Source organism: Phaseolus vulgaris, chromosome 9 (genome assembly GCF_051622355.1).
Source record: "Phaseolus vulgaris cultivar YP4 chromosome 9, ASM5162235v1, whole genome shotgun sequence".
NCBI classification, from domain to species: domain Eukaryota; kingdom Viridiplantae; phylum Streptophyta; class Magnoliopsida; order Fabales; family Fabaceae; genus Phaseolus; species Phaseolus vulgaris.
In genome coordinates this window covers 18,197,669-18,311,536 of record NC_143506.1, presented here as the reverse complement: position 1 = coordinate 18,311,536, position 113,868 = coordinate 18,197,669, and the positions used below count along the sequence as shown (strand labels likewise).

General features: G+C 30.9%; 11 protein-coding genes and 2 pseudogenes across 16 annotated transcripts; 6 read left to right on the top strand and 7 right to left on the bottom strand.

Annotated features, from left to right (window-relative positions):
* Nucleotides 1–7,159: 7,159 nt before the first annotated feature.
* LOC137822649 (uncharacterized) lies at nt 7,160–8,847 on the bottom strand. Its single transcript, XM_090294720.1, has 2 exons — nt 7,583–8,847; nt 7,160–7,546 (listed from the first exon to the last, which is right to left on the bottom strand). Exons 1-2 carry the CDS (start codon nt 8,790–8,792, stop codon nt 7,386–7,388), a joined length of 1,371 nt encoding a protein of 456 aa, XP_090150846.1. The 5' UTR covers nt 8,793–8,847; the 3' UTR covers nt 7,160–7,385.
* Nucleotides 8,848–19,409: 10,562 nt separating this feature from the next.
* Nucleotides 19,410–23,038, top strand: AME3 (Protein kinase superfamily protein). 3 transcript variants are annotated; one of them, XM_068625644.1, is made up of 12 exons: nt 19,410–19,647; nt 19,736–19,862; nt 20,040–20,066; nt 20,155–20,308; nt 20,399–20,447; nt 20,853–20,967; nt 21,140–21,231; nt 21,317–21,464; nt 22,089–22,153; nt 22,243–22,340; nt 22,526–22,631; nt 22,745–23,038. In XM_068625644.1, the coding sequence occupies exons 1-12, from the start codon at nt 19,579–19,581 to the stop codon at nt 22,880–22,882; spliced, it is 1,188 nt and encodes a 395-aa protein (XP_068481745.1). In that variant the 5' UTR covers nt 19,410–19,578; the 3' UTR covers nt 22,883–23,038. The 3 variants fall into 3 exon arrangements, with proteins under 3 accessions (XP_068481745.1, XP_068481746.1, XP_090151290.1); XM_068625645.1 differs by lacking the exon at nt 20,853–20,967; XM_090295164.1 differs by lacking the exons at nt 19,410–19,647; nt 19,736–19,862; nt 20,040–20,066; nt 20,853–20,967 and having other exon boundaries at nt 20,130–20,308.
* A 3,269-nt stretch (nt 23,039–26,307) lies between these two features.
* LOC137821533 (Tetratricopeptide repeat (TPR)-like superfamily protein) lies at nt 26,308–28,365 on the bottom strand. Its single transcript, XM_068626172.2, has one exon. It carries the CDS (start codon nt 28,363–28,365, stop codon nt 26,308–26,310), a length of 2,058 nt encoding a protein of 685 aa, XP_068482273.1.
* A 2-nt stretch (nt 28,366–28,367) lies between these two features.
* MEF21 (mitochondrial editing factor 21) lies at nt 28,368–29,951 on the top strand. Its single transcript, XM_068626173.2, has one exon. It carries the CDS (start codon nt 28,368–28,370, stop codon nt 29,949–29,951), a length of 1,584 nt encoding a protein of 527 aa, XP_068482274.2.
* A 272-nt stretch (nt 29,952–30,223) lies between these two features.
* On the bottom strand, nt 30,224–32,433 carry LOC137821535 (tRNA (guanine-N-7) methyltransferase). Its single transcript, XM_068626174.1, has 2 exons — nt 32,289–32,433; nt 30,224–31,275 (listed from the first exon to the last, which is right to left on the bottom strand). The coding sequence occupies exon 2, from the start codon at nt 31,258–31,260 to the stop codon at nt 30,493–30,495; it is 768 nt and encodes a 255-aa protein (XP_068482275.1). The 5' UTR covers nt 31,261–31,275; nt 32,289–32,433; the 3' UTR covers nt 30,224–30,492.
* Nucleotides 32,434–44,503: 12,070 nt separating this feature from the next.
* On the top strand, nt 44,504–47,050 carry LOC137823005 (protein CUP-SHAPED COTYLEDON 1). Of its 3 annotated transcripts, XM_090295099.1 has the most exons (5): nt 44,515–44,626; nt 44,736–44,828; nt 45,057–45,270; nt 45,690–45,961; nt 46,191–47,050. In XM_090295099.1, exons 2-5 carry the CDS (start codon nt 44,823–44,825, stop codon nt 46,773–46,775), a joined length of 1,077 nt encoding a protein of 358 aa, XP_090151225.1. In that variant the 5' UTR covers nt 44,515–44,626; nt 44,736–44,822; the 3' UTR covers nt 46,776–47,050. The 3 variants fall into 3 exon arrangements, with proteins under 3 accessions (XP_068484176.1, XP_068484175.1, XP_090151225.1); XM_068628075.2 differs by having other exon boundaries at nt 44,504–44,828; nt 46,194–47,050; XM_068628074.2 differs by having other exon boundaries at nt 44,507–44,828.
* Nucleotides 47,051–51,524: 4,474 nt separating this feature from the next.
* Nucleotides 51,525–60,667, bottom strand: LOC137822682 (uncharacterized). Its single transcript, XM_068627629.2, has 15 exons — nt 60,322–60,667; nt 59,741–59,868; nt 59,456–59,527; nt 59,264–59,377; nt 58,196–58,264; nt 58,049–58,105; nt 56,449–56,502; nt 56,310–56,372; nt 56,095–56,157; nt 55,643–55,807; nt 55,405–55,560; nt 53,827–53,907; nt 53,676–53,737; nt 53,429–53,560; nt 51,525–51,882 (listed from the first exon to the last, which is right to left on the bottom strand). The coding sequence occupies exons 1-14, from the start codon at nt 60,482–60,484 to the stop codon at nt 53,470–53,472; spliced, it is 1,338 nt and encodes a 445-aa protein (XP_068483730.1). The 5' UTR covers nt 60,485–60,667; the 3' UTR covers nt 51,525–51,882; nt 53,429–53,469.
* Nucleotides 60,668–73,879: 13,212 nt separating this feature from the next.
* Nucleotides 73,880–74,641, top strand: LOC137822863 (calmodulin-like protein 2). The gene has a single exon (XM_068627877.2). It carries the CDS (start codon nt 73,985–73,987, stop codon nt 74,534–74,536), a length of 552 nt encoding a protein of 183 aa, XP_068483978.2. The 5' UTR covers nt 73,880–73,984; the 3' UTR covers nt 74,537–74,641.
* Nucleotides 74,642–78,260: 3,619 nt separating this feature from the next.
* Nucleotides 78,261–83,679, bottom strand: LOC137822264 (uncharacterized; annotated as a pseudogene).
* Nucleotides 83,680–83,699: 20 nt separating this feature from the next.
* LOC137822263 (uncharacterized) lies at nt 83,700–84,622 on the top strand (annotated as a pseudogene).
* A 7,040-nt stretch (nt 84,623–91,662) lies between these two features.
* Nucleotides 91,663–96,586, top strand: LOC137821175 (basic leucine zipper 9). Its single transcript, XM_068625643.1, has 6 exons — nt 91,663–91,963; nt 94,818–94,944; nt 95,226–95,367; nt 95,562–95,637; nt 95,812–95,937; nt 96,034–96,586. Exons 1-6 carry the CDS (start codon nt 91,853–91,855, stop codon nt 96,331–96,333), a joined length of 882 nt encoding a protein of 293 aa, XP_068481744.1. The 5' UTR covers nt 91,663–91,852; the 3' UTR covers nt 96,334–96,586.
* A 6,477-nt stretch (nt 96,587–103,063) lies between these two features.
* ATS9 (non-ATPase subunit 9) lies at nt 103,064–105,956 on the bottom strand. 2 transcript variants are annotated; one of them, XM_068625642.2, is made up of 2 exons: nt 105,777–105,956; nt 103,064–104,556 (listed from the first exon to the last, which is right to left on the bottom strand). In XM_068625642.2, the coding sequence occupies exon 2, from the start codon at nt 104,533–104,535 to the stop codon at nt 103,267–103,269; it is 1,269 nt and encodes a 422-aa protein (XP_068481743.2). In that variant the 5' UTR covers nt 104,536–104,556; nt 105,777–105,956; the 3' UTR covers nt 103,064–103,266. The 2 variants fall into 2 exon arrangements, with proteins under 2 accessions (XP_068481743.2, XP_068481742.2); XM_068625641.2 differs by having other exon boundaries at nt 103,064–104,540.
* A 2,921-nt stretch (nt 105,957–108,877) lies between these two features.
* On the bottom strand, nt 108,878–111,052 carry LOC137822911 (uncharacterized). The gene is made up of 2 exons (XM_068627936.2): nt 110,765–111,052; nt 108,878–109,648 (listed from the first exon to the last, which is right to left on the bottom strand). The coding sequence occupies exons 1-2, from the start codon at nt 110,930–110,932 to the stop codon at nt 109,121–109,123; spliced, it is 696 nt and encodes a 231-aa protein (XP_068484037.1). The 5' UTR covers nt 110,933–111,052; the 3' UTR covers nt 108,878–109,120.
* Nucleotides 111,053–113,868: the final 2,816 nt, after the last annotated feature.

Sequence of the window (113,868 nt, the reverse complement as noted above, 5' to 3'; positions counted from 1 at the left end):
GCTTTACTGGTGAGTTTCAGTTGAATCAGATCGGCGCATGTTCAATCTGGTTTAGCTCTGTTGGAGGATTGAGAAAAGATTAATCTTTAGAGAACCTGTGAAGAATTCAATGGTGGAAGAACTTGGGGATCAACCGCTTTTTATTTTCTATTTTAATCTCTTTTATATTTTATGCACAACTATCTCAAACCCCCTTTTTCTCTTTATTGTTATTGCTAACTTTTTATTGCTTGCAGATAGATTTTAAACCCTGGTCAATTGATTTTACTATTGGATTCGTTGGGAGACGACTTGGGGACATTTGTCCACAATTATACTATCATCTCTCTAGTGTTAGACAAGTCTACGCTAGAATCATATTAATTTGACAGCAAAACGACAACTATCAGATACCATGTAAGGAAAACAGAGAAGAAGAAACAGAGTTTTAAGAAGCAAAAAACAGTAATTCTGTATTATTTGAAAATATACCACTAAGGGTATATTTATAGAATACAACAATACAGTATATTCAGAAAACTAACTATAGCTGATGAATACCCTAAATACCCCTGTATAAGGCTAACATTAGATGGGTTCACATACATACTTAACAATTCCTTAAAATCTCATATATATTAAACAGAAAGACAAGCACAGAAATAATAAAATTGAAGAAAAAAAAAAGGAACAATACTAACCACATGTTAAAATGAATGTCATTCCTAAGGGGTTAATTGCATCATTAATCTGGTATAAAACATTGTGGTATTCCAGTTGAGCATGTGTTTGTAGCTCAGAGTAACTTCCAATAAAAGTACAATGTTCCTCATCACAATTACGTTTTTTCTCGTTGACTCTCTATTTATGGAATTTGCATTCGACGTTTTTGTTCATTTAAAACGTTCAAAGCAATTTGAATGTAACTCACTTGTGTTACATAGAAAAGGATGACATTCATCCGATGAACATCGAAAAAGTACACAATTATGTGAAACTTCCATGCAAATAGGGTAGATTATATCTTTCCAATTATTTTCATATCTCCATGCTGATCAAATTAGACATTCCTATATTAATTAGTTCAGGAGCATAAATTTGTATTCAAAATGCATTATAGGTTGCATAAATTTGTATTCAAAATGCATTATAGGTTATTGAAAAATTTAGAACTTAGATACAAAATTATGAATATTGGTTCTTTGTATTTATTTTAAGTAATTAAATTAAGGTATTATCGAGTAATACATAATTAAACAAAATTAGTAGGAAAAACTCCAAGTTACAAGCTAATTAGGTATAATCCGCTAATTAGGTATAATTCGCTAATCATGAATTCTATCATTATTAAATTAATTGCATATAATTGCGTACAATATTGCATACAATAATTATGTATAATTTGATAATTATTATTTCCTTAATACTCCCCTCAAGTTTAAAGTTGGTAGGTGAAGATCATGAACCCAACTTGTGTCGTAGCGTCAAAATTGTTCATTGCCTAATGACTTCGTAAAAATATCTGTGAGCTGATACTGTGTCAGTACATATGAATGATTGATTATCCCGGCTTGTAATTTTTCTCGCACAATGTGGCAGTCTATCTCAATGTGTTTTGTGCGTTCATGAAATATTGGGTTTGCTGCTATATGTAATGTCGCTTGATTGTCACAGAAAAGTTGAGCTGACAAGTTATATGACACATTTAAATCCTGTAACAGATATCGCAACCAAACTATCTCCAAACAAGTATTGGTCATCGCGCGGTATTCTGCTTTCGGTTTTTTTTTTTTACTTTCATGAGATGATAGAAGAACCAAGAAAAATGCAATACCCAGATACTGATCTCCGAGTTGTCTGACAACCTCCCAGTATGAGTCGCAATAAGCTATCATTGTCAGATTGTTCTCGGATGGCAATAGCAATCCTTGTCCCGATGATCCTTTGATGTACTTTAGGACTAGAATTGCGGCATCCCAATGAGGTTTCCGTGGAACCTGTATATATTGACTTAGGGTCCAAATCGAAAATGCTATGTCAGGCCGAGTAACCGTGAGGTATATCAGTCGTCCCACAAGTTGCATGTATTTGACTGGATCCTTTAATAACTCTCCATCGTCTGGTGTGAGTTTTAGGTATTGCTCCATTGAAAATTTGTCTGGACGAGCACCTGTGAGTCTTGTATTCTGCAAAATATCAAGTGCATATTTTCTTTGTGACATGTAAATACCAGCTTTGGAACGGGAAAATTCAATCACTAGAAAATATTTTAAGTCTCCAAGATCTTTAATGAGAAATTGTTGTAATAGACAGTCTTTAACACACTGGATTTATGTCAAATCATTTCCTGTCAAAAGAATATCGTCCACATAAATCAAAATGGCAGTAAATGATGAGTTATTTTGTCTTGTGAATACAGAGTAGTTTGTCTTAATCACATGAGAAGATGTTGAAAACCATGTTCAGGATGCTTGTTTGAGACCATAAAGGGATTTGTTGAGTCGACATACAATGTTCTCCCTGTCGATGATGCCCGGGTGGCAAATCCATGTAAATAATTTCATGCAATGTGCCATGTTAAAAGACATTTTGCACATCTAGCTGGTGAGTAAACCAAATACTGGTTGCTGCAATGGTGAGGAGACACCTCAAAGTTGTTTAATTTTGTTGTTGGTGAAAAAGTTTCAGAATAGTCGACACCTTCAATTTGAGTGTACTTCTTTGCGACAAAGAGCGTCTTATATCTGTCGGCGCTGATATTTGAGTTGTACTTTATTTTATAGACCCATTTGCATCTGATGGGTTTCTGCCCACCGGGTAACGGTGTCAAGGTCCACGTTTGATTTAGCAATAAGGCAGAAAACTCTTCGTCCATTGCTTTTTGCCAATTTGGATAAAGGATAGCTTGAGCATAGTGTGAGGTTCTTTGGTGGTTGTGATGTTAGCAAGATATGCACTATGTGTAGAAGAAAATCGTGAATTAGAAAGAAAATTATGCATATGATGTCTGGTTCCATTCGGCCGGTCTTGGGCAGTGGTTAAATGATTGGCTTGGGATCCCGTTACGTAGTCTTGAAGCTAGGAAGGTGGGGTTGATGGGCGACTGGATCGTCAAACAGAAATGTCGATTGGAGAAGTTTCGGTAATGGGTGCTAGACTTCTTGGCATGGGAGAATAAGGTAGGTCTGCTGGAGGTTCAGGTGCATTATGACGAGTAGGAGAAGAATGTTGGTTTGATGGAGGTTCAGGTGCATTGTGACGAGTAGGAGAAGAAGGTTGATTGAGTGAATGTTGGACATGAGTGGGTAAGTCAATGTCAATAGTGGGCAAAATACCTTGTAATGGAGGTAAGGATTGCATCTAAGACTGTTGGCAGAATGGGAAAACACTTTCATGGAAGATGACATCCTTACTTGTAAAAAAGTGCATGCATCTATATCAAATAATTTGTTTGTTTTTTTATTGAGAGTATAACCAATGAAGATGCACTGTGGAACGCGTGGATCAAATTTTTTTGCTTAGGTGAAACAACAATGTCTATGTTTGCGTTCTACTACTCAGTGTAGACACAAGTGTGTTAACATTCAATACCCTTTTGAGAAAAAAGTTACACATAGAAAAAAATTTCAATCCGTTGTCAACGCGGATGGTTTTAATAGATGCCTGAAATTGATTTTGTGCAAAAGTAATGAATGATTCTAAGAGATGTTGGGTTTCAGACTTGTTATTCATAAGAAATAACCAAGTACATCTAGTATAGTCATCGACTATAGTGAGAAAAAAACTTTTTCCAAAATGAGTTGGGGTTTTATGAGGACCCCAAATGTCATGGAGAATGAGATTTTATTGTGCTTAAAGGAAAGGGTAGCCTTGTTTGTTTAGCTTTGGGAAAAATACTACGCCGAAGAAGGATGTCCGAGGCGCTTGTGCCATAAATTAGGGTCATTCGAAATTTGAGATGCGTGGGCTTGGTTTGTAAGAGGGGACATGTAGTATAAGCCTCCGTGTTGTTTACCCGGGCCAATCATCCTTCCCGTAGCCAAGTCTTGCAAAACGCAACCATGTGGAGTAAAAACGACATAACAATTTAGTGATCTGGTTATCTTACTAACGAACATGAGATTTAAATTAAAAAATGAACGCAAAGAACATTTTTGAGAGTGATATTGTCATTGAATTTAATTGTGCCCGTAGATGAGATGGGTGCAGTTGAGCTTGTGAGCAGATTAACATTTGGAATAAATGATGATGAAGTGTGTGTGAAAAATTGTGAATCAGATGCAATATGATTGTTTGCTCCGCTATCCAAAATCCATGGTTTTGTAAAAGCATAATTAATAGACGAGTTATGGGCAAGCAAACCTGCAGCGCTACATGACACTTTTACCGTTATTATTGAGCGAGTAAATAGCCTTTGCCAATTGCTGAATTTGCTCGGTAGTGAAGCCTTGTACGAGATTTCTATCGGACTCGTTACTGGTGTCTTCTTTGCCAGACATGATGTCTTATTTAGCGGATAAAAATGGAGAGGCTGTCACACCAAGATCGATGCTCTGATACCATATTAAGAAGTGGACTTTAAGCCTAACTCAACCTCATAAAACAAGCTTATAAGGTGAAGTTTGCACCCACTTATATACAATGAAATGTCCTCATCTCTAGTCGATGTACCATCTTCTTATATGGTATCAGAGTCATTTTCGAGCCCATCTTAGCGAGAATTTGTTGGGTTCATCAGGTCACCCGCTATCTCGGACCACCCATAACATATATCTCCACGCACGAGTTGGTAGCCTCGGTGTGAGGGGGGTGTGTTGAAGATCCCACATCGACTAGAGATGAGGACATTTCATTGTATATAAGTGGGTGCAAACCTCACCTTATAAGCTGATTTTATGAGGTTGAGTTAGGTTTAAAGTTCACTTCTTAACACGATCTTCTAACATTTTTAATTTGATAAACCTTATGTCTTGTATCTTATAGGTTGTATTGTTTCCAAGAAGAACCATCCTAAATTTTTTCAGTTCTAAGATCTCAAAGAACTCATTCGTATGATACTTGTGATAAGTACATCTTGAGTCTGTCCTCTGTGTATCAGAATTAGATGCCACCAACATTCATGCAGACTCATAACTATCAAACGCTATAACAACATCAACATACTCTTTCTTGAACTGAGATTTATTGCCTTTCTCATTCCTCTTATATGGATAACTCGACTTGAAGTGACATTTCTTGTGGTAGCTTGTGTTAGATCATCTAATGAATATTGATTTAACTTCTTTCACTTAAACTCAATTTTTTTGTTTTCCTTTGACTTCAACATATTTAGACTCAACCAATTATTCTCTTTAGATTCTTGAAACTTCTGAGGCTCCTTATAAAGTCCCTATTGAAGTTTGCATTTCCTAAAAAATAATGGTATTCCTTCGCAAACTACAACATGTCTTTAAAATGTATCCATATATAATAATCCGTGAGTAATTTTAAAATTTCTTATAGTAAAAAGTCGTTATCGTACAACTTCTCAATATCAAACTTGATAGTCATATCTTCAACTTCTTGACTTTCTTTTTCTAATTTCCACCGATAGAGTCAATTGTTGGATTCACAACAATAATGAAATAAGAAAATATAAAAATAATATTGAAAGAAAACATTTTTATTAATATTGAAAGATTTTATAGACAAACAACAATATATAAAATATCATTTACATTAACTATCTCTATATACATAAAATCTAAGGATTGGAATAACAAAATCATTTAAGTAAAATTGTTAAGACTGTTAGAACAAATATACATTATAGATTATCATTTTAATATTACTAAACGATTTCTAATAAACAATATTATACTCAATTCCATTATACAGTGAAATTGTCTAATGGAACTCTCCAGTAAATCAAACATAACTTAGAACTAATCATCACAATTAAAATAAAAAAAAGTTATTGTATATTATCATATCAATGATTATAGAATTTTTCATTTAGAAAATGATTGCCTGTCTGTTGGACATTATAGTCTGCATCACCAACTGCCTGTCCTTAATATATCCCATGGTTGAACTCACATAAGCATTGAAATTATGGAAGAAACTATGAATGAAATCAAAGCTTCAAAGAGTAGTTTCTTTTGTGTCTACACATTAACTAGTTTTGATTGACTTATGAATATTATAATTAAATTTTATGTGTATGACTCTTTTATATGTCTTTTTTTTTTAAATTATGGCTTAAGTACCCTATTCATTTTTTAAAACATTATTCTCATATGAATATATTTATTTTAAAAATATAATATTTATATACATCAGAGTACTTACAAACATTAAATTTATCTCAACAAACATATTGCATGTAGTTCATTCTCGTAATTAGCTTGCATTTTGAATATATGTAGTCTGCTTAGAAAAAATAATATATAAAATAATGAATCGATTGATTGACATACTTTTGTTTATTTATTTTTTAAATGGTTTTTTTTAGTATATTGGACGTAAAAATAATTCACAAATATTAAAATAAATTATAATATTTTTAGCTAAAAAATCTAGTAATAAAAAAAATTAAAATGCCATTAAGGACGAATGGGTAAAACATTGTTCCAATCAAAATTGCGATTTATCGCATTGGATGATCATTTTTTTTTTAAAATTAATTCAAACTAAATTGAACCACGTTGTATTTAATTTTTGAATAGAAAATAACTTTTTTTTTCTTGAGACTTATCTAAACTATTTAGCAAACACCCCCCACTGACAGTGACATTATTATCTTAGGTGCTTCTTATCAAGCTTGATGTGGGATCCTCAAGCAAATTTAGTTCAACTTTTTGTCTCTATATAGGTTCGAGGGATTTATTCATCATGGTATTTTGCCTGAATTGGTGATTAGTTTTAGGATATGATTATTGAATCAAACTCTTCTGCTTTTTTCTCTCCCATAGTCTGAGATTTTTCTCTTTTTCTCTCCCCTCATCATCATCTCAACATCTATCCTCAGATAGTGTTGTCACGAGCCATGTTGAATGCTTCAAATGGATCACATACCCAACAGGGTCATCATAAATTATGTTATTATGATTCAACAGATGTGTGATCACATCTCAAATTTCGAAATCTAAACTATGAAAAAGAAGAAAAAACAGAAGAGCATGATAAACACTTGTTGAACTTACACCGCACTAAAAATAATATATTATTGGCAAAAATTAATAGTGAGACTGGTTACAAGCTTTGCTTCCATGCAGAGCATTTGAGATATAGAAGAGAAGAAACAACTGCATGTAATATAACTTAATTCAAATGTTATAAGCATCAACTGTTTTCTTTAACACAAAACATAAACAATTTCAGTCACTCTTGCATGTCAAACTTTTATCAACATTCTTACGTTCTACTTAGTGCCCACCGCCAAATCCAGCACCACCGCCACCACCAAAACCACCACTAACTCCAAAGCCACCGCCGCCACCAAATCCTCCACCTCCACCTCCTCCAACTCCACCTCCACCTCCACCTCCAAACCCTCCTCCTCCACCTACACCACCTCCAATTCCACCTCCAATCCCACCTCCAATCCCACCTCCAGCCCCACCACCACCGCCAAACCCACCTCCTCCGCCAGCACCACCGCCTCCTCCTACACCACCACCTGCTCCTCCTCCAATGCCTCCACCAACACCATGACCAAGTCCACCACCACTACCCGCTCCTCCCCCAATGCCACCACCACCTCCTAAACCACCACCGCCACCTGCTCCTCCTCCAATGCCGCCACCAACACCATGACCAAGTCCACCACCACCACCCGCTCCCCCTCCAATGCCACCACCAACACCATGACCAAGTCCACCACCACCACCTGCTCCTCCTCCAATGCCGCCACCAACACCATGACCTATGCCACCACCACCTCCTAAACCACCACCACCACCTGCTCCTCCTCCAATTCCGCCACCAACACCATGACCAAGCCCACCTCCACCTCCTAAACCACCACCGCCACCTGCTCCTCCTCCAATTCCGCCACCAACGCCGTGACCAAGCCCACCTCCACCTCCTAAACCACCACCACCACCTGCTCCTCCTCCAATGCCGCCACCGACACCATGACCAAGTCCGCCACCTCCACCAAGCCCACCTCCACCTCCTAAACCACCACCACCACCTGCTCCTCCTCCAATGCCGCCACCAACACCATGACCAAGTCCGCCACCTCCACCAAGCCCACCTCCACCTCCTAAACCACCACCACCACCTGCTCCTCCTCCAATGCCGCCACCAACACCATGACCAAGTCCACCACCGGCTCCGCCACCGACACCGTGACCAAGCTCACCTCCACCTCCTAGACCACCACCACCACCAATACCGTGTCCTAACCCACCTCCGCCTCCTACACCACCGCCAATGCCGCCACCGGCACCACCACCAAGCCCTCCTCCACCTCCAACGCCTCCACCCGCACCTCCACCAAACCCACCACCACCGCCAAGTCCGCCACCTGCACCTCCTCCAAGACCTCCACCACCACCAAGGCCACCTCCTCCCCCTATCCCTCCCCCCGCACCACCTCCAAAGCCACCACCCACGCCACCCCCTCCTCCTAAACCACCACCACCACCAAAACCAATTCCACCACGCTTAAACCCTCTCTTGATAATCCCAGGCCCCAACAAATGTGGGGGATGAATCAAATGCTTGTCATCCTTAATTTTCTCCACCTTCCCCACTACCAACGAACCACTAGCAAGTACAATGCAGAAGGCAAGCACAAGAACAACGCCATCTGAAACAGCTCTCATTGTAAGATATAGAGGAAGAAGAGAATGTGCATTGGTGCAACGAAGAAGTGAGGTTATATATAGTGAAAGAGTGTGCATAGGAAGAAGGTTCATTCCACTCAAATTACTCCACTGCCACTGGTGAAGAAGTAAATGAGGCTTACCTGTCTTCAACTCAGATATTTAATTCCTCAACTGTCCTCCTCTCCAACGCGCTCTCAAATGAACTCACTCCTTCAATATTACATAGCATATCAGGGTTTTGACCACTTGCCTTAATTCTGCTTTTTATTTTCCCCATTATTCCATTATCACTGTTGTCTCTCTGTCCCCATGCTAATGCTTCTGACCATGTCTTTCTTTTTCTTTTTCTTTTTCTTTTACACTCTTACTCTTAAACTTGTTCTGCATTATTGGGGTTTATCATATTCATTCAACTCTCTGTGGCTTCTATTAATGTTTCCATCTGATCCAATTAATGCAGCAACCAAACAGTGTCCTCTCTACAGTACACTCTTCTTCACTTAACTCTCTCTCTCTCTCTATTTGCATGCATTATGATAATTAACAATCCAAGTTTCACTCATCATATTGGTACATGGACCCGGCGTTTGTTGGGAAGTCATTTTACTAAAAGGGTAGAATATCTGAAGTTAATTTCACAGTCCAGGTACCTACATTTACTACAATATTGCTTATTACTCTATATAATTCTGTATCATTTTATTTTTTTACCAGAAACTAAAAAAAAATTACGATCTTCTCTTTCTCTTTTTATTGCATAAACACAGTTTTCGTATTTGATTATGCAGAGTTTTTCTTGTTCCTGGCTTGGTTATACAATATCAATAGTTAGCAATTAATGCTTCTGTTTGCAATGAGATGGTGACAAATGAGAACGAAATGGGGGAGAGCTCATTGGTTAGCCTATTAGGAACTTGAGAAACCGAATGGGAGAGAGATAGTAAAATCATCAACTTTCCTTTCTTGCATGCTTGGTAAATGATGAGAAAGGATCAAAAGGTCAGCGTGATTCAAAGCTTTAATGCATGTGGCCCTTCCAAAATGGGAAGACAAGAATAGTCACCACTGAACAAAATTTCTCACTACAATTTAATATATTATTATTTTAATCATATTTTTATATATTTTATTATTATATGGATATAAAGTAGGAATATTTTGTCTTATGCGTGCGTGTCAAACTATCATTCAAAATTTATGTTTTAGAATAGGTGTCCTTTTAAAGTATGAATTTCATTTTCTTATTTTACCAGTGAAGTCCAACGTAGTTATAAATAGTTAAGTTTCTAAAACATCTCAAAAAACTTAGTTCTTCCATATTGTATATGAAGAAGATTTTGTTTGCGAGAATCAGCATATTTTATTTTCATTTTTTCTTTAAATCTATATATTTTGTTATGTGAGTACTCTCTACTAACTATCATTTAGCAATCATATTTACTTATATTTTAAAAATAGTTTTTGGAAATTGAAATAAAACACATTGTAATGATCAAAATATTCTTATTTTTATATATTTCCTTTTTATTTAAGATAATTATGTTATGCACATACTTGACTTTTATATATATATATATAGTCTTTGAGTTGGTCATATAGGCATTGCTACTAAAAAATCCAATTATAAACTACCATAATAATTTTATTGAATTTTACAATAATTACTTTACACTTTGGATAAACTTTTTTTTTTCATTCTATTCCTTATTAATTAACTTATAATATCATTTCACTCTTTAATTTTAGTCCTATTAAACCACTTATAATATCAACTTATAAGTCTATTAAGTGATCAAAGAAACTTTAATCACTACACCAGACAAGTTCTTATGTCATATTATGATTTTTATTATATTTATTATTATTAATATAATTTATATTATAAATATTATTAATATCAATTATATTATAAATATTATTAATATCACTTATATTATAAATATTATTAATATCACTTATATTATTATTATTATAATTATTAAAAATATTTTGTATATAATACTTTATATACGAATACAATTCGTATGTAATTATTCCCGCTTCATGGCGCCAAAATTATATACTGATTAAATTTTAATTACTTTTGGCTTACATACGGAACAAAATTGTATGTAACGTCTATTTACATACTGAATTAAAAACGTATGTAAATATTCGTATGTAATCACTTTTATTCTTATATACAGAAAAATTCGTATGTAATCACTTTTATTCTTATATACGGAAAAATTTGTATGTAATCACTTTTATTCTTACATATGGAAAAATCTATATGTAATGTCTATTTACATACTAAATTAAATTCATATGTAAATATTTGTATGTAATGTTCACTTTACATACAGATTTTGATTCGTATGTAATAATTGGTATGTAAATGGACAATTTCTTGTAGTGCTCACTCTCTCTCAAACTTAATGACACTAATTTTTTGGTATGACAACATCAAGTTTTTGCCCAAGTTGAAGGACTCAATCATCTTCATTTCTTGGAATCTTCTTCCTTTCCTCCCTAGTTTCTTTCCTCTGATCTGTCCACACCCAATCCAGCGTTTCTGCAGCATAAACAACAAGACAACCTTCTTGTTGTCTGGCTTCTTGCATCAATGACTTCCTCCATGCTTACTGGAGTGCATATCAAATTTGGGAAAAACTCACTGTTTACTAAGCTTCTCATACCTAAGCCAAGCTTCATAAACTCAAACTTCAACTAAAAACCCCTAAACACGATTGCACCATCTCTGCTTATCTTTTTTATATCAATAAGATCACTGACTCTCTTGCTGCTACTGGAGCCACAATCTCGTCGAATGATCACATTGATGCTATCTTTGATGGTTTACCGGAGGAGTATGACGCCTTCATTACTTCCATCACTTCCAGACTAGATTCGTACACTGTTGAAGATGTTGAAGCGCTTATCTTGGCACAAGAGGAACGTTTTGAGAAGCACAAATCTGTTGAGTGCTCCTTTATTCAACCCAATGCTAACTACACTTAGTGGATTCCTTCATCTTCATCGCGATTTTCTTCTCACACAAACCATTCTCACGGTGGTCGTGGTTCTTCAAGATTTCATCAAAACAATAACCGACAATCCTCCTTCAAGAATAACAACACTAGTTCTTGGACCTCTGCTCCCTCATCTTCATCTACGCAACAACGTATTTAGTGTCAACTCTGTTTCAAATTTGATCACTCTGCTTTACATTGCTGGACAAGGTCAGACATGAATTTACCTTCTAGTGTTTCTGCTAATGCCTCTCTTTATCATTCTTCCTCTATCGATGACGATGTGTTTTCCATCATGGGTACTCCTTCCACTATCATTGATCCTCTATGGTATCATGATACGGGAGCAACTCACCACATCACCCCTGATTCCTCGATTTTCTCCAAGAAAAACACGTATAATGGTAATGATAGCCTTCAACTCGGAAATGGTCCAGGTATGAAAATCTCTGATGTTAGTTCTGATTTGCTTTCTTCTCCTAATTCCAGTAAAACTTTTTCTTTGCATAACTTTTACATGTTCCTTCCATAAACAAAAATCTCATAAGCGTTTCTCAGTTTGCTTGGGATAATGGTATTTTGTTTAAATTTTATCCTAACCACTGTTTTGTAAAACATCAGGTTACAAAGGAAATAATTCTCCAAGGAAAAATATGTGATGGCCTATATATATGTTTTTCCAAACTTGTAGTGTGTTGTTTCTTGTGCTACAAATACATGTTCTTGGAATAATACTATAAATCATTATGACCTATGGCATAAACGCCTTGCATATGCTTCTTCTAGAGTTGTTCAACATGTTATGCATACAAACAATGTTCCTTTTAATAAAAATGTTTTTTTTTCTGTGACTCATGTGTTTAAGAAAAATCTCACCAACTTCCTTTCTTCTCCTCACTCACCACTTACACCACTCTGTTGCAACTTTTTTTTTTTTGACATTTGGGGGCCTTCACACACTACTTCCACCATTGGTTCTCTTTATTATATTGCTTTTCTTGACGCTTTTTCCAAGTACACATGGATATATTTCTTAACATCCAAATCTCAAGTCACTGATATTTTTGTACGTTTTAAAGTTCTTGTGGAAAAACAAACTGGTTAATGTATAAAGAGTGTCCAAAGCGATAATGCAAAGGAATTCTTATCCCTCACTTGTGTTCTACACAACTTTGGCATTGTTCACATAATCACTTGCCCACACACTCACGAGCAAAACGATTCCATTGAACGTAAGCATCATCATATTGTGGATACTGGGTTGGCTCTTCTTTCTTCTTCATCTCTTCCTCTCAAGTACTGGAGTGAAGCCTTTAATTTAGCAGTTCATATAATAAATCCTTTACCCACTCCAACATTAAACAACATCAGTCCTTATGAAAAATAACTTCTTGTTAAACCTGACTATAATTTTATAAAGGTTTTTGGTTGTGCTTGTTATCCTTTATTACGTCCTTATAATCAACAAAAGTTTGATTTTCGTTCATCCTTATTTTTGTTTCTTGGCTATGATGATCAACACAAAAGTTATGTTTGTTTAGCTCCTTTTGATAAAGAATTATCTCTCATCATGTTATCTTTAATGAATATAATTTTCCTTTTTCTATGCCACATAATCCTTTTCTTATCAATACTGACACTACTTTTATTTTCTCTTCACCTTTAACTGTTGTTTTCTTATCTCATGATACGTCTTCTACTTCTATACCTTCTTTGTCGCCGAGCCACTCACCACCATCTTCTCTACCTGTCGTGTCTGATATCAACACTCATCCCATGATCACTCGTGCTAAAGCTGGTATTCATAAACCTAAACTTTTTCAAATTTCTATCTCTAACGAATCTTTTTAACCAGCGTCTTACAAACAAGCTTTGTAAGATCTAAACTGGTTTCAAGCCATGCATGCTGAATATGCGACTTTTCTGCAAAATAATACTTGGACTCAGACCACCTGACCTATTGGTGCTAATCTTGTTGGATGCAAGTGGGTGTTCAAAATAAAATACAATGCAAATGACTCTCTTCAACGCTACAAGGCACGTTTAGTTGCAAAAGGATTTCATCAACGTGAGGGAGAAAATTTTTCTGACACGTTTAGTCCTGTGGTTAAACATACTATCATTTGTATTGTCTTAACAATTGCCTTATCCTTAAAATGGCCTATCCATCAAATCAACATCAACAACGCTTTTTTTCATGGGGAATTTGATTCATCAGTTTACATGCAACAACCACTAGGACTCTCTTCCACAGATCCTTTTAGTTTGTCATTTAAATAAAGCGATTTATGGGCTCAAGCAAGCTTCTCGTTCATGGTTTTAGAAACTTACAAACACTCTTTTTTTTATGGGTTTTGTTCCTTCCAAAAGTGATACGTCTCTTTTTACTCGTTTTTTCTAACAATGACACTGTAAATTTTAATTTATGTTAATGATATTCTGGTTACTGGCAGCTCACAATGTTTATTGCAAGACTTTATCAACAACCTTCGCTCTCACTTTGCATTAAAAGACCTCGGTTCCTTGCATTACTTTCTAAGAGTATAAGTAACTTGGCTCGACAATACTTCCCTTCACCTCTCTCAGTCCAAATATATTCATGATTTGCTACGACACACCAACATGCTTCACTTCAAGCTGCAAGCTACTCCCATGGTTTCCTCTTTACGCCTCACAGCAGATCAGTCTGTCTTTGTTGACGATCCTTCCATGTATTTCTCAATTGTAGGAGCTCTTCAATATGTCACCATTACTCGTCTTGAGCTTTCCCTTTCTGTGAACAAAGTATGTCAAATTTGCACAAACCTCAACTGAGTCATTGGCAGGCTGTCAAACAGATTCTTCGTTATCTCGTTGGCACTTCCACCGATGGGCTTCACTTCTCTTCATCTTCTACTTATTCCATGACCGGATTCAGTGATTCAAACCGAGCTACTGACTTGGATGATCGCAAGTCTACAACTGGATATTGCATTTTTATTGGTAATAACTTGGTTTCATGGTCTTCCAAGAAACAAAAGATTGTTTCTCGGAGCAACACTGAGACTGAGTATAAAAGTGTTGTTGCTGCACTTGTTGACATTATTTGGATACAATCTCTGATGCATGAACTTTGTATAACATCTCCCACACCACAACTTTACTTATACAACCTAGGAGTTGTTAAGCTTGTAGCAAATCCAATCATGCACTCTCGTTCTAAGAATTTTAAGCTTGATTTGCAATTTGTACGTGACCGTGCTCAAGATCGACGTCTTACTCTGGTTCACCTCCCATTCCAGTTTCAAATAGTTGATATTCTCACGAACAAACTTGAATAAGTGCTAATGTTAAATTATATAATATAATTTAAGAGAGAGACATCCAAACTCAATGCATTCAACATATTGCAAAGATAAATACACAAAATTTACAAAAATGTAAAATCAATAATAGCATATACAAATTTATAATTCTTTTTAATTAAAGAATACTAAATTTCTAAAATAAATAAATATAACCAAATAACAAAGCTAAACTATTATTCTAATTAAAAAATCTAATTAAAGATTTGAAAAATGGCATAACTAAATTGTTATTCTAATTAATAAAATTTAACTAAAAATAATATATAGTTAAACATAAATTTAATCTCTAAATTAATTAAAATTAATCTACAACTAAACTAAACTAAATTCAATCTATAATTAAATTAAATTAAATATATCTCATAACTAAATTTAATCTTTAAATTTAATATAATTTCATATATTACTAAACTTAGACTAAATTATAAATAAAAATTTATTAACATTCATCTAACTTATAATTTTATAAAAGAAGGTATATTAAAATAATAGAACTTAACTATTAACTTTGAGGTAGAACACCACTAGAAAATCATTAAATAGGTGATAGTTGTCGTTTTGCTGTCAAATTAATATGATTCTAGCATAGACTTGTTTAACACTAGAGAGATGATAGTATAATTGTGGACAAATGTCCCTAAGTCGTCTCTCAACGAATCCAATAGTAAAATCAGTTTATTAGGGTTTAAAATCTATCTGCAAACAATAAAAGTTGAATAACAATAAAGATAAAAAGGGGGTTTGAGATAGTTGTGCAGAAAATATAAAAGAGGTTAAAATAGCAAATAAAAAGAAGTTGATCCCAAGTTCTTCCATCATTGAATTCTTCACAGGTTCTCTAAAGATTAATCTTTTCTCAATCCTCCAACAGAGCTAAACCAGATTGAACATGCGCCGATCTGATTCAACTGAAACTCACTAGTAAAGCATGCGTCTACTGGTTTAATCAATACCCACTTTGTTCCATGCGTATACTCCATGGGAATGCTTACCTCCTCTCCCTTGAATCATGCGCCCAAGAAATTAATTAGAACAATGCGAACTAACTAAGAAACCAAAGTTTAAGATAAGGAAGACTCTCAATCATGTGTTCAAGTACAACCTCTCACAAAAACCAGTTTTCCAGGAGATTAGACAATAAAAACAACTGTTATAGAGAATTAAAAATCGAAACTTTTATTGAACAAAACCTCAAAACTCAATGGGAAATTACAAAAGAATCAACCAAAAAGGTTTAGCCTTCCATGCGGAGGCAAAACAAAAGAATTACTAAGAAGAAAATAAACTAAGAAAACCCTATGAAGCTCTCTCTTTTCTCCTTGTTGCTTGTGTCCTTTTATAGACTTTTCTGCTCCAAGGATCTTGGGAAAATATTGCAGTTTAGATTTTGTAAACAGTTTCCACTTTCCATAATTCTTTTTATTTTGCAGGAGATTTGCTTCCAATTCTGTTTCTGGAATCTTGTAGCCTTTATTTTCTCTTTCTTCTCTTCAAAATATTTTTTCTATTTTGGTTCAAGAAACAACTTGAACTTTTACATATTTGGCCCATTCACAAAGGTAGATGCTTCCTCTGGATAATTTACTCTAAAAATACAAAATTAACAATAATAATAGTTAAGGCCCAAATAAACCCAATTATAAGAATATTAATTAAAACAATGGATTTATTTATTATTATAGTCCAATAATCAATGATTAAAGCTATTAAGTGTGAATAAATATATGCCCATCAATAGGAATCAATTTTAGAGACAAAAAATTATTAGTTTCTATAGTGACTAAATTAGATATTATTTTAGAGACTAAAAAAATTATTGGTATAAAAAAATTATTAGTTTGACTAAATTAGATACTATTTTATAGACTAAAACAATTATTGGTATCTAAATTAGTTTTTATTATTATAAATAGTTTTTAAATTGGTATCTAATTAACTATTTAAATTTTAATGACTAATTATTTAAATTTTAAAATTAGTATCTAAAAATATAGTATCTAATTATATACTAATTTAAAAAATATTTATTAATAATAGAAATTAATTTAAATATTAATATTTTTTTTAATCTTTAACCTTATATCTAATTTTGTTAATATAGTAACTAATTATTTTTTTTTAAAATTTAATTTTTATATAATGATTTTTTTTGAAGTGGAATTTATGCATACCTTAGATGCATGGGTGGCGCGAGGTGATGGCACCATTGGAGCAAAGGTGGTGAAACAAGCTGGACAAGTGACGGTAGGAGGTGGCGTGGGAGGAGGAGTCTTTATAGTAACAAGTGGTGGTGCATAAAGTTCGAAGAAAAAAATGTAGCTTGAAGAAGAAAACACAACGCTTGAGAGGGAAGAAAAAAAAGTGTCAACCCTAATATTTAATTATATATTATTTTATATTGACTTTTCAAGTATGTTGAAATTGAGTTTTCACGTTATTTTGTTTTTATAAAATGTTTAAAAAAATTAAAGAGAAAATATATATTTAAAGTCTTATTAATTTTAACTCCTAAATGATACAAGATTATTGAACCTATTGAAACATTTACCTGATGTTAAACTTAAAAATAATAAAAAAAATAATTTAGAATTTTGATGTTAAGTAATTAATCAATATTAGTGGTTACCAACAAAATTAAAAAAAAATCTATACAACCTTGATTTATAGAGGTAAGAAAACCAAATGAGCTATAACCTTTCAACATTCTAGTAGTTTTTTTATACTAAAAAAATATTTTAATATATGAACTTTCCTAAAATAAATTATGAATTTTTTTCTTACAAAAACAGCACAAGTTGAATGAAAGGATATTTGAACTAATGAATTCAAGTCATTACTTTAAATCATAATACTTTTCAATAGGTTAATACACGTGAAATATATAAATGATAATGGAATTTTAATAAATTGCTCCATTAAATTAAACTATACTATTTGATATATATTATCCATCACATATTGCTATTACACATATATTTAAATCAATGATTTAATTGTAAATAATGTTGAAGTTTTAGATTATTAAGTATTTTTCATTCATTTTGTCTTATTAAATCGAAATTCAAACAAATAATCTTTGTTTGCACATTCATTCAAATTAACATTTAAAAGTGAATAAATTTATACATTCGGATTGAAAAGCGAATAAAATGTTCGTTTGTTTGTGTTCATTTAATTGTGAAGAGGAAGGAAAATGAGTTGTGAAAGAGGAGTAAAGACAATTATTGGTATGCAACCAAGAAAAACAAAGAAACTATTTTTTTATATATAATATTACTAAAAATTTAAAATTATCCTTTGATTTTTTATACATATAAAATAACACTTTATATATATTTATATATATATATATATATATATTACAATAATAATAATAAATTATAAACAATAATAATAAATATAAATATAAATTATATATTTAATAATAATTAAAATAAATTTATTAAATAATAGTATTAATAAAAAAAATTGATTTTATAAAATATTTTATTATATGTATATATAATAAAAATAAAATTATTCAATAAAAAAAATATTTTTTACATCAAATATTTTAATTAACTTCAATCTATACAAAAATATCTCATATTTTATTATTCAAATATTTTTAAAGATTAGGATAAATTTGTAAACTTATATTTTACATATTTTAAAAAAAATTAAAAATCTTCTTACAATATCACTCACAAACTTTTCTTACAAATCCATTCTAATATACCTTAATCCAAACAACTTTACTTTCTTTACACCTTTCTCTCAAATAACTTCAAATCTATTTCTTCAAATTTTCTATTCAATCAAAACACAATCTTATAGAATATTACATGTTTTAAGATCAATTATCTCTTATAAAATAACTTATTCTCAAAATATTAAAATTATAAGTAATTGTTTTACAAAGTAATATTTTGGACTGGATTACTTCATATTCCACACATAAATTATTCACAATGTGATTTTTTATTTTGTTTACAAAACAACTATTTTTGAAGTTTTTGTCATGAATATGTTAATAACTTTACATTTAATACTATTTTTGACGTAATAACAACCTAAATTTTATTTTTTTTAAAAGTATATAAATTATTATTATAATATGATATTATTTTAAAACTTATCCGCTTTAAAGTTTTAATTATTATAAAATATTATTGTCATAATTATATTATTAATTTAAGCACGTCAGTAAACGCTGTCGTTTAACTGCGGCAGTCACAAGCAACTTTTTTTATAAAGACAAAAGGAAAAAAAAAACTGAACCCTAAGGTCTATTAGTTTTGCCATCGTAGCTCAACGGAAATTTTCTCTGTGCAACTGCATTTTCTTCCCCTTTCCACCGCAGCGATTTCAGAGTTTAAATCATAGAGATTTAGTCTTTTTTGTTCGCAGATATGTTCGATTATTAATTAGTTCTGTAATAATCACATGGAAAGGGAACGTACGCGGAAACGCCCTCGTCTCGCATGGGACGTAGCCCCTCCCACCGTGCACGAGGTAGGGTTCTTTCCATTTTCCAATTCGGATTGGATTAGGGTTTCGTATTCAAGTGTTTATGCTCAGCTTTTTACATTGTTCATTGTAGTCTCAACTGGCTCTGCCGGTACCTGGTGACGAAGGAATTGAAAGAAAACACGCTTCACCTCCGAAAAGGGACGACGATCGCGAAGGACATTATGTCTTCAATCTTGGCGAAAATCTCACTCCTAGATGTAATTTTTTTAGTGTTAGGGATTTCTTGTTTAATTGTCTTATTTAGATGAATTTGAAAATTTAGGTTAATTTTCTTTTATCGCAAATATTAATCTGTTGGATTCTGTTATCACCATGCAAGAGTGGTGTTTTTTTTTTTTTTTTTGTGCTAATTTTTTTTTATCATTTTTAAACAGATAAAATCCTCGGCAAGATGGGTGAAGGTTAGCGGTCAAGTGTCCTCTCAATACAAAAGATTTTAATTTTTTTGTCACTGTGCTTGTGTCATTCAGCATGTTGCTAGTGCTGTAGGCACATTTGGTCGGGTATTGGAATGTTGGGACCGCCAAACTAGAGAATATGTGGCTGTCAAGGTAGTTAGAAGCATACGGAAATATCGGGATGCAGCAATGCTCGAGGTTGATGTGCTTCAACATCTAGCGAAGAATGATAAAGGAAATTCACGGTAGAATCTTATGGAGGAAACTGGATACTGGATTTTTTTTTATTTGCTCATTGTTTATAGTATTTATTTCATTCTGTATACTATTTGCAGGTGTGTGCAGATCCGAAACTGGTTTGATTACCGAAATCACATATGCATTGTAAGTATGCTTATTATATTTCATTAAAGAATACATTTCCTTGATTTACTATATTCAAAAAGTTTATTTTGAGAAAATTGGTGTGGGAGATGATTTATTACGTTCTAGAGGTGGGGATGAGGAGGGGTTAATTTTGGGTTGTTTTGAGAATGGATGAAATGCTTGAAATTTTGAATAAATCTGAATTTAGTTTTTATTCCTCCAGTGCTATGTGCATGCCTCTTTGTTCTCTGTTCTGCTTCTTGTTCTTTGGGAAGGATAGTGATTAATCCTCATTCATCTTGCAAATGAATGATTTGTTAAGTTCAGCTATAGTGTTTTCATTTATGTCCGTGTGGGCTTTATTCGTGGATTTGATAACTAAGCAGAAACATTCCTTTCAATGCATTTTAATGGTGTTATCAGGTCTTTGAGAAGCTTGGACCAAGCTTATTTGATTTTCTAAAGAGAAATAAATACTGCCCATTCCCTGTGGATCTTGTTCGGGAATTTGGACGACAGCTTTTGGAATCTGTAGCATGTCTGTGGATTATTCTTGGCCTTCAGTTTATTTCTCTTGTTTCATTCCTAAGTCTCTTGCTTACTGATCAAACCATGGATTTTCCCTTGGCCCACTTTCTTTTTCCAGGGATAGAGTGTATCTTAGCTGTGTCTGCGTATTTTAACTTTTTCTTATTCTTTATCATATTCAGATATGCATGAACTACGCCTAATCCACACTGATCTGAAGCCAGAAAATATTCTTCTAGTTTCTTCTGAATATGTAAAGCTCCCTAGCTATAAGGTATTTAACATTTTTGGGTGGAAACATAATAATGTTTGTAGACTCAGTTATAATATACTTAAGGAAAATAATTGGATTGGTACAGAGAGTTTCCTCAGATGAAACGCAGTTCAGGTGCTTGCCCAAGTCTAGTGCTATTAAGCTGATTGATTTTGGTAGTACTGCACATGATAATCAGAATCATAGCTCCATTGTTTCTACAAGGCATTACAGAGCCCCTGAGATTATTCTAGGTAACTAAGTATGTTTTTGGCTGCTGAGAATGTTTCCTTGTTTTTCTATTGCCCTATAAAAGTGTGTAACATAGAAAATATGTGGTGTCCGTGAACGAAAATTATGGATGATGACTAAAGCATTTTAACATGTTGAAATGTTGTCAATTTGTACAGCACTTCTGTTCTCAAACTTTCAGGGACTACATGCTTGTTTGTAACTTTTTATTATCCTGGACTTCTTGTTGTTTACTGTAATCTTCTGGCGAGTCCCCTGCACTGCAGTAAAAGACATTTTTTTTACAGTATTTTTCTCATTATTTTGCATGTTTTATATCTATTTTCTTGCACTACTTTTTGGTGCCCCCCTTGTTTCACTTGTACATTTGATAATTTTCTACCTTGTCTTTAAGTGGACTGCTCATTATGGATATTTTCTAACGTTGATATTGTGAGGAGGTATGATAAAAAATCATAAGAGCCAAATCTAGTCATGATCTGATGCAATGAGGCCATTAGAGACTGTTATATGGCTATTTACTTGATCGAGCATTGTCTGACCAAATAAAATTAGACCACTGGAATCTGTAGCATATTGTGTTCTTGATAATGGATTCTCACCTGCATCTTTAATTATAATTGCAGGTCTAGGGTGGTCATATCCATGTGATCTGTGGAGTGTTGGATGTATTCTTATCGAACTATGCTCGGTTTGTTTCCCATCTATCAATATATATTAGGTGTGACCTGAATCTGGAACAACTAGTCTCAGGGTCTAAATGTGTGGAACTTTTGTCAGGGTGAAGCGTTGTTTCAGACACATGAAAACTTGGAGCACCTGGCAATGATGGAGAGAGTTTTGGGACCTATTCCGGAGAACATGATTCGAAGGTCCAAGTAAGTGGTGAATTTATAGATTTTTCCTTTAATTCCCCTTCCAATTTGGTTTTAGATACATCCAGGGTGAGTCTTCCATATTACGAATCAATGACTGAATGGGAAAACAAAATGCTGAATAATTATTGAGTTTAATAAATTTACACAATAACATCTCTTTTGTTTATTTGCTCTTGAATGCGTAGTAAGGGTGCAGAAAAGTATTTCAAGCGTGGATCAAGACTAAGATGGCCTGAAGGAGCTATTTCAAGGGAGAGCATCAATGCAGTAAAGAAACTTGGTCATCTGAAGGTTTGTTATGTTTCCTAATTCCTGCCTTATCAGTAATCCCTGGGCTTGAATCTTCAATTAATTAGTGCAGTTATATGAAGGTTTGTAATGACCTATAATTATTCTTAATGTAGGATATTGTATCTCGAAGTGTGGACTCTTCAAGGTCCTCCTTAACTGACTTGTTGCATGGCTTATTATCATATGACCCAACCAAACGGCTAACAGCTCTTCAAGCCCTCGATCATCCCTTCTTTAGGAATCCAACCTGAGAAGCATATTAGGAATCCAACTTCCATGTTTTGGAATGACTTCCATGGTAGAGATTGTCAGTTGCACAGGCTATAAATTTGAATGTATTTATTTCTTTATTTCTTTTATTTATAGCAATGGTTCAATCGGGGTTAAAATATATTTTAATTTTATCATTCTTTGTTTTCATTGTCATTTTTTAAAACTAGGATTAAAGCTCTCGTTTTTTTTTTAATTCTTAAACCCACTTTTCTTCAGTTGGATGTGCAATACGAAAACTCTACTAGCACAACAAGGCTTAGGGGAACATACTTAAGTTCAGGGATGGATAACACAAACTTGGTCTGTGCTGAAGTAGGCAAAGACGAAAGGGAAGGGAAGGGAATGAATTCAGTATCGAATTAATGAATAGAGTATTTCTTAATTGGAGAGAGTATTTTATATTTTTTTAAATCGATGACAAATCAAGTGATAATTTGTTTTTAAGGATTTTAAATTTGAATTTCGTGGATTGTATTGTTTTTCTGAATGAAGATAAATTTTTATTCTATCAATAAAAGAGTTACAAAAAGCAAACTTATTTTGTTATTATTTCCTATTAAAAGATGTGCTTGTAGTATGCTTCGTATCAGTTTTCATCTATCCTTCCTACTAGCTAAAATATATTTAAATAAAATTGCATGACGAATAAAATAATATATATTAAAAGAAGATTGCATGAGGGATACAATAAAATTGTAGAGAACAGGTTGATAGTAGTAATGTTTTGGTGGCATGGAGGACTGGAATGTTTTCTTGAACCTCAGAATTCTCAACTTTAGCAATTCATCCAATGGGGTTGTTCCTGCAGAGAGTGGCAGCACCGCCTTCTTGTAAGTCAAACAATTGTAAGATGAAATTTATGGTAAATCTGACCATATTTTAGGAATAAAATTACATAAAAAGGGCAAGAATTCATATTCTTGATTGTAAAAGAACATGAAAATAAGAGAGATAACTCCCTTCCGAAATTTCTTCATAATCTCCCCTTTTCACAGATTTCATGTGGAATTAACAAATGGCACAAAAGTTAATGGGTCAATCGTTTGTACTTATTTGATGCTTAAAAGGTACTTACAGCAGGATTTAATATTTCGAACAATATTTTATTTAATTTTGATGGTGAGCATTATAAAAAAATTACATTATCGACTACTTAGATAAACTCATCAGATACAATTTTTAAATAACTATCTATAATCAAAGTCAATATTTTCGTAACAAATCCAAATTAGTTCGGTGTAAATTATAAGACCATTTCAACTAAATTCCCAATAGGTGTACGAGTAGGTTGAGCAGTCCAGACAGTATTTATAATTTTTTAGGATCGTTGAGGTATTGGTGGTCTCCAGATTCTTTTAATTATCATTTTTTCAATGTTGATGCTCGGTCGGTCGGGGGTTACCTGTGAATGACACTCTGACGCTCAAGTAAGTATTTTATTATAGGTGTGTTTTGGTAGAATATGAAAAACGTACCTTACTTCTCCACAAAGGGCTCTATTTATAGTATTGGTTGATGGACCTTGACCCTGATGGGTTGTTGACACCATTGTTGCTGGTTGACTTATTGTTGAATATTGAATACTACCTTAGCCTCACAGTGGATGTCCATTATACCAGTATAAGCTGAGGAGCCTAGATAGTACCTATGACTGGATGTACAATTGCTAATGTGTTGGTGATCTCCAAATTCTTTTAAGTCTCCTTCCTTCAATGCTGATACTCGGTCGGTCGGGGGGTTTCCTGTGAATGACACTCCGATGCTCAAGTAAGTATAATATTTTAGGTGTGTTATGGTAGAATATGAAAAACATACCTTACTTAGGCCCGCCCCGCATAACCTGCAGCCCGTGTGGGCCAATAGCGGGGCGAGTTAAGCCCACTGACCCGCATAAAAAAAAATATTTTTTGTAAAAAAAAATCGTACCACATTCATCCATTATTGCAGTGTGGCATTATTTTATTTAAAAAAATTGAATTTAATGTACTAAAAAAATAATGTTTTATTTTAATCATTTAAGGAGTTTGTTTTTTTTATCACCAATAAAAAATAAATATATAAGAACCACTTTAAGGGTGATCCAACCCATGTACAAAATCTTACAGAATCGAACAACCCTTTCTCCCAGAAGTTTGTCACTAACTTCCTACTAGAACAAATGCAATATGACCAATCTAAATAAATCACTTATGCTTAACCGAATACATACAAACCAGGAGACTCAAACACCAGTCAGAAAAGGAAAAACAAGTAGAAGGAACTTTAGAGGTTACCCAGAACCAGACCTTTAGTTGAGTCATGGAGTTAGTATGAAGAGTGATAATGAATTTAGTTTTAAATAAAGTCTTATATTTAAAAATTATTAATAAAAAAATAATATAAAGAAGAGATTTCAATAGCATAGTTAAAAAATTAGTCATATTCATTAAAATATTTTGTAGCAAAACTTTGATAAGATATTTTTATACATTGACATACATATATAGAAAAAATATATGCAAAGCAAAACTTAATTATGTTTATCTTAATCGAATGAATTGAGAGATAAAATTTTATTTTTTAAGTAGTAGGAATAATTTGTTTCGTAATTAATGAAATTTTAATTTTTTGAAAAAAAAAATATTTCTTATGCAGGTTGGTCCGCAAGCTCGCAGGTTACTTCTTATGTGAGGTGGGTCAGTGAAATGAGCCCACACTCCTTGCGCGGGGAGGGCCTATACGAGGCGGGGCAGCCCGCATTGCCACCCCTAGCTGAACATTAGTTATTAATGCATAGTGATCCCTTGAAACCAAGGACGTGCATCTTTCTGTTAACCAATTTTATTTGTTATGTTGGAGATATTTTCCGTGTATTTCAGGATACGCATTAACTCATTCAACGTTGTCATAACTGTTTCAAGATGTGCATTGATTTATTTAACATTGTCATAACTATTATTGTTTATTTATTATATATTTTTATGTGATATTTGACTCGGACGGTCGATCACCGAAATCGAAATTGACTCGTCCAGTACTGAACTATTAAGTAGATTTTGCCTGTAAATTCAGTTCAATTTGTTAACGAAATGGGACGCTAAACCAATTTGACTGGTAAAATAATATTTAAAGACTAAGATAGAAAAGTTAAGCTTTATTTATTTCCCTAATTTTCGTCCCTACTTATTTCGTCGACACATTTTCGATCTGTCAAAAGGACCGTAGTTTTTTTCTGTCCGTTGGTTTTATTATTTTTGAAAGAGAGGTCATTTAATTGTATTTTTATTCTGTTTATTGTCCATTTTACCTATATAAATGGTCGTTAGGGAATATAAGTGCTAGAACTTCAGTTTTTTTTTAAAATATATGCCAATAGGGTGAGTGGTAGGAGTTAATTCAATTTGGTTATAACTTTTCTATCAGTTCACCAGTAATCTCCACATGAACACAAGCCGTTCTCAAATCTGTGAAACCTATTTGCATCTCTCACGACAAAAACAATCTTCAAAACCTTTGACAAACCCTTGATGAATGCATGACAATCCCCACAAACCCTCAAGTTCTTGAAAATTCTAATCACACTTTCTCCTTTTAGTCCACGTCTAACCAAAACCAACCCAATAGCCAATTTCTCGCTATGAACCCTCAAACTTTCCACCTTTGACTCCTCTTCAACATCATGCAAGGCAAAATTTACACCATGAGCATACCCCATTTCATCCTTCACCCTCTTCTCCACTTCTTTCAACACTTCATGAATTTCCCCTATGAGAGGATGCATGCAATCTCCATTGTAAAAAATGTGAATTTCTCTGTCTATCTCTACCCAACTACGTCCTGCTTCTTTCTTCAATCCCTTTCTCTTCGCGGTTTCTCTTAGTTTCTCACTCTCTTTCCAATACCCTCCATCAGCATACATGTTTGACATAATGACATAGTTGGCTGGATTATTACCATCCAATCTCAAAAGTATTTCTCCCACTTGTTTCCCCATTTCCACATCTGCATGCATTCTACAAACACTAAGTAATGTTTGCCATATGCCCACATTTGGCTTTAGGGGCATTTTCTCAATGAGATCCTTTGCATCCTTCAAGAGTCCACGTCGTCCAAGGAGATCAACCATGCAAGCATAATGCTCTACTTGCGGTTGGATTTGCTGATTGTTACATAAACTAGAGAAGTATTTTTTACCTTCTTTGATGAGTCCAGAATGGCTGCAAGCTGAGAGCACAGCCAAATAAGTTACACCATCAGGTTCGATTCCGTTCAATTGCATTTGGTTAAACAGTTCAACTGCCTTATTCCCAATACCGTGTTTCCCATAACCCGTGATCATAACGGTCCATGAAACCACATTTCTTGCTAGCATCTCTCTGAAAAGTGCATCTGCCTCATCTATTAGTCCACATTTCATGTACATATCCAGAACTGAATTAGCCACAGACATTTCCAATAAACCATACGGCACCTTTATTGCATAAGCATGCATTTGCTTCCCTTGCTCTGCAAGAGCAAAATCAGCAAATACCCCTATGAGACTCGAGAGTACAAACCCATCCATTCTAAGTCTGCTCTCTCTCAACTCCCTAAACAAGTCCATGGCTTCTGTCAAACTATCTTCATGTGCATAACCAAGAATTAGTGTGCTCCAAGACCTCACACTCTTCTCTTCAATTCGATCGAACACCCTCCTAGCTTCAGCCATGCGCCTGCATTTGACATACAGATCAACCAAAGCACCTGCAACAGCTGATTCAGCCAAGTAAGGATATCCATGTCTGATTAACGCAGCATGGATTTGCATTCCTTCTCTCACTGCACCAGCACAATTACACGCCTTCAACGAGCTTGAATATGTATATCCATCTGGAACTTCCCCCGTCGCTTGCATTTCCCTAAATAAATTCAAAGCCTCTCCACCATTTCCATTGTTGCAGTACCCAGCAATCATTACATTCCAACTTATAACATTTCTCTCTGGCAAAGTGTTGAACACTTGCGCTGCCTCCCTAACCATACCACACTTGCAGTACATGTCCATCGTAGAATTGCCCACAACAGGTACCCAATCAAAATTAGATTTTGCACAAAAGCCATGTATCTGCATTCCAATCTGAGCGATTCCCAAATTCCCAGATGCTTTTAGACTCGTGGATAGTGTGAACTCATTTGGTCTAATATCTGAACGACCCATTTTAGAAAACAAAACCAAAGAGGCTTTGGCATCACCATTTTGCAGATATCCACATATTAGAGACGTCCAAGACACTACATTTCTCTGAGGCATCCGAACAAACACCAAACAAGCCAAATCCACTGTACCACATTTTGAGTACATATGTATAAGATCATTGTTCAAAACCAAATCACGCCTAAACCCTAGCTTCTCCACAACCCCATGTGCTTGCTTTCCCTGATCAATCAAACGACGCTTCGAACACTTGTTCAGAATCGTACTCAATAGTCGACCCTCGTTCATCGATGGGAGTAAGAGAATTAGAAAACCGTTTCGTCACAACCCTGAGAACCTGCTCGAAAATCTCGGAACTGAAGAAGCTTCACGCTCACATCGTGAAGTTGTCACTTTCACAGAGCAACTTTCTGGCCACCAAAATGTTGGATCTGTGCGACAACTTGGGTCACGTGGATTACGCGACCTTGATATTCCAAAATCTAGAGGACCCAAACGTGTTCTCTTACAACGCAATAATCAGAACCTGCACTCATAATCACAAACATTTTCTAGCAATTACTGTATTCAACGAAATGCTGAGACATGCAATGAAATCAGCACTGCCAGACAAATTCACGTTCCCTTCGGTGATAAAGTCGTGTGCCGGCATTCTGTGTCATCGTCTCGGGCAGCAAGTTCACGCGCAAGTGTGCAAGTTTGGACCCAAGTCGCACGCAATAACGGATAACGCACTGATTGACATGTACACGAAGTGTGGCGATTTGAGTGGTGCATACCAAGTGTTTGAGGAAATGGCTGATCGAGACTCGGTTTCGTGGAATAGTTTAATCTCGGGGCATGCGAGGTTGGGGCAGATGAAGAGTGCGAGGGAAGCGTTTGATGAAATGCCTTGTAGGACAATCGTGTCTTGGACGACTATGATTAATGGGTATGCTAGAGCAGGGTGTTCCGTCGAAGCGTTAGAGATTTTTCGCGAGATGCAAGTTGTGGGTATTGAACCTGATGAGATAAGTGTTATATCTGTTCTGCCGGCGTGTGCACAGCTTGGCGCTCTTGAAGTTGGAAAGTGGATTCACAAGTACTCGGAGAAAAGTGGGTTTTTGAAGAAGACTGCTGTGTGTAATGCACTGATTGAAATGTATTCTAAGTGTGGCTGCATTGATGAATCTTTGGGGTTGTTTGATCAGATGGTTGAGAAGGATGTGATTTGTTGGAGTACCATGATTGGGGGACTGGCTAATCATGGAAAAGGGTATGCTGCAATACGAGTTTTTGAAGATATGCAGAATGCAGGAGTGGCGCCTAATGGGGTAACATTTGTTGGTGTTTTGTCAGCTTGTGTTCATGCAGGGTTGTGGAAAGAGGGGTTGAGATATTTTGATGTTATGAGGGTGGATCATCATTTAGAGCCAGAGATTGAGCACTATGGTTGCCTAGTTGATCTTCTAGGACGCTGCGGACGGCTTCATCAGGCACTTGACACAATAATGACTATGCCAATGCAACCAGATTCCAGGATATGGAACACTTTGTTGAGCTCTTGCAGGATTCATCGTAATCTTGAGATTGCTGCTGTTGCCATGGAACAACTTTTGGAGCTTGAGCCTGAAGAGTCTGGAAACTATGTGTTGCTTGCTAACATATATGCAGAACTTGGGAAGTGGGAAGGTGTTTCAAATGTTAGGAAACTCATTAGAAGCAATAGGATAAAGAAAACACCCGGGAGTAGTTTGATTGAAGTGAACAATATGGTTCAGGAATTTGTATCAGGTGACCATTCAAAGCCCTTTTCACAAGATGTTTTCTTGATCCTAGAAGGGCTGACTTTACACCAAACTACAACCAGTGACTTCATGGAGTTTGGGGAATAAGATATAGGGCAAGGCCAAATATTTTATGATAATTACCTCTTTTTAATTCCTATAAAACTAAATAATTTTAATTTTAGTTTCTATATTTTTTTCATTGTAAAATTTGAAGAAGAAAAATTATAGGACTCAAATTAAAATTTCCCCATTTTACAATAACTAAACATACTTAATCTTATAATTATTTAATTTAAGACTTGTATTTTTGTTCCAATTTAGTGAGTTAGCATAACTTAATCGAATTTAAATAACCCAAGACCCTAATTGCTGGCAAATTTGAACGAACCAAAACTGTCACCAGTGACAAAATAAAAAGGTTCAGTCGAGAACTACAACACTCCATGATAGTTTTGGTATTAATATCGCATAAGTTGGAGTTAAATAAAAATGAAAATACGCACACACATTGTATATAAAAAGATGGTAAAGGCCATGTGATCCCTGTGAAGCCAACTTTATAGCAATAAAGTAGCCTTTTTCAATCATGTAGCAAGCATTTTTTTTCACTTTCAATCGCAGCACAACTGGGTTAGGCAGCAGAAGTCTAGGATGTTTGATTTGATGGCACGATACGTCTGAATACAGCCTGGAAAGTTTGTCCTCCATTCCTAGCAACTTTTTGGCCTTCTTCAGTTGCAGAGCATAAGAGCTTAACAACTGGATCTGCCTCAAGTTCTTTCTCAGTCAGAGCTTCGAACATAGGATGATTCTCCAGACAAGACTTCATCCAGTCTCCAAGCTCTTCTACATCCGTTATTGTATATATAATTCCACCAACCTCAAGAACATAAGCATACTCATCTAGCAAGAATGGACTGATAACCCTGCGACGATGATTCTTCTCTTTAAAATGAGGATCAGGAAACAAGAAAAACATCTTTGAGAGCTGCCCTTTCCCAAAGTAATTGGGTATGTACTTCATGGAGTTAGTTCGCACCACAGAAACGTTTTGATATTGACCTGGATTTGCTACCCTTAAAGATGAAATTCGTTCCTTGACATACTCAGTAACTTTATCCCTAAGTTCCATTCCAATCATCAGTGTTTCAGGGAATAGAGTGGAAAGGCTTATGAGCAGCCCTCCAAAACCACAACCAACATCAGCAAACTGAATCCTTTTGGAACTATCAGCTTGACCAGACGAGAGAAAGAGCTGAGGGTAATGGAGGGAATAGTCAACATGGCTGGGTGATATTGACACAGGGAAGTGAGAGTCACTCAGTGGATTGCTGTGTGCTCGTGCTCGATAGAAGCGCTTTCGAGGCAATCCAGTCGACTTGCTAATAGTTGGATTTACTTCAGTCTCAGACATGTCTATTTATTCAAACTGCAGTATGGTAAAAGTCAGAATCTTCAGAATAAAAAAGATATGCTGATGATTGTATTGTAATCCAATTGTGAAGCTCTTAATATCAAGATTGAAGAGTAAAATTAATAAACCAATTTCATTGTCTTCATATTCAATTTGTCCTTTTAAATATTATCAGATTCAGAGCAAGGTTTGTTGTATAATTTCAATCGCATGAACGAAACTTCATAACACGTTGCCAACTAAACTTGTTATCTCATTAGCAATCAAGAAGGTAACAACAGAAAAAAAAAAACATGGATCCCCTCTTGGTGCAACTTCTGAAGTACCCAGATTTCATTAGCAGATATCATATTGGCCAGGGAAGGAATATCCCCATTATAGCAAGTTGAACGGCCATGACCATATATACATATCTAAAATCGTACATCCGTCACAAATTTGTTAATTTCCAATTGAAGTGTGGACTGAATAACATATGTCAGAGTTCCCGCCAATACATGAACACAATATTGTCTTCCAGAAAGAATATAGTAACATGTAAACTTACTTTAAGGAAGCTTGAACAGAATTAAGACAAAAAATTTACTACAGATAGATAGATGTAGATGGTCAAATCCCATGCTGTTATTATTATTTAATTATTACATTAACAAACTTTGAATAATCGAAATGTATTTTGATATTTCCCACCCACAGGGTAGCACAGAGAATCACTCAAACAACATGATTAAAATATTGTTGATTTTTGAAATAATTAAAAACTAGATGACAGTGTTTGGGGAAACCACGGAAGTTTGTGGTTTAGGAATTATGGCGAGCACCTAGCGTGCATACCAATTTGACTGACATTCCAGATAAAATAATGCATACAAGATTCGCAACACAAACACCAACTTCAACCTATGTTAAACTTGAAAGACGAAGAAAAAAAACCCGTAAGTGATTGGCTACAGAGAACAATTCATAATCACATGAACATAAAAATCATGAAAAGAAACAAAAAAGAAGTTCGGGATTAATTAGGTTACCTAATAGAGAGATTTCGGGCGAAAACTTTCAAATTCTTCGAAACTAAATCTGAATGCAGTGATTTTGCTGAGCCTCTCTCTGCAAGTAGCGGTTTTAGCAGCAACGAAACGAAAAATGAAACTGAAACGTAATAGGAATTGAAGCACCTAAAGGAGGGAACTATTTTTAGGCTCGTTACACACTGGACCTGCATTCTCATTGGGCCCAAGCTTGCTAAAAATAAACCCAAAAAAGAAAAAAAAACTAACCAAAAATATGAAACATTTTTATTCTAAGCTAATTACGGCAAATTCTTCCTACACCCAACATTTTTGAACCTGCACCCAATACAATTTTAAAATTTCGAAAATACCCTTTATTCCAGAAATCAAATTCCAGAATAGATAATAATACATTCTGCAAAAATAAATACTAAAGAGTTGTGGCAATTTCTCCCTCCACCATATGAATTTCAGCATGCATCTAATCAGTTCTAGAAGATGACAAAAATACCCCTCCTAAATGATGAAAATAACCTTACACAAAAATGGGAAAAATTATTTTTGAAACTTTTATCTAAAATATTTTGGATTTCAATTTTCAAAACATATTTTTGAATTCTGAATTTTTTTATCCAGTTTAGTTGTGTTCAGAATTTTTTTTCCAGCATGTATTTTTTTATTTCTCAATTATAATTATTATTTTGGATTTTTTAATTTGGAATAAGGGTAGTTTTGGAAATTTAAAAAATTGATTTGGTGGAGGAGGGTAGTTTTGAAAATTTATAAAATTGATATGAAACTGATATGGTGCAGGAAGAATTTGCCAACTTTTTTTAATTGATTAGATATATTTTGTCAGTACACTTATTAATTTATATGCAATTTCTTTCCTGTTTCTTCCTGCATCCGTATATTCTTTTCTCACTTCAAATTTTTGTATTTCCAAAAATACCCCTTTGTAATATTCTGGATTACGTAATCTAGAAGTCTTTTTTTCAAATTAGTAATTAGCTTTCGGATTACATAATCTGGAAGCGTTTTTTTAGATGCATGATTAGTTTACAAAAAAAAGGCTTCCAGATTACATATTTTGGAAGTCTTTTTTCAAATGCGTATCTGGATTACATAATTCGGGAGCTACTCTATACGGGTGGCACAAAAAAGATAATAAGTATTTTCAATTTTGTATGGGGGTGGCAAAATAATCTATGGAGGTGCAGGAAGAAAATAATCCAGAAACTACTCTATGGGGATGACACAAGAAAGATAAAAAAATTATTTTCACATTTTGTATGGGGTGACAGAAGAACCTATGGAGATGCAGGAAGAAAATAATCCGAAAGCTACTCTATGGAATGTCACAAGAAAGATAAAAAAGGTATTTTCACATTTTGTTTGGGGTGGCAGAAAAATCTATGGAGGTGCAGGAAGAAACAATCTTTCTTCCTCCATGTTTTCTTTTTCTTCATGCACCTCCACGTGAATGATAATTTTTCATTTTTTTTCATTTTTTTTATTGATACCCTCTTTTCTTTTTCTTTTATTCATACATTCCAAACTCTAAAATTCATAATACAATATTATATTCTGAATTTTAGAATTTAGAAGATATTTTTTGAATTAAAATGTGAAATAGAACTTTCTATTATGAATTATATAATTTGAAAAGTATTTTTTTTATTTCGAATTTTAAAGTTTGAAAGTTCTACAAAGTGTATAATTCGAAAATGAAAAAAAAGAAACACATCTTACATATATAATTTTGGAGTTGAAAAATGTATAGAGGTGTAGGAAGAAACTATAGAGGTGGAGAAAAAAAATGGCTATTTATACTGTAGATAGAGCCTCTTAATTTGACCACTTTCGTCAACGGTAGGTCAGTTATGATGTATGTAAACTCAGAAAACTTACGAGGTTAGCATTGAATTATTAAGAACTAACAAAAAATGTAAACCATACGAACATCTTTTTATTTGCCAAACGCATTATAGTTTTGCATTATAAATTCATTTTCTGCTGTAGTATTTAAAGGTTTAAGACCTTGAATTAAAACAAAAAAACTATTTCTTGGAAAACAAAAACTGAAATGGCTTAATGTCCTGCTTCAAATCATTATGTGTTGTTGCTTTCTTCAACATTAATTGATTTAATAATTTCCTTGAAAAAATTACTTAATCATGATAGAAGCAGATGTCACACTTATGTCACTACTCATTGAAGATTCTAGAATATAGATAAACAAGAAGGAGATAACTGATAGAAAGGGTAGTCTTCTTGTGCTTCACTTCAGCTAACATAGATACATATGGCTATTTTGAAAACTATAGAATATGAATAATGCATGTGCTTTACCTAAATAACACACAACCATGTCTTTAAGCTTCAAATATACTCTATTCTAATAAAAAAAAACAGGCTATTATATGGTTTTATACTTTTTGTTCATTTTATTTACTTATATTTTGAGTTTTAAACATCAAAGACAAATGAAATTTATTATGTATGTTGAAAAATAGAGCATCAACTAAAAATAAAAATATTTCTAATATATAACTAATTATAAACTTTATATAAATCAATTTTATAAAATTCAATTACATTTAAAAATTTATTTTTTAATAATAGATAATGCAAACTAGACTTGCACATAGGAATCCACCGTACTGTTCATCAACTCTTTGAATATTGTTCATTGTCCAACGCTGATATGAACTAAATTTCCCAAAAATGAGTAGTGTTTGGAGTTAAAACTTCGATTTTTATTTTGAATATTTTATTTATTTTACATTTTTTTTATCAACAAATAATAAATAAAATAAAATGAGATATTTTAGAGGTGTTACAACTCTTATAAAAAAACTCAATCCAAACTTCTTAATAACCAACTAAATGGAAAATCCAACATACTCTACAAAACATCAATTAGAGTGATATAGACAAATAAGACGATATAAGCATGATCACATCATAATACAATTACATCATCACAAAATAAGACAAAATAAATATCAGCTTACACCCTTGTTCAACAATTGAATAAGATATTTGTCAGCAAACATAAGTAAACCAAACACCCAAAAGTCATAAATATCAAACTAAACCTGGAAGAAAAATACGAAACCCAAACCTATTTGTTTTATGTAAATTAAAGTATTTGAATTCATCACTAGTTGGGGCTTTTTCATAACGGAGAGCTTAATTAATCTAAATCTTGCAATTGTTAGTCTATCACTGGACTTGTTCAGTAATTGTTCTTGAATCATAATAAAACCCATCTGTTTATTTTTATTGTACTCAATCAAATACCAATTATACCATATTTACTAGGCGTTGGATATATACACTAATAAGTACAATTCCATACCATTTTCCACTCAAAATCATGATAATTTAATGAGCTTATGTATCTTGCAACGACTTTGTCAATGCTAATGGTTAAGTGTGGTTGACGTGCATTTGTCACGAAAGAGGAAGAAGTGAAGAATAACCCTAACTCTAAATGTGTGACAGGTTATGCTAGTTACTTGTCAAGCACTTCAAAATAAACATTAATCAGCAAATGTAAAAACTATGACCATTAAGTTGTTTCATACTTAAAATAATAGTAGTCAAGCTATCTTAAGTTTAATACATCAATCAGATACCTAATTGATGTGGTAGAAATAGTTATAGGATGCAGGAAAAGTAAAATAAGGATAATGACATCCCATATGATTTTGTTTCCAAAGAGGATACAATATATATATATATATATATATATATATATATATTTCTTTAAAAAAAACTGTATTGTCGGGTATCGGGTATCGAAAATACATCAATATGTGATCCAACAACATCTTCTTTAGTACTTTTCGAATATCCAATCTAAATGGAATACTATTCGATTTCTCGAGAAGATGGATAGATCCGTTGATCGAGGATCAGAATGTTATAATCAATTGACCTCTCGACATAGCAAGTTAATCTCGAGAAGATTAAATATAGATAAAACATGATTAAGGACTAATAGCACAATTAGACACATAATGGGCATAAATGGGCTTGATGTAATCTCTATTAGGAAAAGAGTCATGACAAAGCTATAAGTAGGAGAAACACATAAGGATAAAGATAATTAAAGTTTTAATCCTTAAATGATAACCTGAATATAATCGTGTTTACCTCCACCTCTGTCTATAAGTTATAGAGAGACCTCTGTCTATAAGTTATAGAGAGACCTCTGTCTATAAGATATAGAGAGGAACGAGAGACCAAGTAACAAGATGAATTTAATGGTAAGGTTTTGAGAAAGTTATATGATATTTTGAATTTCCATCATGCTGTAAAAAAATTAAACTATGCAGCTATGTGTATCAGCAGCAAGCCTTATCATGTTTTGTGACTAAATATTTTGTCCACATAAAATTGAAATAGTTTCTTTCAAATATTAAACTGTAAAATCCTCAATTTCTCAACTAAATTATTGTGATCTAGTCATCTCTAACTACAACAATATGCAATAAATTTCACAATATTATATTGGTAACTGAAAAGAGGTGCGTTTTTTTTTTTTAAAACAAATAGCAATGAAATTAAATAATATCATTTCAGGGGTGGTCCAACCCTTATACAGCAGAATGATTTTCACAAATAACCTTTTCATCTACATATCAACCAAAAGACCCCCTATTATCTATCTCATATCTACCAATAATAAAAGAATCCAAGAATCAACCTTTTATATAAAACTAAACTGAATGCATACATACATACCAAGGGTTCAAGACACCAATCAGAGAATGAGAAATTAGCTAACGGTATCTTTGATGAGATCCAGGACCAAACATTAATATGTGTCAAAGAGAAAACTTCAATATGATCAACCACTCCACCTTTAAATAAACAGTTATTCTTATCTCTCCATATCTCGCTAATCCACGTAAAAGAGGTGCGTCTTCATTATTATCCTCATGTCAATTCCATGCCTTTCAACTTTCCTTTTTATGAATTTCAGTTACCTTCTGATCGTCACACATCATAATTATATCGAATCACACCCATTGATATCCAAGTAAAATTTGTTCCATTTTATACTAATGCCACTCACAAGATAAATATAGGTGGCATTGTGAATTTAAGTATAAGTCATTAGTTAAAACCCACATCAGTCTTCGCACATAGAAACCAACTAATGCCACCCACGAATTCCAATTATTTTCTGAATTTGAAGCTTCAATGAAAAGATTAGTGTTGATCTTTTCAGAACAGGTAAACAAGACGGAGACAGTAAAATTAAATTATTTGAAGTGAATGATAAGTAATCAACTGGCTGGAACATTGTATTGTATGAACTCTGAAACACAGTTATTGATTGATAATTCAATGCTAAAACCGTGAATCTTTCCAATATCATAACTACCTACCTTTGAAAAAAACATCAACAATTAAAAGACAACAACAAATAATTCACAACCCTTCCGACAACTCAAACTACGTATGAAACAAGCAAGACAACTTTCTCGTTTGAGACAAGATTAGTTATAATTAGCCTACTGTTTAATGAAAGCTATACGTATAATTAAGTACAAATTAAACCCTAAACTGGGTGTCTGTTTCACATTCCTTATAGTTTTAGGTCTAGCCTTTAACACTACAAGAAAATTATGAAATAAAAATCATTTTTTTAGAGACAAAAAATAATTAGTTATTATAGTGATTAAATTAGAAACTATTTTAGAGACTAAAAATATTTTGGTTTCTAAATTAGTTTCTATTATGGTTAAATGGTTTCTAAATTGATATCTAATAAGCAAGTAAGATTTATGCTACCAAATTTAAAAACTAAATAATTGGTAGTTAAAACATTGGTAGTTGATTAGATACTAATTTAGAAACCATTTAACAATAATAAAAACTAATTTAGAAATCAATTTTTTTTAATTTTTAAAATATCTCTAATTTAATTATTATAGCAAATAATTATTATTTTATTTTTAAAATTAATTTCTATTTGATGTTTTTATTATGTAAGGATATAATTTATATATCTGCCCAACATGTATATTTGTGCTACACAATGACAAAAATAGTTTCCCCCGATAATCAATACGAAATTATAATTTGGCAATAGGCTTTCCTTGTTTCTAAGAATGGTCATGATTGCAAATAAATATATAGGTCACTTTATACATATAACACATTTTTAATTCAACTTCTGCGTGTAAAACTTATTATATCAGTGTTTATATAGGTGTAAAACATTATTAATTAGATCTTTGTTGTCATACCTCATTATGTAGTCTTAATTTAATTTTTATATTTGAAACACATTCTTCATTTTATCTTTATATAATTCATGTGAAAAAAAAAAACAAATTAAGAATATATTATGTATATAAACAAATTAAGATTGCACAATATGGTACTAACAAAGATTAAATCAATAAAGTTTTACATGCATGAGAACTGATTTGATACAATTTTACATATAAAAATAAAATTAAGAACTTTTTTTTTTATCAAGAAACAATAAAATTAAATAGTTTAACCTTTGTACAGAGTAAAAGAGATCAAAGAGTACCTTTTCACATACACATCAAAAACCAAAATGAAACCTTCTACTGCCTACCCCAACACTACCAACTAAAGAAAAAATAAAGATATACCAACTCCGCCACCCTTATAGTGACTTTAAATCGAATGCATAAATACTAAGGGTTCTAGGCACCAGTCAAAGAATGAGAAACTCACTGACGGTACCTTTGAAGAGATCCAAGACCCAACATTAACCTGTGCCAGGGGAAAAACTTTAGTATGATCAACCACTCTACCTTTAAATAAACAATTATTCCCATGTCTCCAAATCTCGATAACCAACGTGATCCAAACATTACCCATAATAAGATTAACTAAAGTAGACGCATCCAGAATTTTGAAATGTGACCCAGGGACAATAAGATCAATTGAACTCATTCCTAACCAGTCGTAACAAAGATTCCAAATTAGCCAAGCAACTCTGCATCCAAAGAACAAATGATTTGTTGATTCCTTGATTCCTCTGACACCCTGCACTGGACAAGCAACAAAGATTGTTCTCGACCTCTATCTCTCGTCTCTCCAGATTTACCTTAGAAGCAACCTTGTTTTCAATCACCCTCCAAGCTGTGATTTGAGCTGAATGAAGCGCCTTAATCCTCCAAAAAAATTGTACATTTTCGAATCTTCCTTGCCTCCTTCTCCCCTTAATAAACCATAAGCAGACTTAAATAAAAACGTTGTTGACTCACTATCCTTCCAAACCCATTTGTCCGTTGTGTCCAACTCAAGCCTCTTATTGGAAATCATCTCTAAGAGTTGGCTTATTTGATACTCCTCCCAAGCAAAAAGACCTCTTCTCCAACATAAGTTCCACTCCTAGACCTCATTAACTCATATTCCACAATTACATAGATTTGCCTCCTTAAGAATAGACAAAGAGAATAATCCCGAAAATCTACTTTTCAAGACTCCTGAGACTACCCAATTGTCTGTCCAAAACAAAATATTTCTCCAATTTCCAACCTCCCAATTGAAACGATCTCCAAACTTCCCTCCCCACTCCTTGGACCTTCAGACCTTAATCAAATCTCTCCACCACAATGAGACTTTGCTATTATTAGTTCGTTGTTCCTTCACACCTCTTCATCTTCCATACTTAGATTCAATGACCTCCCTCCACAACCCCCCCCCCCCCCGTTCGAATTCAGACGCCAAATCCATTTTCCCAACAAGGTCAGATTAAACCGCCTAACATTAATAGTATCGAGCCCACCCGCTTCCCTGGATTTACAAACCTTATCCCAAGCAACCCATGCAATCTTCCTCCCTTTTGACCTCCAACCCGTCAAGAAATTCCTCTGCAGGCACACTATCTTCTTCAACATAGTAGATGGTAACTTGAATAGAGAAAGATAAACAGAGGTATTAAAGATAAAACGGACTTAATCAAGCATATCCTCCCAACCATTGAGATGTATCTACCATTCCACCTACCTAGCCTGCTCTTTATTCTGTTGACCACTTCGTCCCAAAAATCACCCCTCTTATGACACCCCCTACAGGCATCCCCAAGTACTTAAAAGGAGTCCGCATCACTTTGCAATTTAAAATTGTCGCAAAACGGAGAATCTCCGTCTGATCCACCCCAACCCCACCAAGTCTACTCTTGAGGAAATTCACCTTAAGATCATATGCTAACTCAAAAGAGTTCAAAATAACCTTTATGTTAAACACACTTTTGATATTTGTCTTAAAAAAAACAAAGTGTCATCAGTATACTAGAGCATATTTACCTTAACCAAATTTTTCCCAATCTCCAAACTCTCAATCAAGTCTTTCTCAACCGTAGTCCTAGATGGGCCTCAGATTCTTCTTCCGAAGTCGCACCCCACTTGTGGAACGAATTCCCAAACGTAGGAGCAGGGGGTATCTCTTCCTCAAAAGACATCTGACAGAACCTATCATTTATTCTCACTGATTTCGTCGGCCTTGCCTCCTCGCCCAAAGGGATTCTGATAGGCAACCTTGCATACTCTAATACCTCTTTTGAAACAGTTCCCTCGTCAACCTTTACAAGTGTACCTACAAGAGCTCCTATATGTTTGAAACATTCATTGCTCCAGAGAGTCAGCGCGATACCCCTACACTGAAACCAAACGATCTTCTCATATACCACAAAAGAATCATCCGATGAGACGATAGAACAAAAATATCTTAGTGTATTTTGCCAATTGATAAAGACAGATAAATGAACTTAATATGAAATTTACGGAGTATTCCAATTTGTATAAAGAGATTGCGGCTAATCAGAAAAGAAATTTACACAAAGACTACAGTGCATAATTATATATATTATATATATAACACAAATGGTTTTTAATCAAAGATAATTTCTTGATCGTTTACGAGATGCTTAATGATTTATTTATTTTTAAAAATTCAGAAAGTCATTGGCCATACCAAGCAGTTGAAGGTGAGGGTGGAATATATATATATATATATATATATATATATATATATATATATATATATATATATATATATATCCTTTAATAATATCACTTTTAAAAACAACATGGAGAATTTTACTTTGATCTCCCCTCAGTATTCCACTGTAAATAACCTACCAAGACCCAGGTGATGATTGACTCATTGTGTGGAACATGTATTTTACGTTCAAGTCTGTCCCAGATATACACTTCCATTTCCAATTGGTTGTAACTTCCTCAAATTTGTCAAACAAATTAATGAAATCTACCTCAAGGAGAGAAACTAGGAAAATAAAATCATTAAGAAACGGTCAAGCCACGGATCTTTATAGCATCTACCACTTTCATTCAAGCTTGGCCTTAATCATAATTAAGAGTCACGGTTGGTGAATAATTTTCTGATAATATATTTGTTCTTCTTCTGAATTTTCTTCCTAAATAAAATTATAGAATTTTATTTTTTTTGGAAGTCCATCTGCCAGACTGCCACTCTTCTTGGTTTTGTCTCAAGTTTCTATAGTGCTTGTGGGCAGGGTTTTTGTTTTTTTTTTCTTAAAACCTAAATCTAATAGGTCTCTCTTTTAGAAAATTCACTCACTCAGAGTAAGTAAACTTTACCTGTATTATTATGCTGGTGTTTTTTTTTTTAAATATTAGATTTATTTATTTTATATATATGTTGTAACATCTATTAAATATCTCTTTTTATTTTTATTTTTATTTTCGATAAAGAAAATGTGAAAAAAAATTAAATTAAATAAAAATACATATGGATAGTTATAGAAACTAAATTTGAATAGTCTTTGGTTGAAATTTCAACGCATAATATTAATTTTAATATATATATATATATATATATATATTGTTTTTATTTTGAACTATGCTGCATTTTGATTATGGGAGGTCTTGTTTTTCTTGCTTTTGCTAGCCCAGCTTCCTTAAATTCTGTTAAAGACAAGTAGCTTTAAGTTCGATCATTACATAGTTTTAAATACGTAAATAGTTCTTCTTTGTTCAATCAAGAAAAGTTCACCTAGGAGATAATTATACTTTTGTTTTAAAAATAAAAAATTGCCCTTTTTGTTTCAGCATTATGCAGGAGGGGAAGACCTTAGTCAACTGCTACATATATGCACCAGAACAAGTTATGATATATGAGAAAAGATCATATCTTGCTTTATGTTGTAGCCTAGTGTTTGCTAATAATAAATACCTAAAAGATAATAAAAAAATTGATATTATTATATAATATAGCAGGAGTGTTTTACAATTTGAGGAGAGTCAGGGAACTACAATATATAAAGCCAAAAGTTTTCCCAGGATCCTAGCGATTATGTAGCCTTCCATGCTTTTAGCACAAGCAAATTTAACACCAATTCATTAATTGAAATTAGAATAATAACTATGATAATAATATCATGTTATTTAATAGTTATACTGTCTAGTAAAATCTATGAAGCTCGGATACGGTAAAAAGGGTACCGTCAGTGTTTTCGCGGATACGGACACGTGACGGAAGTATGCACGACGCGGTGTCAAACGTTTTTTATTGAGTCGGAAACAATCCTCTTTCTGGACATGCCAGAGGAGACACGTACCCTTCCTTGCACATGCCGGAAAAGCCAGAAAAAAAGATGCAGTCCAGTGTTTTAAAGACATCTCCTCTCTCACACTAAATTTCAAACAAAATCTCAGACAAAATATTAAAATCTCCTAAGTAAAAGTTAAACATTATATTTTTCTTTATTTTTTTCATATAAAAATATATATTACTACATTTTAATTTATATATAGCCGTGTTCCGTGTCCTATAATTTTCAATTTAACCGTATTTTCGTGTTCGTGTCCGTGTCGCATCTGTGATCGTATTCGTGTATGGGCTTCTTAAAATTGAGTAGTTATTAAATGTTTAAATCTGTTAAACTTAAATGTGGTGTGTTAATTCATGTTCACAGATACATTGTTTTCTTCATTAGCTGGGTGATCACCTTAATTAAGCTTTATGAAAAGGTAGTTAATGGAAGGAGGAAGGACAGGGAGTTCTGGAAAAATGATGAAGGAGAAAAGAAACGGTGTTCCATGAAATACGTAATACGTAATTAATTTATAATATGCAGAGGTTGGAGACCTAGGAAACCCTTTCATGTTGGTTCATGTTGTCTTTGTCTTCGGTATTCCTCGTGCATTTTGACTTTTTCATTGTCCTCATTTGTATACAACGTGCGATCTTATACAAGGTGGCTCAACGCTGTTGGCTGCTGCAAATCATTCTTAGAAAGCAGGGGCCACTACGTCACGTGTGCATGATTGACTCCATGCACTCCCTTGCCTCTCAAATCAATATGCCTTATCAAAATCTCTACCCAATTCAAAATTCCTTTTTCATTATAGCTATTACTTTTCAAAAATTTCATTTATGATAAGTATGTCAAGTAAATAATTACATAATTGAAAATATATTAATCAACACTACTATTTTAAATTTATAATTAAGTACAAGCATCTTTGCTCTAAAATACATTAATTTTTTTGTCTTTTTTTTCTTCTAAAACCATTCAATTCTTTCAAATTTCAAGTCTCTTCAATTATTATTTTCCTTCCATGTCCCTTATTTTTCAATTGCCAATATTTTAAAGCAACAACTTTAATAGATATTATGATATTTTAAACTAATATAACAAGTAATAGATAATACTAATTATTTCTTAACTTTACACATTATCAAAGATCATTAAATAAAAATTAATTTCAAAGACAAAAAGTAATTTAAATGTTAATTACCAACTACTTTAAAAAAAATTAAATTTAACAACTAAAACTTTGGTAAGTAATTCAATAATAATTTAAATTTATTTATTAATAATAAAAACTATTTTAGATGTTTGTTTATAAATAATATTTAATTTTAAAAAAAAGTTATTTTTTATTTAACGATTTTATTATAGTGTTAGATCAAAGTAATACTAAAGAAATTAATTATTGTGAAGGGTAGAATAAAGTGTGATTATATATAAAAAGAAAACCTTCGTTACTATTTATTTATTTTCATCATATATCTTTTATTTTTACCACATTATATACTATTTTTTTCCAAGAGTACTAAATTATCACCATTCAGTAACTTCACATTTTTTATTTATCTCCATTAGGTTTAGGTATTGCTCCTTATAAAATTATCTTTGTAAATCAGCGAGCAAGAAAGTATTGGTTATAGTGGGAGGTCAAGATTGTCATATTCTAATTCAAGTCGAAATAGGTATCCTTCTTGGTATTTACAGCTACTGGACTATCTGCAACTTGAAGGTGAAGACCCACATTTGGTGAAAGCTTCAGAAACACACTCTCCACGTTTTTCTCCCTTACCTTTCTACTTAAATTCCCTACTCTTCATGCATGGTGATTAGTACTAATTGCAAAGCTCTCTCGCCTTATTCTTCTCCTTTATCCTATTTTGCAGTATCCCTTAAGTCATTGTTTCGTTTCCAACTGAACGATATAACTTGTATAAAGCATCAAAACCTGATTGAAGAAGTTTCTCTGATCCATGCAAGTAAGTAACTGCTTAACTTATTGATCTAACAGTTCCTAATTTTCAATGATTTTTCTTCCTCCACTTGAAGAAGAAAGTCTTTGTGATTTATTCTTCTCCAAAGGGTATACTAACTCTTCTTTGGTATTGGATTCATATAACGGAGAGCTTTTAATTGAACTTTCTTCAACGTTCTTCTGCAAAGCTTTTTCCTGACATGTGTATTATGTCACTCTCTGTGTGGTGCAGAAGGAAAAGGAAGCCATTATCAAGGAGGGAACGGATACAGAAATGGAAGGAAGTCTTCCAAAAGAAGAAACCCTACCACCGGGATTTCGATTTCATCCTACCGATGAAGAACTTGTCACTTGCTATCTCCTAAATAAGATATCGGATTCTAATTTTACAGGCAGAGCAATAACTGATGTAGATCTCAACAAAAGTGAGCCATGGGAGCTTCCAGGTACATATATATATATTTGTTATCTGATTAATTATCTTTTGTTTATATGAGATTAGTTTTTATGCTCATGTACCAAGATATAGATGCATGAAACTACATCTTTTTCTTTTCTTTTTTCATACTGTTTTCAATTTATCTTCAGCCTTTTCATCCATAATTTTCAAAAATAGTCAGCACAATATTAAATCTAGGGTTTCTTTTCAATACACGCATCCGACTGGTGCATCCATTATTAATCAAAATATTCCATATATTAAGGTAGACGTTTGTGTTTCTTGTGATATGGATAAGATTTATGCGCTATATATTTAATGTGTATGTAAATAATTCTCCATTTTGGAAGAAAACACAGCAAAGCAAGTTATTCTCTTGTGCAATATATTATTTCTGATTATTCATGATATCTTTTGATGAAATAGGGAAAGCTAAGATGGGTGAAAAAGAATGGTACTTCTTCAGTCTGAGAGACCGTAAATACCCAACTGGTGTGAGAACCAATCGAGCAACGAACACGGGGTATTGGAAGACAACAGGGAAAGACAAGGAGATCCTCAACAGTGCAACCTCTGAATTGATTGGCATGAAGAAGACTTTGGTTTTCTACAAAGGAAGAGCACCCAGAGGAGAGAAAAGCAACTGGGTCATGCATGAATACCGTATGCACTCAAAACCCACCTTCAGAACTACCAGGGTACACATATCATATATTCAACATACTTTACTTTTTCCACTAATCTTAGTGTACAATAGATTAAAATCAATAAACAACATCAGAATTGGGTACCCTTTTTAAGATGAGAGATTATTATTATATGCTCATAAACAATAACAATGTGGAAAACACTTATATTGATCTGTACAAATAAGGGAGAAAAAGAAGATGAACTAATGTAATGTAACATCCACTTCCATACATGCAGCAGGATGAATGGGTGGTTTGCAGGGTGTTCAAGAAGAGTGGCGGGGCAAAAAAGTTCCCTTCTTCCAACCATGCAAGAGCAGTGAATCCGTACAGCTTGGAAATAGGGCCAAATATTATGCCACCACCATTGATGCAATTGGGAGATCCTTCTGCTCATTTCCTTTATGGACGGAACTACATGAGCAGTGTTGAGTTAGGTGAACTTGCAAGGGTTTTAAGAGGAGGTGGATCAACAAGTAGTGTCAATCAACCAATGCAATCCCAATTGGGCTACCCTACATCAGCAGCAGCAGCAGGAGGAGGAGGAGGATTCACCATTTCAGGACTCAATTTGAATCTGGGAGGAGGAGGAGGAGCAACAAGCACAACACAACCCATTTTTCGACCAATGCAACCTTCTTCTGCTGCTCCTGTTCATACAATGGCTCAAGTAGTTGATGTGAATTCCAGCATGATGACAAGTGGTTCTCTTGGTGCAGATGTAGGTTATGGATCAGAATTGAGTAACATGAATTCTCATGGGAATAGGTTTATGGGAATGGAGCATTGCATGGATCTAGACAACTATTGGCCTTCCTACTAAATTGTGATGATGAGACCTTCTTTTAGTTTATTAGGCACATTCTAATACTATATATGACTTTAGTTGCATCAGCTTCCATAAAATTGAAGTTCTTCTTTTTCTCCTTTTTCTAAGTTTCCTGCGGTTAAAGGACAACCGCTATCATAGTGATCGTGTATCATTTCAATCAAGTAACTTTTTGAATGTTTGTTTATCGATTACTTGTATTTTCTCTAATATCCAAAAACACTATATGCTGTTACGTTGTTGCATAACTTGTCCCTGATTATTTCTTTCATTTCATTGTTTTTTTTTTCTTTATGTTAATTGGAACCTGCTAATAAACATTGACAGAATGTAAAAGGGTTTAATAAAAAAAAATTAACAAATAATTTATGAATTAAAAAAGATATTTCAGGTGTTTCAATCTTTATACCAATACAAAATTCTACCTAACTATCTATTTCATAATACCATATATATCCAAAAAAAAAGTCTAGGCTACACAATCTCACCCACCAATATTTTTTAAATTAAAGACAGGAACTATCACAAACAACTCTTCCTAATTAATAATCTGATCAACCTTAACAAATGATTCTTGTTAAGGTACCATTAATACATATGCGAGAGTTTCTACATCCATTAAATATGATTTATTCTGTAAGTTCTATAATTCATTCAGATCCAAATATGAGTAAGATTTTTTTATGTTGATAGTTAAATACCCAACATAATAGATTTTTTGACAATAAAAAAAGGAACCGTCACAAAAAGTAATTTAGGTGGCAAAAGCAATTTTGTTTTTTTTTTATTCGTCAAAAATAATTTTGTGTTGGAATAAAAGATTCAATTAATTTTTGATAAAAAAAACTCAAATCCAGAAACAAAAATCATTGCACGAATAATTAATAGAATATGAACTCCAAGTCAAACATAAAATGGCAATCCAATTTATGTGTTTAGAGGGAGTTTTATTTTACATCTATAAATATATATATATATATATATATATATAATTGAATATTTTATGTATAATCTAAATCCAAATATTTAATTTATATTTTTATTTATATTTTTATAAAAATAATTTGAATTTTTTATGAATTTAAATATAAATTTAAATCCAAATCTATATTTTTATAAAAAAAATTATAGATCTACATAATATTAAAAAATTATTAGTATAATGTAATTAAAATTTATCCTTTTTTTTATAAAATTTCATTATTAACTTTTGAATGTTAAGTATACATTAATTTTAACATTTTATTGTACATGAACATTTTTATGTTTGTACATTATATTTATTTAATATATATCTAAATAAGTTACATTTTATAAGATATTTTTTATCCTAATTTCACTTTCTTTTACATAACATAGTCCTCTAATCTTTTTATTCAAATTTTTTTTTTAAAAAAAATTGTCTATTTTAAAATAAATATTATATTAAAAATATATACACAGACTAAAATTAAAATCCACTCATTTTATAAAATAAAATAAAAACTTCATTTTGAATATATATATAAAAATTAAAAATAATTTTTTTATACACTAATATAAGGTTATTAGTAAAAGATACTTTTTAACCTAAACATAAGGGTGCGTGTTAGTGCAAGTAGTGATTAAGTCACATAAATATATTTTAACGTGTGTGTTTTAGTGCATGTAGTGGTTAAGTTGCATGCATCGTGGCATGAGTAAGGGTGTCCACGTAAACAGAGAATTTTACTATTGTTAGCTTAAGATAGTTTTCCTACCCATGTTGGGTTATGGATCCTTTGGCATGTATACGGCTGATTCGGTAAAACTAGTTAGCGTTTGGTTTGGTTGGTCCTTTGTCCGACGATTTTAGGTGTCAAGTTAGGAGTTAGATTCTATGTGTTCTTGTAAAAGGGTTGGACCACCCCTGAAGTGGTCCCCATTTATTTATTTTTTATTGCTGATAAAAAAAAACGCTTAAAATAGTGTCCTGTTGGCAGGTGGTTTTCTTGTTGTTATTTTATGCTTTCAATTGAGATTAGATTCTCATGAGAGAAAGTTGTTACAAGAGATAAGTTATAAAAGAGACTTGAAACCCCAGGTAAAGGTACGTTGTTTCTTAAACTGAATACTTCTTTAATTTTAGTAAGCTCTTACTGACTTAACGTCGAAGTGTGATCAACAAGTAAATTTCTTCTATTTCAATGAAGTCACGTTCTAGTGCAATAAGAGGTATAACGGATTTCAGAAAAGACAACCGAAGCTAAAGTTTATCACCAGAGAACCGACGAAAACAATAATACTTAATACCTCAAATCAATTTTAATTATTTACATTAAATAAGTTATCTGAATTGCCCTGGAAAAAAATAAAGTTAACAAAATCAACAGTTAAGCCCAAATTTATGCAAACCAGCCTACATTTTTAATAGCCCAAACTTCTTTTCACTCCCAAAACTTGCCCAAATTTCAGCAAACCAGCCTACATTTTTAATGGCCCAAACTTTTTTTTCACACCCATAACTTTCTTCCGCACTCCCAGAAATATGAAAATTTTCAGTTTGTCATTTCAGATTATTCAATTTCAAAGTAATTTTTTTAACAAAAATAATCCAAACACTATTTTAACTTTCAAACTGTGAAAATTATAAATTATCTTTTTACATAAAAAAAAAAACTCTAAATTGTGTAACATAAAAAAATTCTAGATTGTAGAGTCTAAAAGTATTTTTCTTTTACTTCACGATTGGATACTATAATCTGACTATATCTTCTAAATTCCACTGTTCAAAATATATTTTATGTAAAAAAAATATTTTTAAAGTGTATAATCAAATCTTTATATTTACACAGTCCAAAATACTTTCTTTTTTAATCCATTTATAATAATATACATAAATTAGAGTAACCTGACAACAAGGATGCGGTAGCTATGGTGCAGCAAGGGAACTGTTTAGTCTCTTCCCACCTCCATATCTTCTTCTGCCACCTCCATACACAACATGAAAATACATTTTTATCCTTCTTGTGTCACTCCCATAGAATAGTTCCCATAGAATAGTTTCTGGATTATGTAATCCGAAAAGTAATCATGCATCTGAAAAAAGGCTTCCAGATTATGTAATCTGGAAGCCAATTACAAATTTGAAAAATAACTTTTGGATTGTGTAATCCGGAATATTATAAAGGGGCATTTTTCGAAATTCGAAAATTTATGGAGGTGAGAGAAGAAGGTATGGAGGTGCAGGAAGAAACAGTCACCGAAAACTATAGAAGTGCAGAGAGAAAAAAAAAGCCCACATTACTAGTTTTACAAGCCAACCTACTAACTAAAACCTGTTTACCAAAGCTAATGGGCTTTTGCATCCCACACTTCCTTTATTTCTTCCTACACCCTCAATTATTTTTAAAATGATCAATTTATTTTTTTATAACAACCATAGTCATAGACATACCCGCATTAATTTTCGAAATTTTTTCATTAAAAAATTCAAAATAACAATTTAAGTTTTATATGTACGCTTGGAAAGACCAAAAATAACTATGAATAGTTGGATGAAGGAAGCATTTGTTTAGCTAATGATAGAAGGACGGTGTCTTCCTGCACCTCTATAGATTCTTGTTACACCTCATACTTTCTAAAATACCAAAAATACTTTTTACTCTATTAATGTTTTTTAATTTGAAATGGTTAATCTGAAAAAAAGTTCCAAATTACAGAATTAGAAGATTGAAAATAATTCCATCCAGAATGGTTTTTAATTATATTTCTGAATTTCCAGATCCGTAATAGTTTTCAGATTATAATATCTTTTAGATTTTATAATCCAAAATGTATATTTTTTAAAATAAAAATACATTTCTGGATTGTAAAATCAAGAAAGTATTTTTTAAAAACAAAATGATCTTTTCATAAATATAATTTATGCGATGCCAGGAGAAGCTATGGAAATGTCAGGAAAAACCATGGAGAAGATAACGCCTACAAGATATAAAAGCTTACAGATTTTGACCTTTTCCATCTAAACAAATAGAAAGACTTTCACTGCAAGAATGAAAATAAGACTAACGCTAACAAATGTAACAGCGACATACGATCTTCCGAAGCTGATAAAACCAAAGCAGCTCTCTTCAATTTACTTACAGTTTAGTTCATTTGTTTTCCCAGTTCCACCTGCGTCCCTCACGTTGGTTATAGAATTGTGTTTGATGAGATTCATGCACGGCATCATCTGTTACGTGCATGTTGGTGAGTTGTATTTTATTTTTCCGATTTTTTCTTTGGAACGTAACATTTATGTACATGTTTTAACTAGTGATCTGATATCACTCATGTCATCTCCTAGTTCCCTTAATAAAATTTAACTACAAAATAAACTTTGTAATGCAAGAGATTTGAACTAGGGAAATGATCCCGTAGCTACTGAAATAACTATGTAAAAAAGGAAATTCAGGTATATATTACCTGTGTCCATTCGATCCATAATTCGTGAACTGAACCATAATTCATGAATTCAACCATATTGATATTTTTCTCCTAAACCAAATCAAATTAAATCACACGCTTTCAAGAGCACTAGAGAGATTCTCCACAAGAATAAACATTAAAGTTTCAATAGAGAAACTCTCTAAAGCACTTCTAACTTAAACAGAAAATTCCTCACTTAACAAGTCAATTAGTTTTCGATATGGGAGTAAATAATATGATATTACCACAATTGTTTAATAATTTCCAAGATAATTCAAGAAACTTAAACAGAAAAAAATGGGGGGAGTCAGTAAGTTCCAATGAAGAATAGCTCATGAATTAGTTTCTTTTAGAAATAAATTTAAAGTTCCGCAGAAAACCGCGACAGAAAGAAATTTTCTGATTCTAATAAACATACATCAAGTGGAAACACTTTTGACTGTCAAGAATTTTAGAAAATAAAACCGACAGGACATGGGAGTGCCAAGTCTAATAACAAATATAACACAGTGACAGAAAATACATAAACACCTAAACATAGTGTGTGTGCCCAACTCTACAGTGAAACATCCTAAAGTTACCTCACCCAGAAAAAGAGAAGCAAAATATTCAAAACCCCACATGACATGAAAGATATAGCCCTCCATAAACCCATGCGAACAGGAAAAATTATCTGCAATAAACAGAAACAGTATTTTTCAGCATCGTATTTCAATATGAATAATGAAAAACAAAATTATGTAAAAACTCGATTGCACAATAAAAGTAAGAGCATTTTAGGAAAATATAAATTTTTAAAGTTTCAACAGTTGAGCTGAAAAAAAGAAGTTTTAATTTCAGTGTATAAGTAACAACTAAAATTTGCAAAAGGCTTTTTTTTCTGAAAATATTTAACTTCTCATAAATACTATTTTTCATATATAAAATGTTATTTGTTGTCTCATCCAAGAAATTATTTTAAATTCACTTTTCAACAGCTTTACTGAACAAAAACTCATCATATAAACCTATTATTCGAAATAAGAAACGCTGAAATGTATCATAGTTTCATGCTTCCATTTATGAAGCTCAACGTGATAAATATATACTTATCAACGCCACCACCATCCAGATGTCAAATCATCTAACTACTACAGAACCAATTTCTACCAATACGATGCTCACACAATGTCATAAAGTGAATTCCACTTTTCTATCTGTTTTTGTTGGCCTCATTAGCTTTTGATATCAATTGTCAAATTCAAATAGCTTTGAGCTCACAATGAATCTTCTAAGACTCTTGATGCTCATTACTGCTTTACTTAAATTAAGAAGATATTAAAAAAGTAGGTTACTAAAAGAGCCTTAACTCAAGTGGCACCAATTAACTTCAGAGATTTATTTGATCCTCAGATGAAATCCCTACTTTTCCCCCATTTTAACCTACCCTCTACCACGTTGACTAGGTCACAGATCTCCTTTATAACACTCCCTCCAAAGGAGTTTTTTTTCTTTAAGATACTAATTCAAAAATTAGGAACTCATTCTACAGTGATGTATCTCCAAATGAGAAGCAAACTTATGGTGGCCATACAGATAGGTTTGACCCTTCCAAATGAAATCAAATAAATTAACATGACCTAGGCACGTTAACTAAATTACTACACTGAATTACACATTCTATGAAACTAATGTTTTACCCTCATCAACAAAAATATTTTATTATAACCAAGTGAATTGTTGAATACCAGAGCAGAAACTGAGGAGGAAAATAGGACACTCGTTTTTCTAATGTTAAAACCATTTGATAAGGAAGGAATGATAACCTTTCCAATCAATAAGGTTTCATTATCAAATACAATTAAGATAGCAGGGGCATCAGGTTTTCAATTTAGAGAAGCTTCTTTCTAATCTCATAATTTAGTGAATGAGACAATGTTTGTTTTCCTCTGAGAAAAATATCAATTCACAACAAGGTGGTTTTATTTAAAAGACCAAACCAAGCTTTTCATGTATGACTAGCTCAACACCCAAAATTATTTCCCCTTTAGCTCTCAAATCTTTCAAGTAAATAAAAATAGGCAGTCAATTGAAAATAAAATCACAAAAGCAAATTCACACAAGCATGATATGTAACAGTTTATGGTAAAGATACCAAAGCACACTTTTCATCATGCTGCATAAAATAAAGTTAATGAAAATATCCTGAATCAAATCAATAATAGAATAGAATGGCATACCTAAATTCCTTTTCAGGAAAAAAATAAGGCACGATCTAACTTCATGATGTGTGCTTGTCTGGATGGCCTCGCTTAGCTTTGCGTCGTGCATGGTTATTTCCACTTCGAGAAGGTTTATTCACTTTCTTATTGCTGCAGACAACAAAAGGTGTTACTATTAAGTTCCAAATATATGTGTAAAGAGAACATACAGATCAATAAAAAGTAAATCAGTGCACAAATTTTGAAAAAGACATTGAAGACTGACCAGAACACAGCTGAAAACACTCTAGCCACAAAAATAATGGGTAGAGCCAAAAGAGCAGAGGCCTGCAAAATTGACAAAATACTAGTAAATTCACCTAATCACTGTCAATTTCAGTAATTCTTATCAGGACAGAAAATCTTTAATTGCATACCGCAAACCATTCCAACTCTTTGGTAGCAAGAGGTCTAGTGAGCTCATGCTTCTTCAGTGTCTCTTGGACAGTGGCTTGGACCTTCATTGGGAAAAAAAATCAATACCAAAAGAAAAATACAATTAATCATATAATAATACCGGCATAGTTTTCAGCATTTATTGATTAAACAATAATTACAAAAAGTTAACAGAACTCTTTACTAATGTAGTAGAATCAAAGGAAATGTTATTTGAACCAGATCAACCCAATACAAACCAGACAGTTTTCCATGGATGACTTGGTGCGATTAAATGACTTGAACTAATCATGTTGAATTTAAAAAAAAAAACACAAAACACTCTCCATTTTGAATAACTTTTTATTAAAAAATATGAAGCTTCTTTTGCACGCAAAGTGACTTCTCTTGACAACAGTTCACCCTTTGACATTGTACAAACTCCCAAATCTGAAATTTTGAATTTTCACGTTGTGTCTAGCACTTTTCACACAGTTACTAACTCAATCTAAATGTTTACTTGATTGGAAGTGTATTATCCTGCTAAGTGAGGGAATTTTGACAGAAGTTTATACCAAAGTTTCAGTAATAGGACTTCAATCCAAGACAAGAAGCATTTAAAAATAAATATTATTAGTAGAGTAGGATTTTTACTTAAACGCATGAAAAATATTAAAACATATACAAATTTGATATGCACCACTTCATGTGGTTCAACTAGTGATTCACTGGTTTGACACAATGACTCATTAACCTAAAATATTGACCGAGTCAATGATCAGTTTGGTTGATAACATTCGAGCATACCACCATACTGCCCTCTAACATGTATATTTACATAATGTAAAAGAATAATTTCTCCTTTATTTTTCTTTAGTTCTATCATACTGAGTCCTGATAGTATGTATAGAGCTGTAACTCTGACTCAAACACCTTTAGTAAATTTCATCAAGACCAATACAAATTCTTTCTTTTATTTCTCCTCAATTCTGATATACAAGTATATCAATTTGGCTTTCACCATATTTCCTCCTTTAAAAAAATAAAATTAAGACTGATTACTGATTGCAGGAATGGCCGATTATAAATTTCAAAAGACAGACTGCCAACCAAAGTTTATATCGACAATTTTCTCATTAGTAGATAGAGTGTGCAACAGGAATACTGTAAAAAACAATAAGTGTCGATATCAGAAATAAATAATGACAAGCAATGAGTGATTGCATATACTTCCTCTTTTTTAACAACTAAAATTGATTAAAGGAAAGAACAACTATATATATCAAAAGACAAAGATTGCCAACCAAAGTTCACATTTTCAAAAAAAAAATATATAAATGCAGTGCAAAAGAAAACATGTAACAACTAAAATTGATTAAAGGAAGGAACAACTACATATTCCAAAAGACAAAGATTGCCAACCAAAGTTCACATTTTCAAAAAAAATTATAAATACAGTGCAAAAGGAAAACATGTAAAAAAAATAATAAAGGTGTTTATATCAGGCAATAAATTAATGACAAATACAATAAGGATTGCATAAGTTTTTCAATATTCTAAAAAAAGATGAAGGCTGACACCTGGCGATGATATGTAGTAGCTGATTCCAAAAACTTCCCATAAACATGAACAACATTATTCGTGTAGGGCTTCAAAACCACTTGTACTTTATCAACATGAGGTTTAGCTGCAACAGCAATCTGATCAATGTATGGCTTGCTGAACTTTCTAGCTTCCTGTCAACCAATAGTATACCTTAAGAAACAGATCTGCAAGCAAAACAAACAAACCACAAGGATGAATTGAAGAGACTTGCACCTGATAATAAGGATAAACAAATTCTTTTGCGTTGCTTAAATGGGGAGAAATTGTCTTCTTGGTAGCCTCATAACCTTCAACAGTTTTTGTGGTCAATAATTGCACATGCGGTTCAGCACTTGTTTTCACTACAGACCACTGTTCTTTTACAGCAGGGACCCATTTCTTCAATTGAAAGGAGGAAATGAAAAAGAAAACAATTCAATTTGGCTGGGTATTTAAGAAAATCAAAATATATTTACAATCAAGGAAGCTCACAAATGGATACCAATTACCAAAATATTAGGATGAGGGTTAAAAAAGACAATTCTGAAACAATTCCATATGGACCATAATTGCAGTATAGTACTGACAAGAAGTGCATGCTTTTTGGCCATAATTGTAGTTACACTACCACATAGAAACATGCCCAGCAAAGCATAGCAAAAAACTGAAATAAATGGAGGCCTTACAGTTTTAATGGTTTCCACATGAGGTTCAGCCCACTTTCCAGCTTGTGCCTTCTTCTCTAGGGCCTAGAGTAAATACGAAATCATTACAATAAAGAAGCCTATATGCTCGCTTGTAAATAAAGAAATAACATAAATAGTGTATCTGTAATTGATTAACATGTCAAAAGAAATATCAGAAACAACAGATTAATAGCCAAAATAAAAACCAACATTACCTTTAATGTAAGTGTTTCCCAAACAGGTTTCCCATGTTTGTTCCATTGAGTTTCAGCACAAGACTGGCAGAAAAAAAATATCTCAGAACTGGTGATGAAGGCTGTTCTAATAAACATTAGAGATACAACATAGACTCACCTTACTATGAATATAGTGTACAGCAAGCCAAGGTGGAAGCCAAGCACCATGTGTCTGATTATAACACCAGTATGAGATAATTCAATGTACATAATTATAATTGTTAATATAATAAAAAGTTGAAGAGAATGAAATGGTTTTCCAATATAGCATTAATTGTAGCAATAGGCAGCTGCTGCTTACAAAACAAAAATGGAAAAAGCTAAAATCCTACAATTTAACAATTAAATAGAAAATATTATATATGACCCAAAAAAATGGAAAAATCATTACGCAATTCATTTCAAAATATTAAGATTATGGAAATTCAGTTTAGAACTTTAGATTTTAAATTTCTCATATTTGAAGGGAATGTGGTGAAATCATTACACAAAGCATTTCAAAATAATAAGATTATAGAAATTCGTTCTGACCTAAAGATTTTATATTTTTCATATTTTGAAGGGTATTTGGACTAGGTGTTCTAGGCTATGCATATTAAACTGGATCTAAGGAAGGCATTAATAGTAGTTTGGCATCTGCTTGGAGCTACATCAAAATTCACAACACAAGTTCAGTCTCACCCTGGTTGTCCATGTGTCCGACTCAAACATAATGAGGCTGAGATTTCTATGATTGAGTCACATGCTAGTTTGAGTTACAGGATTCGACAATGATTAGAGCTTTCTATGGTCCCTTGCTGGTGTATGGCAAGTTTCTAAAAAAATTAGGAATGTCCAGTGTTTCTGGTAAATGTAGCTGTTCATGCTAGCCACACTCAAAGGATTAAATCAAGGATGAATTATGAGATTTTACCTTTTCTAGTTTATGAAAATTAAGTTATCATGAGTTTATGGATTCTGTTCATTAAGCACTGAATTTAATTTGGAAACTATACATCAGAAACCAGCATTTATATGTATAAGTGTAATTTTCAAATAATATTTTATTTAGTATGTAACATATACTTTTACTTCACTTTTATTTGACCTCCAGTATTTTTTTGGTCAAATATTATTTTTGAGAACCCTGGTCCAAGGCCAAGAGCCACCATGTTTATCACAAAGCATCGCACTTAAATAGCTGTTATGGCAGCACAAAAGCACCATTGCAAAGTGGAATTTATAGGATCTACATTTGCAACTCATTCTGCCATTGCCATGGTTGCATCATGCAGTCTGCATCGTCCTGTCATCTCCAACAAGCCTCCACTCAATTGAACTTTAAGTTAATTTTTATTTTTTATGCATATTATTTTTATTAGCATACAGCTTAATTTTTTTTATACATATACAATTGATCTTTTCAACTGATATGCGACATCTGCTATTTTCTCACGATTTTATCCAATATATGATATCCAATCAATAAGCAATGGAATGAGTGGAGGCTTAGTATTAATATGTTGACATTTTCAATAACAACCCTAAAACCTTAGCCATCAAAATCAACTATTCACTATTGTGCAAGGCTATAAAATAAAATGACCCATAATTGAAAGAAACTCCTCAGTTTCAGATAGAAGGCACAACATTGACAATTAAAATGGCTATAAAAATGTACAGCCATGTAAGAATGATATAAAGGTGTAGGGTAGTCAACTGAATTGGTGAATTATTACCTCCCTCAACTCTGTTTTTATGATAGCTGTCTCAAACTTAGCCTTCACCATCTCTTCCTAAACAAGAATATTATGTGAAAAACAAGAGACTTCAGATCATCAAGCATCCTGCACAATGTAGACAAGAAAATATATGCACTAACATACCTCGGCAACTTTAAGAGCACGTTCAGTTTTCTGAATTTGTGTCCTCTGCTCCTCGTTTATCTTTTGAAGCTGTGAAAAATATACTTACTCAGGTAACCGCATCATCCTTAGAGAGAATATGTTTCAATAACTTGAAAATTGATTACAGTACTGCAGGTAACTAGTGAAAAATAATGACATAGTGGTTTTTAATTTATTTTTTGCAAGTAATAGAGTTCACTAGTAATTCTCTTAGATCTACAATCAGAGTAGGATCAACCTAAAGCCAACAGCAATAGATATTATTATTATACCAACTAACAAAAAACTAGCAGCTAACGATAATGTTGTCAGAAGAGGGATGCACGTCAACCCATGCATAATCCAAAAGCATGCACCAATAAAAAATGAATAGTAAATTCAACACATAAATAAACAAACAGCAAGGTGGTGCTGCCTGCTGAGCTCTGACAACTTCAGTTTCTAAGACCTACAGAAGGCTCCAACCATGGGAATATCCTAATTCACACTTGCTTGTCAATAGTAGCATAAAAACTTCTACACCATTAACAGCTCAAAGCAAACTCTCCGAAAATTTCCAAATTTTCGGGAATCAGAACATACAGCACCTATTAAGTCATAGTGGAAAGGGGAAAGTAGAGATAGGCGGGACTATACATGCAAAAAAATAGCAGAGAAGTATCTTTTGAGCCTGTTGTTCACAACTAGAAGAATAAAGTCATAATTACAACACAAATGAAGGAGAAAAAAGGAGAATAACATGTGAAAAGCAAAAGGTATATATGCAGAAAATTGAGATTAACATGCCCTTCCCATTGTGAGAATTGAACATGACAAGGTGCACAAGGTACTCCTAGAACAGATCAATTTTATTACAAGACTCGTTGATAAGAAGAAGGGAGATGAAAAGGGAATATAACTCCAAGTAAGTGTAATTAAAATACTAAAGCATTTACACAAAAATCAACAGTAAATAGAGATTAAGAACTAGTTTCAAGGACAAAAAAAATGAGATGTACTTAAAAGAAGATTTGTAAAAACAGAAATGTAGGTAAACTTAAAACTTACAGCTTCTAATTTTGAGTTCAAGTCATGAACTTTTTTCTCTAACCCAAGTACTCGAGTTTCCCAGTTCCCTTTCTCCTTGTTTTGTGTTTCTAGTTCCCTTTTGAGCTTGTCCACCTGCATAAAGAATTTCAGAGTCTGCACTATAGAATAGTGATCATACGTGATACTTCTACTAGCTGATTTATACGTAACCTGCTTCTGTAGTTCACCAGCACGGGCATGAGCCTTTCCAACTTGCTCTTCAGCATCCAATGACCCTTTTTTCTAAGAGGAAAAATTACTTTTGAAAGTTTTCTAATATACAATTTATTATCAAAATAAATAAATAAATGCTACCAACAATAAAGTATGAGAATGGATGTTTACATTTACCATCGATACTCAAATTATCATAATCACATGGAGAAATACAACAGTCAATATATAAAAAAACACACACTAAAGAATAAAAATTGCAATTCAGGCCTTGTCCCACACCTGGAGAGAAGCAACATCATTCTGCAGGGACTGTATGGTAACCGATTTATCTTCAATGATTTTTTCTTTTCTGGCCACAATTTCGTCCTTCTTCTTCACTTCTTCCGACTTTTCTCTGATTTCAGATTCTTCAAAAAAAAAAAACACGACATGCATTAGCCATAAAAAGATCCCGTCAGAAATAAGTATACATCTAAATGGAAAAGGCGAGGGATTATAACTCCTTGGAATTCAAATGATATGAAACGAAACCATAAAAGAAGTGATTCCAACCATAAATCATTAGCGACGCAAAAAAGTTATTTGTATAAAGATCAATCAATAATACTCTTTCGCGAAGACAAATAAAGACCAGAAATTGCCTTTTAAACACATCGACTGCAACTAATTGAAAATCGTGAGCGCGACAACAGCACGATTCGCAATCATAGCACAGTCCTGATTTCAAACTAAAAATTGCACAGAAACAAAAATCGTAGACGCGGACATTTTGGTAACGAAGAGTGCAACTACTAAAATTGAAATCTAGAAAATGAAAAGTCGAGATAGGTTTTCATTTTGCATAGAAGACGAAAACAGACCGAGAATTCGGATCTTAGAATTGAGTTGATCTAATTGGATCTTGAAGGCGGAGGCATCAGGCTCTGCTGCGGTTCCATCGATGGAAACATCAGCCTCGGCCCCGACGACGGCGAAAATTAGGGTTACTGAAAACGCAAAGAAGAAGAGCTTCGTAGGCGCCATCGCAATACAGATTTGCTTTGCCGCCAACAAAGCTTCGAAGAAAAACACACCCTCGTCGGTGTTCTGATATTTATAACACCCTCGTCGTTTCCAAAGAAGCTTTTCTATTTTGATTTTCTTTTTCTCTTAAAATAAACAATAATTGAATATTCATGTTTTTCTTTATTATAGTATATACTGAACACTGATACATTCACTCTTTAAGCTATTATTGAATCGGCCAATAATAGAAATTTTATTTAATTTTATAATAATATCCTAAAATTAAACGTTTTTCTTTTTTTACTTAGTGGTTTAAAAAGTTTTAGTGTAAATAAAAAAAAAAAGGAAACACGAGGTGGGCGTGGCGGAATCTGATCTGATCTTTATTTTAAAGACTATACTATGTGAACAAGTGGCAACTAATGACCCACCAAAATCTAATGATCCATTCATAATAATGTTGACGTAAGACAGTTTTGTTCACAATCAAATAACTTTTTCTATTTTTCCAAAAACATAATTAACTTTTTCTGTGTTGAATAAATCTTCTAGGAGAATGAACTATGCCTCTATTAGTGATTTTCAAAAAAAAAATTATCTGATTAAATAGTTCAATGTCTCTTTCAAAGTCTTATGTTGTGATTAAAATAAATTATTATCTTAATTACGCTTTTAATTCTCATTGTGTTGTCCGTTAATGATTTTATTCTCTTTAGTGGTGAATTACACTTTACTCACTCATGGTTTGACACTTTCTCAAAGAACCCCTTTTTTACAGTAATGTTTTTATTCATATCCCCTTATCACTTGGAAGATAACAACAAAAATATTGGCATATACTTTAAAAAATGTGGAAAGGATGAAATTTCTTACATAATTTTTTATGTTGTTTTTCAATTAAAATTAAAATTCATGTTTATAATTTTCACAATAAATACTTATATTAAAACTCCAACACAAGTTAATTATATAATTCTCAATACTATTTAAGAAAAGATTAAATATTTTTTTTATCTCTATATTATAACATGGAATTGATTTTCGTTCTTACTCCAAACTATAGATCATCTAGGAACTTGTAATCTGAAAATAATTGTAATAAGTTTTTGTGTATGTGAAATGTTTGTTAATTTTTTTCAAATATGGTTAGTTTTTTTAAAAAAAATCATTGTGATGTCCATTATAACTACTTTCAATGGATTGATGAGGTGAAACCTCAAATTGAACTAGTTTTATATACATAACGAGTCATTTCAAACATTTACATACTATAAACACCTTAATGGTTTAAAATTTGGAACATTAAAAAAAAAAAATTGACCCTTAAGAAAAATGTAGACAAAAATATTTAATAATCACATTTTACAAACTCTAAAGCAAAAAAAACATATTTCAATTTCATAGCGTCACAATGTGAAAATCTTGTGATAAAAAATCAAAATAAAAACTTTTGACATTATAGGCTTGGACACCATTCTCACATAATTTTACATTACATAAATGATATTGTTCCTGCTAGGGAGATGGGACCTAAAGAACTATTAAAGTCTTCGTCTCCTTCCTTCGGTCGAGCAGGTTGTTGGATGATGAACTGGGGTCCTTCTCGTCTTCGTGCTTCTTCTTCGGCACTCGGTCTCGGGCGAACACCAAATGGAGGGTACCTGTGGAAGACACTTCGACGCTCAAGTCAGTAAAGCGGGTGATCAGTATTCGGGTAGGTGCACAGTAACAAATGGCATACCTTTCTCCTTGGGATGTGTGTTATTTATATTATTTTAATGGGCTTACCTTATTGGGCCTAATTAGTGGAGTGGATCTCACTAAGGGTTGCATTACCTAATCCTTAATGACGAATTAGCTTCACTGACATTGGTTTGAGCGTTAATGGTTGTACGTGTCGGCCGGCCAGGCCGACTGTGGCGATTTCCCTCGTCTCGGCCAAGTCTCTTAGGTCTCGACCAGGCTTCCCCGGTCCCGGTCATCTCGGCCAAGTTTTCATGGTCTCGACCAAGTCTCTTAAGTCTCGGTCAGGTTTCCCTGATCTCGGGCAGCTAGGTGGGTCTCGGTCTCACCCATACCAGTACAAATATATTTTTTTATCTTCATTTTATAAAGAATATTGTTTATGGTGGGTGTTTGTCATATATTTCTTTGCTTAGGTTGCCACACAAAATTAACACTTGCGCTAGCTAGATGTAAACAATGCATTTCTTCAAAGTGACTTAAATGAGGATGTGTAAATGATTCCTCGTCTATGTATGAATACTCCTAAAGCAGATTATGTGTGTAAAATAACAAAGTGATTATATGGTTTAAAGTAAGTAAGTAGACAATGTTCTGTCAAGTTATCATATTCTCTTTAAAATATAGGTTTTCTGTGATCAAGTTTTGATCATTTTTAGTTTATAAAAAAAACCGATAATGTTTTCACTACCTTGCTTATATACATGGATGATATAACTCTTAAAGGAAGCTCAATATTTGATATTCAACATGTAACACGTGATTTAGATAAAGTCTTCAAAGTGAAAGACTTTGAAAAACTCAAAATACTTTATTGGTTATAAAATTGCCCATTGCAACAAAGGAAATCATGTTTTTCAGGAAAATATGTCCTCGATGTTCTTGTTGATGTTGACAAAAAAAAACCTTGTTCTACTCACATGATTAAAGACATAAAACAATGTTTGAACGAGAAATACCTCTACAAGACATCATTTCATATCAACGTCTTATCGATACACTTTTATAGTTCACCAATACAAGTCCTGATATAAGTTATTCTTCAGTTCTTAAGTCAATTCTTTTATGTTCCTACTTTGATCATTTCCATGCACTTATCGGATTGTACAATATATTAAAAATGCTCCCGAACAAGATTTATTCTTTCTTGATAATTTTGATTTACAATTTAAGGATTTTAAAAATTCAAATTGGGTCTGTTTCTAAAAACTATATGCTTTACAATTATCTTGATATTAAAACTCAATTATCAATTATTATATATTGTGACAATGAATCAACAAAATAGATTACTCAAAATTATTTGAAGTCAAACTTATTTTTGTTGCTACTTATATCTAAACATCAGCAATATATGTAGATATTTTTACCAAACTTCTCCTCGAACCTAGAAGCTTTAATACCATTGTCTCAAAACTAGGAATGCTGAATATTTATGGTACAACGGTTATTAAGTTTTCACTAATTTCTATTTTATTGTTCTCGCCTTTTTTTCTGCTAATTGAATGCCTAATTAATAGACTTCATTTTTCATTTTACCTATTCTTCGCACGAGTTTATCTCTCCCTCTTTCCTGTCATATCCTTATTGGATTTTACAATTTATTTCATTTTACGTCATTCTCATTCTATTTGCTTATATTGCAAAAATTGTCTATACACAACAACCATCCAATAAGATTATCTTTAAACTATTTTTCAATATGAGATGAAGTTTACCTAACCTCCTTTATTGGAGTTATGATAGGTGAACCTAATTTTGTAATCCCTCACTTACATCATTATATTAATATTTAGAGAATTTTAATTACAGTATTGAAAAATTAAAGTTAGGATGATATCTAATCAAAAGTAGGCATAAATAAAAGAATGACACAAGAAATATAATTAAGCCCATGTTATTTTCACTATTAAAAAATTTAAATAATATATATATCAAAATAATTTTCTGCTGCATCATAAAAGTTGAGTAGTTGTGTGTTTCAGGGGTAGGTGAAGACATCGTGGGAGGTTTGAAATGGATCACATCACATGACCAGCAAAAGTAGTTGACTCTTAAGAGATTTTGAAAACATGGGAAAAAGTGGTGGGGGATATCTATGAAGAAAAAAGAAAGTTACATTATCTATAACTATGGGATTCATTATTATAATAGTTTTTTTTATGTAATTTTTCTCTTATTTTACCTCTATTTAATATATTTAATATATTTTACCTTTATTTTTAATATATTTTATTTTATTAGTATAATGAAATATTTTGTCTAATTCATATGAATTATTTAAAAATAAAATAAATTTATTTTTTCTTTTTTTAAATTAATATTAATATACCATTTTTATACACAAATTAATTTCTTCACTTTTTCTTTAATTTTTTTTATTTTAAAGAAAAAATAAATAATTGGTAGTTAAAACTTTGGTAGCTAATTAGATATCAATTTAGAAACTATTTAACCATAATAAAAACTAATTTATAAACTAAAATTTATTTTAGTCTCTAAAATGGTCTTTAATTTAGTTACTATAGCAACTAATTATTTTGGTCTCTAAAATTGGTTTTTATTTCATGATTTTCTTGTAGTGTATTATTTGATAAAGTCATTATTCTTTTGTATCTACCTACCATCAAGTCAATCATAATTTTAACGTTAACATCATCACTGAGAACAAAATTTTCAATGGAATAAAAGGAAAAAACTTGAAGAAGAGAAACTTAAACTATTGATTAATTAATTCATCATTTTTTTTTTACATATTAATTTTTATTTTTCAGTTTCAACGAATCCAAAATTAGTTGAGTAAAAGATAAAAATGTAAATATACAATATACCTGTATTTCTTTTAGTTTAAATAATAATTTTTACAATTTTACTTTTAACTATCTCCATTACATTATTTATATACTTTATCTTTCTTTTTTCCGTCTTCATGATTTATTTAATAAATTTATTTTACCAAAATATTATTTTCTCAAGAAAAAATAGCAAGTTTGTTGCCAAGATGTTCTTACGGATTATTTTATTTTATTGTAGAACTCAATAATAGTTATTGATGGCTATTATTTATTAAACCGGTGATATTGATATTTTACGTGAGACCTCGTGAGCGTGACCACATTCAATTTCCATGGATGGAAACTTGTTCTTGTTTATTCCATAAATAAATAATGAATCACAGGTTAACGTAACAAAGACGATGACGACTCAACCAACAATATCCAACAGCAAAAAATATAAAATTGATTGATAATGTCCGTCAATTGAAAATATAATAAAATAAGTGAAACATGAAAACATTGCATAAACAAATGTTTGGAGAAAAATATGCTGTGAACATGCTGAATTTTTTTATTGTTGGTACGTGAGACGTGTTAAATTTAAAATTGAAGATTAATTAAAATAAGAATATTTAAATATAAAGAATGTGTATGATTAATTGCAAAATCACTAAAATTTAACGTCAGATGCAAAATGTCCGAGTTTATATAAGGATTCGCATGATTCATTTTAAAAACAAATTAAATAAATAAATAAAATATAGTATATCAAGCATATTGTGTTATAATATAGATGATAGTTCATTGAGAAATTAAGTCATATTTAAAATTTACTTTTAAGAGTAAACAATAATTTTAAGTAAACAATAGTTTGTACATACACTAGCTACATAGGACCGATAATCACACTGTCACTGACATAGACATTGATACGACATTGATACGACATGGACGTAGAAATACATATAATCTTTAAAATGTAAGATACGAAGACATAAATGTATATATTATATAATTATGAATTATATAAATTGACAATAAATATTTATGTGTACAAATATGTTTTCAGATTATTTTTTGGAATAGAAACATGTCTTTCATGACTAGTTCACAAAGATTTGTTTCTTATTTTTATAATAATAATAATAAATTATACAATAAATTTAAATTTTTAGAAAATTAATGAATTTTAAAAAAAAAATTGTGTTAAAACTGTACTATAATTATCACAAATCTAACTAATATTTTTTGAATTTCACAATTCACGGATACTTGTCATACGAGATACATTATTTAAGAGGAATGTCAAAGCTTCATAGCTGATTAGTCTCACTCGTAAATAAAGGAAGCGTATAAGTACAATAATTTATGTTTATTTTAAATTTTGATAAAATGAATTTTGAATAATAAATATTATATTGGAGAACTGTATTTTAAAATAGTAGTTGAATTTTATTTTATCTCAGAAAATCATTTATGTACAAAGAAAAAACTACGGCAAACATTATGTTTTGCGTTTAGATTCTAGATCTAATTAGAACTAATGTCAAAATATACATGTCCCTTTTTGTAATTAACTGAAAAAAAATCCTATTATTGATGTTAAGAATAATAAATATAAAAATTATTTTTTTCACAAATTAAAATTTCAATTAATACCACCGTGTAAGATATTTTAAATATGAATTTTTTAAATGTTTATATCCTTCTTGATTTTTTATTTTTTTTCTTTCTTGCAATTCTTGTAGATGCTCAATCTTGAACATTTTCAAAGGTTTAAAGGAAGTTTTTTTAAAAATTTACCATTTTCGTCTGTGAAAAAAATACAAAAGTGTGATGAAATGAGTTTCTACTAAAAATCTCGAACTTTATGAACTAAAAGTTAAAAACACTAATCCACCATTGTAGTAAAGACGTATTCATTGATATTGTTACATGTATATGTGGTTATATAAAAAATTTATTTATTATAAAAAAATCACTATATAGAAATCAATTTTAGAAATAAAAATAATTAGTTGTTACAATGACTAAATTCAAATATATTTTAGAGACTAAAAAATTTATTAATTTCTATTATAGATAAATAGTTTCGAAATTGGTATCTAATTAGCTACCAAATTTGGTAGTTAATTAAATACCAAATTTGGTAGAAAAAACTTGGTACATAATTAGATACCAAATTATAAACTAATTTAGAAACCAAAATTTTTGTTAATTTCTAAAATGGTCTCTAATTTAGTCAATATAACAATTAATTATTTTTTGTTTCTAGCTGATAAAAAAAATATATTTTTTTCTTTCTAAAATTAGTTTCTATTCAATAATTTGTTTTAGTGATTCATAACAAGTTTTTAAATATAAAGGTGTTAGGTTAGTTTTTCTTCTATTTTAATTATTTGCTAATTGTTAAATATAAATATTTAGGTTTGAGAATTTAAATCTTAGAATAAACTTCCATAATATTGGGACAAGAAGTTTAAGTTTCAAAAGAAACATGAAGATCTATTATGATATTAGATGTCAAGTTTTACATTACTAATGATGGAAATGGTTCAGAACTACGAAATAGTGGTTTTAGAGGCTTTGACTTTTGCAGCTAACGAAGTTTTAGGTTCACAACTTAATGTTCAAAGTCTATGTTAATGTTTTCATGAGGTCTTCTCTTTTTACACTAATTATCTATTAATCAATATAAACAAATTTAACATTCTACATCGAATCAACATTATTTCTAAAATAATTGTAAAGTCTTGCATTTGTCGAAAATTATAAGTTGTATGTAACATTAATTTTGTGGAGGGTTAATTTGGTTTTTCTTCTGTTGACTTAATTATAGTATAAAACCATATATAGGAGTGTATAGTCTATGAGGGTTTAAGTTTTTTTTTTTAAAAAAATAAAATAATTATGTGAATTTAAGTTTGTGTGTAAGAATGAGATTTGTTCTCACTTCTAACTTAAAAAAAATCAATTGTTTGTAATTTTATATATATATATATATTGTTTATCTTACTCATCTTCATAAAAAAAATTGCTTGATTTTGTATTCAATATGAGACTCTCAACTCTACATTTAAATTTCTCACACTAATTCATACAGTTGTTTTTTTCTTCTTTCATTCTCAATTTTTCTCATCCCTTCAAGTTTTAAAAAATAGTTTCCTCTTTCTCCTTCAATCATCTCTTTCCAAAAAATTTAAGTTAGTTAAGGGATAATTGAATGTTGTTTGAATAAGTTCTTTTCCTTCATATTTATTTCATAGTTTCATTTACCTTTTCATTGAGAAAGATTGTATTCGAAGTGTGAAAAAAGGGTTTTAGTGGAAAAAAAAATGTACCTGTAGTTAGATGCTTTGTTGGATAGGATTTTGAGTTCTTAAGATGATTTATAGAGTTTTGTTGTTTTCTCTTCATCCATCTCTTCAACCTCATTGTATACAAAAATTCAAAGTAAGGGAAATTAATTTTTCCTAAATTTCATACTAATTTATAAATAAATTAATTATTTAAGTTATATAAAACGAGTTTTATTGTTCGTGATAAGTGAAATTAAAGATTTTTATTGTTGTTAGCTACACCATGAGTTGAATTTTAGAAAATAATCAATGAGTTTGATATTGGTAATGTTCTTAAAATTTTAGTAATTGTATTTTTTTTTTATTGATTTGTTGTTATATGTTAGTAATTTATGAGGGAAATTGTTTTGGTCTAAAATTAAATTTTCAATGGAGAATTGAATTTTTGAGTTATAAGTACAAATTTACCCATATTTTAGTTTAATTGGTGTATGTGAATTATGATGCTATCAGGTATAACTTTTACCTGTGATAAGTGAAAAATGATTTTGGGATTGATTTAGATACTCTAAGTTTGATTTTGTGTGATTTAGACAAAGTTTTATAATCCATTTTTTTTTTTTAACTTGTCATATTGAATTGTATTTGGTTTGAAAACAAAAGTGAACTTATTGGAATCCGCTGAATGGAATTTCTAAATACAAGTTGATTATTATCAAGTCTTATGATTTAAAGTGTTGTTTTTGTATAATGTTTGAATTTTTATTCAGTGTGTTTATAAATTTTATATTTTATGGCTAAAGTTGTCTTGTTTAGTGAAAATAAACTATTGAATGAAATGAGTTAAAATTTAATGGATTCATAACTAACTATTGAATGAAATGAGTTAAAATTTATTGGATTCATAACAACCTATTGAATGAAACGAGTTAAAATTTAATGGACTGATGATTATTAAATGATGTTTGTTAGAGAGATAAGACATTTGTATACATGTATGGTGTAAGAATTAAAAAATTAAATAAATGAATGGAATATTCAAGTTTTTTTTCTGATGACTTGAATTATGTAAATAAAAATACCAAGCAGTAAAATTTCAATAAATGATTATTATATAATAAAAATTCACCAAAAAAAGTATGCAAAAGTTATTTAGCATGTATGAAATTATATATTAGTTATATATTGGTAATACGATTTGTTTAAATTCAATGTAATCTTTTGGGAATTTGTATAATCACTACAAGAAAATCATCAACTAAATTAGAGATAATTTCAGAAACTAAAAAATAATTGATTTCTAAATTAGTTTTTATTATTGTAAAATAGTTTCTAAATTGGTATCTAATTAGCTACCAAAATTTTAACTACCAAATTATTTGGTAGCAAAAACCTTGGTAGCTAATTAGATACTAATTTAGAAACCATTTAACAATAATATAAATTAATTTAGAAATCAAAAATTTATTTAGTCCCTAAAATGGTTTCTAATTTAGTCACAATAATAACTAAATATTTTTTGTCTCTAAAATTAGTTTCTATTTCATGATTTTCTTGTAGTGAATCTTTCGATATTATTATTATAAATAATTTGAATAATTTATATAAATTATGTTATTATTTTTAGCTTTGTTTGTGATTATTCGTAAAAGCAACACTCGAAGTTCACGAGCAATAAGAGTACTAGTATCCTATTCTAGTTTTGGAATATTCAAATTCCAACTTTTGAAAACCATGTATTGTAGGTGTATATTTTATATAGAATGATTAAGATTTTTTGTGTCCCTCTTTTATTTATCCCTATCAGTGTCTTTTTGAAAAAATAAAAATAGTTGTTTTGTGAAGAGATTTTGACCTATTTGGTGTAAGTTAAACCTGAAGAATAGTAGTTTTTGTGTTGAATGGGTGGTTTTAACCTAAAAAAAGTGTGTAGTCAAAGGAGAACTATAGCTTCTGACTGCGAACTCTTGGAAGTAGCTGAGTTACTTAAATGCCAACGCTAACTTCAATTGTTTGTTTGTTATTGGTTGGTTCGCAAATTCATTTTGGAGAGTTCAATACATTTATAAAAATAAATTCGTTATTCAATATCAAATTTATATAGGCAAATATATTATTAAAATGTATATTTATTGCTGTTTTAATGGAGTAAAATCTGATTAAATAATTTGTGCAATTAAAAAAGTTATTGGTATTTTTTTTCATATAGCGTTCTTCTTTCAAGGAATTCATATAACTTATTAAATACACTATTTTACAAAATTTGTACCCGTAACAATCGATCTATATGCATGACATCCGTATTTGAAAAAAATAATTAGAGAGGTGGAAATAAAAGTAATAGATAGGAAAATAAACGAATTTAAAACAATTGATGGAGATCCACATCGATTAGAGGTTATAGTCTTTCATTGTATATAAGTGGGTGCAATTCTCAGCCTCATGAACCAGTTTTATGAGATTGAGTTAGACTTAAAGTCGACTTTGTAATATGTTATCACAAATTATCATTTTAAGATACGAAAGGAGTTAGGCACGAGTGCATATATATAAAAAGAAATAATATTTTTTGTTAAATAAAATTGTCAGAAAAGATTGCAGATTTTTTCATATTTATTTTCTTTTTGTGTTTTTACTTTCTTATTTCTTTTTTGTTTTTATTCATTATCTTGTTGTATTTGTTCCATGTGCTTTCAGCCTTTATAGCACGCGGGCCCGTAGTTTAGTAATTTAAGAAAGATTACGGAAACTTTAATTTTACCAAACTTAGCTGGTAAAAGCATTGACTTATTGGTTGAATAAGTCTTTAATTGAATTATGCGAAAATAATAGACACATAATTAAATATTTTAAGTTTCATCAAACAAATGTTATTAATTTATATATATTTTTTCTTTAAATATTATGTTTTTTTTATAAAAACTTTTAGGATTAATTTTTTTTTCATACAAACATATAAGTTGTTTTTTATGTATAGATTTTGTATAAATGGTTTGCTTATGTTAGACTCAAATTTTCACCATTTTCATAATGACTTATTCACTTATAAATACAAAAAAAATACTTTCAGTTTTTTGGAAGTCAAAACAGCTTACATCTAAAAAATACCTACAGATTTGTATAGTTGAAAAGTTTTTTTTATGTAAAAAAAATACTCAATCCTTATATAATTTTTTAAAAAATAACTTTCAAATTGTATAATTTGAAAGTAAAGAAAAATTTTAGATTACACAATTTAAAAGTTAAAATTTTTTTAGATTGGATAAGTCATTTTTTACTTTCATATTCTGCAATATAGATATTTTTTTCATGAAAAAATATATATAATCTGAAAATTATTTTTAAAAAAAGAATAAAATAGATTTCTTTTATATTTATGAAAGTGCAGAAGGAGATTATGGGGATGAAAAAGAAATTTCCCTTATCTTTTTTTAGAATATAGTATTTGCCCGGCCCATTCCAGTTTGGATATACTGTCAAAAAGTACTATATACACCTATAATTTTAAGTTTCGAACCTATGATTTATTTTTTAAAACTGTTTTGCAAAAATTACATTGAAAGAAACCTGGTAACGTGAATGGTTTTTAAACATTAGGAAGACATCATAAGAAACATGCAAAGCCAATTAAAAAAGTATCAAAATGACTTGAGATGATTTAAGATTATATTTGGCAATATATTTTGATTTTTTTATTAGTTAAAAACCTTCTTCTAACTTATGAATAATATCTAAATAAGTTATAACATTTTCTGAGACGTTATTTTAATTCATATTTTAAAGTGTTGTTTTGTAATTTTCTTTTTTCTTCATTTATTTTTGGTTTTTGTAATACTAATTAAATTATAATTTTACCACCTAAAAAAAGTTAAATTTAATTACAATTTATGATTGGCAGAACAGTTGTTATACCTAATGCATTTGGAAAATGAACACACGTTTTTAAAGTAATATCTCTCATCTTTACAAAAACTGATAAGACAAGTTGAAAATGATAATTATATATTGTAAATTGTTTTAATTTTATTTGATATGAAATTTCCAATAAAATTTTATTGTCACACTAAGACATACTTCTAAGATTAAATTTTTGTAAATAATTTAAAATTGTTGAATAAAGTAATACGATAAACTCAATAAATGTTATTTTAATAAGTTTAATATTATATTATAAGTAATTTTAAATTTAATTTATCTTTATAGAATCGGTTAAAGAAAATCTATTTACTTATGAAAGTGGATCTGATATATGAACAAAATAAAAATAGTACACGTAATGTGGGTTAGAGAAATCATGCAGGAAGAAGGGCAACGAATATTTAAAAATTAAATTTAAAATTAATTGGTACAGCAACAAAACGCGGTTTCTGCACATAATTAAACTACATTAAAAATTGTTGTACCAAAGTATCTTTTTCAAAAGTTTGATTCGATCTAGGCCTAATATTATAAATTATATTACGGAGAATTGCAAAACATTAATTAATTTGAGTGTCTTCAAGGAAGCTGCTAACCCAACAAGTGGATTTTGTTGTATAATAAGAATATTTTTCCACATGAAAAGAACTACTCATTATGTGAAAAAAATTTAATTAGCTATTATAAAAAATAATTAATTTCATTGATAGTAATAAATGTTTTAAATTTATATTTTTTTTAATTATCACTGTCCTTAAAATTTTTCTACCTCTTTTAATTGTTTATCATTACACTCTCTCTTTTTAATCATGCATATACATTTTAGTCTAAAACTAGTTAGTTATATACATAAAAATGTAGGTATATTAATTAAAAAACCACAAGTGAAAGTGAAGCAAATGGTATTTAAAGGAAAGTGCGTGACCTTTTTCAATTAGGTAGAAGAAAGTAACACCAATTAAGTTATAGCTTTGTGGGAAGTGTGGCTCCAAGAAACTTACCTATATAAAACATATGGAAAATAAAGTAAAATTAGGATGTATACAAATATATTGTAGGGTTTCTAGGAAAACAAGAACCTCAATTATATAGCTTAATTAGTGTTGGTTTATTTATTTAAATAGGAAAATAAAAACAAGGGCAATGTTAAACTACTTGTTGTAATAAGGTCTTTATTAAAATTTAAGATTTTATTAAAAAATTAACATTAAATTTAATTCAACTTTATAAAAACTTTATAAAATTAGAAAAATTTGCATATATTTATATATTATAAAATATTTTTATTTCTAATCATTATAAGATATCTAAAAACACCTTTATATACTATAAAATATTTTTATTTATAAGCAACATAAAATATTCAACTACACTTTATATATTATCAATTATTTTTATCTTTATTCCATCTGAAATATTTATCTATCTTAATGAAAGATATATGTAATTGCTCAATAAACTTGACATGCCTTTAGTACAGTGAACCAAAATTTAGAATACATAACTAAAAATATATATATTATCTTGAGTGCAATCAATTTGCATGCCAGCTGCATCGAACTGTATATTGTATTGAATGATTATTGTTATATAATATGATTGATGATTTGCACCATAGAATGGCACATGAGTGATTTGGTATTGAAAGAAGGGTGTAATGTGATGGATCTCACTATAAAAGAGATGTGATAACAAGGTTAAGCTATGTACCAAAACTTGAGTGATCATAAATCATAACACAGTAAAATACTTGTGCTGTTGTTGGTAGTGTATTGACTCAAATGGGGATAGCAGAAGTGTGCTCCAGGTTCCTGGGGGACTTTTTCCAAGCATTCAAATGCTCCCCACAGAGCTCAGTGTCTTATCACCAAGATCACAATCATCATGCATGCAAATCTGAGAGGATGGTGAAACTTGATGAGAAGATGATTGGTGCCCTTGTTACTGTTTTTGGGATGGAAAGCAATGGAAGAATAAAGAAGGAAAGTGCAAGGGAGGTGGTGGAGAAGCTTGGTTTAATGTGTGATAGGGGTTCAACAGGGTTTGAGCTAGGTGAGGGTGGGTTAATGGATGATGATGAAGTGCCTGTGGAAGAGGTGCTTGGTGAGTTGGAGGTCATTTCAAAGCGCAGTGAGGTGTTGCATGAAGCCTTCAAAATCTTTGATGAGGATGGAGATGGATACATAGATGCAATGGAGTTGAAGAGGGTGCTTGATTGCTTGGGTTTGGACCAGGGTTGGGATATGAATGCCATTGAGAAGATGGTGAAGGTGGCAGATTTGAACTTTGATGGCAAGGTTGATTTTGATGAGTTTGAATTGATGATGGGGTAGCAGTTAAGAAAATAATAAATTTTTATATTTAGAATGATTATTCAGCACCCAATTGTATATTAATTAACTCATTCATTCCAATCCATTTTGCAATTCTTGAGTTCACTCATTTCTCTGTTTCTTCTGTATAACCATATAAATGTGCATAAACTCTATGGGTAATGATAGTTTTACATCATCATTTATTTCCACAATTTGAAGTTTTGATTCCTTACAAAGTGATCGAGAGACTATTTAAGTTAACCTAAGAAAATAATCCATCGAGATAATATTGCTAGGTCAAATAATTGTTCATTTTGGAATTTAAAATTTTAATCTTAAAAATATTTTATTAGATTGTGAAAATATATATACAAATTATCATTAATTTTAATTTTTAAATAATATAAGACTATTAGATGTGTCAAAACAAAAATTTTACAAAAATCAAATTTCCCATTTAAAATGAGTGAATTTCTTAACAGATTTAAAATAATTTATATCAATATACAATTTATTCATAAAGAACATATCCCCATACACAATTTTAATTTGCTTAAGCGACTTACTCGCCACTGAATCTCATGATTCCTGCCAGGTGTTTAGCACATGAACTGGTATTTTGGATCTAACACAATAATAAGAATGAAGAAAAATAATAGTATACCAATTTTATTCATTTCATCGTGTATTGTTTTATATTCCATTTTATTTTCTATTATTAATAATTATGTAAATATTATAATCTTTGGTCGATTCATACATGTCAAAAGAAAAAAAAAATCTTTAGATACTATATATCTTATTAATGCTTTTTTAGCTATTTTATAGAATTCATTTTTTTCCCATGCTACGAAGTTGAAACTCTAATTAAGAGTAGTATAAAAATACTTAAGAAACTGTATTAGGTTCTATTCAAAATATTATTACATCAAGTATGGTAATTTTGTATGGGACAATTATTTGGCTTGCTATCATCAATGGCCAACTCATCACTAATACTCATCACTAATACTAGGTTGATAAACACATTGTAATTTACATGCTTTTATAGTTGTACTGGCATGGCTGACTAACATGCTGACGTATCTCGGGACACCTTGACTGAAACGACCGAGACACCATGCACGGCCAGATCGACCGACAGGTATTACCATTAACGCTCAAACTAAGGTCAGTGAAGCTAAACTATCATTATGAATTAGGTAATGCAACCATAAGTGTGATATATTACACTAATCAGACCCAATGAGGTAAGCCCATTAAAATAATATAAATAGCACACATTCCAAGGAGTAAGGTACGTCATTATTGCTGTACACCTATCCGAGTACCGAACACCCTTTACTTACTTAAGTGTCGGAGTGCCTTCTGCAGGTACCTCCCCCATCTAGCATTCACTCAAGACTGAGAGTCAAAGGAGTAACACGAAGACGAGAATGATCCCAATGAAGCCCTAACAACCTTCCCGAAGGAAGGAGGAAGACGAAGACTTCAATAGTTCTCTAGCTCCCATCTCCCTAACAGGAACAATAGTTATCAATAATTATTAGATGATAAATATGAGCTTATATAATATTTTAGATTTGGAATTGTAACTACTTTTTCCTTATCAGTTATAACTAATAATTGTTCTATCCGTTTCTATGTTATTTTTTAGCTTTTTATGTGTTATATAAATATAGTAACTAACAATTCTTGATTAATAAAATATATCATTTTCTTTTTTTCTTTTATCTTTTTTCTCTATCCCCTGTTTGCTTCCGTGAATGTATTCTTCACAAGCAAAGAAGTGAGGAGATGTAACTATTTGGATCTAGGGTTTTGTGGGGGAAGAGAAGAAGAGAATATACCTTTAAACAATAAATATATTCTTCCCTCAAAATGAAGAAATATAGAGGGAAAACCATGTCAGCATCCCTTATTTTCAAGTTTACCCTCATGTATTCTAATTTTTCACATGATCACAACGCTTCATTTTAATGTATTAGTATTTAAATTTTTTTATTGTACAATGTTTAATATATATATATATATTATTTAAATTGAAGAAAATAATCATCTTAAATTTTAAGGAAGTTTAAGTTTGTTTATTATTTTTATAAAATACAAATTATGTAAATAATGATAAATCAGTGTAAAAAAATATGGTTAAATAAAATCTTCCATTTAAAGAAATTATTTGATGTTATGTTTTTATTTAATTTTTTCTTGTGTTTATATTAATATATTTCTATGTATAGCTATTATGTTTATGACTTATAATTTATTTGATTATAATTTTTTATAATTTTTTTTCTATTGTTAATTACGTTATATTTTTGTTGTTGTAGTATTTTTTTATTTTTGATTACTATAGGATTTTTAATATTAAAAAATAATATATTTTTTATTGATATAAGATTTGATTTATTTTTCAATTTTATAGCACGTGTTTAATATTTTAAATAAATTACTTGAAGTTCTTTTTTATTTAATTTGTTGAATATATATATTTTTTTCTAATTATAATTTTTAAATTATACATAATTATATTTAACATATATTTTTTTTCTGATTATAAGTTTTAACTCTACGAAATATGTAAAAGTTGTTCATTTATTTTTAAAGAAAACAAGTCATTTTATTATTAATTTTTTTAATAGGCAAGGGTAAATTTATAAAGTAACATTTTACACCTTAAAAAAAAATTAAAATTCCCTCACAACCATTACATCACTCACAAATTCTCATAAACTTTCTTCACACATCCGCTCTAACATACCCTAATCCAAACACCCTCACTTTCTTCACACTTTCATCTAACATCCTCACATATCCACTCCCTCAAATCCCCAAACATTTATCATCTCTCTCAACTTCAAAAATTAAGTGTGAGTCCTTTTTCAGTCATTCAACCAAGCATTTTCTTTCAAATTCCATTTTTCTCCATTTCTTCTTCAATGGTTCAGAAAAACCACTTATGCCATCCAAGAACCTCTCTCCGCAACGTCATTAAACATGTAACTTTCTCAATTCACTTTGGATCTAAGAAGTCAACCATTTCCCCCAAAAGTGTAAGTGTGTGTAATGATGCAAGAAAGAAGAAGAAGAAAGTTTCATGTTTTCAACAAAAAGAACTCTTTAATTCTTCTTAGGTATGCACATTCTCTTCTTCACTTTACCTAACTTCTTTTTGAAACATGTCAATGTTGTGTGAGATGTCACAGAAGTGCCAAAAAGAAGTGACAAAAAGAAGCGGTAGTTGAATCTATATAAAGGATTGGAAAGAGAAAGAAGAAGAAAACAAAAGATTGAAAATATAGGGAGCGAAGAAAGTTGTGGAAACCCGTGAAGGAAATTGAAACAAGCATTGGTTCGTTCATTTGTCTGGGTTGGAGAAGACCAAAGCCACCCTCAATGAGAAGTTTTAGTCTCTTACTCGATGTACCCGGTGAATATAACCAAACAATAATAATAACTGTGCCGACATGTTCATTTATCATGGGTCTTGGACATGGGGAACTTCCAAGGATGGAAACAAACTATGAATGTTGTGGATATAACTACCCAAACTAGCATTGTGAGAGAAAGTGCTCTACGAGTGTTGTACTATTTGTCTATTAGAGTAATTTATTAATCTTACATTGTATACTTCATCTACAATTTCTTTTTTCATGTCTATAATATATTTTTCCCACTTTTTGTTTTCTACTAACACGTTGAAGTCCAAATCAATGGCATACCATCTTAACAACCTACTTTTTTAAAGATCATTTCGTTGTCCCATTTTTGTTTTTCTTCTTCTCTGCAACAAATCTAATACATATATCTCAATTATAGCATTAAACTTAAATACATATTAATTACTGCTTTTATGATCATTTGATATTTATTATTTGTTTTGATTTTCTTCTGCATATCATCATTCTTTAGTTTTTTTTTTAGTCTTCTCAATGGATATTCTCCCCTCTCATTGAATTTTCTCTCTCTTAGTAGAGTTGTTTTGTAATTTGATAACATAAAATCTATATCTTCTCAATATTGCACTACATTATAATTCAAACCTTTTTAATTTTTTTGCTTTGCTTTATACTAAATTATAAAAAGTTATGGAAAGTGATAATTTCTCATACTCTAATTCATCTTTGCAACCACCACATACTAATGTTTTTTAATCATACTCTAATTCAAATTTGAACAGTAAAATTAGTATGTAAAATGTTTAATTTTTTATTTATTTTTTGTACTATCTTATTTTTTGTTTATAATTTTCTTTATAAAAATCTGATTTTTTTTACGTTGTGGAACATAATTTAATGGGAAGTCTTTTAAAATTATTGTGTAAACCAGAATAAACATCTATACCTATATATAAAGGGGATTCCTCTTCTAACTGCCATATAATATTATTTCAATTTTATTCTTAGATTTATATTTTATTTCATTATTTTAAAAATTTAAAAATATATTATTTCATTTTTTTAACAGTTTTAAATGTATAACAGAAATATATAACAGAAGAGATAACATTATTTTTAAAAATCAAAATTAAATATATCTTTTTTCTCCCATTATTTTCTCTCATCAAATGATCTTTTCGTTTTCATATTCAAATTCATATTCAAAATATGAGAAGTCATTCTTACATTCCACGACCACGAACCCAGGAACCCAACCAGTAAGTGTTGTCTTTCAATTATAAAATAGAAGATGAAATTGCAAATAGAAGATGAAATTGCAATGTATGAATTTACTTTTATTTTTTATTTATTGATAATAATATTATTCTTATTGTGCTAATACATAAAACATTGAAAGGGAAAGAACGTACCGCTGCAATTGTCAGGTTGAGTGCCATGGCGGTAATGGATTCCGCCTCAACGTCGAGTGTGGAACGGATGACCGTAGTAACGAAGTCGGCGATTTTGATTGACTCACCGCAGACATAGGCAAGGAGAGAGTTGTTCGATGGGCCACCGGTGTAGAATTGTGGGAGAGTGGATTCATAATGGTAGTTGATTTTCAATTACAAGGATTCCATTTAGAAACTGTTGCCACTGTAAAATCCTTCAGGTTTCAAATTTTTTCAAACTTTTTAAATTTGAAACTTTTCAAAATTTTAAATTTTCAAAATTTTTAAATTTTAAATTTGCGAAATTTTTAAATTTCAAAAAATTTCAATTTTTCAAAATTTCAAACCCTAAAGTAAAACACTTCAAAAAATTTAAAATTTAAATTTTAAAAATTCTTAAATTTTCAAAAATTTAAATTTTTTAAACCCAAAAAATCTTTAAATTTTAAAATTTCGAAATTTTCATATTTCAGAATTTTCAAATTTCGAAATTTTGAATTTTAAATTTTTTTAAATTTGCAAATTTTAAAATTTAAATATAAACTGAAGGCTTTATAAACCCATCAAATATCTTTTTCGTTTTCTATTTTCTTATTCAAAATATTAGTCGTAATTTTGTTTCAAGAACCACGAAATCAAATCAACCAGTAAGTAGTGTTTTTCAATGGCTTATACACAGTTGACTCTTGCAAATTTGTAAGTATCTATACCTATATATCTATATCTATACCTATATATAAAGGGGATTCCTTTTCTAACTGCCATATAATATTATTTCAATTTTATTCTTAGATTTATATTTTATTTCATTATTTTAAAAATTTAAAAATATATTATTTCATTTTTTTAACAGTTTTAAATGTATAACAGAAATATATAACAGAAGAGATAACATTATTTTTAAAAATCAAAATTAAATATATCTTTTTCTCCCATTATTTTCTCTCATCAAACTATCTTTTCGTTTTCATATTCAAATTCATATTCAAAATATGAGAAGTCATTCTTACATTCCACGACCACGAACCCAGGAACCCAACCAGTAAGTGTTGTCTTTCAATTATAAAATAGAAGATGAAATTGCAAAAAGAAGATGAAATTGCAATGTATGAATTTACTTTTATTTTTTATTTATTGATAATAATATTATTCTTATTGTGCTAATACATAAAACATTGAAAGGGAAAGAATGTACCGCTGCAATTGTCAGGTTGAGTGCCATGGCGGTAATGGATTCCGACTCAACGTCGAGTGTGGAACGGATGACCGTAGTAACGAAGTCGGCGATTTTGATTAACTCACCGCAGACATAGGCAAGGAGAGAGTTGTTCGATGGGCCACCGGTGTAGGATTGTGGGAGAGTGGATTCATAATGGTAGTTGATTTTCAATTACAAGGATTCCATTTAGAAACTGTTGCCACTGTAAAATCCTTCAGGTTTCAATTTTTTTCAAACTTTTTAAATTTGAAACTTTTCAAAATTTTAAATTTTAAATTTTAAATTTTCAAAATTTTTAAATTTTAAATTTGCGAAATTTTTAAATTTCAAAAAATTTCAACTTTTCAAAATTTCAAACCCTAAAGTAAAACACTTCAAAAAATTTAAAATTTAAATTTTAAAAATTCTTAAATTTTCAAAAATTTTAAATTTTTTAAACCCAAAAAATCTTTAAATTTTAAAATTTCGAAATTTTCATATTTCAGAATTTTCAAATTTCGAAATTTTGAATTTTAAATTTTTTTAAATTTTCAAATTTTCAAATTTAAATATAAACGGAAGGCTTTATAAACCCATCAAATATCTTTTTCGTTTTCTATTTTCTTATTCAAAATATTAGTCGTAATTTTATTTCAAGAACCACGAAATCAAATCAACCAGTAAGTAGTGTTTTTCAATGGCTTCTACACAGTTGACTCTTGCAAATTCGTAAGTATGTATATAATTATTGTTTTGTGTTTCTTATAATAATTACCAAAACCATTCCATTAACAAGATTCTCCATTTTTTGTTTCGTGAACATTTATAACTCTCTCAAATTAATCTTTTGGTCTCATTACCTTTTCTCTCTCTTATTTTCTCTCTATTCTTTGTATCTCTTTTCTTCCTAAATCTCTTTTAATTTTATTATATGCGATTTGCAGTTTGAAGAACTTTCACGCGTTATGGTCTGGGATTTGCAAGCTATTGTGGGATGCACCATTGCCCTAGCCACCACTATGGACAACCCGAATCTCATTCTTTCTCAAGGTTTTTGTGCTGAACAAGATGACCTACTTTGTGATTTTCGGAAATTCTTATAAACCAAAACGGTGCTTAATGAATTGGAAGAGATTTACAAACCTTTCTACCCTCATGTTCATAACAACCCTCATCCCATCATTTCATGTTTCCAACCTATCCCTCATAAAAATGTCAAAGAACTCAAACTATCAAATTGCACGACACGGAAGCATCTAAATGCAGAAGAAGGTAAGTCATTCATCCAACTGAAATTGAAAATTGATGGTACATGTATAATTTTGTTTTGTTACATTAAAAGTCAACCTGTTATGTAATATCATCAAGAATGAGGGTGGTGAAGCATATGACCGCGGCAGACACAAATAGGGTAGTTTTGAATTTAAATTTTGGGCGATTTTGGTATTCACTCTCTTATCTCCCCAGAGTCAACTTTTCCTATCCATGTTACAAAGACTCATGGGAATGTGGAAAAATCATAAACCAATGAATGGTGACACTTTACTCCAGATGATGACGTTTGTGTTTTGGGATTATTATTTTACAATCACATGGTGATGAGTGTGCATTTGTCCATTGGAAATAATGAAGAAGATGAGAAGACCAAACTTTTGGTTAAATGGAACAGTAATGTTGAAAGAGAGGGTGAAAAAGGTGAATGATGTTTGCTCTGAATTGTTTTGTATTTTATTTTCACTTTTACTAATAATGTGTAAATAATAATATTATTTATTCAATTTTACTATTAAACATAATTATATAAAAATAAAAAATGCGGATACACAAGCACTCACGTGCCTGTGTTCCCGCTAGTTATAGATAAAAAAAATTCATTAGTAAAATTATTATATATTGTTAATTTATATAATAATTTTACATAAATTAGTAAAATTTCTGTCGTGTTATGTTTAATTCTTGAATATGTTTCATATATTATATTTTATTATGTCATAAATATTAAACATGTAACTTTCTTAATTCATGTTAGATTTAAAAACTGCACCCTTTTTCCCAAAAGTGTAACTGTGTAATGATGCAGGAAAGAAGAAGAAGAATAAAAAGAAAGTTTCATGCTTTCAACAAAAAGAACTCTTTCATTCTTCTTAGGCATGCACATTTCTTCTTCACTTTACTGAAATTCTTTGTTACACTTTTTATGATTATATGTTATTTATAATTATATTTATTCGTCTCTCATTTCTCCTCTATGTTATCTGCAAATTTGTTCTTTTCTTTACAAAAATTTTCTTCCGTATCTTCGTGCATTTTTTTTCATCTCTTACTCATTATCCCTAGGTGTGTTTTCGTGTCAATATTATGTGAGTACACACTTTTTTCACTTTTTAAAATTTACAATTATTAATTATTATTTTTAAATGGGTGATTTTTTTAGTCTTTGTATTTTCTTTTAAATCTTTGTTTGTTCAAAATCTATAAACATTGATTAATTGTTGATAAAATAAAAGAAATGTGTAAAAAAAAAGAAGTCCACCAGTTACCTTCATCTCCAGTGAAGTCCACAAACTCATCTGCACTATCATCAATCACATAATCTCCCATAAACCACTCCACACAAAATTTCTGAATGTATAGTGCTCAAAACATCTATGATCTCATATGACTGCTAAATTTTTTCCCAATCAAGCTTCCTGACAGGATCAATTTTTGATGGCAAGCATGAGGGTGCTCCAGTTGAGCATGTATTTGTAGCTCGGAATAACTTCCAATAAATGCACATTGCTGCTCCTCACAACTACGTTTATTCTCATCAAGATGCATTCGAGCTTTATCAACTATAATCCACCCATAAACATCACCTATGCACAAGGGACAACTCAACTTGTATAGACGATCAGATACCACTAACTCACTATTTGCCATGGAATTTGCATCGGACATTTTTGTTCTTTTAAAATGATCTAAACAATTTGAGTGCAATTGACTTGTGTCACATAAAAAAGACGACACCCTTATCATAAGATGAACACTGAAGGAGCACTCTGTTATGAGAACTTCCATGCATATGGGACAAATTACATCTTCCCAACTGGTTTCCATATCCTCCATGCGGATCAAACTAGACATTTCTATATCAACCCCAACTGGTATCGGATATGGATACCAGTTGCAAACATGTAATCTGTCCCATATGCATGGTAGTTCCTCATAACAGTGTGCTTTTTCATCTTATGATAAGGGGTGTCGTCCTTTTGTATGTGACACAAGTCAATTGCATCAATTGCACTCAAATTGTTTAGATCGTTTTAAAAGAACAAAAATGTCCAATGCAAATTCCATGGTAAATAGTGAGTCAATGGTATCTGATTTTCAATACAAGTTAAGTTGTCCCTTGTGCAAAGGTGATGTTTATGGATGGATTATAGTTGATAAAGCTCGGGTGCATCTTGATGAGAAGAATCGTAGTTGTGAGGAGCAACAATGTACATTTATTGGAAGTTATTTCTAGCTACAAAAACATGCTCAATTGGAGCACCCCCATGCTTGCCATCGAAAATTGATCCTGCCAGGCAGCTTGATTGGGAAAATTTTCAGTAGTCATCTGAGATCGTAGATGTTTTGAGCACTATACATTCAGAAATTCCGCGTGGAGTGGTTTTGGAAGATTATGTGATTGATGATAGTGCAGATGAGTTTGAGAACTTCACTGGAGATGAAGGTAACTGGTGGACCTCCTGTATTTTGTGTCATGCCTTCAATAACTTTAGAAGTTCTAGAAATCGAAAAAGGGCAAGAGCTGGTGATCCTAGTAGGAGTAATCGCCCTTTAAGTTCTGATACTTCAATTGTTGATGAAAGTTCTATAGAGTATGGCGAGTTTAGGCTAGACGAGATTGATGATGACTTTAGTACAATTGACCCCTTGAGGGGTGGCATTCGTTTTCGCAGGTGGGTACGTAGTATTGTTCCATCTTATTTGATCAAATGTTGACTCCCTATTCAATATATTTTGTTATTGAAAATGAATTGATTTATGATGATAGATGGAGCAAATAGTATTTGGAAAGAAGGATTGAGCTGATTTCATGGTGATACTAAATTCGTATAAGCATGTTTAAGTATTTGCTCTCTATTATAATTTATGTTGTTAATGGTATATATATTTACATTTAATTTTTCATTCAAGATATGGTAGGTAGAAACATGTGAATGGATCACAATGAAGACACCACAGATGGTGTATCATATAGTGATCATCTTACTCCAGCTGAAAGGCGATTTCTACATCAGACACAGAGAGTTGAGCTTCAAAGACTAGCAAAGATGGCGAGCAAGTCTCATCGAGATAGAATTCATGAGTTCAATCAATATCTGGCTAACCTCAATCAGCATTATGATATTCCCAAAATAGGGTCTGGTTAAGGAAACTCTGTCGTTTTAATCTTCATTCTACTAAATGTTTTGTACTGTTAAATTTGATTAACCTTTTCCAATTTAAGAAATTAAGAATGACTGTGTATATTAGTTTGAACCAACGTATATTATTTGTAGTTAAAGTTGAAAATATAATTTGTTTTCTATTTTGTGATAGTATTTTTCATGGTATGCTATCTAAATAGAAATTAACATAAAATATTAAATATTATGACGGCTATAACAGTAGTTATCGTGTAAACGCTGAGCATCAAGATCCTAAACCTTCCTAAAAAATGAATCAATTTTTTTTATATAAGGATTTTTTTTAACTACCATATTATTTTATCCTAATGTTTATGTTTTATATATGAGAGAAGATATTTGTTATTTTATAACTTCTTTAGTTTTAAAATTTAAAATTTAAATTTTGAATCTTAATTTTTGAATTTTAAATTTTAAATTATGAATTATGAATTATGGAGTAATTATAAACATAATTCAAAATTACAGTCGTCTTAAATTTGATTCTTAATTCACGGAGTAGTTTTGAAATAGTCATCTTTTTATCATCTCTCTCAACTTCAAAAATTAAGTGAGAGTCCTTTTTGAGTTATTCAACCAAACATTTTCTTTCAAATCTTATTTTTCTCCATTTCTTATTCAACTAAATACTTACGTCATCCAAAAACTTCTCTCCGCAACGTCATTAAACATGTAACTTTCTCAATTCACTTTGGATCTAAGAAATCAACCATTTCCCCAAAAGTGTAAGTGTGTGTAATGATGCAGTAAAGAAGAAGAAGAAAGTTTCATGTTTTCAACAAAAGAAACTCTTTAATTCTTCTTAGGTATGCATATTCTCTTCTTCACTTCACCTAACTTCTTTTTGAAACATGTCAATGTTGTGTGAGATGTCACAGAAGTGCCAAAAACAAGTGCCAAAAAGAAGTGACAAAAAGAAGCGGTAGTTGAATCTATATAAATGATTGGAAAGAGAAAGAAGAAGAAAACAAAAGATTGAACATATATGAAACGAAGAAAGTCGTGGAGACTCGTGAAGGAAACCGAAACAAGCATTGATTCATTCATCTGTCTAGGTTGGAGAAGACCAAAGTCACTCTCAATAAGAAGTTTAGTCTCTTACACTCCATGTACTCGGTGAATATAACCAAACAATAATAATGACTGTGCCGACATGTTCATTTATCATGGGTTGGAATGGGGAACTTCCACGAATGGAAACAAACTATGAATGTCGTGGATATAACTTCTCAAACTAGCATTGTGGGAGGAAGTGCTCTACGAGGTATTTGTCTATTAGAGTAGTTTATTAATCTTACATTGTATACTTTTTTTTGTGTCTCTTAATTCATAACATTTTAGTTATGAGACTAGTTTTTTCAACACATGAAAGTGTAGTCATCAAGTGCTGCTTCTTCCTTTTTTTTTTAATTTCTTGAAAAGATATTAGTAAATTATCTAATTCTATTTTATAACATCTAATAACATTTAATTTATTATTGAGTTATTCCATCATTATAAATTAATAATTAATTTAAAATTTAAAATACTTAGTAGTTAAAATCTTATAGTTAATATTATATATTAATTTAAAAATTATTTTATAAATATTTATTGATAATATAAATTATTTTAAATAGTATTAATTTTTTAATTTATAAAATAATATCTAACTTAATTAATATAATATTTAATTATTTTTATCTTTAAATTAATTATTATTTAACTTTTTTTATGAAAAAATTGTTGACAAAAATTAAATAGTAAATCAACAATGGTAAAACCGAGAAGCTTGTCATCCTCATAAAGAGGAGTTTATGTGACCAGTGGTACAAATACTTCACCAGATCTCTTCTTCAAATGAAACGGGCTGAGATCATGTTCTTCAAATTTCTCCATCAAACAAAAATAACTCTATCGTTTCAATCCCAACTTAATTTTTCTCAGTTGAAAGTAATTTAATTTATAAACTAATTATTCTAATTTCCTTGAAACCAAAGTTAACTACATCAAGTTGATGATTTGGATAATCACTAATATAAAAATGTCTTTACACAATAGTTTTTAAAGGATGATTTTATAATCATAATCTATGTATATATAGTTTATAATTTTTAATTATAGATTATGGTTACACAATTATATTTTCTATTAATTATTATAGGCAATATTTATGTAAATAATTGTTGTTTATAATTTAGGTGATCCTAAAATATTTTTTTCAATTTTTTTTTCTTTGTTATTGTTGATAATCCAATAATTGGTATTGTCTATGAGACAAGAAAAGAAATTCAAAAAGATAAAGAAATGAATACTAAGTTTGATGTTGAGAAATTTTTTAGAGCGAATGACTTAGGGTTGTGGAAATTCAAGATGGTGGATAGAGGTCTAATAAAGGAACAAAGGTTGTAGAAGAGTTCAAAATCTTCAATAGTGACGCACAACAGTGGCGACGAGTAGAACATGAACAACAATTTTGAAGTTAGGAACCCACTCATTCAAAATTGAAAATGGAGAAAAACCCATCAAGAAACACACAAAAATATGAAAAATAACATAAAAAATAATAAGGAAGACACATTACAAGGAATGAGAGTAGTGAGAGTAAAGAGAGGTCGGAAAGAAGACATTAATGAGAATCGCGAAGAAAAAAGCCTAAAAGACAAAATGACTTAGTGAAAAATAAAAAAATCATATAGACGATAATTATAACCTAATAATCGTATTTTTATGGTAGACACATGTATAGACAACGATTGTCTAAAAAATCATAATTTATAATAGTCATTATGGACAACAATTGTTTTTTCAAACCGTAATTTATATGTTATATTTTAAAATAGACAACTATTATAATTAGAATTATAATTAGGACTGGACAAAAAATCAACTTTTGTAATTTGCTTTATTTCTGAACTGCTCTAATCCATTAAAAATCTATTTATTTAAATCCAGTTTTTAGTTTTATCCTCATTTTATTATATTTTTTTAGAGAACATATCCATTTTGTTTATAAGGATCTTAAAAATTAAAAAAATTCAGATTTTCAATCCAAATATTTAAAATTAATCTCTCTCTATTACCGGTACCCAAATCATCTTTCTATACTTTCTCTCATTTGTGGTTTTCTCTCTCTCCTCCACCTCTTATTCACTTTCTTTTTAAAGTTTTAGTTGTTCTCTCTCTCTTGGTTCCACCTCTCTCTCAATCTCCTGCACCTCTTATTCACTTTTTCTAATTTTAGTTAGTGTAACTCACACACATTATTATGCAATCAAGTTTTATACATTTGTTTTATAATTTTATTTATCCAATATTTTGTACATAATAAATTAATATAATATTTTCAAAGTTTAATTAAAGTATTATAGGTAGGTATATTTTAATGTTAAGAATTTATATATTATGTTATCTTTAATTTTTTTAGTTTTATTAAATTATAACTTTATTATATTTTCTTAATAGTTATATAATATTCTAATTTTTTTACATATTATTATATTAATATTATGTTAATTTTTTTAAGAAAACATAAATTTTGATTTAAAATACAATTTATTTATTTTTTTATAAAAATATGGATTTTTATTTAAAATCCAATCCAAATATATGAATTTGGATATCCAAATTTTTTTTATTAAAAATATGAATCCAAAATCCAATCCATTAGTATAGATAATCTATACGTTGATTTATTTTCAAATTGTCATATGGTGTTTTTGTAACAAAACTCTCACTACCGGTGTCTGTACATGTGTAGAAACTTTTTTTTTCACTAGTGAACATTGAATTCAGTTTTTAAGCTGTGATCAAATTTGTAAAAAAAATATGATTAAAATAGAATATTTGGTTGGCAATAGTCAGTCAATTTTTTGAACAAATAAGAGTATAAATATTTTGTGGCAATTGTTAGAACAAAAAAATTAACTAATATGAACAAAAGTATCCATGATTCTGCTACCAAAAATAAACAAAAAATGATGCAATGGTGCCGTGATTAAAGTTGGGCCAATGAAATACACAGCACAGGTTGTGAGGTGGCTTATATCCGAATAGGTGTATGAATATGAATATGAGAAGTAAAAAGGAAGAAGTGCAAAATGCAATGTTATTAGTCTCTGATTTGTCCCCATCAGATACAACAAGACAAAGAAACACACACTTGCATTGCACAAACAAACTATTCAGAGATAGTTTGGTTAGAACATGTGAACAAGGTAACTGGGTCATCAACTTTTTGAGATAATTATTAAGTAATGCATGTTGATAAGAAGAAAAAGTTAAGTTGCAAATAAACAAATAGGTAGCAGTAACCTTTCCTTTGAACTGAGAGAAAGTGAGGGTTAACCTGCTTTTCTAACACCACCCATAAAGCATCTATGTTACTATGTTCCTAACTTTTTCCTTTGGGTCGGTGCTTGTCCCATTCAAACTCCATTACTTTAACAACACCTTCCTCCTTAAGAAACCCACTTTTTTAAATTGCTTAACACACCCCCCTTCCTCACTTTTTTTACTTTCTATTTCCCAATGCTCATTTCCTTACTACTTCTTGCAAAAGTCACCTCAACCCACACACAACACAACTGCCTTTAATGCTTTTCCAAAAGTAAAGTCGCACTTCCTTTTCTTCGTTTTGGACCGCAATTTTATTGGCTCATTACACTATTATACTGCCATTAACACTTTTACCACATTTTCATCTTTCTCTTTTCCTTACACACATTTTTATATTGCAACACAAACCATTCTTAACAATCAATTTATCTTTTAACACTTTCATTTTTCAATAAACAAATATTCATATTCTTAGAGATCATATGCACGTATATATTTAATAGTATATAAATGAGTGTAAACTTCATTTTATAAGTCGATTTTATAATATTGAATAATAATAAAAAATTCACTTCTTAATATTATATTAAAATCATTTAGAGTCTATCTTAACGAGAATTTATTCTATGTACATTTCATAGTATACAAATTAGTATAAATTTTATAAGCTGGTTTTATAAGATTTAATTAGACTTATTTATTTCTTAATATGATATTATAATTATTTAAAATTTGTTTTCGTCGTAGTAAAAACTTGTTTAACTTATCAAGTTACTTGTTATCGAACTATATATATATATATAGTTAAACTTACACACCAGTTGACATGAAACAAGTGTGCTGGAGATTCTACATTGATTAGAATTGTAAATATTTTATAACATGTAAGGAAGTACAACCTCACATTATAAATTAATTTTATGAAATTGAACTAGAGTTAAAATTCTTTATTATTAATAATATTATTTTAACTTTGGTATGATTAAGATTATGACTTACAACTGTGGTAAATATTGTTTAAATGTTTACATTCCGTAATAGGTCACACCAACTACTTCATTATTAAGTGCTTCCTGAATAGACATGCTTTATAAATTATATTCAGTTCATGAAACACAAAGAACAAAAGCTATGATGCGCGTGCTTTTGCAGATTGCGATTTCATCCATATTATATAAAATATATCAAAGTTTTGGTATTGACTTTATTATTTCATCATAATGTATGCAAAATTATTATTTGATAATAATTTAAAATATTGCAAAAGTTGGTTTACAACATATTTTAATTTCTATATTATATGTATAGAGAGAAAGAATATTGGGTGTGTGTGCATTTCTCTTTCTACTCCCTGTTTTAGACAAGAGTAGTAGGTGCAAGTTGTGCATAACATAACATTTCTCCTTTGCCATTTTCACAGAATGAAATTCCATGGCCACTTGTTGCTCATCAAAGTCAAACCGCCCTCAACAAGCCATCAATAAATTTACAAGTACAAATTTCTCATTATTACTCCATTAGCCACCCAAAATTAATTATTTTTATTTTTTATTTGTTTCTGGACGTCAATATACTCTCATTTCGTTCAAGAGTTGAGGTCAATGGCAGTTTATATACTCTTTTCTTCCTCAACTTACGAAAACGTTTTTTTAAATAAAATAAAACAGAATACCAATATTCAAAACGGATAATACCTCAAATGCAGTGTTAACTCTATCATAATTCACATAAACATTATTAAAAAACAATCTATTTATATAAATGTGAAAGACAACAACATAAAAAGCGTCCCATTATTATTCTTTACAAAAGTCATCATAGTTCATTTCGAATTTTCAAGTTTGGACTGGTGAATCCTATTCCTACCCTACACCCTTTATTCCCTCTCTATTAAAAAACGAAATAAAAAATTTAATGTAGTATAGTTTTATAAATACCACAATTTGTTTAAACAGTTCAAAATAATCCTATATTAATAATATTGTTAGAGAAAAGTATACAACAACAAGATTGATGAATTTATCACGCATATATTAATTTTTTTATAATATAATGTTATAATCCTATAGGGACCCAAATCTAAAGGCTGTACACAAGAAATAAAGTAGAAATATAATTTAGCCCCACCTGTAATTTTCACCATGCCACGTGTCAGTATAGAACTCTTCCTGATTCTGGATAGACGGTCCAGATTCGATTCTAGAAAAATCCCTAGTCACCGTTGAAACACGTAATTACACGTGACTGATTAGGTCACTTTCGTGATTTCAATCACCAAAAAAAACTTTCTGGTACGTTTCAACGTCAAGTGCCGCCCAATCTTTTTTTTTTTTCCTTTCTTTTTTTTAATGAAAATTTGTGTATTGATATTGGGTTTCTATTTATACCCCTGAAGCTGCTACTCTCATTCCCTTTTCCCTCCCAATTCTCTCTCCTACTGTTAACGCTTTCTCTCCGGCCACGTTCTGGCTGCGTCTCAACAATCTCTCTCGCCGTCGTCGGTTTTCTCCGGCCACGGCTGCTTCCGACGGATGACGACGACGGAGTCCGATCTCGATAATGACTTTCCTAATCTCGATGAGCTCCGGTATCTGAACCTCGCCGGAACCGATGTCTTCGCCGCGTTCCAAAACCTATTACCGGTCAGTCTTCTCTCTCTCTCTCTCTCTCTCTCACACACACACACACACACACACAACGAAAAACACCGTCGCGCCATCTTTTGCCGTGGAAAACTCAAAACCTCTTACCGTTCTCCCTATCAAGTAGTCTGCGTGCGCCTAACGCCTCCTTAACCGTAATAACAGAAAGACTGAACGTATCGATAAACAGAAACTAATAATAATTATGTGTTTCTTTTTCACACAAGAATTGAATTGAAATCGAGATATGTTTAATTAAATTTATCTTGTAGTTGAATTCATTATAGTTTGTTAGTCTACAAATCCTTAGGAGAAGAGAAAGATGTTTAAAGATGTTTAGAGAAATAGTGTTGTGGCTGGCACTGATTATTGTGAAGTGATTTGTGAAGGTGAAAGGAAAGTTACTTTCTCCAAAAAAGGAAAAGAAAAAAAAAAACAGTGGGAGGTATGAGTGGGTGAGTGAAGGTGGAGGCAGTGAAGTTGTTCGTGAAGAAGACATGGTGATGTGGACTGCATCATTCTTGGGTTGTGTTTAGAACTTGTGTGAACGCAGGACTTTGATATTGCGCTTTCTTTTTTAATTTTGTTTCTTGTCTTTCTTCCTTCGGAGTGGGTCCCATCCCATGCTGTTCTTTCTATTTGCAACTGCCCTGTGTGCACCCACAGTATCACAAGCCAATCGTGTCACTGCTCATTATAAATTTATTTTGTAAATAATTTTACCTGTCTAATCGTGTATGTATCTTCTTTTGCTTGTCAATTAGTTTTTCATCAACATTTTAAAAAATTTCAAAAAGAAAAGTAACGATTGAATAACCTATTTCGCAGATAGAGTTCTAGCTCAGTTCAATGATTAGTATTACAATAGCGGCCACGACTTTCCTTAATGCATCAATCCAAAAAATCTATTATTATTATTATTGGGTAATATTGTTTCGTGCATAATTGTATAATAGTTCATGCTTAAGGGAGTGTATAAAACAAGTGATATAACGAACATGAATAAAGAATAACTGTAAGAAAATTATTGAAACATTTTATAACTAGATTTAGTTCTGTTGTTTTATAGAACTAGTTTTACCTCCGCCCGCAGATTAAAAAGAAAACAACACTGTGGAAAAGCTTTCTATAAAGTGACGAGGCAATTACCAAAAACAAATGTACCATAAAAAGTGACGAATCAAACAACAATAACACGAAACTATTTTTAATCCAAATGCGGTAGGTGGTTTTCATGGTTTTAAATTAATATTCCAAGTTTGTTAATATTTGTTGTCTATTCAAGTGGACTGTCATGAAAATTGTTCGGTTCATAAATAATATTTTACAAATACATAAAGAAAAACCCTTGTTTTTTTTTTTTTTTAACTTTTTGTCTCATCTTTATGTGTATAGGTAGACAATACTACATTAAAATTACATGCTAAACCTTTTACATATTTGTAATCGCTTCTCAACTTTTTTCTTGGAACTCTTTTTGCCTAATTTAATATTATATGATACTATCAAATTATTCTGTGATTAAAAGCTTGTACCATTGGCCTAAATTTGCGCCTGGCGCCATGAAATATTTCATAATCAATAAATTAAAAAGAATTGAAATCCATGGGTTACAAGTCTCTGGCAAATAGCAATAACGTATATTCTAGTTTTGGTCAAGTGGCAAATAGGAATAACACGATCTACCACTCTATGTTTGGTTGGTGCAGAAGCCTTCATATGTTTCTATTTTGACGGATACTTGTAAAAAATAATACTGCATTTTCTAAAGAAATATGTTTCAAGTAAAAATGTTTAACCCTTTATATCAATATATGTACTGGTATGGCTGATCCACAGGCTGACGCTGATGTGGTTCGGTCTTCCTGACCGAGATGATCGGGCTTGATCGATCGACACATATAATCATTAACGCTCAAACCAAAGTCAGTGAAACTAAATTATCATTAAGAAGAAGTAGGTAATACATTAGTGTGATCTATTAGGGTCATTAAACAAGTAATTAATACAAAGATATTTTATACATAAAAACACTAGACTTATTAAACAAGTAATTAATACAAAGATATTTTATACATAAAAACACTTAAGTAACCGTGCATCAATTTAAATATTTTAAGTTTTAACAAAATTTTCAGATTTGTTTTAGTAAAATCCAATCAAGTCTAATGATCATTGGTTCATGTACTAAGTTGGAGGAGTTAGTGAAGTTTCGTACGTGTGAAACTCAACTAAGTTGAGAAGCAAGTTAGAAAAGTTAACCCCTTGTCTCGACTTCATTTTGAAAAATTAACCTTTATATCATAATTTGTTTAGACTTTAGATTAGCTTTGAAAACATCTTTAATTACTGCTTTCAAATAGTGGAAATTGTAAAAAAAATAAAAAAAAAATTAATGCATGATGGATCGTATTAGTAAAAAACATATATGTAGTTCAATTACTCGACCACAATCAACTTAATGTATATCTGGTTGACAAGTTCCTAAATATTAAACTAAAAAATCACAAATAATTAAATGAAATACTTTCTTCATTTTTTTAATATAATGGCGTCATATTTTTCTTCAAAAACACAAGTACAAAGATAGATTTCTTTATAAATCTTTGATATTATTGCCTCTATCTCAGTGGACCCCGTTTGAACCTGTGAGTTATTGGAATACTGCTTTTTTAGTTCCCTGTGGCATATTTTTGGTGCATGTGCTCCATTGCTGTTTTGCATGTAAAGAAGAAAAAGAATAAAAAAAAGTCTGCCAGGACAAAGTGATAAAAAAAAGGAAAAAGATAGTTTTAGTGTCTAAAATGATGTACAAAAATCCAGCTAGCTTAACCATATCCTTTTGTAATTGCAGGATGCTATCACTTCATTTTCAACTTGTGGACTAACAGACCCTTTTTCTTCACAAAACCTAACTCCCAAGCATTCTACCATCACTGCTACAATTGATTCCCGGTCTTCCATTTGTGGGACTGCTACTGGTATGAGCACTACATAGCCATTATTTCTTGCATGTCAGGAGCCATTCATCTTACCCATTTATTATTAATCCTTAACTCATAATATTTAGAGTAATATTATGTTTACAACATTTTCTCGTTTATCTCTCTTGTATATTATTCCTTAAATATCATAATTATAGAGAGAAATACAAACAAAAAATATTTATAAATTATTGCATTAATTATATGTCTATTATGTCTCGTTAAATTATAGTTTAATTATGGAATTTAACATTTTGGATTGAATTGAAACTGGGCAGTTGGTAGTCCAGTGTCAGCTAATAAACCAGAGGGCTGGAAGAATGATATGAAAGGAGCCACAAGTGGCTCTTCTGAGCCATCTGATGAAGATGGTCCTTGTGAACAGAGCACAAATGCAGTTGAATTGAAACGTCTTAGAAGGTAAGTCAAATTATAAAACCTACTTATTTAGATAAGTCCTCACTAGAGAAGGAAATAAATAAGTTGAATTAAAAAAGATAAACTGATTATATACTCTTTTTCCCTCCTAAGTGTCAATGAAAGAGTTTATCTTAAATACAATCTTGGATGATTTTAAACGTCACTGAGATTCTAAATTTAATTATGATTTTTAGGAAGGTTTCTAATCGCAATTCTGCCAGAAGGTCAAGAAGAAGAAAACAAGCGCAGTTGGCTGACTTAGAGTCGCAGGTATTTGATAAGTCTTCAACTAGGGAAATAAATTAGTAATGATATTAAAACAATGGAACGTTACAAGCTTTAACATCAATCTCTTTCGTTTTTTTAAGAAGTTAAGAATCAATATTTGATATAAGATGCACGAGAAATACTGATTTTGTTTTCCTTTGAATTTTGGTTTCTTAGGTTGAAAAACTGAAAGTGGAAAACGCAACCCTATACAAGCAGTTCAATGATGCTAGTCAACATTTTCGTGAGGCTGACACGAACAACCGGGTGCTGAAATCAGACGTAGAAGCTTTGAGAGCTAAGGTATTAGGTTGATGGAAGCTTATTAATATAGTTTTTTCAGTGTGGGTTGAGGGAAAACATGTTAATAGAATTTGAAATCTGTGTATACTCTTATAGGTGAAGTTAGCAGAGGACATGGTGACTAGAGGCTCTTTCACTACGTTAAACAATCAGCTTCTTCCTACACAGTGTCAAATGAGCACACCCCCGCCACTGAACACTACTAATCTGCGCCGCATGGCGCATGTTTCGCCAACCATCACTGTGCATGGAAATGACGGCGCATACAATGGCGCCACAGTTTGTGGACAGAATTCAGACCTTGGAAACTTGGACATGAGTTTCAACGACATGAACAATGTGAACGGAGTTATGAGCGATGGCATGAGTTGTGGGAGTATTTGGCCACCTTATTAGACTCTCTAGTACACTCCAAGTAGATTCAACTTTATGTTTTACGTCTTGTCTTGTTAGATTAGCAGGGTATGTTATTGTGTCTTTGCTTTATTTCTCTTTAATGATGCCTGTTTAAAATGGTGTCTTTCTTTCTTTTGTTGTATCTAGTTTTGTATAAAAGGATTTGGTTGCTTTATCCATTTTCTCTTGTTGTAATTGTATAAAAACAAATATCTCACTTGGCTATCGTCCAATATACCACATATTAATCCCATCTGATAAGGTACCATGTCACTCACAAGCTGCCCACTTGTGGGAAAGGATCCTCTCCATTTCACATTTCTTTCATTCCATAAGTCACTTAAAAAAATAATACATAAATGATTGTTAATTTAAATCTTAAATAAATAAAATTTGATATAATTAAGTTTGCTTCTAAGTTTAATGGATTCTTATGAAGAAGTAGTGTAAACTCAAGAAAACTCGTTCATTATAGCCACCGATCATAGAATCAATGAAGCTAGAATTGCTAGCTTGGAAAGAAAAGAACTTGTTCCTAGGCAATGCAACAGCTCATGATGGAATATTCCTTTCTATCTAGCCTATGCTTCATGTATGTCCTTTTTTAAAATGTGAAAAGACAAACCCCAATGTTCTTTTCAATGAACTTGGTCATTCTATTAAAATGGTTTCGGCTAGTTAGGATCTAAAACTCTTCTTGGATTAGAGGGTGTGAGGAATAGAAAAGTTGAGGGTGTGGAGAGTGGAAGTGTGAAGATTTGAGAAGAAAGTGTGAACAAAATTTGAGAATGGCTTCATCCTGGGTGTTGAACTCTACCACAAATGCTCCAAACCGGTTCAGAAAATCCTTTAAGGATTCTCTCTGCCTTTGCTTTATCTCAAATAGGTCGAAAGGGAGAAGGGGTGGAGTCTGATTGGCAATAAATTGTTCCCTGAACAAAGTAGAGAACTGATCGAATGAAGTTATGTTTCCATCTGAAAGGCCAATGAACTAGCGCAGTTCCCGTAAATGTACCCATGAGTAACTTACAGTGCATGGCGTTCGTGCCCCCCGAGATCAACATCTGGGCATGGAAGGCCCTTTGGGTCTTCTGTACCTGTAAATGTAATTTTGGGAGTCACGAAGTTTGTTGGGACAACAACTTCTATGATTGCTTGTGAGAAGGGTGATAGCTGTCGTTTTGCTGTCAAATTAATATGATTCTAGCGTAGACTTGTCTAACACTAGAGAGATGATAGTATAATTGTGGACAAATGTCCCCAAGTCGTCTCCCAACGAATCCAATAGTAAAATCAGTTGATCAGGGTTTAAAATCTATCTGCAGGCAATAAAAGTTAGCAATAACAATAAAGATAAAAAGGGGGTTTGAGATAGTTGTGCAAAAAGTATAAAAGAGATTAAAATAGCAAATAAAAAGCAGTTGATCCCTAGTTCTTCCACCATTGAATTCTTCACAGGTTCTCTAAAGATTAATCTTTTCTCAATCCTTCAACAGAGCTAAACCAGATTGAACATGCGCCGATCTGATTCAACTGAAACTCACCAGTAAAGCATGCGTCTACTAGTTTAATCAATACCCACTTTGTTCCATGCGTATACTCCATGGGAGTGCTTACCTCCTCTCCCTTGAATCATGCGCCCAAGAAATTAATTAGAACAATGCGAACTAACTAAGAAACCAAAGTTTAAGATAAGGAAGACTCTCAATCATGTGTTCAAGTACAACCTCTCACAAAAACCAGTTTTCCAGGAGATTAAACAATAAAAACAACTGCTATAGAGAATTAAAAATCGAAACTTTTATTGAACAAAACCTCAGAACTCAATGGGAAATTACAAAAGAATCAACCAAAAAGGTTTAGCCTTCCATGTGGAGGCAAAACAAAAGAATTACTAAGAAGAAAATAAACTAAGAAAACCCTATGAAGCTCTCCCTTTTCTCCTTGATGCTTGTGTCATTTTATAGGCTTTTCTGTTCCAAGGATCTTAGGAAAATATTGCAGTATAGATTTTGTAAACAGTTTCCACTTTCCATAATTCTTTTTATTTTGCAGAAGATTTGCTTCCAATTCTGTTTCTGGAATCTTGTAGCTTTTATTTTCTCTTTCTTCTCCTCAGAATATTTTTTCTGTTTTGGTTCAAGAAGCAACTTGGACTTTTGCATATTTGGCCCATTCGCAAAGGTAGATGCTTCCTCCGGATAATTTACTCTAAAAACACAAAATTAACAATAATAATAGTTAAGGCCCAAATAAACCTAATTATAAAAATATTAATTAAAACAATGGATTTATTTATTATTATAGTCCAATAGTCTATGATTAAGGCTATTGTGTGTGAATAAATATATGCTCATCAAATACCCCCACACTTATCCTTTTGCACTCCCGGGCAAAACATTCTAAGGTTTAAAAAGAAAAGAAAAACAGTGCAAATAACAAATAGCAAATTCTAAGAATGCATAATGACAAACATGATATAATTTCAAGAAATCAAGAAATCAAGAAAAATGTGAATGGAAATTCCTATATTTTAATATACAAGCAGGTAATTGAATCAAAATTGACAAAACTTCACTGGACACTCTCCTACTCTCAAGTTTAGGGTTTGTATTTACAGTCAGCACCCATGCAGACAAACACTACCATATGCTTAGCAAGACTCTAATATTCATAACAATCGAAAAAACATGCAATCAAAGATCAAGAGGTCTTCATAAGGGATGTAATTAGGCTAAGGTAAAGGTAGGTAAAAGGGGGAAAATAGGCTTAAAACCATAGAAAAACAAAGGAGCAATGGAGGATAGGTCTAAAAACAAGTGTAAGTATTTATGACAATTCAACTCCTCTTTTTATTTCAAGATTTAATTCAATGTATTAGAGGATCCATTCTTATTTTCTTTATTTTGCTTTGCTTTTCTTTCTCTTGTTGTATTCCTTTTTTTCTACCTTTTTTTTCTTTAAAACTGAAGAGGTAAATTATGAAAATGAGATACACCCCACACTTATTCAAAAACCTATTCCCAAATAATTTCAAAGCTCCTTTATCTTCTAAGGTAGGGACAATTTGGAATAATTTCAAATAATTTGGAAGATATAATTTGCCCTATTTGTATGGAAGTTCCACATAATTGTGTACTTCTACGGTGTTCATCGGATGTATCTCATCCTTTTCTATGTAACACAAGTGAGTTACATTTAAATTGCTTTGAACGTTTTAAACGAAAAAAACGTCGGATGCAAATTCCATGAATAGTGAATCAGTGGACGAGAAGAAACATAGTTGTGATGAGGAGCATTGTACTCTTATAGGAAGCTACTCTTAGCTACAAACACATGTTCAACTGGAGCACCGCAATGCTTTAGACCAGATTGATGATGTAAGGAACAGTTTTTTACGCTACGACATAAGTTGGGGATTCATCATCTTCACCTACCAACTTGAAACTTGAGAGGTGGGTGCAAATGAAATAATAATTATCAAATTATACGTAATTATTGTACGCAATTTTATACAATTAATTTAATAACAATAGAATCTCATTATTAGTGGATTCCTATCTAATTAGCTTGTAATTTGGATGGATGTCGTCCTTTTCTATGTAATACAAGTGAGTTACATTCAAATTGCTTTGAACGTTCTAAACGAACAAAGACGTCGGATGTAAATTACATGAATAGTAAGTCAGCGGATGAGAAGAAACGTAATTGTAGTTGTGATGAGGAGCATTGTACTTTTATTGGAAGCTACTATGAACTACAAACACATGCTCAATTGGACCACCACAATGTTTTAGACCAGATTGATGACGTAAAAAACAATTTTTGACGCTACAACACAAATTGGAGGTTCATGATCTTCACCTACCAATTTGAAATATGTATTAAGAAAATAATAATTATCAAATTAGAATCTACTAGTGAGTTCCTAACACATTATTTTTAAGAATTAATAATTAAAGTTATATTTAATAAATATTATTAAATTAATTAAGTTACTTTGAGTGTAACTTAATACTAATATAAACTAACGGGAACACGTAAGCTTAGAAAATGATTAGTAACTTTTATTATTATTATTATTTTATGAAAGTTTGGTGGAACACATACTGCTTCCATCCTATTATCTTAGTCTTTTTTTCATAAAAATTTGCCTTTAATAAAATTATTTTTAAACTTTCTGGTATTTTTCAAGTTTTAAGAAAATATCAATATCTCATAAATTTATTTTAAATTTTCTTTAAAATAAAATTTTAAAGGTACTAGTAAAATAAATTATATGTATCTTTCTAAATGCAATCTATATTTTTATAATTATAATAATTGTCCTTTCCTAAGGGTTGAGCTAACTACTTGCTTATTAATGTTCCTGGTTCAATGTGTTAATTCATTAAATGAATGATTAAAGTCTATTCAGTTTTAGTTTTTAAATCAATTTCTTTTACTACTATAATTAATGAAATTTATTATAACGCTTAATTTATATTAAATTTTTAACAGTTTTAAGTAACATGAATTTTATTTATGTATCACTTCCAAATTATGTAATAATAACACACTGACCTCATTCTTAAATATTAGTTGAAAATTAAAAAAAAAGTTCAATGCCAAAACATAATTTTAATATTTTTATTTAAGATGAATTATAAATTATAATAAGTTAAATAGTATTAAAGAGTAACAATTATTATTTATTACTTTTATAATGTTGTTTTTCATTTACTAATAGGTTCAAATCTCAACAAAAAATTTGGTCTATAAAATTCGTCAGGTAAAAACCATTAGAGATTTAACAATAATTAAATATTAGGCTAAATTTAATTAATTTTCTAAAAATGAGAATTTGATTGACCATTGACGTGAAAAAGACTAAGATGACTTATTCCACAAACTATGAAAACAAAAATCACAAGACACAATTAATCCTAGATTGAATAACATGTTCAAATCTCGCGTAAGAGATATTAGCCAATTAAAAAAAATTAAATCAATTTATACATAAATTAATTTTGTAAAACTTATGTATTATCTTCTTTAAAAACTTATTTATTACCCTGTTAAACTAATTTAATTTTTTAATATACATATATATATATATAACTTTTTATTCTATGAAATTAATAATAAATGAAAATTCATTTGATCATAATAATTCTTAAAGCTTTTGCTAGGTAAACTTTCTTACATGTTTTTAAGTGTATAGCAATATGTCACATCAACCTCAAAAACTATAAAAAAAAATTAATCTAAAATGGTGAACTCTTAAAATTTAAACTGAATCTTATATATTGTTTCAGATATTTATTATTTTAAATTCATATATTTTGAATTAAAAAAAAATTGAGGTCATAATAAATTTTAAAAACAAATTTATTGTACTAATTTTTTGTTAACATTAAAATAAATACAACAATAAATATTGAAAACAAAGAATAATACATAACATAAAATAACAAATTAATTTTGATTACAACTTTTTAAAGCAATACTAGCTCATCTTTTAAAGTTCATATGATATAGTTAATTATTTAATCATAACAATGTTTATAATTATAAATCATTCATCTTGAATAATTATGTTATACAACATGGTCCACAAATACAATAGTTATTAATTAAAATTGAGTATATTCCACACTTTCAGGAAAGTAGGCAATGCACAATTTGTTCATGAATTTCTTCACAACATTATTTCATCACCATTCTTCCTTGCCTTCATTTACTAGACTTGGTAGCTTCTTATGTTTTCGTCTATTATTAAGTCTTCTACTACATATCTTATTATTATTATTATTATCTATCAATTATCTTCTAAACTTGGTTGTTCTATATCTTCATATTACTTTGAATTGTTTGGATCCAAAAAGCTTAAAAAAAATCAACAAATAAATTGAATAAATAACAACTAGTATCCGAATTTAAGTATATTCCACATTTTCAATAAATTAATTAATACACAATTTATTTATGACCTTCTTCACCACCTTGTTTCATCACTATTCTTCCATGTCTTGATTTACTAGACTTGGTAGCTTCTTATTGTGTTTGACAGTTAATAAATCTTCTACAGTATTTCTTTTTATTATTATCTATTTTCTTCTAAAATTGGTCATTATATCTCTTCATATTATATTCACATTATTTTGAATTGTTTGGATCCAGAAAGATTAAAAAGAACTCAATAAATAAATTGAATAGGTAAAACTCGGGTTGAAATATAATATTTTTTAAATTTAACAATTGTTACACCATTTTGAGAAACACAACATTTATAAATTCTAAAATTTACTACCACATTTCAAACTTGTAACTCAAGCATACTTTTGTCTGAACATTCTTCATAATATATTATGATTTGTTTAGTTGTCTAGTCGTTTCATTTATGTGTGTATCACATAAAATTTCACTTCCCTCATTTTAGTTATAGCATGGCATTGTTGGCTTATACCTTTTTATTTTGGCTGATCTTTCAAAGTGAGATCTTGAAATTATATAATTTAATGTCTAATAATTTTACCTTAAGAATTAATAATTTTACACGAAAAGAATAAAAAAAACTCAAGAACTGTGACGGTGACCCACAAAAAAGGTGGTTTCATCTGCTGTCAAACCCGCCATGAAAAATGCTCTTATTGTAGTTGTACGAAACTAACACAAGTCACATAAGCATCGCATACCAAAAGATTCTAACAATCATCCCACAGTTCAAGCCGGTAAAAAAGCGATAATCTAGCAGCACACATGTATTTTTATGATAATAAGGTTAGGCAACTGGCAATGCCACCAAACCCATTTAAACGTTCAAAGCAACCGGGAGAGGTTTCCCAGAATTTAGTTTAACAAAATAAAACGAAACATATGATAAGTTAGTCACCACTAAGAAGAAAACACAGCAACAATGAATGTGACAAAGGAGTAAAATAACAAGAGAGCTCATGACATTATCTTGGCAGACCTAACATAAAGACTGTCGACAACTTTCCCAATATTGGAAATGGTCTCTAAAGTTGCAGGGTATATAGCATCAGTCTTGGGATCGTCAAATATGACAAGGCATCCAGCACCTTGATCCAATGTTCCAGCAAACTTCTTGTCCAAAATCATCTGAGACAACTTCCGCTCCACATGATCAACGGGAAGTTCAATAAGTTCAGCAATATGTGCAATCTCAACCCTTGAGAAAGGCTCAATCAATCTGCAGAGATTCTGCTCCAGTAAGGTATCGTACAAGGATGAAAGGTGCCTGTGGACAATTGGGTCTTCCTCCAACTGTGCCTTGTAGTCCCGCAAAGCAGTTTCAAACAACCTAAGGGAGCGCTTAGAATGTGCATCAGCAACAGCTTTCATAGCATCCAAGTCAGGCCCAAGATATTGCAGTCCTGCTTTAGAGGAAATAATTCCCCCTACGTCATCAGCTTGATTCACCATGATCTTACACAACAACATATATTTCAGGCTAAAGACAGCCTTGGGGTCATCAAGAGCATTGAATGATTCAAAAGCTTCAAAGAAATAGCTATAAGCAGTTTTATAATCCTTCTCCTCCGCATGAAGTATTCCACTCTGCAGATCTATGGCACCTTGTTGAGCTGGAGGCACATAAATAGCATTTGCAGCTGTTCTTGCAGCGGTGAGAGCAGCTTTTGCCTTAGGAAGGTTTCTTAAGGAGAAATGCAGCTTGCTCTCCAGCAAATCTATGTCTACAAGAAGAAGTTTATCATCTAGTCTCCTAACCTCTTTGACCAAGCTAGAAAGAAGAGTCAAAGCTTCAGAATACTCCTTATTTTCCATCAAAAGTGCCGCAAGTCTTGCCTCCACTCGTTGCCTCAGAAAAGTACGCTTTTCAGCACGAGTCCATTGCACCATTTCCTTACAGAGTGCAATCTGTAGATCAGACGTTCCTGGTATTTTAGCAACTGAGTCAATTATTCCTCTAACAATCTTTGCAGTTTTTGCCTTGGGTATCAATGAGAAAAATGGCCTCAACTGAGTGAGAAGGCTGCGCAGATCCTCTCCCCTATTCTCTTCCGTGAGATGCTTAGTGAGGAGTGTGATTGCTTGCTCTTTCATTCGCAGAGCATCTGGTGAAGAAGAAGGATCATCAAGTACCCGATAAAGAATGGAGATGGCCTCAGTTGGCTTTGCGGCCTCATTTGCCAGAGCAATTGACTCGGTAGTGGCAGGAAGATGAGAGGAAGACATTGCTCCTGCTTTGAGAAACCTCTACAAGAAAACATTAGTAAATGCAGAGGACAATTCAAAACTAGGAACTTCACATTACTATCAATTAATTGGTGAGTGGAAATCATTAATTCATTCTGTCGAATTAGCATTGAAAAAAATAGGAAGATACAATAATAGTATGTAATAAAATAGCAACAGTTGCTCCTAGTAAAAACAGTTTTGAGCAAATAAGTTAGAAGCAAACACGTAGACCTCTTCAATTCCAATGTTTAACAATTGGTTGGTCAATGGCAGTTTTAAAGATAATGAAGTTTAGGCTCAATTATGTCTGTAAAATGAATAAGTTATGATTTTCATCCCCATAAGATAACACCTACTATGGTGTCGAGATTGGTACCTCCAAATAATATTCTAAATCCCATTCATTTACTTTAAACTGAATATTAGGGACAAACAGTACTGATTTCTTTAAGCCTAAACTTTATTAGGGTATAAATGCACTAATGAAGGGATATTCGTGAAAAATCATCACAGAAGATCATCCCAGATTTAACAACCCAAAAAAAATAATGAAAAGCTTGATGCTGGATGAAAACAACCTTGGATAACTAGTATTATCTTAGAATGAAATATTCTATCTTGATTTTAAGAAAAATTTGTCTTCCCCAATATTGTACTGTAGTGGCCCCAGTCCTCTTATGCCACTTTCAGATTGAAGCTCTAACTCATAGTTTCATGGAGAACATAATCACTAAAAGCTGAGACTCAAAATAACACTCCCTATGAAATCACAACCTCACTTTAACATTGCTAATTCTCATAACCCACTGAGTTCTCCAACCAACTCTCACTTCAACACTGCTAACATTGATTCTCATATCCCAAGTAAGTCTCCGGACTCCCAAAAAGACTATGCAATAACTGATGCACAGAGTTCATAGCTACAACGAACCTTCGTAGTCTGCATGCAACTCATCCTCTATAAAAAAAAATTGCGGCTATCTCTCTCCTCACGAGTCATAATCCAAAACCTATCTATTGGAACATACACTATTTTAATCAAAGATGAATGAAAATATAATTTTGACGCAACCATAAATAATCGTACATAGAGAAAGCAGAAAATAAAAATTTTCAACTTACATAAAAATCGTGTTCATAAATCGGCATACATAAGAGCAATAATTGAAAGCAAATAAGATTTGGAAATCAAATCTGAAAAAGAAAAAAAGAGGGATCAAGGAACGAAACACCGTTACCTTATCGGGCGCACCGTAGAATTCCTTTGTTGCAGAGGCTATGAGAGAATTAAGATTGCGCAGATTGGTTTGGGAAAAAATAGAAGGGTGCCAACCCTAAGAGAGAGTAGAAGAGGAAAAAACGACGACCCAGGGAGAAAGCAATGTCGGTCACTGTACACAATTCAAAACTTTAAATGCACCGAGTGAGATGGGCTACCAAAGTTAAAAATTGGGCTTAAGCCCAGAATATTAAAAATAAAAAATAAAGGAGTCAAGTTATCATCTTTTGCTGTTTGGATTTATTTAAAGTTTCGATTTGATTTTTGTTTTTAAAATTTAAATTTATTTAGTACTGAATTATTATCTATACCTATATAAAGAAGATTTTTCACAATTGTTTTCCTATTTTATGATTACTTAATATTTTATTTTATTAATTTATTTTGATTATTTAAATATTTTATAATTTTAGAAGTTAATAAAACAGTTTTTCAATTTTAAAATTTTATTTTATTTGTTCTCACTTAATTTACAGTGAAGAAATTGTTACGTTAATTTTAATTTGTTTTCAATACCAAAAGAGTAAAAAGATTGGTTAATTTTCTGTTTTAAATTGATATTCTTATTTATTAAATAAGTAGTTTTTTAATTTTAAAATTTTATTTTATTTGTTTTTTCTAAACTGGCAGGAAAGTCTCCTATTTAAAACCAGAAGCAGTTTTGAATGTAGAGAAGTTTTTTAATTTTTTTTCTCTTATTTTATCTCTCCTTCCTCAACTCTTTTGAAACCATATCTCTCATACATATAAATACACATGAATTTATATTTAAATAAATATATTTATACCTTTATACCTATATATAAAGGGATTCCCCACTTTAATTGCTCTAAATTGTTTTTCTATTTTATTCTTGTTTAATATTTTGTTTTATTAATTTATTTTGGTTATTTGGACATTTTATAATTTTAGAAGTTAATAAAACAATTTTTTAATTTTATTTTATTTGTTCTCACTTAACTGATAGAATAGTGGAGAGTGGAGAGATGGGTGCAAGAGGGTGGAGAGATGGGTGCAAGAAGGTGGAAAGATTCGTTACTTTTCTATTTTAAACTGATATTCTTCTTTATTAAATAAGCAGATTTTTAATTTTAAAATTTTATTTTATTTTTTCTCACTTAATTGATAGGAAAGTTGAAAGATTGATAAGTTTTATTAAAAAAGAGTGGAGAGGGGTGAAATGTGAGTTTATGAATGATTACTTTTTTTAGGCAAAGAGTGATATATAAGAATACTGTGAGAGATAAAGAATATAAAAACATCTTAAAAACTGTTGTCTGGTGCTATTTGATATTCTTTCTACATAGCCCAAGTGCTGCAAATTCAACAAATTCAATTCTAGTGCGTTTTCTTTCACATTTCTCAAGCACAAGAGGAACAACAGAAACTCTAACAATGAGTCAAAAAGCAAAGTGAGTGAATACGGAGAGGAAGAAATCGAGAAGTACCAAGCTGTGATGCACCAATGCGTGAGCAAACGCCTTCACTGTTGACCCTTCCAACATATGCAAGCGCACACAAGCTTCCTTGGCTGCTACTACCGTCGTGTCTTACGCCTCCTCAATGCCTCCAAAATCCTAATTTAAAATTCTGAAACTGTGTATTGTTCTTCCTCTTCACATTTCATCACCGTCACTTCACCATGTATTTCGTCTCTTCAATGCTTCAAAAACCCTTATTTTGAGATTGTGAAACTGTATTGCTAATTTTCTTCATATTTAAATAATGGTTAGATACTAATTTAAAAACTATTTTATATATTTTTATTAATAATAGAAATTACTTTAAATACTAATATATTTTTTTTTATAAATTGATCTCTAATTTAATTAAATAATAATTCGTTATTTTAATCTCTAAAATTAATTTATATTTAATTTTTTTTAGTGACAACATATAAAAATTATATACCCGTATCATAATTATAACTCGATTATTCTTATTTTGATCTTAATTGTATTTACAATCATCATTAAGAGTCTCATACAATAATGATTATAAGTCTTTATTGAAAAAATATCTTATTTTTATAGATGAACCCAATATAATGATTAAAGGAGGTTTTTAGTTGTCCATTAAAACTCCCTTTTGCATAAAATTAAATATGGTAATTCACAACCATTTATCAAGAAAGTAGAACATAAATAAAGAGTACAACAAGTAGCACAAAATAGAATTTGCCACTTGCCTCTAGTTGAACGGCTAATTAACATAATATAATAAATTATATAATAAATTCAATAAACCTAAGATAAATTATAAAATATCTTAAAATGATATTTCACAACAAAAAAATCATGAAATAAAAACAAAAAATAATTAGTTGCTATAGTGATTAAAATAGAGACTACTTTTGAGACTATTTTTTTTTTGTTTCTAAATTAATTTTATTATTGTTAAATGGTTTCTAAATTGTTATCTAATTAACAACAAAGTTTTTGCTACCAAATTTAGAATCTAAATAACTGGTACTTAAAACCTTAGTAGATAATTAAATATCAATTTAGAAATTATTTAACAATAATATAAACTAATTTAAAAACCAACAATTTTGTTAGTTTATAAAATGATATTTAATTTAACTAATTATTTTTTTTCTAAAATTAGTTTCTATTTCTTGATTTTCTTGTAGTGTTTAAATATAAAAATTAATATAAATTAGTTTTTATTTCATTTTCTTCTAGTATTTAAAAATTTGACTTATAATATAAAATTAATATTTATTTATATACTATAATTTTGATTATATTTTTAGTTAATATAAAATCTTAATATAGTCTCTCACATTGTAAATTCAAGACTCAGTAATTATCAAAAAGATATATAATAAATTCAATAAACGTAAGATAAATTCTAATAATATCTTAAAATGATATTTAAATATAATACAATGCAATCTACAATGAGTTTTTTTGTTTTGTTTTTCTATTTCTCTAAATAGATACAAATAAATATGAAAAACATTATATTAACACTCTTATACCCTTCTCATACTGATTAGTGTTAGTTGGAGTGATAGAATAATGAATTAAAGAATAAGGAAGTATACTTGAACCATTATAGGAGAAAATAATGCAATACTATATGGTTTTGCAAAAGCACAAAGTAAATCGAAATCCGACATAGTAGTTAAACTACATATGATTTGCATTATCCCAAACCCACATTATTGAACACAGTCAAAATCCCTTGGAATACCATCTTAGAAGGGTAGAAGCAGAAGATGCAACATGTTTTTAATCATTTTATTACAAAGAGTAACTTCAATTTACTTAACTCAGTTAACTTCTACATTTGATCAGTTCATACAAAATGTCTATTTTCATTTACGTCCATTTTTCCCTTGGAACTAACCACAAAGTCAAGATTGTAAAGCACTGGAACCATGGTGAGAGAGCACAAGAAGACCAAGACAGGGCCAAATATCCAAAGCAGAAGAGGAAGTGCAGCGTAGAAGAGTCTGTTTCCAACAGTGTTTAGAAGGAAGCCTTTCTCCAATATCTCATTCACATATTCAGGAGTCACTAAGGACATGGGGTCCTGTGGGGTGTTGATGAGGATGTTCACTTGGTTTATGAACCTTATGGACAAGGAGTGGCAGAAGAATGAGAAGAGGAAAATGGAGAGCAAAGTCACATATTTTAGTGATATCATGAACTCTCCATGCCCCCCATAAACTGTGTCCTCAAGTGGCTTTTTCACACTGTAGGTGCTGCTTATGATTGCTGCTAAGCCTGAGCATAGGAGAATAGAGGTTGTGGCCATTAGGGTTGCACCCATGATTGTGTTCCTAAGTGATTGAACAGCTAGGATGTTTTTTTTGTCGTTGTCCTGCCACAAGTTAATCATTCTTGAATTATTGTCATGCGTGTGTGCTCATTCTATGAATTGGGTCACAATTCAGTGTACCATAAAACTAGTGGAAGAAAATAATGACCATGACCCTTAGTTTTTAAGTGAAACTGTACTTGGTAATGAAAAGTGCAAAGCTAGACATGCACTTTGTTCATGCACTAAAATGAGTTTTCTACATGTGTAGCCATTTGCAAATGCGATTAATCATAGATACTTGGCAAAACTTTGATGGGGATATAAGACACGCCAATTTTGGAAAAAAGTCAAAAAGTATCACAAAATATATTTCATTATTATCTTTGCAGGATGAAGACTCACACCTTGTTACTGATTTATTTATTTGGTGCACTTATTAAGGACATAACCTATTGGTAATAACCATTAAAGTCTGAAGAAACACGAGTGGAGATTGAAGAATATACCCATAACATTCATGAACCATTTTTAAAAAGATGCCTCTGAAATCTTTTGGGTAGATTGATAGAAATAGTCTATGATTAAAACAAACAAGAAAAAGATGAAAATACGTGGTAAAAATATTTATTTACTAATTGAGAATAGATAATAAAATAGTTTATGAAATTCTAAATAAGGGTAAAAATTTGAATATAAAAGCTAAAATTAAAAAGTGTGATCGACAGATTTGAAATGTCACAAGTCTTGCTTTCTTTTTTAATATACTTAACATGTAGATTTGCATGCACATTATCTACGTCTCGTTCCAAAGCATTTTGCATTGCATGAATATAAGAACAATCTTGCTTTGTTTATCTAGTAAGAACATCAGTAAGTTAAGAAAAAAATCTTAGTGGGAAAGGAAAACAAAATACTTTCACTTTTAATCACTTCATTATTCTCTTCTTATTCGAAGTGAAAATCCTAATACTAGTTTGCTAATAACCTACTAAAAGAACGTTCATCAAGTGCTAAGAAAAAGACAAGTACACACAATTTTAGATATTTAGTTTTACATTGAACAAAACATGAATTTTGATCCATATTGGTTCTGTGATCAATTTAACACAATTTTAGATCATTTTTGTTTTACATAAGTTATGAACTTCCAAAGTTGGAAGAGGTAAATTAAGATACCTTCATTATGGCAGCAACCCAATTGCGTCTTCCACTAGCATTGATGCCAATGATAGTTGTGTGTGGATGAGTTCGAACAGTGTGCCAGAGCCAGAAATGGTAGCCAAAGCTCATAAGAAATCCTAAGGGCACCAATATCACATCCAAATAACACTTCTTCCATTCCATACCTAGCTATCGTCTTCTTCAAATCCCTTGTGCTTGAAAACAAATCACTCTCTATTGAACTTTGGCAAGCATGGTTTATATACAGATGAAGAAAGGATGAATGTGGACTTATTTGAGAACTCAATTCAATCTGTACCTGAGTTAAAAAAGAATAAACCTACTTTTCTCATTAATTTACAAACATTAGCCTAATATATATTACATGTGGGGTTCTTTTGCACAGCTTTTAGCACCCATTACATGTGTTTTTCTTTTCTTTTTTCTATCTTCCAATTAGCTACACCCATTTTCTACTTCCCTACTTCCTATATACATATAGTTTGATTTAAAGTAAGTGACGTATGAATAATTGGATATTATCTGGTGGAGAAAATTACGTAAACCACATCTATTTGAGAACCTATTATAATAATATTTTAAATTTAAAAATAAAATAAATATAATTAAAATATTAATTTCTTAGATTATTAATGATTTTTTTTTATTATTTACAGTCTATCTCGAAAATTTTCTCAAAACTTCTTTTAATGCTGTTTGATTTTGATGTATTAATGAACTTTCAAATTGCACATACAATTATAGTTTGAAGGATTAGTGATATAAATTTGACTGATAAAATAATTTTAAATGGATTTAAAAGATTGTAAACAGTCAAAAGTATATTGTTTTAAAAAAAAAAAATAGATTTTTTTTTCAATCAAGTGATTTTTGGTAATTTTAATAAGTTTTTTATGATTTAATAATATTACATTTATAATATATTTATATTTATAATGATAAAAAATTTATAATACAGTTTTTAGGTATGTGATTATGTAATTTATTTATTGATAAAAGAAAAAAATAATTAATATAACAATAATTATATAAAAAATTATAATAAATATTTTTAAACAAAATTTCGTTATAAATATTTAATAACTTCTTAATCATTGCTATAAAAACTAAGTTTAAATTTAAAAAATTAAAATAATCAATTAAAAAACTGTTAAACGTTAATTTTGTTTTATTTGAATTTATATTAAATAAAAAAATTGAACAAATCAAAATTGTGTTTGATTTTATATTAGCTTTAAGACATTTTTTTAATAAAATATTTAACTAAATTGAGATACAAATACCTGTGAAAAAAATTAAAAATACAATAACAAAATACACCATAAAATATTAAATAATGATAGAATATTAAATCTAAATTTAAATGTGCATCCTGAAAAAAAAAAGAGTAACATTTTCTCAATTAGTTACACAATATTTTCTCACTGAAACCTGTAAATTGACACGTAATTCTAGAGATATTTTCAAGCTAAAGCTTGCAAATAATAGCAAGGTATTTTGAAGATAATGCATGGATTAACAATAGACGCACTACTTGATATAAAGTAGGGTATACTTGTACATATATTTAAAAATATAATAATTGGATGTATATTTGTGTGAATAGTAATTTTAATATGTTAGTTGTATTCATTATTCCATTTAAATAAAAAAAATAATGAAAAATATTTATTATAATATAACTGTAAAATTAATTAAAATGTTTAACTATCAAACTTTTACAACCTTGTGTCTTGTTGCGTATCATATAATATTCTACTGCTTATGATAAATCATACAATTTGGAAAGTATATCAAGCTTTCACAACTTTATATCTTGCTTCATATATTATATATGATAATCATACCTTTGCAAAAGTAACAAACTTTCACAACCTTATGATAATCATACATTTTGATAAGTATGAAACTTTCACAACCTTATACTTTGATTGCGTATCAAATAATATTTTATTACAAACACACATTTTGAAAAGTGGCAAACACTCAACCTTATAATTGTTTGAACAAATAATAATTTATTATCACACAGTTTTTAAAAGTATGAAATTTTACAACATTGTATATATATCCTGCATATCAAATCATAATGATAATCATATATTACCTATCAATTTTCACCACTAAGAAAAAATGAAATTTAAAATCGATTTTATGATTTTATGATAAATAATCTATTTTAAAGAAGAAGAAGAACTTGTATTTTAAATATTAGGTTAGAGATTCCTTTGTAACTTCGTTAATGTGTTTTATAGTATTTTGTACATGCTACATTCATATATAAATGTTATGTTGATTTATGTAAAATGTTTATTGAAGTTAATGATGCAACATCCTTCTTTTCTTTCCTTGTTTCTTTTTTGTGGTGATGGACATTATTGTGACCTAATGTTGATATGTAATTGTGATGTATGTGTCACAATTTCATAGTAATTTTTTTGTGTTGTTATTTTTTACTAATCAGGTCGGACAATCTCAAAATTGTGTATCAGATGTTGATCGATTGATATGTACGAAATACATTAAGATAGAAAAGATAATTAACACATGTTAAACTATATATATAAGAATTAGGTAATACGTTTTAATCGTGTTATGCATGTTAATCACGATCCAACAATAATAGAGTTCATCACAACCATATAAACATGCAAAACAGACAAAAACAAATGTACGTTATTATTATAGCATTAATTGTAGTTGAATACCAAACATTCACTTGAGCGTCAAAGAACTTTTTGTTGATACACTCTAGATTGAGAGCTGATGCCCGAATGTTACAAGAGAAAGAAAAAGAAAAACATGACCAAAAAAATAAATCAATTGTTCATCCGTCAATAACAGTTATTGTCTGAAGCTCCCTTATAAAAAATACTTTCTTAAAGTTATTGTCCAAACCTCTCTTACAATAATATATTTTTTGTTATATTCACTTATTGTTTGACATATTTATCCTTCACCATTTGTAAGGGAATTTATATACATCCATATCCACTGTAAAAGAAATTTATACCTAATATTATTTTCTACCATTTATAAGGAAATTTATATATGTCCCTTGTGAAAAAAATGTATACTTAATACGTGCATTGTACATT

Coding starts and splice junctions, on each gene's coding strand:
- LOC137822649 (XM_090294720.1), bottom strand. CDS start 8,792: ATGAGAGCTGTTTCAGATGGCGTTGTTCTTGTGCTTGCCTTCTGCATT. Junction 7,547..7,582: donor AGGTGGGTTTGGCGGTGGTG/GTGGGGCTGGAG, acceptor GTGGGATTGGAG/GTGGAATTGGAGGTGGTGTA.
- AME3 (XM_068625644.1), top strand. CDS start 19,579: ATGGAAAGGGAACGTACGCGGAAACGCCCTCGTCTCGCATGGGACGTA. Junction 19,648..19,735: donor CCCCTCCCACCGTGCACGAG/GTAGGGTTCTTT, acceptor TGTTCATTGTAG/TCTCAACTGGCTCTGCCGGT. Junction 19,863..20,039: donor CGAAAATCTCACTCCTAGAT/GTAATTTTTTTA, acceptor ATTTTTAAACAG/ATAAAATCCTCGGCAAGATG.
- LOC137821533 (XM_068626172.2), bottom strand. CDS start 28,365: ATGAACGAGGGTCGACTATTGAGTACGATTCTGAACAAGTGTTCGAAG.
- MEF21 (XM_068626173.2), top strand. CDS start 28,368: ATGGGAGTAAGAGAATTAGAAAACCGTTTCGTCACAACCCTGAGAACC.
- LOC137821535 (XM_068626174.1), bottom strand. CDS start 31,260: ATGTCTGAGACTGAAGTAAATCCAACTATTAGCAAGTCGACTGGATTG.
- LOC137823005 (XM_068628074.2), top strand. Junction 45,271..45,689: donor TGAGCCATGGGAGCTTCCAG/GTACATATATAT, acceptor TTGATGAAATAG/GGAAAGCTAAGATGGGTGAA. Junction 45,962..46,190: donor CCACCTTCAGAACTACCAGG/GTACACATATCA, acceptor CCATACATGCAG/CAGGATGAATGGGTGGTTTG.
- LOC137822682 (XM_068627629.2), bottom strand. CDS start 60,484: ATGGCGCCTACGAAGCTCTTCTTCTTTGCGTTTTCAGTAACCCTAATT. Junction 58,106..58,195: donor GTGCTCTTAAAGTTGCCGAG/GTATGTTAGTGC, acceptor ATTCTTGTTTAG/GAAGAGATGGTGAAGGCTAA. Junction 53,738..53,826: donor AAGAGTTGGAATGGTTTGCG/GTATGCAATTAA, acceptor TCAATTTTGCAG/GCCTCTGCTCTTTTGGCTCT.
- LOC137822863 (XM_068627877.2), top strand. CDS start 73,985: ATGGGGATAGCAGAAGTGTGCTCCAGGTTCCTGGGGGACTTTTTCCAA.
- LOC137821175 (XM_068625643.1), top strand. CDS start 91,853: ATGACGACGACGGAGTCCGATCTCGATAATGACTTTCCTAATCTCGAT. Junction 94,945..95,225: donor CATTTGTGGGACTGCTACTG/GTATGAGCACTA, acceptor GAAACTGGGCAG/TTGGTAGTCCAGTGTCAGCT. Junction 95,938..96,033: donor TAGAAGCTTTGAGAGCTAAG/GTATTAGGTTGA, acceptor ATACTCTTATAG/GTGAAGTTAGCAGAGGACAT.
- ATS9 (XM_068625642.2), bottom strand. CDS start 104,535: ATGTCTTCCTCTCATCTTCCTGCCACTACCGAGTCAATTGCTCTGGCA.
- LOC137822911 (XM_068627936.2), bottom strand. CDS start 110,932: ATGGAATGGAAGAAGTGTTATTTGGATGTGATATTGGTGCCCTTAGGA. Junction 109,649..110,764: donor GGGTTGCTGCCATAATGAAG/GTATCTTAATTT, acceptor AACTTGTGGCAG/GACAACGACAAAAAAAACAT.